Source organism: Python bivittatus, unplaced genomic scaffold (assembly GCF_059951505.1).
Source record: "Python bivittatus isolate LINGU-HERP-01145 unplaced genomic scaffold, Pbiv_v1 ctg000330_np1212, whole genome shotgun sequence".
NCBI classification, from domain to species: Eukaryota; Metazoa; Chordata; class Lepidosauria; order Squamata; family Pythonidae; genus Python; species Python bivittatus.
Window position 1 is genome coordinate 38579341 of NW_028277058.1, and position 130475 is coordinate 38709815.

The following is a 130475-nucleotide window of genomic DNA, read 5'->3' on the forward strand; positions in this document are numbered from 1 at the left end:
ACATTTCTGTGCCATTGCATTTCAAATGCAAGCAGCACACAACACAAATAAGGATTAAAAACAACAGAAGAAACTGAAAATAATATAAACTATAATGGCACAATCCATTATAGTGACAGATCCCAACAGCAACGGATCCCACACATACATGCTCCAAATGCTCCTCCCAGAGCCAGCTCTTCACTTCTCTTCAAAAGCTCATTGGGGACCTGGTAGTTCATATATATGGAAATATATAGGGAGTGTAACCTGTTTTATACTACTGAGTTTTATTATGTACTGGTCTTTGACTGCAATGAATATGCAATAAAGATATTTGATAGGGGAGTCATTTAGAAGGGGTGCCACAATTAAGAAGACCATGCTATGGTATCTGAAAAGTAACCTATTTCCTTAAGTCTCAACATATACTCAGTTCCCTCTTAGGAGTTAGTTTTCAGTCTCCTATCATCTGGTGTGTCTGAATCCATTTTAAAACATGCCTGGATCTGGACATAGTTCTCAAGGTGGGGGGGGGGGTTGACTAATTGTGCTTTTACTTGAGATGTGGTCTAGGCTACCTACTTATGGTCTTGTTGTAGTTGAGTTCTTCATCTAAGAATTTAAGAACCTTAGTGAAGATTTGAGAATGAAAAAGGACATACTCAAGAGGTAGAAAGAGGGAAAGATTGCCAAGGAAGGTTATGTAAGGTAGCTTGAAATTACAGAATTGATACCAGAAAAGCTAAAGACTCAGAATGAGGTGAAGTTCTCAAACAAAGCTAGGAATAACAAAAAGGGCTTTATTGGATTTATTCAAAATAAAAGGAACCAAAAAAAATGATATGTAAGGTTGCTCAAGGAAGGCAAAATGCTAATAGGAGAGAATGCACTTCCATTCAATTTCTATTTTCTTCAATAAGATAGAATTAGTTCCACCAGACAGTTGTGAGAAGATGCTTTGAATGAGTTGCACTCTGCAGGGCCATATGGAATGTATGCTAGGGTACTGAAGGAAGTAATTGATGGTTGGGCTCTGAACCTTTATGTAAACTCTGAGATATCATAGATAAGTGCCAGATGACTAGAATAGGGGAAATGCCACCCCTCTCTTCAAACAGAGGAAAACAGAAGATCCATGGAAGTAGAGATCATGTAGGAATGATTTTCAAGATGTTTACAGATTAGTTAAGTGTAGGCCAGATGGCATGAGAATCAAGTGGGATCATAGCTGGCTTGAAAATCATATTCAAATTATACTCCTTAAGGGTTCCTCATCAAATTGAGTAGGTTATTGAATTGGGTGCAACAAGGTTCAGTCTTAGAATCTGTACTCTTCCACATTTGTATTAATGACTTGGATGAAGAGGTGGAGGAATGCCAATTTCCAAAGACATGAAATTGTATGGAATAACTAATACCTTTTTTTTTTTTTGTACCTTCCAGTCAGTTTTTGACTCCTGATGACTGCTGGGACAAGCCCCTGCAGTTTTCTTGGCAAGGTTTTTTTTGGAAGTGGTTTGCCATTGCCTCCTTCCTAGGGCTGAGAGAGAGAGTGACTGGCCCAAAGTCACCCAGCTGGCTTTGTGCCTAAGGTGGGAGTAGAACTCCCAGTCTCCCAGTTTCTAGCCTGATGCCTTAACCACTACACCAAATTGGCTCTAACTAATACCCTAGAAGACAGGAAAAAGATTCAAAAAGATCTTGATAGGTTAGTGAAATAGGCTGAAAACAACCCAATGCCATTTAATAGAGAAATCCAAAGTTCTTTACTTAGGAAACAGAAATCAAATACACAGTATGGGCTCAGACATGCCAGTGGTTAACCAGGTACAGTAGATGCCTGTAGAAAGCTGACAAGCAAAACCTGAGGACAATAACCTCACCTGCTAGTTCTCAGAAACTAATATGTATTGGCAGGCTATCTCTAATTCTAAAAGCAATGTATAGCCAGCCTGGCAAAACTGCCTTCTTTAAGAAGTCAGTAGTAGAAGAAACATTACTTCAGCCATCTTCTCATGAGACTGAGCTTTTAAACTAACTGAGGGATGGGATCCAAAATAAATGTGACTTTCTGCTCTGATAAAATGTCCTGAAGTCCTGCATTCCCTCCTGGTGCCAAAGCCACCACTGACAACCGATTAAGTGGCTTTCAGAGGGGCATTGGCTCAGGAGCACACACAATTCTCCATCTAGTTCCAGAAGCAGAAGTGACTGACAGTTCCTCTGATTGAAAATGCATCAAAGGCTGCTCAGCAGCGGAGAGCCACAGTTCAGGGTCCAGGGGAGCCATCTGCTGCCCAGAGCTCAGATTGAGATATCACAAGAGATTCGGTGTAGTTAGCAGATGGTGAATAGTATCGTTCCTGAAGAGTTTTCTCACGAAGTAAGGAAGTGATGCACAGATCATTTGTACTTCCCATTTGGGTTGAGTAGTGAATGAGTACCTTGCACTCTCTGTCTCTCTGATCATCTTATTAAGCAGTGATTGATAGCAAAGTGAATCTAGTATATCAGTTTGACAGTAGTAGCATGAGAAGTGATGTAATTAGGGACTTCACCCAAGGGCTCAGTCAGATCCCAGTAAGACCAAGAGAGCTCAGCTTGTTAGCTAAATAGCAAATTCACCGAAAGGAGCTCCAAATGAAGGTCTTGGCAATCGCAGAGCCGCAGAACCAAATTTTACTAGGGGTCAAGGCGACCTCATCTTGTACTTGGCATCTTTCCAAAGGTTATACCATTTCACCCATCTTTGCTTCTTACCACAAAAACTAATTGTTAAAAAGAAAAATAAATACATACCAGCACAGCATGTCTGACTAATAGTAATAGAATCCATCTTCCTGGTGTCTTTGGATCATGCAATTATGTATATACCACACATATTCTAATATGCAACCATACATGTAAACATACATATTACCCATTACAATGCACACTTCTTTTGCAGTAGGATTATTGCCAAAGATAAGGTGCAAATCAGCTGAAATATATAGCCTTATACAGGGCTCACTACTGTGATAATATGAACTCTATTGTGCAAATATATTCACTGTATTAAAGAAAAGGAAAACACTATGCACAAGTGATTCAAATTCTGCACCAAGAGAAAGCTGAACTGTGCAATCTATACATTTTGGAAATCAGCCAACTTTGCTTCTCTTTGTCTGTGGTATTGTTTATCTTTTATGTTGCATCATTTATTTTTCTGATATTGATAACAGGAACATTGAATTGCTTAGAATATGTCTGTTACTATTACTTTGTTTTAAAGAGATGGCTAATTAGTGACTGGGACCTAATTTAAAAATGTTAATTTCCTCAGTAGTCACTCTATAACTCTCAGTAAAGCTGTAAACTCCATCCAAGATTGTAACCCATAGTCATGTCTTTTTTCATTCTCTCCCTTTTTAACAGATTTTTATTTTTCTTACCTGATTAAGAGTCCTTGGGAACTTGAAAGCCTACAACTCTTGTATAAGCCTTCAGTTAGCCTTATAAACTATTACCTTAGGAAATACTTTAGGATTTTTCAGCAACTGTGAGCGTTTTATTCTTGCCAACCCAACCGAATGTTGGAAACAAATTATGTAAAGGGGATCTCTATCCATTTGTCTGTCTGTGAGCAGGATAACCCTCTAAAAACTGAACACAACAAGGCCAAATTTGGCATGGCAGGAGAAGCCACAAAATTTTCTGAAATGTTCTTCTCCATAGCTGGATCTGGCCCATTATCAAACTCTATCTTTCTTTTGTGGCTGGGGGAGAGGGAGTTGGGCAGTGGCTCAGAATGTTCTCAATCCTCCATTTTAAGCCCCTTCCTCTCTTCCCTCCCAGTCATGTGGCTCAGAGCAAAGCATAGGGATTCCCAGAGCACACCCACATACAAGCACAGAGAAGCAACATATGGGAAGAGCAGAAATGCTACAGATGCAAGACATCTCTCTTTGCGTGCGCTCCCCTCCCTTGTTATTCTTTCCATCCCCACGGAATGTTGGAAATAAATGATGCAAAGGACCTCAGCTCTTCGTCTGTCTGTCCATGACCATGGTAACTCTCCAAAAACTAAAGAAACCAGGACCAAATTTGGTGTGTGGCTAAAGCCAGCAAAAGAAAGAGTGAGAGAGAAAATAGGCTGGATCAGGCTGGGGGAATCCCTATGGGCAAGGGTCAGTATCTTGGCATTTTAAACCTCCTTTTTCTCTCCTGGGCATATGATCCAGAGCAGAACACATGGAGCTCGACCTGTGCTTTCCAGTATACCCACACGCAGAAGTGCAACACAAGGGAAGAACAGAAATATGCATATACATTATTTCATTACACAGAAGAAAATGCAGGCACTTCCTACAGTTATGGTAAAGGGTTTGGAAAGAATTCCAGAAGGCATCGCTCTGCTTGCTTTCCCTCTTGCTAATCTTTGTTTATGTAAAGGTGGGAAAGAGTATTTTAATCCACTTTAGTAATTGTAAGTGTAACTCATTGGAGCCAGGGTAGGGTGTGTTTCAGGGAATAAAAATCCATGATCTGTATACATAAGATTCTATTCTCACATTATGAACACAAGAGTGTAGCATAAACTGTCAAAAATAAAATAGAAATCGAACAGCACCGATATGATTTATGGTGAAAATATGAAAAACTTATAAAAACCTCATATAAGTGTTTCTCATTAAAAAAAACCCCAATGCCTTCAAGTTTAGACTTTTATTGGAGGAAGAGAAATCAAATACAGTCTTTTCTTTGGAAAGTCCAGACATATTCATCCCTTCACTGATGTTTATTTTTGCCTTTTGCAGTAGCTCAGTGTTGTCCAAACTTGGCCACTTTAAGATGAGTGGACTTCAACTCCCAGAATTCCCCAGCCAGCCATGGCTGGCTGGGGAATTCTGGGAGTTGAAGTCCACTCATCTTAAAGTGGCCAAGTTTGGACAACACTGCAATAGCTTGATCTGCATCCACCAACATTGCAAGACAGTGTGACTTCAACTGAAACTACACAGAACTGGATTCCTGGAGTGACCATAACTGGAAATGCTAAGCGGCAACCTAAAAAATCTATGAAAGGAATATTAAAGGATTATTAGTTTAAATAAGGGTGGCTGCAGGTAAGTCTGCCATAATGAACAATAGTAAGTCTGAAAACGGATACTTGGAACCAACAGATTTTTAAAACCCTTTGGGATAGAGAAGGACACTCATATAGAAAATGAATATAGAGAAATAATCTAATTATCTCGTGCACAGGCCTATCTAGCCTAACATTCTGATTGGCTATCTCTCTCCAGGTTCTTTTCTTTTCCTTTTCCCCTTTTTCTTTTACATCACCATGTTACAGTTAAGTAGTTCTAGATAGCCTCCTCTTTAGATGCCAGTATCATCATTTCAGAATGTGGCAAGCCAGCTTTGCTGCATTTGAGATTTAGAGCTTAGGACCTCTCTCCAAAGTCCTGCCCCCATTTATCAACTGCCTGAGTTTTGGGGGCTGGAGATGCCAGGAATTGGGCTTCAACATGCAAAGCATGTGCCTAATGTTCAGTTATGGTCCCATCCCACATATATCTATTGAGCTAGAAATAAAAATGCATGGATATAATGATTCTAAAGACTGATCTACTCAACCACTCTGTACATAATTAGTAGGGTTTTTTTAAAAAAATATATTATTCAAAACAGAGATGGCCAGCTGGCAGTTTGAACAGTAAATGTAGTCTAAAAAGAATTTTATTTATCCTTTGGTGAATATATCAAAATTTAATCAACGCATGGTTAAAAAACAACAATAATAATTTAGCTTCATGTGTAGGGAAAGCTGGAAGGAAGGAGTTCTGATAGAGATTTGCCACATCTTTTACTCCATCTCTTGGGATTAGGAAAGGAGTTGTATGTGAAGTCCCAATCATATCTAAGTATGTGTGCTCCAAAATTATGAAGCTCTTTTGCTGGTAGATCATTACTTTCTTACAGCCCAAGTTATGAAGATGTCAAATAGTAGTAAAAAGACAGTTGGACCATTATATGAGAAACTGAAATAATATCTGAATATAAATACATGTCTCAGTATATTATGCCCCCAGCTCTGCTGGACTACAGCATCTAATACTCCCATCCAGCAATGGGGTAAGAGGAGATGTAGCGCACTATACATGGAGAAAACTACACTGCGAAGGCAACTATATAATAATAGCAAACCACTCTCTGTGAATCTTTTCTGTAGCTAACACGCTACAGTCCGTAGACAAGGAAAAGTCAGTTGCTAAATAGATCAATGATGTTTGACCTTGCTTGGGAGGCATGAAGTATTGATAGCCTATTAAAGTTGGGATGGATGAGAGAAAGGAACTTGAATTCGCACCGCATCCAACTTTTATGTTTTTCCTGACATGCCCAACTTTCACTTCCACATAACAAAGCAGGCAGAAGCACACTCTTAAATACAGCCATTTTCACCTATTGGACAAACATTCATTTGTTGCAATAAACCACATGGTACCTGCTACTTTTCTACCAGCATTTGCACATCTTTTTTTTTTTTTTATCTACTTTCCTATATTTCATAGACATTCCACCAAGGTTTACCAATTCCTCCACTTGCTCTAGCTTTTTTTGCCATTTCTGTATAATTTGCTATTGATCTCCATTTTCCCTGTCAAACGCAACTACCTTGGTCTTGGATAAATTAATTTTCAGACCCATGCTCTTCTTTGCATCATGCAATCTATTGAACATTTGTTGGAAATCATCTGGGTTCTTATCCAGGAACCCAGCACTGAAGGAGAATTGGGGGGGGGGGCAGGTGTCAAGTTAAAAGCTCCTAACTCAAATATGTCCTCCCAGAGAAAACAAGGTGCTGGCTCAGCTACATGATGTTAAATTGGACAACTACCCCAGTAGACCCCAGAAACATCTTCCCAGGGAAACCAAAAATCTCAGTTCAGCCATAAAATATTTAGAAGCCCAAGGAATGCTGATAAGCTGGGAAAAGATACTGACAGGTGAGTAGAGCTGTGGGAAAGCAAAGGAAAGTTACTCCCTAGAAGAAACAATGTTAACAGAATACTGCCTCTTTGTTCTTTCAAAACCCTATTGTCTTTGTAGTTATGCTCCACTGCCTCATAGTTACAGCCTAATGGTCTCACCAGGCATTTGATGTGTTATATTCAGTGAAATACATGAATATTCTAATTTGCATGCATCTAAGAAGAGGGACTGTAATCCCACCTCTCCTTAGGCCTGTCTTTGCCTCCATTGCATGTATAGGGCTTGTTTTTATAGTCTGGCTTTTTAATTAATTAATTAATTTCAATTAATTAATGGGGGTATTCATTTTTTAACTGTTTGTGGGTTTTAGTTTCATTGTGAGCCACCCAGAGTTACCCACTGGGGGAGATGGGCGGCATACAAATTTAATAAATAAATACATTGCTGTCAATAAACCATTTTTCCTCTCCAATATAATGTGTCCTGGTCTCTGGTTTAAATGAATCTCTTTTAGGATTTTTTTTTCTTATTACAGCATCGTTTTGCAATGAAATACTAAACAGCAAAAATCTGGTCTGCATGCTGTCCATGTCTGGTATAAAGGCACACTACAATTCCCAAATTCTGCTAATTTTCACCTCTCGTATCTTTCAATTAGAATTCTGGCAAAACCTTCCCAGGTGCATTTAACAAACTACTTTTTTGCATTTACCAGTCCTTCCCTTTCTTTAATGCAACAATAGCAGGTTAGTCTTCATTAAGATTCATTAAGCTACTCCACAATAAGCTATATCCAGATTTTAATATTTCTCTGGTTGTACCATCTACACCTGCAGCCTTACTATTTCATAACAACCCCACAGCATTTGTGACTTCTTTTTCCTCAGTATTTTTGGACATGAATATTCACTTCATTTCCGCTCTTTGACATATTACTGTCATTCTCATATAAATCTTTAAAATACTCACTTCAACATTCTTTCACTTTTTCTAAATAATTTTATAACTTATATTTTTAATTCCATTGACACTGTTGGAGGCTTCTTGTTTATCCCTCTTCATCTACTTCCAATTTTTTTTTCAATTTCCAACAAAATCACTCTGCATTTTCTTTGCCTCTTTTAATTTTAACTCTTGCTTTCTTTGACTATATTCTTTGTAACACTCTTCTCTATATACACATTGCAGATGTCTTTCCCTCATCACTTTTGCAGCAATTATTTTCTTACATGCATTTTTCTCACTCACAGACCCTTTCACTTCATCATTCCACTAAGCATCCTTTTTTATACATCCTATTAGCTTAACTTTTGTGGCACATGATTCTTTTCCTTCTGTTCCAAACAGCTCTTTCGTATGACTACCCTCCACTGATTCTGTTGGACAAGTAATCTATTTTCTCATACTTTCGTGTACGACTTGTACTTTCTCTTCTGCAGTCATTCTACTTTCATTCTTATTTCTTTCATTTCTTTCTATTTTTCCCCATATCCATTTTTTCCTAAGATCCACTCCTGGAACTACCAAAATAATCTACCTCACGTTCAGCACCTATCATTATCCTTGTTTCCTTTACTAATCCAAACAATCTTTTTCATCATAAACAATCAAATTTAAATGAGCTTTTGTATGTATATTCTTTGTCATGCTTAGGTATGAATAGATTTATGTTTAATTCATATATACTTTTTTCGAGTATGTATTCACCATTCCTTCCCCATTCTCATTCATGTTTGCTTCTCTTCAATAACATATTTTTGTATTTCTCATCTCATTCCCAATCATCTAGCAGAATATTTTTTCATCTCATTCATGTCATCTAGCAAATTAATTTTTCCCCTAGATTGCATTCATTCAGAACGTTGTACATTTTTTCCCCAAACTCATCCAGCGTATTCACTGGAACATTATAAACAGCTATCACTAACTTAAGGAGTCCTACTTTCAGATACACCCACTCAGTTCATTCTTTCTGATATATATTTGAGCTCTTTTCATTCATACAGTAATTAAACCTAAATTTTCCTGTATGTATTCATCAGCTCACAAGTTTGAGCCAACTTTGTTGTTTTCTTCACCTTTGACTGAGTTTCAAAACATGTGACATGTCTTTTTTAATTCATTTGTTAATTTGTGCTCTTTACACAAAGCATTAACAATGTATTCCTCTTAGATTCCAAGTTGCAATCTTTTTTGTGCTGTGGTGATCACCAGATGAGGCAATATATATTACCCTCTCCTACCCATTATGGCTTTGATCAAACAAGACTTTTAAGTAAGAGTTTGTAGTAATATAGAGAAGATATAAACTGGGTTATCAGCCTTCACTGCACTCATTCTGCATGTACCACTGCTAATATGAAGACAGTACCAGCCAATTTTGGCACATTTTGGCCACAATGCTGCAAGCACAACCAAAGCTTCATTTTATTCTAAGCATGCTCATGCTATTCTATGCAAACTAGATCTCTAATCCAGAAACAATCTTGCAAGCCAACATATTGTTGCCTGCATCTTACCAACTAGGATGGACTGTTATATACTTGAGATATGTGGCTACAATGTATGTGTTTGAATATCCCGTCTTTAATTGTATAGCTGTATCATTAGCAGGCCGATAGCTTCCTGTTCTTCTTTTCAGATATTCTTCCTTTGGAATTGTTCAGTTGTGGTATTTCTGTCATCATCTAAGGGGAATTCTGCCCTAGAGAAACAGTTGAGAAACTCTGGAGAAATTCACAAACATTGTTCATCCTATTTCTCAACTCTTAAACTTGATAGGTAATTTAGAAATGACAATTGTACCAAGCCATAGGGTTAACAACATTTTTGGCAGGCCTCCTCTGTCTTTTTTTAGATGCATGAGAATCTAAAATTCAGCAAAAGAGCAATCCAAAGTCTGTCCTATGAGGTCCTGATATACAAGTTTTTGTGAGATTAGGTAGGTAGGTAGGTAGGTAGGTAGGTACTGTAGATAGATATGCCAAGGTGTGTGCAGAATTGGGATCCAATCTGGGAATATTGCTAAAACTTTTCATTTTAATGCCAAAACAGGAAGCTGTTCATGTGATAAAAACATTGGTGTCTAGTTCATGGTGGAAAGCTTTCAGAACAGGAAGTCATCAAGTGGGAAAACTTTGGCATCTAATTTTTTGCATTGCAAGCAATTCTTTCTTGGCTCTGTCATAGAAAAAGTTGGCAGTCCTATTCCATTTTGTCCCAAATAACTAAAGGAACCTGCTTCTTTAATGAATGGTATATGTAAAATAGATTTTTGTTTAAAAAAGCAATTAATCAAAGTGATGTAATCTAAATGAGAATTAATCCAATTTTGCTTTAATTAAACTCTAATTACTTCTAAATTAACTTGAATTTGAATGGATTGGCTTTGGACTAATTGAAATAAACAGAACTTAAATCAATCTACATTTATACTTCAATTTCTCTGTTGCTTTAAATTCTATACTGTATATCAACTTGCTTTTCCTCCAAAGGGAAACTGTTCACTGAGAGAACAAATACAGAGAGTAAACAGAGTGGACAGCTCAAAGAAAGGAGGTGGTACAACAGAAATTGATAGGGAAAACAACTCTCTATAAGAAAGATACCCAAACCATAACAAGCCCAGTGGATGTGAATAATGTCTGGATGCAAGAGACACAGAAGATATTCTGCACTGCTGGAATTCGGAGATGGTTTTTAGGCCTTTGCAGATGAAACAGGATCAAGGGAAATAAAAGAGACATTGCAGAACCAGAGACAAGTTGGTGGATTACTAAGGGTCAGAGAGGATGCAATTATGTCCTACAAGAAGACAAACAGAAGAGTCATAGTACCCTATAGTCAATACTATGAAGAATTGAAACAAACGTGGACAGATTAGTTGTATAGCTCATGAAGACATGAACCTCATAGAATTGTGCATTGTGGGAATATTGCTCAAATGGGGCCTCTTAAACCAGTCAGTGAAAATCACACTGGTTGACAAAGTTCATTGTCTTCAGCATGTATATGCTAGTGCTCAGGGAATAGAAGTAAACAAGATGATTTTGAGCTCTTAATCCAGAAAGACAAATATGATTAAATAGGTATTACAGACATCTGGAGGGATGGCTCCCATGACTAGAATACAGCAATTGAAAAAGCTGCTTCTTTTTTTTTTTCATTTGCCCCCAAATCCAAATGAATGAACTACTTGGTAAAGCTGTAAAGATTGATTGATTATGTGCCATCAAGTCGGTGTTGACTCTTAGCAACCACATAGATTTTGTCCATGACAATCTGTCCCTGATCTTGTCCTTCAGATCTTCCAAACTTTTACTATAAGTGCATCCATCTACCTTGCTTACAGCTTTCTCCAGAAAGCTAGGTCTTCACATAATGTGTCTGAAAATGCTGTAAAGACCATCTAACTTAAAATTAAACAAATTAATGCTGCTGATGTCAATTATTGTCTGTCCAAACATGGAGAAGATGTGGATGATGCCTTCCAAAAAGAAAATACTTATCTTTAAAAGAGACACAAAGTCATAGGGATGGCTGATAACTTCAGCATTGGGACACAAACCCTACCAAGCATGATATTTCAGAAAATTTCTCCTCTGCCTTGCTGACAACTTTCTTCTCCAAAGGATGGAAGAAGGCTCAAGAGGACTGGTTATCAGAAATGTTCCATCCATATAAGTAGTTATCTAGGGTATCAAATTAAGTGGAGCACCAGATTTTGAGAAGAAAAAAACAATATAAAATATTTGCATCTTTGGCCGATGTGGGTCTTCCGGGCTGTGTGGCCGTGCTCTGGAAGTTGAGGAACCAAAACTTCCAGAACACGGCCACACAGCCCGGAAGACCCACATCAGCCATCATATTCTGGCTGTGAAAGCCTTCAACAATACATTTGCATCTTTATTTTATCTAATCTCTGAAACATTGGTTGGACAGATGGACAGACCCAATAATTAGATCTGTTTACAAAATATATTTTAAAATATTAATGGAAAATAGTGCCAAAATGTTTCCTAGTTTACCTAGATCTACTCTAAGGGTTTGGAGATGAGGGTGTCAGTTGTATGGTTCACCTCAGGCACCAATTGCTGACAGCTCAGCTAGAGCCACCAGTACAGCTATTCTTGGTTTGATACTAATCAGTATAGAAGGCTTGAGGAACTGAGGAAATGGACATTGCAGGAACATTGAGAGAAAGCAATATGTAACACTGAAGTTCTTGATTTAAATAGCAGCTGGAATAAAGCATAGTCAAATGTCTAACTCTGGCTGTAAAAATCAGATTGTGATAGAATAGGATCACAGGGAAGGAGAAGCTAATCAGAAACTGAGCTCAAGATGAGTGGGAGTTTCTGAATAAAGAAATACTAAGTGCCCAATTGCAAATTATACATTGGGGAAAAACAGAAGAACAGAAGAAGAAGCCAGAATGGCTACATAGCTTAGAGAAGTTCTTGAGTGGGGAAGGGGAATATATAGAGGGAATGAAAAGGTCAGATCGCAAAGGATGAATACAGACAGTCTGAAACTGTAAAGCTGGTGTCAGGAAAACAAAAGCTCAGAATGAGCTGGGGTTAGCAAAAGAGGCAAAATTTGACAAAAAGGCTTATTTAGATATGTTCAAAATAAAAGGAAAAGAAAAGAATCAGGATAGCTGCTGGTGAATGAAAACAACTAAGTGCTAACAGATAACAAGGAAAGAGCAGAGGTACTCAACTCCTATTTTAGTTCAGTCTTCTCCAACAAAAGGCATGTATTATGCAGAAAATGTTGATGGGCTGAAGCCAGGACTGAAGACTGAAACTGAAAAATAGTAAGGGGAATTTCTCTTCACTCTAAGTGAGCTACAGCATCAGATGAATTAAATCCTAGAGTAGTGAAGCCACTAGCTGATGTTCTGGCTGAAACATGATGTATTATTGTTGAGAAAAACCTGGAAAACTGATGAAGTACCAGATGACTGGAGGCAAGTACCTGATGACTGGAGGCAAGTACCTATTTTTCCGACTATAAGACGATACTTTTTTTCTAAAATCCTTACCCTAAAAATTGAAGGGCGTCTTATTCAAGGAAGTCAGCCGAGGAGAGAACCGCACGGTGGCAAAACTGCCCATACTTTGTTTCTGCAGAGAGGCTTCCTCCTGTTGCTAGCCTCCAATCACGAGTGAAATAGCTTGTCTCCCAAACGGACTTCCTCCAATCACGAGCCTTATGTAACTGACGTCAGCTGATGCTGAACAAACCAATTAGAGGAAGGCTGTTTGCAGAGACAAGCTATCGGCAGTTTCACTCGTGCTTGAATGTAATCAGTTATGCAAAAGAACCTGGAAATAGAGCTGCAGAGAGACGGTTTGGACCTCCTCCCACCGAGTGTATCAGGTAAATGTTAACTAATTACTAAATAAAAATGTGTTCTGCACTGTCTTTAAAATATTGATTTTTTAATTTTGGGCTGGAAAAGTGGGGGTCGTCTTGTACATGGGGGCGTCTTATTGTCAGAAAAATACGGTAAATGCTGATCCTATCCTCAAAAAGGAGGGAAAAAAGATCTACTGTAGTTAGTCTGACATTGATGTTTGGGAAGATTCTAGAGTAGATCATGAACAGATTGATATGTAAGCACCTTGAAAACAATGTGGTAATTGTCAGCAGTCACCATGGATTTCTCAAGAACAAATTTTTGCCAGATTAACCTGTTTTTTGATCAAGTAGCTTCCTGAATTGTGAACTGTGAATTGTGAAAATTGTGAAATTGTGAAAATGCTGTACAAAGAATATATCATGACTTCAGCATAGTATATGAAAAAGTACCCCATAGCACACTGATTAACAAGAATAGGCTAAATAAGAGGCTACATAGCTGGCTAAATAAGAAGCTACATAGCTAGCTAAAGAATTGCATTTAGAACGTGTTGATCATGATTCCTCATCAAAATGGAACGTATTGCTGCACAGGACTCAGTCTTGGGTCTTACACTCTTCAATATTTGTTGTTAATGACTTGGATGAAGAGATGGAGGGAAAGCTTATCAAATTTGCAGATGATGCAAACTGAGTGATATAGTTAATACTCTAGACAGCAGAAATAAAATTGAAAATGATCTTGATTAGGTATAAAGTAATAGAATAAAATTTGTCAGTGACAAATACCTTGCCCTTCGCTTAGGAAACAGGAAGCAAATGCACAAATAGAGACTGGGGCGTACCTCACTTGGTAAATAATACTGGTGAAAAAGATATTTGAATAATAGTTGAGTGAAGCTGAATTTGAGCTGAGCGGGGTGATGTAATTTCCAAATCACAGAAAGTCATCATTTCACTTTATTCTGCTTTGGGCAGACCTCATGTCAAATTTTGAGTTCCATACTTCAAGAAATATGGAGAAACCTGAACGGGTTCAGAGAAGGGCAGTGAAGGTAATCAGGAAATTAGAAGCTAAGTCCTGTAAAGAAAAGGAAAAGCCTTAAAAAAGAAAGAGAAGGGGTGGGGACTCAATATGAACACATTCTTCAAATATCTGCAAGGATATTACAGAGAAGAAGGTCAAGACCTGTCGTCTATCATTCTAGAGTTCAGGACACACAGAATAATGGATTCAAATTAAGGAAGGCTGTTTCCAACTAAATGCTAGATTATACTTCCTAATAGAAAGATCAGTCTGCCAACAGGACCAGTTACCCAGAGAAAAAAGGGCTAGACTGCAATCTGTCAGAAATGTTTTTATTTGGATCCCTGCCCTGAGCAGGGATTGAACTCATTAGCCTAAATAGCACCTTCCAGATCTGTGATTCTGGGATCCATTCTTGGCTATAAGCTGTTGTGTCCCCTCATTTCCTTTCATTGTTTCTGCTTTCCATTTGCTGAAATAAATTGAATGAAGGATGGCCCCAGGAGAAAGTGTGGAAAAGCAGGCATTGATATTGGTAAAGCTCTGGGTAAATTCTCTTGCTTGCAACCTAACAGTCTAGCTATGATATATTCCAGAAGTGTAACACTGATTTGTATTGGGAGAGATCATAGAAAAGTATTCCTAACAGAGTACAATTCTCCTTCTTGACACTGCCCTTATCAAACATGGTTTCTTGTTCTTGTATCATATTTGTTTGCTGATGTGATGTATAGCTCATCAGGTTACCCACAAAGCATGTGATGAGCAGAAGCTTCAGCAGTTGTCTCCTATTCTTAACAAGAAGTAGCTTCTGTGACAGTACTAAGACTTAATCTCAAACTTCACATAATCAACTTTCTCATCCAAGTCATTTACAAAAATATTGAACAGCAGAGGATCAAGGACAGACCCCTGTGGCATTGGACTTGGTAGTTCCCTCCAAGCTGAAGTGGGGCCTTTAACAAGCACTCTTTGCTGGCTGAGGAATTCTGGGAGTTGAAGTCCACATATCTTAAAGTTGCTAAGGTTGAGAAACACTGATCTAGTGAATACTTAACCGCTGTTTTAATGAGAATATCATGAAGCACTTCATTGATGGCTTTGCTGTGGTCCAGTTACTCTACATTTGTGATATTTCCCTGATTGCTAAGCTATTAAAGAAGGAAATAAGGTTAGCCTGGCACAATTTATTTACAAGAAATGTGTGCTGACTCCTATTAATTACAGCATGTCTCACAAACATGGTGATTAATAATCTGTTCAAGCATTTTGCATAGGATAGATAGTACTGTAGTTTCCCAGCTCCTTTTTCTTTCCATTATCGAAGATGGGGACAATTTTTGCTCTCTCCTGTGTTCTGGGACCTTGTCAGGCCTCTGGGAATTCTTAAAGATTATTGAGAGCAGTTCTGCAATTGCCTAGTCCTTTCAGTACCCTAATATGTAATCCATCTGGCCCTAGAGATATGAATTCATTTAAATTAGCTAAGTTCTTTCTTACTCTCTCCTTGTCAATCCTTAATTGCTATTTCCTCCTTCTCCTGATGACATAACAATGACCAACTAAGGCTTCATTTCCCTTCTGGGAGAAGACAAATGCAAAATAGGACTTAAGAATTTCTGCTTTCTCACCACCTATTACCAGTTCGCTACTGATATTTGATTGCACCTTTAGTATCTCATTTTGTAGGATTTCCTATTCTTCCTGAGCACTTTTCTCTTTCAGAATTTCAAGGGATTGGAACCAACCTACATTCCCTCACAGTTCATCAAAATCTGGTCTTCTGAAACCCAAGATACTAGCTTGACTCTTCTCAGTTTCTCCTTTCCTGGATATCAGGAATTCAAAGATAACATGATCACTTTCCCCCAAGATACATGTCATCTACACTTCTTTATCCAATTGCTCCCTATTGGTGAGGATTAGGTCCCAGATAGTAGACCTACCTTGTTCTTTATTCCACCTTATGATAAATGAAGTTGCCTGCAAGAGTGCATACAAATTTGTTGGATCTCTGACTCTTCATAGAGTTAGATTCCCAGCTGGATAATTGAAATCCCCTATTGTCACCACTGATGCCCTCTTTGAAAGTCTTATCTGATGCAAAAAGGCCTCACCCATATCTTCTGTCTGCCTAGGCAGTTTATAATAATCTCCCACAATGTACCATGTTTGTTGCTCTCTTTTCTTACAGAAACACTTTCAATAAGATTTCCATGCTCCAATTCCAGAATTACTGTGCAAGTATACAGTGGAACCTCGGGTTACGAACTTAATCCGTTCTGTGACTCTGATCACACCCCGAATTGGTCACAACCTGAAGGAAATTTCCCCATAAGGTTCAATGTAATTATCGTTAATCTGTTCTGGCGTGGAGGACAGGGAGGCGGCTATTGCTTGGAGGGAGAGTCCCCCTCCCTACGACCACGTGTCAGGGGCGGAAAATGGCCACGCCCCATGTGTCAGGGGTGGAAAAATGGCCGTGGACCATGTGTCGGGGCGGAAAATGGCCGCGGACGTGTCAGGGGCAGAAAAATGGCCGCGGACCGTGTCACAGGAGGGAAAATGGCTGCGTATCCTGTTCGTACCCTGAGGCAGAGTTCGCAAACCGAGGTAAATTTTTGCGGCCGGAGCTGGTCGTAACCCGAAAAGTTTGTTAACAGAGGCGTTCGTAACCCGAGGTACTACTGTATTTTATTATTTACATACACTGCAACACCCCCACACGGTCTTCCAGGACTATGTTGGCTGTATTTCTTTTGAATCAGTTGTGGCCTTCCAGGGCTATGTGGCATTCAGGAGTAATATTCCACCAAGTTTCAGTGTTGCCCAGTGTTGTTCAGTGTTATTATACCTGTCTTCCAGAGTTGAGGTTTCTAGTTGTCCCTATGCTTTGGTGCAGAAATGTCTAAAATTTTGATCACCTAATGGCCTTTCCTGTGAAATTCTGAGTCCCCAGGCCTTCTCCCTTTATGTTCTGCTTTGTGGCCTCAGGCATTGGCTGCTTATTTGAGTCTAGGCTTTTCTCACCCTCCCCCTTTTGCTGTCCTGATGAGACTGGTGAGGTGCCTGCCAAACGCTTCCTTCCCTGACAAGATGCAGCCTGTCTCTTCCCAGGAGACCTTTGTGAAGATAGCATAGGGTGTTGTCAACAGAATCCAAACCCTTCTTGGTGACATCATCTACAAAGCCAGCTATTGACTTCTAGGATCCTGTTTTTTCTCTTCTTGTTCCATTACTACTGAAAAGATAGATGAAAAACTACTTGTGCCCCCCAGTTCCTTTGCCTTCCTGTCTAAGGTCTTGTAGTCTCCAGATATTCTTTCTCTGTCTGTATAATTCAACTGCACATGAATAAAGAGGAAAGGATAGTTATAAGTGAGTTTGAACAGACTCGGAAACTCTTCTGTCACATTGTATATATGGGCCCCTGAAAGACAACACATCTCCTGCAACCTGATATCAAGTCTGAACATAGCTGCCTAATTTCCTTTTAGTAGGGAAGGTTAGGTTGTGGGAACATATAGATATGACCACTCAGAGAATCACAGTTACAAGTAAGCAGTCTGTCTCCCTTCTCTATGGGTGAAGAGCAAGCTTATCTGAAGGTGATAAGCAAATGCTATAATCACTGCAGGTTAGTACTTAATATTGCTTTATTGAGCCCTCACATCTAGGCAGTAGTTGTGAATGAATGTTGAAAGCTGGGACCATGTTGACATGGCACAAGCTTTGAAGAAGAACATCCTGGCAGAAGGCTGTGAAAGAAGATTCTGCTCATATGGAGTACTTTCTAAATCCTTAGAAGGTGGCTGGTTTGCTCTTTGATAAGCATGAAGTACTGGGTCAAGAATAGTAGCTTATGCCAGTGCAAAAAGAGTTTTGGCAACTGATGGAAAGGTGCAGTTCTGTGGTTACAATGTGCAAGAACTCTACCAAAATCCAAAGAGCGCAGAATCTGTTCCAGAGGATTGGGTGGTCACAATATTTATTTATTTTTTATTTATTTACCTATTCCATTTATATGCCGCCCATCTCCCCCAGAGGGTGACAATAACAGGATGGATAAAGAAATAGTCTGATTCAAATGAAAATTCATAACCTTTGGTAAGAAAGAAATATTAGGGCACATAGTGACATTACCTTTCAGGAATATTTGGTGTACAGTAGTGCCTCAACAAGGAAAGTGTGCAGCAAAGTAATCAGTAGAAAAATTCAAGAGAATAATGTCCAAAATGGATGCATTGCCAGTGCTGTGAGGGCCAGCAATGAACTTAGAGTTGGGATTTACTGCTGGTAAAGAGGATACAAATTAGCTAACCTTTTCAGAATCATTTAGAAATGAGTGACAGAGTGTCATAATATATTTTTCACGGAAATAGCAGAGAGGTAAACCCAAAGGGAGGAAAGTGTTAATCCCCTCTTTAAATCTAGAAGAAGCTGAAAAAATAATTTCCAAGGGGCAAGTTTTCAGGTCCAATGCTTTATCTGACATGAACTTGATGAAGGGCAACTACAGTATTTCAATGCATGGAAGGAGCACGTGGAAGTTTAGCAAGCACAGGTTGAGGTGAAGACTCCTGTTGTCTTTGTAGAAATGAAGGCTTTGGGCAGTTAAGGAGGAGAGAAGAATTATGTTCTAAGGGAGGGTGGAGGTTGGAGAAGTTTCCAACAACAAGTTATGTGTTTTCATAGCACACATGACCATTGAACAATCCAGTGTTCTAAGTGAGCAACCTGTCCTTGCCTATCAAAAAAACTAACTAGAAAGATTAAGAACACATTTGTCCAATATCATATATTTTTTTTCTTTTCAATTATTACTAGAACTATAAATATACCATCCTCTTTTGTCCCCTTTTAATAATATGCTTCCCCAAGTGTCCAGCTACCCTACATAGTAGTACTGGGTAGAGAAAATTCTGCTTGTTGTTTGCTAATTCTCATTCAATTCAGTTTGCTTTTGAAATTCTTTCAAAAGGCAGGTGCATTTCAGAGAAATTCTCATGGTTGGAGTATGTGGCATCTTGCATAAATTTGTGGCCAGGAGAATGCATCCTTCCCTCCCTCCTTCTTCCTCCTCCCTCCCTCCCTCCCTCCCTCCCTTCCTTGGTTTGCAGCCTCTCTGGCACCCCATGCTTCAATTATCCCAAGTAAAACCATCATGAGGAAATTCATCCCAATGGGCTTTCTCAGTGGTGGCATTACTGTCACCACTAAGGGGTAGTCTTGCCCTTCAAGGTTGTTGGGGAATTTCTGCTTCCCTTTGTGTCCCATCTAAGAGCTTCCACCTCTACAATTTCCAGTCCCCATCAGACAGCCCCACAAGTATCTACATACTGTGATGGAAAAATAATAAAATAAAGCTGGACACTCTCCCCCCTCCCCCTTGCCTTTTTCTGCCTCCCCCTCCCCCTTGCCTCTCCTGCAATCTCTTTTCTCCACTTCCACCTGCCATTCTTTGCTCATGCAAAACTAGATTAGCTCCAAGCTATTGCATGACCCAAGAGTGACCATGTTCCACTACCAAAGATAGCCCTCTTAACACTATTGTACTGAAACAATGGGAGGGCCATCACCTGCCTGCTTAAGGGTTTGCCGTGGTTCATCTCTCACAACAGAAAAACCATTTATCCCTCATTTAACACCTATCCAAACCTATTCTTCAATCAGATCCCTCAGATTTCCCGCCTCTCAACCTCAAAAGTGTATAAATTCTATGCTTTTCTTTTGTTCAGGGTCCCTCTTCATCGTTGAATAAAGTTTGGTTCCTTTCTCCTCAGCGTTGTGCTCCTTCCTTTGGCAAATTCCACAAGAAATACAGTACATGTTCTCCCTTATAACCTATTCCTTAGTTTTTGATGATTAGAGTTTTTTCTCTTTCAGAGACTTTGCATTCTTTAGTAGTGGTCATGATGAATGGGGCCTTGCTAGTAAAACAAAAATGATGTGACATATCATTTAAATGCCAGAAGAACAGGAGCTGAGGGGTGTTTTTTCAAGGCTGTCTGCCACGCACAATGCCTACTGTCAAGAGCACCAGCTGCTTCTTGCATATAACAGAGAGAGCTCTCATACCTGGTTACGTGGAAGTAACCAGTTTCACAATAGGGTTCTTCAGAAACATTCATCCATTCATCCATTCCAGAGACAAAAGAAGGAGTTCTAGGAAACTTTTCCCCAACCAGTACAATGATGGCATTACAGGTCAAACATTGGCAAGCAGCTTTATTGCTTGCCTCATATTAATCTGTTGCTGAATCACTAGAACAGGGTTTTTTCGACCTTGGCAACTTTAAGACGTGTGGACTTCAACTCCCAGAATTCCCCAGCCAGCCATGGCTGGCTGGGGAATTCTGGGAGTTGAAGTCCACAGGTCTTAAAGTTGCCAAGGTCGAAAAACCCTGCACTAGAAAGGAACATGCAAGGGTTCTCTACTTAGAAAGGATGCTTTCTGTTGTAGTCCCATCTTTAATCTGTGGTGCATTATATGTTTGTGGTGATTTACTGATGGGGGAAATGCTGCAGATTCCTTTCTGGGAGACTCTCCTCAGGAGGGCTTCCTATATTCTGAGTCTGAGATCTGGCAATGAAAGAAGATTCTGTGGTTGAATAAGGATGTGGAAATCTGTCAGGTTTTGTCTTGACACCGACACTATTATTCCCATGACAGTTTGAGGGCTTGTTTGTTTTTCTATCAAGCACAGACTAAAATGTATATGTATTTTTTGTGAACATTTCTTCAAGCATATACATATTTCTTTTCAGTTTTGCCTGATGAACACAGTTTTTGCCAACACTTTCCCATAATAAAATGCAAAAAAGAGTATATGCCTTTTGTATAGACTTCTCTCTCTGATATGCTGCACATTATTTTCTAACTGGCAACTATATTACAAGATTTGGAAAGATGAATTTGAAAGGATAGCTGTTATATTTTAGATTGGCTCAACAGAAGTGAAGTTGCATTGAAATCTGAATACAAAATTCCTTTGGCTGAATCCTGGCTGAAATTAAGTCTTGCATCTCAGAAACTTGGAAATGGCTTCATGAAGCATAACTGCGATTCAGGGAGTGAGGGGCGTGTGTTTTGGAGCTGTCCAATTTTCAAGCCATGATTCTTGATTCTGATGGTAGGAAATGGTGTGACAACCCATATTTCCCACTGTTTTACCACTGACTTTTTGAAATGCAATTAATTTATACGATGCAAGAAGCAGCTTTTTGCTGGACCATTGGCCAGCTCCATATTTCCTGTGCTGACTGGCAGTCATTCGAGAGATGCCTTTCCAAGCTGTGGTTGAAGACACTTGGAACTGAATCTGTGGTCTTCTAATAGAAAACATAGCTCCACCTCTGAGCTATGGCTCTATCAACAGCAGCCATGAAGCTGATGGTGAAACGGCATAGCTAACAACATTAATAGTTCAATGAGTTGTTCAATGAGATGGGTGGTGACAAATTTGATAAATAAATAAAAAAAGTACCCCCTTCTCCAAAGAGCCACGCTGCGCTTTTTCCCCCCTTCCTTGATCTACAGTGAGATGTGTTTAGACTGGGCATATTCTATCAATAGGCAGGGACACTAACTGGAAATAATTTGCTGTGGCTACTGTAGCTGTTTCTCCTTCTCGCTGAGGGGACTGCTTCTCTGGTATCAAAGAGTGCATCAATATGTTTAAAGTAGCATCAAAAAAGCTCTCATTAAAGAAAGATTGTGTCAAGAGTGGCTTCCTGCATATGAGATCAGATCAACTGATCCTCAGTGTGTTTTAGCAGAACATAGGTGCCATCATGTGGCTTGTTTCGGTACTGATTGGAGGGAGGAGACATGTAAGAGCTGAACCCTTCAGAGTTCATTCTGGGGTGTATTTTAAGAGAGGGAAGTATTGCCATTTTAGGTTTGTTAGAACAAAAATTATTAGGAACCTTGTTCAGCACAGAAGCTAACAGATTAATTGTGGCATATATTTCTAATGGACTAAAACCCATTTCATCTGATGCAGTGAGCCCTAGTCTGGGAATTGCTTATACCTCTATAAATCTATTAATCTTTATTAGGCCACTAAACTTTTGTTGTCCTAATTATAATTGACAACAGAGATATCTGAGAAGCAGAAGGAATTTGAAAGATGTTCTTCATTAAATTGTCTCAAAGTGCGCAAACTGCAAATTATGTCCTTATGTAACAGCCAGGATATGCTGCTGGGCATTTCCTTCTACACAAAATGATTAGAAACATGGAAAGTTATCTGTAAAATAGGAGGCAGGCTAGATAAAGGAGTTTTCAATTAAAAAATGGCATCCAAGAAGAAGGGCATGCAGCTAGTGGATTGAAAAATTATTAACTCACATCCCAAAAAAACAAATTCAAGGAAAATAAAAGCATCTGCATTTGGATGGAGGCTCTACAGGCATCTAAACTGATCCTATTGCAGCTTATGGTAAATTAAGAATGGGTCACTAATAAGTTTAGAAATAAATATAGTAGGTTTTTCACTTGGATAGAGTTGGAGAAACCAGTTGTGTATGTGCTTTCAAAATATTCATGTGTGGTTTCAGTGATTACTGGAAAAGGAGACAGCTGGATTTGAGATGCATATCAAGTGAGTTGTCTCAAATTTCACTTGACTTAGCCTTTCCCAACTGGGTCCCCCTCTAATGTGTCATCCTACATCTCTGAGCTGGGGTTGATATGAAATAATTCAACATATCTGCACAGCACCTGGTTAAATGAACTGCCTTAGCCAATAGGCAGATGGAAATCCGATACTAGATGTGCTTAATGAGACTGAAAAGTGTCCATAAAAGTGATTTCCACACTATGATCTATTTGTACTAAACAAAGTTAACTTGACACTAGTTATTTTAAAGCAGGATAGAGTCCTACTGATTAATATGTGCTATTTCAAGTCTCAAGTGAATCTGTGAAAGGAAACAAATAGATAGTAAAGGGACGAGAGGACTCTAAACAAACATCACAGTCCCATCAATTTTGATATATTTTGTGTTGTTGCTAAAGCATAAATTATGCTAATGTGGAGATTGAAGGTATGTTTTTAATGCCACATCTCATCCCCAGACCATATGAAGCAGTGAAAAAAGTGAACATCTGTCTAAACATACATAGAGTACTTTTTGTCCATTTGCTGAATGGTAATAATATTTAGAATTTATAAGAACATCACAGCATCAAAGACAATTCTGTGGATTATTTCAGCAATGTTCCTTACAATCCTCTAAGATAAATCAGTCTTATTATCCCCAGTTTGTAGTTTTGGAGCATTATGTTCAGAACCAGTTGGATATGAAATAGCATATAGGTTTAATGTTGGTGCTATAAGAATGTCCTCTACCAAAGTGGACAGTAGCAGCTGTGTGTTGCAATACTTTTAGAGCGCCTTGGCAATTGCTATGGGAATCAGAAGCAATTGTCTGATTCAGCCCAATGGTAGGACCAGTCCTCAATGAATGAAGCTCACTTAAGACACATGATGTTTGAAGAAAGAACTAACTAGTTCACAGATCAGTATCTTGACCATTGCACCAAACATGCTCTCTAATAACTAGCAGTTGCTGTGTTACACCAGTCTTCATGAGTCATGCAGTGGTAGCAAAAATCAGTTCTCCCAGACTGGATTTTCATGCTTTAAGGAAGGTTGTTTCAACCTCAGCAGATTTCATTTTCAGAAATGAAGCATCAGTGCTTCATTTCTCTTAGCTCATGATTCAGCTTCTCCCCGGCACAATTCTCTTTTGTTTTATTGATCTGACAAGCATGCTACAAACAATGGTTTCTTGAGGTACCTGCTGCAAAATGCCATTCTTCTCTCATGACACGCAGGCACAGTGCTTCAACAAACTTTTTGAGAGTATATTTGAAAAAAACCCTGATATAATGTGATCATGATGGTGCAGTTGTCCTTGAGATAGATTTTATAGGAACAATGACAAAAAGAGAGTTAGCAGACCTTCCGCTTTGGTGACATTCTCCAATCCCGTGCTGGCCAAATGAGCTAGATCATATCATATATCACCCAGATTTGAATGCCACTTTGGTTCCGATAGATGGCATTGTTTAATCAAAGGAACCTGGAGCATGTCAACCCTGCCTGTTCTATTTGGCTGGGCAGATACTATGGGAGACAGGTGGTCCTCAAGTAGCCAGGCCCTATGCCTTTATAGGTTATGACCAGTGCTTTGAATCATGCCTGGAAGCAAACTGGCAACCAGTGTAGCATGCAAAGCAGAGGTGTTATGTGGGCATACCAAGGCATGTCCATCACTGCTCACACCACTGCCTTCTGGACCAGCTGAAGCTTCTGGTGGTCTTCAAGGGCAGCATCGTGTAGAGCACACTGCAGTAGTCAAGCTATGAGGTGACTAGGGTGTGAGTGACTGTGTGAAGGGCACTCCAATCTAGATTAATGATTGTACAGTCCAATTCTATGTATATATGTTTACACAGTATATCTCATGGTGTTCAGTGCTACCTGTCCATCAGCCTAGAACCCTGTTTATTTTTTAAGTGGACCTCTATTTCTAATGGCAATAGTAGATGAAAGAAGTTCCTCTATCAGTTGTCAGTGTAACTGCTGCCATTGTAAAAGCCAGTGGACAGAAAGACTGAGTTCATACATCACACTTAACCAAAAATGTGGTTTGTACCTTAGCTTTCTGCTTCTTCCCAGCTACTGTTCTTGGAAATCATGGCTTATTGCTTGGTATGATGTGCAAATCCAAACAATAAACCTTAAATAAACAATGACTTAATGTGGCCTTCTCCAATCTCAGCCTCTAACAGTATGTTGACTTCAATTCTCAGAATTCCCCAGACTGCATGGCCATTTGGGAAGTTGGAGTTCAGACATCTGGAATACATCAAGATTGGGAAGGTCTGTCTTAATACAGTGTGTGAACCCAGCAACTAAGATTATCTTAGTGAAAATATCCTTAAACCATGAAAACTTATATGTAAGTTAAGTAAGCCTTCCCCAGCCTAGTGCTCTCCACAGAATACGGCATCTTTACTATGGGCCTTGACCAAGCAAGAATATACATTCAGTGGACTTCCAACTTGCAGAATTAACATACTGGCTGGGAATTTGGTAAATTAAAACCAGCACAAATGGAGGGCACTCTACTGGAGAATGCTACACTAATGCTAGTTGTATCAGAATTGGAGGACAGGAGTTTCAGGCACTAAAGAATGTATCACACATTTTCATTCTTTCTGGGACCATGGTGTCACATAAAACATAGGGCAATTGTTTTCTTCTGACCTATTTTGCTTATCCATTTTTCATATTTCCATTCTTGCTTTCCCGCTCCCAACCCTGGCCTCTTTGTCCCACTGTGACGCAGATTTACGATTGTTCTCCTTCATATTTAATGTCGAAGACTGAAGCTTTCAGAAGTGAGAAAAAAAATAAAGCTACTTCTCACCTTCTCATGCTCTAATTGAAAAGAGACATACAGACGGAAGGAGTTCTTTCTATGCAAAATGTTCTTGTATTTTTCAGGCAGGAAGCTGAAGGGGAAGTTTCAGAGGTGGGAAGTTATGTTACCCAACTCTAGTGGCTGTGGAGACCTCTAATGCTCTGGGGGCAGGAAGGATGCAGAAACCTCTTAGGCATTTTGACGTTTTAAATTTAAATTTCATATCTCTATCCCAATCAAGAGGTGATAACCATGGGACTTCATGTTTCTTCAACTCCTTCCCACCTTTCCACTCTCTTTTCTAGCATCATGCAAGATAGCCATACCTTCCTACAATTTCAGTGCACTTCTTACCCTCTGCTTAATTTGCTCTGGCTGTGGTTCTGAAAGCAACAGCTACTAATCATCCACTCAGAGAAATGTTATAACCAGACTTACATGTCCCTTCGAACCCTGTCCTTCCAGGGGAAGGTAATATCACTGACCCAGCACAAGCTTTGCACGCAAATGTCTCTGGTTCAAAGGCTGGCATCTTCAGGCAAGGCTGGCATCTTCAGGTAAGTCAGTGTGGGGCAGGCAATATAAAATTCATATGCTTGTCTTCCTGTAGCATCACCACCCTGATCTAATGTGTGTGTGTGCACGCAATTTTTATTAACTTTTTTTACAAAGTTAAAGGATAAACACACAAATATATAAAAGAAAAGTAAAAAAGAAAGAAAGATAAAGAAAAAAGTCTTGAAAACACTAGAAAGTGGGGGGGGGGGAGGAAAAGGAAAGAAAATACCTAAAGAAGCAACTTCCAATCTTCTTTACAACAGTTATGGACATACTTAATACCTTTTTCCCTCTTCAAAATTATATAACATAGTTCCCTTCTCCCCATATTCAGCCCTTTTTAATCAGTAAATCCAGGAATCACCAAATTATTTTTATCCATTTTTAGCAAAAAAGTCCATAAAGGGTTTCCAATCTTATTTAAAAGTAGTTGTCATTCCCTCCCTGATCAAACAAGTCAATTTAGCTATTATCACCCTGATCTAATATGTCTAACAATTCATAAGAGAAATAGTCGTGTTTTTGTTTTCTTTTTATCTGCTTTTTGGAAAGATCACATGCCTAAGCCCCAACACCCCCACCTGCCCCCCCCCAAACCATATACTTCAGATTTGGAAATACTTCCCCCTGCCAGCTGTGCTCTACAGTGCTTGATCCTGTGCAGATTAATCATAAGGGAAGACATCCTCCGTCACTGGAAAAAATTACCTTTAGAAAAACATAACTGATCTATCATAGCTTATCTCCCCAGCTGCAATTTACAAAAGAGCAGGTGGAAGCTATGAATTCCTCTATGGTACCGTCAGTCGTAGCCAAGCTTAATTGAACATCTCACTGAAGTCAGTAGGATGCTGGCTAGAATTAGGCTGAAGTAAATAAGGTAAGGATTAGTGCCCCTTCCCTCAAAAAAGCATTATGTTATAAATCAGAGGTAAGCAACCTACAAATCTAGGACAGCTTACTGTCATTGGATGAATTTAAAAAGCCCTTTACAAAGAATCAGCTTTGACCTCTGGAAAAAGTTATCTGTCTTTTCTCAGGCACTACATTAGGTGAGAGGGAAGGAGAAGAGGAGAGGTGTCAGAAAGACACCCGGCCACATTTTTTAGCTCTGGCTCTGTCGTAGTCTAGCTGCAGAAAATTATTATGTAAGGAAATAGCGTTGAGAACCTATTCCATTAGCTGCCCATTTCCACCACCCCTCATGTCCTGTCATGTGACTAATTGTTTTGGGAGTCTGATAGATCGTCTTCCTCATCCATTGCCTTTACACCTTATCTCAGTTATCTACACTACTCGTGGCTCGTGCTGAAGGTCATGTTTTCCATTTTTAGACTGTAAACAACTTATGCAGTGGGAAGTTATAAAAGACAGACCCTAGGGATACCTTTTTGAACCTTATTGTACATTAAACATGGAAAGCTGCTTTATTCACCTGCCATGGACTCAATCTACTGCTCAGCTGGGTTCTCAGTGGCGTGAAAAAGGGATACAAGCTTACTTTTCCATCACTGTGAATAGTCAATGGAAGGTAATATGTTCACCTTACTTGTCTCATGGTGACATTATTCAGGATCCATTAAGAATCTGTCTGCACAGCTGTGCATTATACCTGTCCACCACTCTTGATTATCTTTGACCAAAAAAAGGTTCTCCTCCCTTCTGCAAATGGTAGGATCAATTGGTGGTGGATTTATATGCACATATGTGCATCTGTTCTCCTACTTATAAATCTAATTCCTAAAAATCCAAATCAAAAGTACTTCATCAGCTCATGCTAACAGCAAGGATAATAATTGTAGGCATCGGGAAAGTCTCTCTAAAAAGAATAGGCTCAGTGATTAGCACTGAGCACAAGTACAAGAATTGCACCAAAGAGCAAGTAACTCAGTGTAAATTCAACAATCTGAGTATGCAGATATATATACTGTACTTCACCCTGTCTTTCTCCCCACCTGATCCCAATTTAAACCCTACATTGTTCTAGCCACTCTGCATCTGATGAAATGAGCTACAGCTCACAAAAACTTATGCCTTTTAATAACATTTATTAGTCAGAAAAGGTGCTCCCATAGTCCTGACTTTTTGCCACCAGAAACCAACATAGCTGTCCTCTTCAATGTCTACAAGAAGATCCAGTGAAAAGCAACCAGTTCAGATGGTATCCTTTTGTATTCTTTTTCATCACCATGGCCTTTTCCTGATGAACCTATATCAGCCATCTGCATCCATAATCCTACAGATATCTCTAGGTGAGAACTTTTGAGATTGCCTTATACAATCATTTTTCATTTTCTCAAGTTGCTTCTATCCTGGACCCAGAATAGCTGTAGCACTGCAAGCCTGGTCAGACAGGATGCTGAGCTACTTTGGGTATTCCAGTGGCAATAGCATGCAAACTCATTATGGTTTTACTATCATGAGTTTAAATATACTGAATTCTTTGTTGCACCAGCAACCTCCACCAACCACTTCTCTAATTCATCCCAACAGGTTTTCAATCTGAGTTCTGTCTACAAAAACATAACGGGGAGAGGTGAGGAAGGTGGCTAAGTAGTGGCTGGCCTAGGAGGGAAGAGGGAAGGAAGAGAAAAGTACTCTTGCCTGCAGGAAGGGTGTACCAGGCATCTTTAATATGGGTAGCTCTTAATGGTTGCAAGTAGAGTGCTTGTTGGATGCCCAGCTTGGTGAGACATTTGCTCTAGCCATGAGGAGTGGTTTCAGAAGCTTTGGCTCTGTTTTTGTTAAACTGTAGTTTACTACCATGCCTGATCTTGAACCAACTGTTGTTAGCCTGAACAATGATTTATAGAAATAAGTCATCTTCAAGACTTGGTTTATGACATGGCTTGTGCCAGTATATGGCAAGGGTTAAACTCCCTGTCTCTATGTCATGTTCCAAATCCTGGCTAGAGAGCTCTCTGTTATCAAACAAAAAAATATAATTGGTGTATTCACACATGAAGCACATGTCTAGCTTGCTCTTCTGTTTCTGTAGTTTTCTGACATAACCTTGAATAAGTCAGCTGCTTACTGGATCCATAACACAGATTCTATACTACTGAAATCAAGAGTCCCTTTGCATGTACATACCTTAAGTATTTGCCTCAGCAATTTATTTCACAATACGGAATGAGTTCAGTATTGTCTTCTTGGTGTGGTGCATTGAGAAAAATAAAGAATAATGGAGCTGAGAGATCTGGACCTAACTCACATACGAGGCCTGAGGCCACTTAAGGGATAGAATCTAATTCTATCAGGTTCTGAATTGTATCAGGTTTTCAGTTTCATTGTTAACTATTAGCTTCCTCTAGCTGCATTTTACTGCCTGCCTATGCTCCTGACAGTGGGACTTATTGTAAAGTATTCTTCCCATAAGTTATTTTACTTTTAAAAATCGGAATATGCCAGAGTGAAAACAGGAAGCACTGCCTTCACTCTTTGGCCTCAAAAGCTAACCTGTAGCCAAGTCTACTTGGCTTTGTTGTACCACGATGAAGCCAAGTCAGAATGAAGGTAGCAATATTTATACTCTAGCATATTCTGAAACAAGAACAGAGGAACAAATCTGATACTATTCCATAGCTGATACTATAGAAAATTAGTCTCTGCAGCATTGAAATGGAGGAACTGCATTCTTTACTTCAGGGGGGAAAAATAATACATTTGGGATTGTATTTTGGCTTAGCATGAGGCACACCAAAAAACCCACTGCTCAAAGAGGCTAATTGAATTATTTGCACAGTGGGATTGCTTAATATACAGATATACCAGAAGGCTTACAAATATCATTGATACTACTCCAAATACAGTACATCATTTAGGTGGCAAGAGGAGCTTCCTGTTAGTATACCTTTTGAACAGTAAATAAGCTTCTGGTTCCAAAAAGGGTAATCTAGACAGAGCCAATAGGGACTAGAGCAGAAGCAATGAAACCTCTAAAATATGAAGAACATGCTCATTTTATTTTCTTTATATCAGGATGAATGTCAGAGCACCTTCAATCTCATTGTATTCAGTCCTCTGACTGTTGCAGGACTGAGCACTCGAATATATCTAGAGGGTGATTTGCCCCCCTCTGCATACCAAACTTCCAGCAGCTGAAGGAAAGGAACCCTGCTGATTCCAGACAAATCACTATAATCTCTGCTTCCCATTCCTTCCACTTGAAGAAAGCTATGTTTCTTTCCCATTTAAGTAATAACCATCTGTTGGGAAAGCTTCCAGCATTGATAAAAACGATAGGTAACCTGCAGGTGCTATGGTCTTTTGACTCACATTTAGTGGTGTGCTTTTGAGTGATAATGGAAAGTTGTTGGGGGTTTTTTTTCTTAAAGGCCTCCTTGAGCTCCTCTGTTGTGACAAGACAGACTCTTAGCACCTTAAGTGCCAGATCTGCAGTAAACTGGCAGTGCTGTCAGCTGAAAGAGATGCAGCTGCTGGTGTTGCCAGGATGATGGGTGCTCTTCTACCAACAGACCCTGCCAAGAACAAAAGGTAATAAGAAATATGTACCTCATTGGTAGAACACCTATTTTGTTCTGCAGAAATCCTGGCACCTCGTTTAAAATAATCAGAGAGTAGGTGATGGGTTAAATTAAGGATCCACTTGTGCCACTTTGAGCTCCTGAAGGAAAGACAGGATATGATCTAATAAATAAATCACTACAAAGTTCTGTGGCTTCTAGGCTAAACTGAGAATCAGAACTACAAAGGGTTAGCCTACCGTACTTGTATTGATAGATCTTTGCATTAATGACCTTTTGCAATTTTCCACCCCATTTCCAGCCAGGAAAATTGGATAGGTGATTTCTCCAAATTTCTCAAGAGAAGCACCATTTCTCCAAACATTTCACAAGGGCAGGACAGGGCAGGGTAGCAGTGAATAACATTGCTACTGAAAATGCTTTATGGGGATGATCTCCGATTATGCCTTCCTCTGGGATTTAGCAGGGAGCATGGGAAGCCAAGGAGGCTGCAGACCACTGGAGACATGATGGATTGGTCAATGAAAGACAGAGTAGTCACATACACCCTGGGTAACTAAATGGGCACAGCAACTTCATGCTTCATTTAATACATTGTTTCCTTGGAGAGTATTCCTAAAGCAAATTCTCTTTCATTAATTTGGATTAGGGTTAGAGGGGAGGGGAGGAATGGGAGAACATTTCTCATTTATGTCCCAGAGTCCTTTACCTCTGAATGCCTAGCTGCTTAGAACCAAATCCTTAGAACCAGATCCTAATCCTAACTAAGATATTAATATTGTTCAGTGAAAGCTAGAGAGCTTCAGAGACCACACTGAGGAGGGATGGAATTCAGTGGCATCCACTGGAAGCAGGTCATATTATCTGATCCATCTGGGAAAGCTTCTTTTCCACAACAAATAAAAGGTGCAGAGAAGTGATCTGGATCACAGCTGCAACAAAGGCAAAGCCACCACTCCGCCAGATGTTCACCAAGGCTGACTCCCTCATGTTTCTGATTTACTTCTTTTAAAAATTAGAAATTATGAATGGTCTCTCGTCTTTTCACAATGTCAAACATGAGACAAAAGTGAAGGAATTAGGCAGAGAACAGCCTGACCTCAACTTGAAAGTTTCCTATTTCTTCTAGAGAGTGATTTCCTATTTTTGTTGCTTTCGTAACTTCAGCCTATACTCACAGAATTGAGAGACAGTTCTGTAATGAAGATGCAAGAATGTATGCATGCATGTCTTTCCCATATATAATCTCTTTCCTTTCTACCTTTCCTTTCTACCTAGGCCCCATTCATCAACATCAAAGAGCGGAAGGCAGATTGGAAATGGCACAGCGAGATTAAACTGCAGCACATCGCTGTCACAGTTGCTTACAGTGACGCTTCCATTGGCACTCATTCTTAAGCCAATGGAAATGCGAAGATGGGGCCACAGTGATAACCATGCCCATAAGAGACATTTTTTTCAGTATGGTCAGCAGGATTTGTTAGATTGAGATGGAAAGCAGAAGTTGTTGAACTCCATCAACCATCAGTCCCAGTCAATATGGCCAACAGTAATGGCAGGAGCTGTAGTTAAAGAACAAGGGAAAGATCACTGATGTCTCATTCTGTGCTAGAACATGAGAGGAAGGAAAGAACAATGGACTGTTGAAGATACATAACTAATTAGCACTGCATGGGCTTTTCCTCTCCACCAGCCTAATATAGGGTCACTTGTCTGAGATGGGCAGCTATATAGAATGGATGGATGGATGGATGGATGGATGGATGGATGGATGGATGGATGGATGGATGGATGGATGGATGAATGAATGAATGAATGAATGAATGAATGAATGAATGAATGAATGATCAATCTAGTGCCACACAGGTGTGCTGGACTACATGTCTATAATGATGGGTAGCAGCTTGAGGAAGACATCTCCAGAGAAATAGCAAGATAGACTATGTGATTATTTGGGCTAGCATGTAAGTAGGACAGAATTTCAACTTTATAATGCTGAAGATCCCATTTTGAGGATCCTAATGAAGAAGCCAGTTAGATAATTTAGAACAGGTCACAGAGTACCTCTATATGAGGGCTTTGCAGCAATTCAGAAGCAGCTCTAGACCTGTCTGATCTCACAATGTTGGTTGGTTGATTTAGGGACTAAGTCAACAGTTGTTAGCTCCCTTATGTATTATTTGAAACCAGAAAAAAGCTGTCCTTCCTTTAGGAACTTTGCATTGGAGGGAATTCTTGTCTCATCTCTGTTCCTAGAGTCAAGACAACCATCACTCCCCCACTCTCCCCACAAGCTTCAGAAACTGTTCCTGGTGTTGTCTGAAGTATTGTTTATTTTCCTCCACCATTCCAGCCTTTGATACAAGACACAATCACAGTTACACTACTAGGAAAAGTGCCCTGCTGAAAAATTCCAGTCTGCTCTGACTTTACAAGTGGCTTTTAAATGCAACAGAAGAATGCTGTTTTTCCACCTAGCTTCCCATCATAGCAACTATCAGACTTTTTTCCCCCAAAGAACAGTGAAATGTACCCAATATGTACTTAAATACAGAGCGATAGGGAGGGGGTGGGGACTAGCAGTTTTGTTTCTCTTTTATGTAGAATAGAGGTGAGGAAATCTTCATTGCTTCAGTAACTGAGGTACATAGTCCATGTTTTATTTCCATTGATTGGTTCATACAATTCCCTTGAATCTTCAGAATTTTAAGATTGGTAGAAGTAAAAATCACAAGTTGGCTTCACACTGCTTTATAAAGAATTAGGGACTTGAAATGGAGTAGTGTGAAAGCACCCACATTCCTTTGATGCATCTGAAACTGTTCACAAATTTCAACATTTTCTGAGGCTTGCTTATCTGGCCTTGGAGCTCCTGTCCAATTTCATTCCTTCCAAAGTTCATGTTAGGTAGAAATTTGGACTGTTGCAATCCTAGGTTTGGAAAGTCTGATTTGGTTTACTATAAAACCTGGCTTGGAATTAGAACAAGCTGTGAATCCAGATGCAGAACCTCAAAGCTACTGACTTGCTCTTGTTGCTGTTCCTCACACCCCCTAACCTTTGCATTTCCTTCTAGCATGCTGTCCACATCCGATCCTACAGGTCTCTCTGAACTCCGCTGAAAACAATTCTTGGCTGCTGTTCCAGCTTCAATCTTCCTTGCTGGCAAATGATTTCTTGAAGCCCTTTAAATTGTATCATCTTTCAAAAGAGGAACTGATAAATTGAGGTGGGATGGGAGGGGCAAAGCTAGAACTTGCCATAGTCCTCTGTTTTATGCCCATTGCTTCCTGGCCTTTTATGAAGATATATAGGCATTTATTATGAAAATAAATTACCAGCTGCACTCCAAAGTCCTTGATAGGAAAAAGGCCCGAAGTGTCAGGCTTCGTTTTCTGTTTTCAGGCATGCTTGTTCTCCCAAGCACAGAAAGAAGCATGTTAGCCAGCCAGCAATCTATCAAATTTACTGTCCAACAGTGTATTGCACATCCGTGTATGTGCAGATGGGAAAGTGTCTGTGGGCAGTGAGGCAAATTTTCAGTTGAATTAATGATAAAGAATCAACACAGATGACATCTTGAGTCAAAGTGTGAATGTGGTGAGATATGAATATGGGCTGGTCAATATCCAATAGCCCATTTATAATGCCTACCTCCTGTCAATGAAGAAAAATGTTCCAATCAAATGCATCAAAGATGTCTGGTCATCGTATTAATTTTCCAGAATGCCCACAACCCACTATTAGTTCAAGGCATTGTGGGAAATTGGTACTCCGAATGCTGCCACAGCCAACCACAAGAAACTTTGCCCAGCATCCTTTCCCTCCCCCACCCCACCCCACATTCCAAGCAAGCCCTGGTTTGAATCTCAGTTTCAACATAAAGATTCAGTGCTTGTTTGGGACTTCATGTTCAACCCACCCTCATCAGGGCTTTGCTCCAGAATCTGTACTCAGTATTTGGAGGGGAGCCTGGATAGAGCCCTGGAGCATAAGAAATAAGCATATGAATTTAGGAGCTGCCTAATGCAAAGAGAGGAGGCTTTTCTAAATAGGATTCAGAAAAGGGACTTTCCTACCATGTAACTATGGGGGTCGGAGGGGGGGAAGCAAACCTTCAGATATTGTGATTTGAGTATATTCTATATGCAAAGCACTAAGAGATGCCCCTAATCAAAAGTGGCAGTCTACAGCTTCAGAATCCTGGAGCCTTCCGCCTAATTTCAAAAGCCCTTTATAAGTAATCAACTCAGATCAGATCTTTTCCAAAAGCAATTTGTCCTTTTCTTTGCGGCTAAAGGAAAGCAGGCGTGTGTGTGTATGTTTGATGTCTCTATTTGTCTCTTGCTCTGCCCACCAGTGCCACCTCCAGCAGATTACTTCTGTGAGAAAATAGCCCTCAACAGAAAAGAAAGGTTGTATATCTTTGCCCTAAATAAATGGAATTATCCTTCATCCTCCATTCTCCCAGAGACAGTCCATAATCTTCAATTTCCAGTAGCTCCAGCCAACATGACCAACTTTCAGGAATGCCCCGACCATCAACATCTGGAAGACCACCCATAGTTCTGTAAGGTTATGGGAAAAGAGATCCTGTGCTAAAGAAGGAGATTTTTAAAGCCTCAAACCTTTCCAATTTTTTTCCAAATTAATCTCTTGAGATCTGTTCCCAGCTCAATTTCTTGTCTCTTAAATGGCTAAAAGAAATAATACTCTGACTTACTTCCTCCTCCTCTTTTAATTTAAACTCTCTCTCTGCTTTTGTACATATCAAACAGCGTAGCAATACAATCCTTCACTTTCTTCCCATTACCAGTCAGAAGGTGGAGAGCAGTAAATCACAAACCCAGATACAATCTATATTGCTCACTTAATGAAGCTAAGTTAGTGAGATAGTTTAAAATGTTTGATACAGTATTATATATAGCACTGCAGCTGGATGAATCACTAGTTAGGTATAGGGATTTTCTGGAGGTATAAATGACACTTACGGAGCCTTCAAGGCAGTAGGGAAATATGACATATCAATCTAATATTCAATACAGGAGAAAATATAAGCCATACGTATATATGGTGAGGAGGATGTTCTCCACCTTTTAAATCCACTTTTCCTGCTTCAGCAGCAGCTCCTCTTATCTACTAATAAAAATAGATTTTAAAAAAGGAGCTACCTGGTTTGTATTATGTTCCAAGATCTCTAAGGAAATTAAAGACAAAGATGGTCATTTCTCAGAGGACAGCAGGCACTGCTATTTCCCACAAGGTGATGAGCACTAACCTGTTCTAAATTTTGTTGTTGTTGTTGTTGTTGTTTAGTCGTTAAGTCGTGTCCGACTCTTCGTGACCCCATGAACCATATTGCGCCAGGCCTTCCTGTCCTTCACTGCCTCCCTGAGTTTGCTCAGTTTCATGCTCATTGCTTCAGTGATGCTATCTAACCATCTCATCCTCTGCCGTCCTCTTCTCCTTTTGCCTTCAATCTTTCCCAGCATCAGGGTCTTCTCCAAAGAGATCTCTCTTCGCATTAGGTGACCAAAATATCTGAGCTTGAGCTTCATTATCGATCCTTCCAATGAGCAATGAATTTTAAATTTTAAAAATGGGCAAAAATTCCATAAACCTTCATGTGATAACATGAGATTTTGCCCATTGTGGTAGCAGTCCTTCAGATTTGGGTCATTTGGTCCCTATTTAAAATATTGATTTTTAATTTTGGAGACCCATGATTCCCAATTAGAGTTGTAGGCATCGTTACAAAATTTGCCATATTCAGTGAGAAAATATAGCTCAAGATATTTGGAAAATTTACACTAAGAGGCCCAGGCCAACCATACAATTCAGTAGGGCCAAGTGGGCGGTACTTTGATATCACAAAAGAATCAGAAGATTTAATTTATTATTGTGTGGATAAAGCACTGGTAGGATTTTCTATTGGGTGCCAAATCATATGCAACCCTGCACCTTGATTTGAAAAGAAGAGGGCTTATTTGCTTCTTAGTCCCTGGAAACAAAATGTCAAGGGCTGGCTCAACTGCAGGTGAAATATTTTGTGGGCAGAGAAATTGAATATTGGGAGAAATTAAACTGACTGAACTTCTAATACTGTAGAAGAGAATATATGTGGCTCAGGGTTGAACTGTGAAGTTCCCGGTGCTCTCTGAGCTTGGTTGTTTGCTTGCAGACGTTTCATTGCCCAACTAGGTAACATCATTAGTGTGAGTAAGTGTGGGGTTTGCTCCCTGTTTATATATAGTAGCTTGCTGCCTGTTATATATATTGTAGCTTGAAGCAAACCCCACACTCACTCACATTGATGTTATTTAGTTGGGTAATGAAATGTCTGCAAGTAAACAACCAAGCTCAGAGAGCACCAAGAACTTCACATGACCAAATTTCTGCCTGATATAATATTCTTAAAGGCTTAAGAAGAGTTTCTTGTAATATTGAAGGGTTTTATTCATTTTATTGAGGAAGCACTGTGGAGGGAGTAACTGGAACTAGATTTCATATCACCTGGAAGGAGTTCTAAAGTAGCCTACTTGGGAGAGCTGGGAAGAAGCCCAACTGGAATTATTTTGCATCTGAGAATTCCTTCTCTTTGCACATCCTCAGGTATTTGAGCAGGTGCTACAGACAAAGCCATTTTTGGAGTTCCTGTTTTGAGCCAAGTTGGTCAGAAAGCTGCTGGCATGTATACTCTTTTCAGAATATTTAGCAATGTCCAGTAGAGTAAAATGTTCTCATTTTCTACTCATACTTGCCTCTTTGCCACAGAGATTCCTTCATCCTCTTCCCATGGGGAGACGTATGATACATGCTAACCAATGAACGAACTAACTAACTAACTAACTAACTAACTAACTAAATAAATAAATAAATAAATAAATAAGCAAATTCCTTGGGGGACCATTAGCAAAAAGGAAGAGCAGCACAGGGGTATTGTTCAAGGAAAACCTCCACCTTCATCTCCTATGCTTGCACATGATTTGACTCTAATATCTATCTACTGCGCCTGCTGGAATTAATTCACCTGTCCTGTTGCACTGGCAAAGGAAAAAAAACCCCCAGAATTTGGCATCTGAATTTCCTTGTGGACGGAGCCCTCTTCAGGAGAAGAGAGAAAGAAGAACCACAAATGAAGATAAAAGAGGCTAGATTGTCTGCAAAAAAGGAGAAGCCAAGACATAGAATGGTCACTGCTCATCCACCCTCAGGAAAAAAGGGAGTTACTGATTTCCTGACTGTAATTCATTATCATAATCACCATGCACATAAGTAATCCACCTTCTAAATTTAGCTACCACATATACATTATGCAAATAGCACCCTCAATTCTTCTTATGGATTGGTCTGACTTGCCCAGCTTAAAGAACAGGAAAGAAATGCAGTGGTCACCGCAGTCTGAATTTTTGCACCAAATGTTTGCTTAAATACGGATTTATAGCCTACTTTTCATGGCTAAAAAGGACAAGGTAGACAGCATTGCAATTAAAAATACAAAATAATCTAATTAACCCATAAGAATAATAATGCATAAATAATTCAAGTAACAAGTAAATACAACATTAGCAGAAACAGATAATATATTAGTTAAAACAGAGGGTGCTAAAACAGAATGTGATCATACATAGATTGGCATCAATAAATCTTTAACTATTTCTTCTAGTATTAAGTATGTTGCCGCCTTGAGTTATTTATAAAAATAATAAAGACGAGATTAAAAAAATCTAAAATCTAATCTAAATCTCTGGCATTCACACGTTTTCGGGCTGTTTTTCACAATTATAAGGACTCGGTGCTAATAAAAATACTTTTCCAAAAAACTGTCGACTTTATGCAGTTTTTCTTGCATAGCTGTGCAATTGCTACCAGCATCCAACCTTGATTATATTCAGTGTTATCTATAATTTGTTTGGGCTTCTTGTTAGTGTTACAGTCTTTCTATTATACATATTCCCAATAATCTTGGGAAATCAATTCATGAATCTCCAATTTTAAGATACAGAATTTAAAAAATTCCTTATGTTAATCAAAAGATCAGACTAGACATGCTAACATTCTGCATATTTGTGAGCTTTAAAAAAAAGTTGCAAACCAGGGTGGTATGGAATATTCAAATTCAGATCATTATTTCATTCATAAGCCAGCAGATGGCATTAATATTTTGTCATCTCATTGTTATCCCATCCTTTCAGCTGAGCAGTTGTGTTCATGTTTGGCAAGCTGTGTAAGCTAAATCTACAAACTGATGAAATTCATGCAAACCATGGTGAGTTAATGCCGTATACTTTTGCCTCAATCCCCAATAATCACCTCTACTACATTCAGGAAGGGCATCACCATTCTTCAGAGCACCCTTCCTTTTGCAAAATACCTCTCAACCTAATCTAAAAACTGAGGGTGTCTCCCACCAGAGAGGCTATTATTCTATCCCCAAATGACAGAGCTGTAGGCACTTTTCTAAAAAGAAAAAAAGAAAAAAAGACAGATTTTAAAGGAGCCTAGTTCAATCTCCCTATATGAATTATTTTGGTAGTGATCATATTTCATCCATCCATTACCTGTGTGGCTTTCCAGCAAATGTCATTTTATTCTGTAAACATTAAAACAACCCACACATGTTTCTTCCACATGCTAGATTTCTTAATTAATTAATTGATTGATTGATTGATTAATCTAGATTGAATAGAGCTCCCTTTTCTCAGAATTCACTTAGGATCGTGGATTTAAGTCAGATTGGATCTTTACAGTGAGTTAGATCACATTGATCTGCTTTAGGAGCTCTGGATAAGACCTAAAATTGACTTAGATCTTTTTTGTGCCCCCTATATTCCTTATTTTGAATAAGAGTACATCTTCTGTACCCTTGAGTGACATCAGCTTCCAAACCTGTCAGTGGTAATCTTATATCAGGTTATTTGTTGGGCCATCCGAGTTGGACTTTCTTTCTTTGACTAGCAGCAACTAGGGTTGCTGTTTGGTGAATTTAAGACTTTTTGCATCTAACAAGTCTTTGGTATTTTTCCAAATTGTGTAGTGGGATTCATAAGAAAAAAGAAAAGCAATAGAGACATACAACATACCTCCCGCTTCTGTTTTATGTTGATAAAATAAAAACAAAACCACAAGTGTAAAAGACTGCAAGATGTTTTTCATTTTTTTCATTTAAAAAGAAAAATTGTTATTTCTCCATCTGTTTGAATTTGTATGGAAAACAATGCACCCTAATTCTGTATATGTGTGCATATGGGAGTGTATTTTAATAATATGCAACTCTTTACATCTACTTACCTAAAAAAAAATAATTGTACTCCTCATTTGCATTTTTACAAGTAGCCATCACTCTTACAACAGCCCAGTTCTTCATAACCACATTAAACAAGTTTTATTATTTTACAGAACTCATTTTACAGATGAAAAATTATGAGAAGAAGGAAAAAAGCTATGGTCAAAATGGAATTTGAATGTAAGTCTTCCATAGCAAAATCTAGCTTTTGATCTTCTGGGCTAGTGAATGTTTCAGAAGAGGAGGGAATTAAACAAATATCCATCTGTAATCACACTTTTCAGCTGTTCCAACATTGAAGGACCAGCCAACTCAAAGAACATTGTTTATTTAGAGCCTGATTTTGGCTGGAAGGTTCTGTCCTGCAAAACTAACATACAGTATTACAATAAACTTGGCAATGATTCACATGTCCAAAAGAGCCATTTGCCAAGCTCAGCAACACAGTAATATATGTTTATTCTGGTCAAGCTCCACAGCATCCCTTGGGTCTATTAGTTCCCCTTAATGTCCTTCATCCAGTATTCCAGGTACATTTATCTCAGACAGCGTCATTATTCAAGAGACCTCAAAACAGTGAATCAGATGGGGCAGGAGTCAATGTAAAAAATCTAGTTTTACATGTATAAAAACACTGCAACTGCAAAAGAAATGTGCCATTTCCTGGATTTCCTGACCCATACATGTACACAACTATATCCTGCTCCATATACTCAGAAATTTGTGCTTGTTTTCTGTACACGAAGGCAAGATAGAATTCCTGTAGCAGTCTCTGATTCTGCATACTTTGATTCTGGGAAAGAAGGTGACTGATCATCCTTTCAATCGCTTGCCTGTCTCATAGACATTGTTGAGGAATTTTGCCGTTAGGACTTCATGGAAGTCATTTCTTGGTGTTAATCGTTGACTGAACAAGGTGGTCCTAACCAGAAGTTTCATTTTTTGCTGGCAACTTTTTTCTTACGAGCAGCAACCAGGTCATAGAAAGGGTCTCTAGTGATACTGGTTCTTAAATAAAGAAAAATAGAAGGAATGTTAAGACTTGGCTGTTAGCAAACATTGATTGCCTCCTTCACAGGGCATAGAAGAATCTCTAAACTTGAAGCTGGGGGAAGAAACAGGCCATATGATAGCTACATACATCTTCCGTGTTCACAGATAATGTGTCATTGAACTTATACCAGACAAGAGGGAGTGACAGTGGCCTTCATCTTTCCTCTTAGTCTTTCTAGGGACCCTTGGTACTCTAGGAAGTAGGATGATGGACCAGAAGGGTTTAGAGAACTCTTCTCATGCTTGGGATGATCATGACAAATGTCTGGGGGAGAAGGAAGTAGGAAATAAGGAAGGCAGTATTGCTGAAAAGAATACAAAGCAGTATTCCCTCCCAGGTTTTGGTAATGAAGTCGATATTTTTATCTGTGCATTTGAAATGTTTTCCTGGGACTCCCTTTTCCTTGATTTATGGGGTGAAATGTTTTTTCAGTGTTGCTTCTATCTCTGCCCATCCCTTGGCAACTTTCATCACCAAAAGTATCTCACCTGTGTCATCATTTGGGGGGTGGGGGGACCTCAAAAGTAAATGCAGTCAGATGGTTCACACATGCATGTTCCTTACCTGATGATTGCATAGCAAGTGATTAATTGCATATGCCTATGAAGGCCAACAATTAAAACACCAGGGACAGAATAATTCACATAACTTCAAATGTAATATTTTACAGAAGAACAATTTCGTGAAATGGTCTCAGATAGATGCTTCTGTTAAGCTCCCACTAGAATATTGTGATATTCCTTATTACTGAACATTCCTCTCCTTGTGGGGCTCTCTTTTCCATTCATTGGTATTCCTCTATAGAACCATGATAGCCTTTCTTCCTTACCGTATGGCTTCAATCCATAGATCACGGTCCTCCTGGGAGGCTGCAGAGATCTTATAGGACTGGTGCTTGCCTTCAACTACCTTTCCGTCCCCATCAGTTTTGCAAGCTTTGATCTTCTGCCCTTTGCAGTTTGCATTGAAGAGCTCAAAGCAATTCTGAGAGGAAAATGTGGAAAACAATGAGAATCAGCAATACTGCTCCTTCCAATATCTGAAATGTGTGTGCACATCTCTTTCATGCTGTAGGTGAGAAACAGCAAAATGCCTTTAATACTTTAAGCTTTAAACATCCTGGACCCCTCTATGACACAGCACAAGAATCTTAAAGGACCTTCAATTTATTTACGCTGGCCAGGATAGCTGGGGATGATGGAATTGCTAGTCCAACACATCTGGAGGAGGATGCCATTTTATACACTTGTTTCATTTATATGCAGAATAGAATGCAGCTACTTAACAGATTTTGCATTTTTCCAGATGATGCGGCATAGTTCTAGCCCCCCCCTTCAATAAAGTACCAACATTTATTTTAAAATGTGCGTTAAGAGAGGGTATTGGGATCTAATTAGATTCAGTTCCAGTAAACTGCTAAATCATGGCAAGATGTTACATGAAGCAGTCCTCTGCTTAAGCACTTCCCCCTCTCTGTTTCCCTGTCTTGCTTCCCTTCTCTTCCATTAGTCATTTGATGGATTTCAGCATACCAGAGTTTTAATTGCATTTTACCATTCTTGTATTAGCCACCTGAGACCATACAAGGAAAAGCAGAAAATAAGCATCTTAAATAGATCAATTGATTACTGCTGGACTGGCAAAGTATGATACATGTGTATTCTGCAGACCAGGATTAGACATTAGGTTTTGTTCCTGTTTTCTAATCTTGATTTTTGATTTGCTGAAAATAAGGAAGTAACTAAATCAGAGAGTGAATACATGGAAGAGTAAAGCATCAACATATAAACAAGCCCATGTTCATTAGATACTTATCTGAATACTCGAAACAGCCCAGATCCTATATTGGGTCCATTTTTAACTGAATTCTGAAGATTTGGGAGTCAGAAAGGCTGATTTTCTGGAAAAGCCCATAATTGGGGTTTCATGTAAACCCCAACTCTTTAGAATGCTTGTGATCTGGGGATATCTCCATGCTGTACAACCCAATCCTGTGCCAATTTTCTCTGAAGCAATCCCCACTGAGTCAGTGTATGCAGGCTTGGCATAGTGTCATTGATTAATGAATGGAATGTGCTGGCCAAGAATCCCTTTGTATTTATACCTAGCTGGTCCTTAGCGAGAATCAGCCATTTAGATACCCTTGTTAGGATTACACATCCAAATGGTATGCAAGAAAATAAATGATTTGATATCAGCTTTGTAGGGCAATTTAGCTGCTTCCGCTTTGTCTACCCCTTTAATAATTTTCCAGGATGGCATGTGGCATCATGTATAATTGGTGATTGGTAATCCTCCTCCTTCCATTCTGTTAACTATACTAGGAGACAAGGAAGGAAAGTTGCTTCTGGTCTGGTACCAGTTTTTGTCCAGTGGAGCTTTCTGACGAGATCATCCTGACTGACACTGTTAAGGCTGTATCTTGGGTCCTTGATTAGGCCAGACTGGAAACAAAGGGCTGCTTCTTATCTTTTGAAAGACAAGTGTAATGTAGATTTCAAAAATCATTATGTTAGAAGTGCCATGTTGAGAATACGGAATAGATATAAACCCAGACTGTGCCGGAAAATGTCTTTATGGCTCTCAGCACAAGAAGCATTTTATAGGAAAGAAATAGCAGGTAACTTCAAATACAGGTAAAGAGAAATGGTTAACCTATCGAGAGTTGTTAGAACAAGAGCATAGAAAATATAAGATGAAATCGAGAGAACAACTGGCTACAGAGAGATTTAGTTTTCAATGGTTTTCATACACACCATTAAAAGAAAGATTTAAGGTAGATAACAGGGCATTTGGAACTGAGCAACAGAAGACAGAATTCGACTTATGTACAGATGATGAATGTGTAATTGCCAAAGCGTATAAACTCTTGCTGAAATTTAAAATGGAGGACAAACAAGTGAAAGAGTGTATGGTAAAATGGGCTAAGAGTTTTGGACATAACGTATTGTTGGAACAGTGGGAAAACATGTGGTTGAAAGGACTGAAATTCATATTATGTTATAATCTAAAAGAGAACTTTTATAAAATGATGTATCTTTGGTATATGACTCCAGAAAAGTTATCTAGAATGTATAATGGTGCTTCAAATTAATGTTGAAAATGTGGACAACATAAAGGATCATTTGATCATGCTTGGTGGACTTGTAAAAAACCAAGAAAATTGAAAAGAAATGGCAGACTGAAGAGGGCTCCATGAAAAGCAGAGCCGACAACTGCAGCAAAGAACAAACAGCTGGTGAGTAGACCTGCTCTTCAGAAGATCTCCGGACAAGGAGAGGATGGGTGATTGCTTACATGTGCTCTGAACAATTCTCCTTGCAAGACAGCGGTCTCTGGCAGGTTTTGAGCACTGGGAGACAACAGGAATAGCCATCTTGCTCACAACTGTAGTTGGTGCCTTGTAAAGGATACTAAGTTCGCAAACTTCCTTTTCTAATCACATTTGGAAATTGCTTGTTAACTACTTTTAAGCTATTAGAGACATTTGGATTGACAAGTCTGAAAATGCTGGGTGAATTTTCCTTCAATCCTTAATGAAAGAAAATTTTAATGATAAATTTAAGAATTTAAAAAATTGAAATAAACAGAAAAAAGCTAAATAAGACTTTGATCCTAGAAAGTTATAAACAGATTAAGGGTCCAGATAAATTTGGAATAAAAATTTGGAGTTAATTATAAAGAATCCTACCTGTGGGAAATAGATTTGTTTGGACTTTTGCAAGACAAAATAAAGATAAGCAATGTTACATATTGGACACTAGAGGGAGCTGAAGATTTTAGTTAGAGAAAAATACACAAGCCTCCTTAAAAGCTAATTAACTGGGATGTATAAAATGATGCAAAACATTATCACATTGAACATACTGAAGGACACTTTTGAAAAATGGAATCAGAAGTTAGTATCAATGTCATAGCAATGTTTGCTTCTCTGGATACAGTAGCAATGACTTACTGGTTTCTTCAGATCATCTACTGGTCGAATTGATAGGTTTTCCAGTGGAATAATCCCCAGAGGCTCTTTGTCCTAGTGAACAGCAGAAATCATAAGTAGGTTGTCCCAGTGTGCACACAATATCAGTGAAATTACTGGTAAATCTTAAGTCTCCATTTAAACATGTCTGTAAGAAGAGTTAATTCCCTGTTTCCTGCATGGGATTCCAGTTCAGCAGAAAAAAGTGACATCTGTACAAAATGCCCTATGACTGGAATGGGAAACAGGATAACTGGTTTCTTAGTTTCTGCTGTAGAAAGGAATCAGGGGAATAATTCATTCCAGAAAGACAGGACAACAAGGATGTGATCTGCAAGAGATACATACTGTCCCATATAACTCTGAAAAGCTAGAGAGCCTTCTGCTAATGCAATCAGATAAAGTACTTCATTCACCTCACCATGAACTGAAACCATGACCTCAGTGTCATGAAGGATTCTGCATTCTTTCATGCAAGTTTTTCATGTTGACTGTTCACTTCTACAACCAGAATAAGTAGTGAACCAAGCATAGCCAAGCATCAGGTAGGGTAATGTGGAAGACCATAAAGGTAGAAGACCTCTGCCTGGATATATCAGCAGGATAAAGTCAGGTACTGGGCACTCTTATTCAGGCGATCCTGAATTCAGCTATGGTCAGCTCAGCTCAACAGATCAGTCAAAGTGGGCTTGGACAACCTTCTGATTCACCTAGGCTCTAAGACTAGCCAAGTAATCTTATACACTGAGACTCACCCCTGAGGACACTCTTACCGTGGTGTATTCAAAATAGTACAGGCAATTATCTGTCAGAATGAACCAGCGCCGTTTCCAGGTCTTCACTCTGCCTCCTACAGCAAAAAGGGAATGAAATGAGCCAGTTATCTTTTGGAGAGAGATAAAGGTAGAGATTTATCTCACACACACATACAAGCGTAAGGAACATCTTTATATGGATTATTGATTAAACAATATTTGCTACAGCTAGTAAAGCCATTGGTCAGATACTTTGTCAAAACATCAGAAGTTAACTACCATTTGCCTGCTTCTGGTTGAAGGGGATGTGATTAGAACTCTGTCTTAGAATACCTCACATTACGTGGCACAACCTACAATAACTGTGTTTCTAGGTTTAGAAAATCCATTATCTAATCCTCAAGCTCTTGCTGCTATATAATTTTTTTCAGCTTATTTTTTTAAAAAAAATCCAAAATGTTGGTTTAGGGCAGGAGCAGAGGAAAAATATCCAGCTCAAGAGCCAGATGTCATCCCAGACTACCTCCAGGGGGATGGCTCACATCATGGAATGGCGCTAAAGGCTCCACCTTCCTCTCTTCCAAATCCCTTTCTTCTCCCCTAGATATCATCCAGTTCCCACGGAGGTACTGAAGGTGACAGGCCTTCCCAGCTTGAACATTCCCAGCTAGAACATTCAAGGATTGTTTTCCTAAGATCCATTTTTTTTCCTTTAAAAAAGTCATGGAATGGCAAAGGTTTCAAGATATCACTTGGCTTCTCAGTGAAGAGAAGAAGGGGGAGGAGATGTTCAGGTAAAGTAAGGGGGTTTGCGCCAGGAATCTTGTGGATTAGATTCAGTCAGAGCCAAAATGCCTTATCCTTTCTTTACAGCTTTTGTTTTAGACCTTTAAAGAGAGGAGAGGAGCACATCAAAGACCAGCCAGGCAGAAGACTGCACCGTTAACCAGAAATAAGTCCCACCATTAATCCTAACAAGCAGGTTGATGAATTAGTGAAACAAAGTACAGTACATGGATGGGAAGGGAAGGAAAACAGCATTTCATTAAATCATTTCTCTTTGAATTGCTGAGTTGTTGTACAAATTATTGGTTAAATCACTGGTTCTTGACAATTCTGGTTCAAATCTCCTGCTCATAAATTCTGTTTATTGTGCAGCTTTGGAAAACCTGTCGACATAGGCACATATGTATATGTTATATATAAATGAAGTGCTCTGTGCTGGAGTTTAAGAACCTTCACGACTGTATTCTAGCTCTGGTTCCTGGGTCCCTTGACCCAAGCACCACAGCTTCCAATTTATCTTTTGAAAATGCGTCCCTAACATTTTCCCCAGCAACTGGCCCTCCAGGTGGCTTTCCCTCAGCCCATTAAATGATGCCAGCCAAGAACCAGGCCAAGTGAGGAGCAAAGAATCAGCCACTCTGTTATTGCCTTGTGCATTCTGCAGGAGTCTCTAGAGCAGTGTTTCTCAACCTTGGCAATTTGAAGATGTGTGGACCTGAGCTCCCAGAATTCCTCAGCCAGCATGCTGGGGAATTCTGGGAGTTGAAGTGCACACATTTTCAAGCTGCCAAGGTTAAAAAACACTGCTCTAGAGAAGTATATACCAGTCAAACACCAGGGGTCGCTCTCACCCCACAGCTGAAGACTGGCTGGCTTCTGCTGTTGCCTCCTCAACTCCAGTATTAACACAACAAGCTCCCTTTTTCCTTAAGAAAGACTTGAATTTGAGTAGAAATCAGGAACAAGATTTTTTATTTTCTTATTGGCAAATTACAAGTGGGTTACCTAGCTTGAGGAGCCAGCCTTCCCGACTAGGGTTGAAGAAAGTGTGGGTGAGGTCATTTCCGTCGTCCTCTGGAATGGAAAATGGTTCGTTCTTGATACTATCAAATAAATTCTGCCGTGGGGAAAAGGAGAGGAGAAAGAAAGGGAAAATCCTGAGGAGTTTTAATGTGCAATTTACCTGGTCAAGCTTTTTATCTCTCTAGTGCAGGTCCCCTGATTTGGGATCTCAGGTAGAAGATCCCTTCTCCTGCTGCCTGTTCCTTTTGATCAGATGGACTCTTGACTGGATCTGGGACTTCTTGCATGGAAACCATCTGCCTCATCACTGAGCAAGGAGGAGTCCTTTCTCTTTATTAACTGGCAAATTTGCACTTCCTTAAGATTAACCATATAGACCAAACCAACCTGAGTCTCGGCACATCCGTGGTATAGCTGCTTAAATACCCATAGAGTTTTGACTGAATCACTGGAAATCTAGTCACACCATTCCTACTGCTAGAGTGTAGTCCAAATAAACCTTTTCATTCAGCAAAATGAGATAGAATTAAGTGGTTTGACTAATTTCCTGTCTTTAAAAAAAATCAGGAAGCACCCGTTTATCAGTCCTCTCTTTCCCTCCCTCTATATGTGCATTCTTATTCTTGATACATCATTTTGTGCCATGAAACTATGCTTTCCTGCCATTCCTCTCAATCTAATTTGGAACCCAAATCATCATAATAAAAGCATATGCTGTTAATCAGAAATAAGCACCACCAACTTGGTCCTAATAAGCAGGTTGATGAATTAGTGAAACAAAGTACAGTATATGGATGGGAAGGGAAGGAAAACAGCATTTCATTAAGTCATTTCTCTTTGAATTGCTGAGCTGTTGTATATATAACTTTTATTTTTCATAATGTATTCTATGCTTGAGTGCCAGTTTGGTGAGGTGGTTAAGGCATCAGGCTAGAAACCAGCGGATCATGAGTTCTAGTCCCGCCTTAGGCACAAAGCCAGCTGGGTGACCTTGGGCCAGTCACTTTCTCTCAGCCCTAGGAAGGAGGCAATGGCAAACCACTTCTGAAAAATCTTGCCAAGAAAACTGCAGGAACTTGTCCAGGCAGTCGCCATGAGTCAAAAAAAATGACTAGAAGACACACACACACACACAAATCTACACTTAGGAAGTGGATTTCCATTATACAGCATTTTTTTAAATCTGGGAGAAATGAAGTTCTGGTTATGCGCATATGACTCACTGATTAGGTTTGTGGGGGGTTGTTTTGTTTTAGTGATTTCTCATCCAATGAAGTAACAACATTGGGCTACTGGAATATGATATCATATATTAAGTAATGTTCCTGCAACTTCCCCAGACTGCTCACCCAGAAAGCTTCACTTTTACTGTCAAAGCAATTTCAGATTCCTATGCAAAATTAAAACTGCATAGGAATAGTTCAGGATAATTTTTGAAAGCTGATACTGAATTTGGACAGATTTGTAAACTTCTGCAGAAAACACTTAGTACAAATCAAGCATGCTATGAAACCCTCTTAAGAGTCTGAGCCCTGCAAGGATAAAAATGAAAAGGTTGTATAATTCCCACACTGGCCCACATTCAGTGGAAAAGTGAAAGGTCCTATACACATGCAAATATAAGTGTGATAATCAAGAGTTCCCATTCATATAAGGAGGCTTGTGTGTGAACGTACTTTTGCTAAACACATAGATGTGGAAAACATGGCTGATGGGTATGTTAGTTTATGGCTATCAAGTATGATTCCATTTGTCTTTCATATACTTGATAAATGCATCACAAAAGTATTTGAATATGCCTATCTAGCCTATAGAACAGTATTTCTCAACCTTGGCCACTTGAAGATGTGTGGACTTCAACTCCCAAATGCATGGCTGGCTGGGGAATTCTGGGAGTCATGTTATCTTGGCAACAATACAGAAGTGGTTTGACATTGATTTCTTCAAGGGTTTGTTTTTTTAAAAATTCCTTATCTGGACTACAGCCTTGTGCTTTCTTAGTGTTCTGTCCAAATCTAACCAAGTTTGAAAAAGCTAAGATCATCCAGGTACTGATGGAATTCTTTATTTGAATATGTGATGATTTTCTTGTGTATACTCATGTACTCCATAGCTTGCTAGTGTTTAATGCACTTAAAAGAATTCTACTTGGTCTGCAAACTGAATATAAAGTCAATCAATCAATCAATCAATCAATCAATCAAATTCTTTTTGGTACTTTGCAATAAATTAGTGCATCTTCTTTATACTATATGTATAATACTATACATATTAGATCATATACTATCTAATATGATCACAGTAATTAGTTTTTCTTAACAGACAATGCTATTCAGAGATACAATAGAGTAAATTCTTGGACCGTTCCATGAGTATACAGGGGATAACTGAATTTCTGAAGTGCACACAACCATTAAAATCACAGGAAATCTCCTAGAAAAGGTGTGTTCATATTGGTAAAATAGATGACAATTTTAGTCTATTTTGTTGCTTTTAGATGTAGTCTGATGCCATAATGATTGCTCTGCCTTCCTTATGCCATTTTGCTACAGTTAATAGTTTCTGTCCCCACTTTCCCATAAAATGTATCTTTACATTTCCCATAAAATCTCATAGATCTCAGCTGTTTCCACAATGAATGAGGGCAAAGCTGAATGATACTACCCAATAGTAACTCCTCACAGTCCATCTTCACCTCCTCATCAGTAAATGTTCCAAAGGTTTGGCTAAGGAAGGGATGTCTCTTGGCTTCAACAAGAAGGATGAAAGAAAAATGTTACATCTTCTTACCTTCAGTAATGCTTCTTGAAGATCTGCTCCATTATTGATGCCCCTGTTCATGGACACAAACCGCTCAAATGGAGGTTTATCTTTGACATTTGGATTGTGGAGGCTGGTATTCAACATGATGACAGAGAATGAAAGGATGTAGCAGGCATCTGGCAAATTAAAAAATGTGAGGTTAATAGCTGACAATAGTGGGCTTCTGAAAGAGAGAAAAAAGAGAGAAATCAGGTTAACTAGCAGGATGATACCTAATGAGGCCTTCTAGAGCCAGGAGCTTACCTTGATAGCTCAGCTAGTAACCATTTTCTCCAAAACATTTGCCATCCCAAAGGCAATTCTGGGCTGTATGTTTTTATGACAGCCTCACTTTGTATACACATTGTGGCTCTATTTCTGGGTCAGTGCAATAAAAATATTGTGGCCACTAAACTACAAAAACAGCAACAGAGCTCAAGTAAAACACCCCAGAGTCTTGTAGAATGGGCAGTCGTAATAAATGTAAATAAATAAAACATTAGCATACAGTAGGCTCTAGTCCTTTTCAAAGGTGATACCCTATCTCAGGTATTATCCTGGCACCTAGTTATATATTTTTGTGTATAATATAAAGATCTATAATGGCTTTTATAGTTTTTCAAGAAGTCTTAATTTAGAGGTAGGGTGCATACTCTTTCATGTTAACACCTATCATGATGTGATCAGTGTTATCCTTATCTTGCTTGTTTCTTTTAATCACTTCCCTAACAATGAGTTGAAAGGCAGGACAGAAAATACACATTAACTAAAAGAGCTAGATCTCTGGCATGAAAGTTAGTAGAGGGTGCACAGTAATGTAGAAATAGAGCAGAAATTAATTTCAAGCGCAGATTGAAATCAGACTGGTATCTCTGTCCAGGACTATTAGGACTAGTACTGTAGAATTCAAATAAATATCTCCCACCATCCATTCCCATGAGTACCTGTTGACTGGAAAATGCCTGAGTTGCACTGACAATACCAGTTGGCAAAGGCTTCCATCATGCGGTCAATCTTCTGGGCTTCTCCAGGCAAGCGGAAGCTCCACAGAAACTGACTGTAAATGGAACCATGTGGTCAGATTCTTCTAACTATCAGAAAATGGGGGAAAGTTCTCCTTTCATAGAAAATAGAGATTTGTACAGCTCCCATCCTTAAGACATTCTGGAAATTATGAAGAACTTGGCTGTTTTCCCAGGCCTTGGGATAGAGTGGTTGTAGAGCCCTTTTTAGTTTAGCCTACTTTTGTTCTTCTGGTCAGCCATGTTCTTTTTCATATTTATTTTTTTTTCTGTTATTTATAAGCTGCCCAGAGTCACTGAGGAGTCAGATGGTCTCAAAATTGGAATAAATAAATAATTAAATTAGACAATTATGCCATTTCTGGAAATGTTTTTCATCTGATGATTCATGAACTGCATAGTTCTTTTGATTTAGTTGAGAGGAAAAGGACAGTCCTTCCTTCTTACAACAAATTGAAGCTCAGGTTATAATTGTGGCTTCTTACATATGACCTGGGACTTTCTTCATACAAAGCAGCTGGGTTCATGTAAGATGCATAATCAGATCAGTTATGAATCTAGAAGCTACATTTCCACAGTATGCTAAAAACTGGGTTAGTTTTTGTGGCTTAGTCACTTATTTTGTGAACTCAAGCCATTGGTATAGCATATGGTCAAGGTATCATACAAGCTCAGTAACCAAATTAAGCATCTTGTGTGAACACAGCCACCAAGTGCTCTACTATTGGATGGATGTCTCTTCCCAAGCCACAAACGTAGCCAGTGGCAGAGTCTTGTATCCTTATTGGATTTGCACAGCAAGGCTGGAATTTATCCAGATATATATGCACAGAAGTGGAACAGAAGCCACATTGAGTGCATGAGAGAATGTACCCATTTACTTCATATTAGCAGCATCTCAACTGGTTCCCTCTGGAGAAGAAAAATGGGCATGAAGATCAAAAGAGAGCCACAGAACCTAGCCTTCAATCTTTGAGTTATTTTGCATGTTTCAGAACTCACCGTAGTGCTTGCACAAGATTGAGATTGGCAAACTGGTGACATTCTACAAAAGCCTGCAGAATCTGGAGGTTCAATGGATCCCTGGCAAGAGAACATAAGCACAATCAGAGGGATGGATTTTTTCCTCCCCCAAACTATATTTTCTCCTGTGGCCTGAAGGCCAGAAATGAGACATAAGTGTGTTTATTTACTGAGGATGCACTTACCTTTGCCCCAGGTAATCTCCTATGGCTGTCTTATTGAGCCCTTCTCCCTGGTAAAGAAATCTGGCAATTTCTTGTGCATCCAAGGAGAGTACCTTGTGCTCAACCAGATATTGAATACCCTGTTGGGGAAAGTAGAGGATCCCTATGAGTTAAGTGGAGACAACTGTTGCTTCCAAGGAGCAAGCAGGAACATGAAAATTAAGGGGCCATAAAAATGAGTGATGGGCTGTCCATGATGGTTATTGTTATATATGAGCAACGTAGCCTGACTAGGTGGTAATTCTGAAGGCTTCCCCCACCTACAAGGGAAATAACCACTGATGGCTGATTATGACCTGAATCTCTTTTAAGCAGTGAATTGTCCATTGTCTCTCAGGTCTTAGGGAAACTCAGCTGCCTAAAGAAATAGATAATAGGTCATATAACTGGCCAATAATTCCTCTACGTTCTATGTATTTTAAAATTCCCAACTGTTTTCTCTTTCAAAATTCAGCTACAACAGTTGGGCCTAGTAAGCAAGATATAGCTTAACTCTGAAGCTCTGCTGTAGGCCCCATGATTGTGGGAAATCAGAGCTGAGATTGCTCAAGAAGAGATTTCTTTGTGGTGATATCATAACCATAGAATTCTCTGTCTCGTTTTCCCCAGCACACACTTATGTAACTTCCTTAATTAACTGTATCAATTAAGTCAAGACATTTTAGTTCCACCAGTCCTTTATTTTATTTTTCAATGTGTTTAACTATTTTCAGCTTGCAGCTGTGTTTACAATAGCACTCCTCAATGTGAAGGTTAGTGGGAAATGGTTCCCAGTGTTGATATTTTAGTGTTTACACACATGTTCTTATTTGAAGAAGAGGAATTTTAAATAGGGCTAGATAAAGTTTCTAGTCAAACTAGTTTTGCATGTGTAGGTGCTTTAATAACCTGCAAATTGATCAGAAATAATAAAGCAACCAATAAAGTGAACTTGAAACATAATGGGTATCAATCGTCCTATCAAATTGTCCTCACTGGTTTTTCTTAAATTCCTTGTTGATGTTCAACACAACTTTACCCCATAGTAGTAATGTGTTTACCACTTTAAATTAGTGACAAATAAGTCCATCCCAAGAGGTAACTGCTTTTCTACTAAGATTCCAACTACCACTTAAAGATTGAGTGGTTACTTCTGACTGTAGTGTTGTTAGTAATGGGAAGTAATTAAGTTGGGAGTATCAGAAAGAAACAGTTCAGTATGAAGTACAATTCACACTGGGTTACAGTTAGTGGAAGGAACAGAGGTAATTATATCTAGAAAAGAAAGATAAGGATAAAGACAACTTCAGTTCTCTCTTTGTGCAGGCAAGTGTCTGGTTGTGACAAATAGAAAGAAATACGGTGAGGCCAAAACCTGGGGATGTGTAAGAGCTCCAGGATGAAATTAGCAGTGGTTAACACAAGTACTAATATTTAGTATCATAGGTTGTGATTTTCCTTTTAAAGTATAGGCTATCAATTGCAAAGAAGAGAAAGATGGTTGGAGAAATACCAATGCATTCTTTATTTATTGGTTTGTTTTAATGAAACAGCTGTAGGAAAGGATGGATCTGGGCCACAAAAGAACAGAATATTTTGGATGTTTGTAGCACCTTTCATCAGAAAAAGGAGTTGGGGTGCTTTCTGGTCATTCTATCATCAGAAAGAGGACCTGGATTTCTCAGGGTTGGACCTGGGGACTGTCTTTCATCATATGATTTCTATTTTTATTTCTTACAATTTCATATTGCTCTCACTACTTGGCTTTCATGTATTAAGATTTCATGGTTTCTAATTTCTTCCATTCTCTTTTTCATTTAGTGTATTGTACATAGTTATAACAAGTAGGCTTATCTGATTTGTGTGTCTGTGTGTGTTTTTTAAAAAAGCAAAACTAAGAGCTTTTCTCCATGGCTGAGTCAAAGTACCATCCACCAATCGTTGAGCCAGTCAAAAACTATATTGGCATTAAAATTGCTGTATCCATCAGTTCCCTATTCTTCCATTGGCACAATGCTACCAAACGGTGTTATCCTTATTTATTGCTCATGGGCATGTTAAGAAAGGGCTTTGGGGGATTTCCCCATCTTGGTTTCCCTCCTCTCATCATCAGCTGTCAGAAAACATCTACCAACTATCCTCCTTATTGGGGGATTGGGAGGAAGTGAGTTTTCACCGATACCTGGTCTGGTAAAATTTGGTCATCTGTCAAAATTCACTCTGACCTTGAGCAAAAGTTTTGTGTGGCTGAGCTTGACAGGAGCCCAACTATTAGTTGATCATGGGGTTCCTTTTGATGTGGGCTCAGTGCACTTCTGGAGCACTTAACCCCTCATTCAAAAGGAGCAGAACATAGTTTTAGTGCTTTTCTAGAAGACCATTAAATCCATATTCAAAAGCAGGCCAAACAATAGATAACTGTCTGAGGGAGGGGCAGTTATGCCATGAAATGCCAGAGAGAAAGAAGGAAAGAGAACTCCTCCCTCTCTCCCTCTTTACCACACAGCCCAAGGACCATTATCTCTGTGTCAGCTGCTATTTGAGCTGGTTGCAGAAATGGGGATGGCTTTGAGATGTGGCAGATACAGGGGGAGCCGGGTTCTTTCTTTCTGTTCAGTCTTATGTTCTAGAAATTGGCTTTTTCAAAAATAAAAGCTGAGATTCTCAAGGTCCTAAATCTTACCTTAAAACTAATCTCAATACAGACTTGTTCCTACCTTAACAGGATCCATATTAAATTTCTTCCGTCCGATGCCCAAATTTTTATCCCTCTGAATCATTTTGCTGCAAATATAAAGATGGGATCTGAGCACAGAAAAAAACTCAAGAAGAGTTACCTTCCATCTTTTCTAGCTGCTTGCTAGTTCCCAGAAAGATACACCAAATTTCCCCCATCTGATGCATTCAAGTTCAGTTGATACAACTGATTTACTTAATTTTAGGTACATTAAATCTCAGTTGCTTACCTGTTTTATGTCAGACAAAATATAGGTACACATTAAACATTACTTTACTAATTTATGAAATAAAGGGAACAGGATGAAGGAGAGCAGAGTAGATTTCCATCTGATGGAACTTTTCATGCAAAAAGAGGAGCATTAGGTTACACTTACATGCAGAGAGCAATAATCAATACACATTAGAATATGGATGCTCACCCTAAAATTCTCTGTATGAAATAGATGAACTACCCAAAAACAGATTCATCTGCTAGCATCTCCCTCTCCCTCTCCCTCTCTCTCTGGAATGAACAGAAATAAGCCACACTGAATACATCAGAAAAGTGTATCCTGATTATAGTATCCTCATAACAATCTCCTATAATAAGGTCACATCTCTTACATCATGTGACATAATCCAAGAGTCAGCTTCAAGTAACTATTCTAGGAGTACTGTTGGGAAGCTTTATTCCCATAACATGCAAACTTTGTCAAGGTTAGCTATCACTCTTTTAAAAGATACACGCTCTTAGTTTCACTACAGCATTGCAAACAAAGGAGTGAAGGAAATGTTCTTCAGGAATATACAGGTAGTCCTCAGTTGATGACGGTAACTGGAACTGGAATTTCCATTGCTAAGTGAAGCATGATGTCACATGACTGTCCTGCTTAGTGACAGCAGTTCCAGCCCTGTTCAAGTGCCTAAGACTATTTTCTGTCTATCAGATTGCCTTGCAGAAGGCAAGCAAAGATGCAGTATAGTATCACAATGCATGAGTCAAACGCCCTAGATTCTTCTTAATACCCTTGGATCTTCATTTGGGATTTGTATTAAGTAGGCCTTCCTTTTGCAGCATCTTAGTAACAAAGCACCTAGGCAACTTGGCCCCACCTATTTGGTCAGGAACAGTACATCAACCTTAATTATAAGCAATATTTATATCTCTGTGTATTGTCGAAGGCTTTCACGGCCGGCATACGATGGCTGGTGTGGGTCTTCCGGGCTGTGTGGCCGTGGTCTTGAAGTCTTGTTTCCTAACGTTTCGCCAGCACCTGTGACCGGCATCTTCAGAGTGCAGGAGCACAGACAGGAGCAGTTCTCTCTGTGCCCAGGGTGAAGTGACCCTTCTGTGGGTATTTATAGAGATCCGGGGGGGGGGGGGGTTGGGTTACTGAGTGGCTGCTGTTTTGGAGTCAGCATCTGTGTGTATTTTCCTGGGGATTAGGCAGGGTTTTTTCTTCTACTGAATTGTTAACGAGGGGCTGCTGGGGGTGATTAGCAAGTTCATTGTGTGAACTGTTCACATGTCCTGGTGGTTGAGCTGAGTTCGTTGACCTTTTGCAGGCTGTATTTTTCAGGATTGGTAGCCAGGTTTTGTTGATTTTTAGACTCTCCTCTTTTTTATTGAAACTGCTGGTGTTTGTGAATCTCAATGGCTTCCCGGTATAGCCTGGTATAGTGGCTGTTGGTGTTGTCCAGTATCTCTGTGTTTTCAAATAGGATTTTGTGTCCAGTGTGCTTGAGAGCATGTTCAGCTACTGCAGATTTTTCTGGTTGCTGTAGTCTGCAGTGTCTTTCGTGTTCTTTTATCCTGGTATGGATGCTGCGTTTTGTGGTCCCGATGTATACTTGTCCGCAACTGCATGGTATGCGGTATACTCCTATACTATATCTCTGTTAGGGTTTCATGTACTACTCTTGTTCTCTGCAATGTTATGTTTTGAACCAAAGTTTCTATTACATGTCTTGTTTGGAAGACCTTTTTAAGCACTTATTTGTTTGGCTCAGTAATTGACTGTTTTCAAGAAAACTGGGAACTCTATATGATTGACGTGGCAAGTTGATGATATTTCATTGTTCATAAAGATATGCATGTCCTAACCAAATAGGCAAATCAACATGACATTTTAAACTTAGAGTTTCCTGAAAAGCATTATTTTGCAGTTTTGTCTAGTCTGGCCTTAAAAAAAAAAAATCACTCCAATTGCCTATATTACTTGTGCTTATAAAATCCAGCTGTTTTTACTGGATCAGTTTCTAATCTCCCATGGAGCTCTCCCAGGTCCTGAATACCTGATGCTCACAGGCTGCCAGTAACTAGCTTTTTTATCCAAGAATTGCTGTTACAAGTTGCAGGCAGAGTTAAATGACAGTTCTTCTCATTTCAGGTACAGATACAGACTGGCTAGCAGATTAATCAAACAGAAGTTATGATGCAAGGCAGGCTGTATAACCCTGAGCGCTAAGTCTCACGGCTGCTGCTTTTCTCTTAGCATTGTGTTGCATAAAGTGGCTAATTCAGTGTTTTTCAAACTTGCCAACTTTAAGATGTATGGACTTCAACTCCCAAAATTCCCCAGCCAGCATTCTGGATCACTGGTTCAGCTCAATACTCCACTAGTTTAACTAGTGTAGTGAAGGCTGTCAACTGCAACAGGACACAGGGAAACTCCCTTTTTGTATGAATTGTTCTCAAAACCCCTGATATTCATGGGAAGTGTGGGGGGGGGGGAAAGCCCTTTATCCCCTTTTATATAAGAACCTTTGTGTGGAATATCCAGCATTTCCTAGTTTTTGTTTTGTTTTTTTCATATGTGTCTGGCATCTCACCATGATTGTGCTTGCTGGAAAAGATCAATCTCCAGAAATATTTCAGCAATCTCTTCATTTATTTTCTGGAAGCAAGAGAAATAATGAGAATGAAGTCAGAGAGAAAAATAGTGACCATGTAGAATGTTTTCCCAATATTCAGTACAGAAGACTAGGTGGTGAAAAGAAAACAATAATTACATACCAGGTAAACAGACTGGCATTTTTCAGCCATTTCACTCATATGCAATACAAACGTTTGCATTATTTATCCTTAGGATAGCTGTTCAAGATATCTTGCTATTATGTCTATGTTGCAGATGAAAAACATATGTGGAAAGATAGAGATTCTCTAAGTAATTCAGAAAATGAGTAAAGATGGTCAAGCACCAAACTTCTAGTAATAATGCCAGAAGTCTTTTCGCAGAAGCATAGCCATTATCCAAATATATTGTTCTATCTCATAGGAAAATAGTGCTTATTCAGTGTAATACACATGGCTTTATTAAATCCTCTTCTACTACCTGTAACTCCACTAAGTTCAGGGTCAAAAATTACCTAGCTGCATTATTGATTCAGATCATCCTTTGCTTTCTCTCAGCCTTCCCCAACATGGCATAGTCCAAATGTACTGGACTACAACTCCTACAATTTCCACTCCACACAGTCAATAGGCATATTGAATGGGATGATGCAAGTTGTGCTCTAACTCATTTGGATGGTGAACTGAGTGATTCGTACCTGAATGTCTTCCAGAAATTGTTTCTGATGCTTCTTGATTATTTGTAGCTCAGCCTGCTCAACCTCACTCAAGTCAGTTGAATCTGAAAGACAGCAACCTTTTTACTCCCACCATAAAATTCACTGTAGTAGTAACATCCAAAAACACATATATGGTACAAAATATCCCACATACATGTAAATTCTTTCATTCATCTTCATGCAATAACAGTTAGAGTCTAGACTGTCATAGAGTTTTCATATTCAGGGGACAAAATTGTTTGATTAATCCAGAACAAAACCCATGAGTTGTCATTAACAGAACAGGAAATATAAAGTGTTCACAGGAAAAGAAATCTGCCAGGCCACCTGGGGTCAATGAATCAGAAGTCCAGATATCAGGGCAAATAACAATGCATTGTTGAAGTTCAAGTGGTTAGTCAAGAAGAGTCGACTGGAGGAGAACAGTAACAGAACAAGGACTGAAGTAGATTGATGACGTTGATCCCAGCAACTGAATTTGCATTAACTAGAAACTTTTATAATGAGAGTTTTTCTGGTTACTCCTCTATTTCCCAGATAAATGACACCATATGGATGTTTTTGAAAAGTCTTTATGTGTTTTTCATTGTTGAAAGCAGAGGCTGTGATGCAAATCCATGCAGATGCTGCTATTCCTGGAGATTTGAAAGGAGTTCCAGATTTCTTTTCTGGCTTAGATGCAGGGCAGGCTAAATTGCTGATTCCTTAATATTAGTACCATTTTTAGAACATGCATGATGCGTGCTGAGCCATCTCCTCTGAATAGGTGTCTGATTCTGGAGAGTAAAGTTCATGACTGAGTAGGGATTTGAATCCAGGGTTTTTGAAGTGCTAGTCTGTCACTCCAATTATTATACTCAATTCTATGTGCCTATCTACATGATTTTTAAAAATTAACATTATGGGAATGACAAATCAACATTATGGAAATGACAGATAAAGCTGTTTCAATTCATTTGAATTAAAAACTTAGTTTGGGAATTTGATGTAAATACAAAAGTCAAAGAAAGTGAGGGAGATACACACAAAGACACACACAAGTGGGAATGGCTGTCATAATATAGTAATAAAATGAGAGGTTAAATATCAGAATAGTGCAAGCAAGAGTATTCCCTGTGAACCTCTATGGAAATGAACATTGGACTTCGAAGAAGCAGGATAGGAAGTGCTTTTGAACTTTGGTGTTGGAAAAGACTCCTGGACAGCCAAGAAAACAAACAAATGGATCATTGAACAAATCAACCCAGAGCTCTCAATCAAGGCACATATGACCAGGCTCAAATTATCTTACTTTGGACACAGTATGCAAAGACCTAGCTTCCTAGAGAAGGCTCTAATGCTGGGAAAGGTGGAAGGAAAGAGAAGAAGAGGACGATCAGCAGCAAGGTGGATGGACTTAGTTACAGTGGCAATGGGTATGCCTTGGAAGACCTGAAAGATCAAACTGGGGACAGATTGTCATGGAGAACATTTATCTATGTGGTTGCTAAGAGTCAACAACTTGATGGCATGTAATCAATCAATCAAGATGACAGGTTGAACAGAATAATCTTATGGACACTTCTAACTCAGTACAGCCTTTTTGCACAGGGGAAGATCAAGAGAACAAGTAGTTGACCAAGTGGAAATTATAACAACGCACCTGGTAAGTGACCAAGTACTGTACCATTTTGTGTCATGGGAATTACTGCCTCTAGCTACACTTTTGCAAAAGAAGAAAAATTGGGGTAGGGGAACTGTTTCTCTTCCTGCCAGGTGTGCTTATGCAGAGGTCTGCATAAAAGGAAGCAGGCTTTAGCTATAGTGGAGACAACCTGCAAAATGATGAAGTTGGAAGATACTGCAAGTGTGGGTTGGTATCTGCCCATGCTTGCTCTGCTAAAATGGCTTTTGTCTCCCATTATTTCTTTCAAAGGGAACCAATCCTCTGTGTAAGCACTTGGGTCCTGGACACTTTACAACATGGAGGACTGAAAGGGTAATTCCTTAGAGTCATTTTCATGTATATCCTGAGAGTGGTCCATAATCAGTAACTATTTTGTTGAGACAACATGACATAGACATGTCAGCCTTACTAGATAGACCAGACAGGAAACATGACCAGATAAGCTAATTCTACTTTATTGTAAGGCTACATTAACAGAATCTTGCAAGTCTGAAAGTACAATTCTCTCGCTGTCTCCTTTACAGCCCAAGAAATTAGGGAGGCTCTCTTCTGAGCCTCTTGCCCTGCCCACATCCAGCTGCAGACTATACTGTCTCTTATCTGACCATTCCCTTGGCAGCATCTCTTGGCCCAGTCTCCCAAGGTCTTTCCCACATATCATTACAAGACAATTACAAATCACAATGATGGCTCGAATTCTAAAATTTATACCTGAACACCTGTGGTAATACTATTTGCCTATACCTTCCTCCCCATTTGAAGGGAGACTTAGGCAGTAGAAGATTTTGAAAGAAATGGAGGCCTTATTATCTATCAGACGCTGTCCATAAATCTTACTCTAGGCTGTGCTCAGTTCCTGTTTAGTTCATAGGAAATGGGGTGGGTGGTGTCAGAGATAAAAGCCACAAGATGGTTTACTAAAGAAGCAGAAGTAGCAAGCGGCAGGGATGGGGGGTGGATAACGCTACAGTTAAATCATGAATGCTTAACAAATATTTGTCTATTAATGAGAAACAGCTACTGTAACTGCAAATAAAAGTATTTATTTAATGTATTGTTGTTGTTTAGTCGTTAAGTCATGTCCGACTCTTCGTGACCCCATGAACCATATTGCGCCAGGCCTTCCGGTCCTTCACTGCCTCCCTGAGTTTGCTCAGTTTCATGCTCATTGCTTCAATGATGCTATCTAACCATCTCATCCTCTGCCGTCCTCTTCTCCTTTTGCCTTCAATCTTTCCCAGCATCAGGGTCTTCTCCAAAGAGATCTCTCTTCGCATATTTAATGTATAAATTGTACCATTTATGAGGCATTCACTCTAATGTAGAATAAAGGTATCGCAGCAAACTTATCACACAAATGTAAATGTCAGCTCTCTCTGTGAAGGCTGTGCTTTGCTTTAACTAAATACTGACATTCAGAATGGACTTTAATTAGGGAAATTAATGTTTTCTTCAGTGGGGGTCAGGATTAGTTATACCATTAGAGAAAATGAGATGGTTCATTTCTAATAGGAGACTGTTCCACAGAAGCAAATTTAACTCACATTGGTTATTCTGATTATTAGGACATTTTAAATCATGCCCACATTGGTTTATTCAATTGGCCTATGCTACAATAGCACAAGTATTCTTTGCAAGCAACCCAATAGTTGAGTAGCACATCATCATTTTATTTTTAACTATTTTCTTGTGTCAGAATAGAAACGGGAAGTTCAGTCCATTGGTCCTGGAAACTCTTTCTCTACTTTTTACTTCACATACCAGATAATTGCTAAATATGCTCAGAAAAAGGGAAGCCATTACCTGGATCTCAGGTGAAGTTTGGGTAGGAAAAAGTAGGGAGAAGAACAAGAATCCCATTCAACATGTCTCTTTTTTTTTCTTGGCTATATTTTTAAAAGAAAAAAGGAGGAAGGGTGGTTGAGGACTGCTGTGTGATTAATTGCTGAGCCCTGGTGTGAAGCCTGACAGACATGGTGATATCAACAAAGGAAGGAGGACTCATTTTGACTGGGGCTTTGTCACTGGGAGAGGGTATTGGTCATGCAACCTTAAAAAACAACAACAAAAACAAGTTTAGTGTTTTTCCATTGAAATTTGGCAGCACAATTTCTGAACAAGAAAAGCAGAGCACCTGTAAATTGTCCATCTCTGTTCTAGAGGAGGAAACATTCACATTCTCATACTTTTCATCAGCATTCAGAGATAATTCACTCCCTAATGATTGCGTCAACCTATTACGCTGCTTTCTCATAGTACACCACTAACCGTACATAGTGTGTTCATCTGGTAAGGCAGGCATGTAATATTTCAACCACAGCTGGGATGAGTAATGGAGTCAACAAAAGATACAGTGACCTTTGCAAAGCTGTCCTAACACTCAGATACATGATGGGGCACTTTCACTACATTGGATTCTTTTGCTTAGATGCAGGGCGTAAATAATGGCAGCCAGTGGGACAAAGTTGTTGCAGGGTCAGACAAGGAACTAGGAGACCTGTATGCAAATCCCTCCACCCAAATAATTCACTGGATTGCTGGGGCCAGTGACTATCTCTCATCCTAACTCCTCTTAGAAGGTGGTTGTGAGGATAATATTTGGAGGGGCACCACTGACATCTTCCTGAATTCCTTGAAGATCAGGATTAAATAATGCAACAAACCTTGTGAATGTCTGCCAAGATGTTTCTGAGCAAGGTGAGAAAGTCAGGACATGCGTCTCACCTGTAATAGTATCTAAGAACTAATCCAGACTGTCACCTTAATGTGCTTATTTCCAGTCTGTGAGATGGCACAAAACATGCCAGAAAAAAATCAAAGTCTTATTTAGTTTTTTGCTGTTTATTTCAATTTTTTAAAAAATTATTCAGCTTATGATTAAAATTTTCTTTCATTAAGAGTTGAAGGCAAACTAACCCAACGTTTTGGAGAGTTGTCAATCTCAAGGTCCCTAATAGCTTAAAAGTACCTAACAAGCAATTTCTGAAAGTGATTAGAAAAGGAAGTATGCAAACCCATTGTCCTTTAAAAGGTGCCAACCACAGTTATGAGCAAAATACTTATTCCTGTTTTCCCCCAGTGCTCAAAACCCTCCGGGAACCACTGTCTTGCAGTCTTCTCATGAGGAACAACTGTTTGGAGCACATATGGGCAATCTCCTGTCCTCTCCTTGTCCAGAGAGGTTCCAAAGAGCCACTCTACTCACTGGCTGTTCATTCTTTATCACAGTGGAGTGTCAGCTCCACTTTTTTGCAGAGCCATCTTCAATCTGCTATTTCTTCCTCCGGAAGTCCAGGAATCTTTCCCCTTAACCAATGTAGAGGAAACTGGCTAGGACAGGGTACTTTTGCAAGCTTGAGATGTCCTGTGTATTTTGTTAAAAGTGCCTCAGACCCAGATTGTACATACACATGCATTTTCAACTTCCTCTTTGGGAAATTGTTGTTTTCATACATTTCCCTTTGAGCTATGTTCTACACAATAGATATTTTGATCACAGAAAAATATACATTGAAGATACAGTTGCAAGGTTTTCCTAGGTGAGCATTTAATCTAGGAAGAAGAAACCAGAGTGTTTGCAAAAAGCCACCCAAAGTAGGAAGGCTGAAAATAGAGTTATCGTATTAGTATCCCCAAGCCAGCAAAACTGGCCAAACACCACATCCAATATATCCATTCTAACCATAGGCTGCTTGGTCCAACTGATAAAGAATTTAACCATTCTTTTGACTAGCAAATTTCCCAAAAATGTTTATTCCAAAAGCAAAACCAAGGCTAGAATCCTATACATGGAAAGTAAGCCTTTTGGAAGTCAGTGGGCCTGCTTCTCAGAAGAAATACAAGTAGTATGAATGCAAATTTTGGTGAAACCAAAATGCAGAACCACATGCAAAAAAGGAAGAGAGTTCTTCTAACAACTGAGCAGAATATCTCATGCAAACTACATCTGCTACATTTTCCTCTTCTATACAGTATAGCTACTGAAGACTCAGAAACCCTTGTCCTCTTTTGCATCTGGCCATGTTAGGAACTAAGTACTGTATTTGAGAAACATAACCAGCCACATGCCTGGGCTACAATTCTCCAATCTCAGGGAGAATAAATGTTAGAGAGAAAGATTCAGAAACTTGATCACCCCATTTAAAGCCTCCCTATTTTATAAGAACACAGTCCAAGTACAGTTGTTGCAGTCTGCGTGATGACATCTTTAAACTGTGTCCACTTTTCAGAACAGGTTCCTACAAGTGGTAAGTTGCCAGAGTGTTTTTCATTGAGTACATCTTGGAAACATTGGACTTGGCCTGGGTCTTGCAGTCTACCGATGCTGAATGACTTTCTGACAGTCCTTGGTTGCTCACGATGTACAGGGACTATGTGCAGGTTGAGGACCAACCAGACCTGCCTGTGATCTGTCCAGCACCTCACACGACTCAGGTGATGGTGACGTCTTTAAGGTCATGCTGACATAACATGACATAGTCAAGTAGGAACCAGTGTTTGGACCGGGAATGCATCCAGGTAGTTTTGTACTTGTTTGCAAGTCTGAACATTGTATTAGTGATACACAGATCGTGCTCGGCACATTTACTCAGAAGCCATTGCTATTTAGACCCATTTGAAGCACAGAAGTCACCCAGAATGATGAGGTGGGAGCTGTTTGAATAATCTGGTCCAGATCTTCATAGAAACCTTCCTTGTCTTCATCTAGACTCATGAGAGTTGCTGCATAGGTGCTGACAATAGTGCTATACTGGGACTTGCTGACAGGAAAGCGGAACTTCATAACACATTCATTTATTCCTGTGGGTAGAGTAGAGATGTTCCTCAGCAGAGCAGTTTTGATTGCAAAACTACTCCGTAAGTCCAGTTGTCAGTCTGTGGTTTCCCTTTCCAAAAGAACATATATCCACTTGCTGCTTCCTGTAATGAACCCTCGTCTGCCAGTCTGGTCTTACTGAGCACAGCAACGTCAATCCTATAATGGCACAGTTTGGCTGCTATGAGTGCTGTTTGTCTTTCCGGCCTTGACACCTTGTCTCTATCCAGCAAGGCGCAGACATTCCTGGCTCCAAAAATGAGTTTTCTTCCATTCATTTTTCTTGATGCTTGACTGATAAGGAGATGGTACTGATAAAGAATGTAATTTATAAACCATCTAGATTCACTTGGTAATTGCATGGGCCAGATTTCCAGCAAGCTGCACATTGTATATGGCATGGAAATGGAACCAGTTGTAATACAGTTACTTTTGAAGGGGGGAGAGAATCAAGGAACAGATCTGTGGAGATCACAGTCAGTCTACCTCAATGTGGTATATTGCCTCACTAAGATGCATCACTGCTTTGACATGATGAACCCCTCCCCAAAGCACTGATGGAAGTATCTAACATGTAAGCCACCTAGAGTTAGTTTGATGGTTGAGGTAGCATACAAACTGATAAATAGATAGGTGATAGAAATAGATAGACAGAATCTTAACATTGTTTTGAGAAATCCTGGAGTATGGGTCAAATAACTAGAGAGGATAAAAGCCACTGTCTTCAAATAGGAAAAAATGAGTATCCAGATAATTAAGCATCTTGAAAACCGTGCAAGTTTACCAAATTTTAGTGTGGATTTGTCAGTAACAACTAACCTCATTTTTTTAATTGGCTGTCTTTCTTAGTAAATTGTGTGAATGCTGTAGGTGTAATGTAGCCTGATTTCAGCAAAGCATTCAGCATTCCATGACATTTTGATTAGCAAACTAATTAGCTAAACATTTCCTTTTTAAGGAAAATCGTTGACAAAATGATGTGGCTCCAGTTGCAGAATGCCTTGGAGGAAATAGATAATCTCAACCCTCTTCAGCCAGGATTCAAACCATGGTGTAGGACTGAGACAGAATTGGTTTCGCTGATTGATGAATTTTTCTGGATCCTTGATGGGAGAATACACCTGCCTTGGTTCTCCTTGATCTATCAGCATCCTTTGACCACAGCACCCTTCTGGACCACCTGCAAGGGTTGAGGGTTGGTGGCATTATAAAGCAGGTTCTTCTTCCTAAGCAAGTGGTTCCAATCAGTGGTACTAAGGGAGGAGGGGTCAGTTTCATGTACCTTCTTGTGAGGTTCCAGAGGGATTCATTTTCTCATTCCTGCTGTTTAACATCTATATGATGCCACTTGAAGAGATCACTTTTTTGGTTTGGAGTGAGGTATTACCAATATGCTGATAATACAATATGCAGCTATATATCACCACTATCAGGCTTCAACTGTCTGGCAGGACTTAGACTAATGAGCAAGCATACCAAAATCTAATAACTTCTAATAAGTAGCTTTTATTAAAAAAAAAAAGTTTAGAAATCATAACAAAAGAATATGAGTGATTGCTATGCTTCAGGAGCAAGCTTTATTTATTGCATCAATATTCAAAAACTTTTCTGCCTCTCTTTCCTGCCTTATGTAACAGCCTGCTGAGACCCCTCTTTTGGTTGATAAAAAGAGTCAAGCAACCTTATACATTTTTAATAAAATGAATAAGGTTGCTTGGCTCTATGGTGGCTTACAACAATAAAGCAATACTATATATATATGTGTGTGTGTGTGTGTATGTATGTGTGTATGTGTGTGTATGTATATATACACATACACACACATACACACACACACACACACATACACATACACACACATACACACACATACATACACACACACACACATATACACACACACACACACATACAAAACAAAGAACAATGCCTGTCCAGAAGAGGAAAGACATCCAGCTTAACATCAGTAATCCTATGAGAGGTTCCTCACTCACTCTAACCCAAGGCCTGGCAAAAAAGCCATGTTTTTAACCAACTTAAAGGAGATTAGGGAAGGAGCCATACAGATCTCAGGAGAGATGCTGTTCCAGAGGGCAGGCATGGTGACGGAGAAAACCCATTTCCTGGGACACATCAGGTGACACTGTTTAATTGATGGGACAAGGAGCATATCAGCTTAGAACAGGCATAAAGTACTAGACATACAGTAGATGGTCCCTCAGATTGCCAGGCCGTATGCCACGAAAGGCATTATAGGTGGTAACCGGCACCCTGGATTGTACTCAGAAGCTAAGTAGCAACCAATGCAGCTCATGAAGCAGAGACATTAGACAGGCATACCGTGGCATGCACATTACTTCCCATGCCACTACAATCTGGACCAGCTGCAGGCTTCCAGTTATGGTTTTGACTCAGTGCCCAGAGGCTGTGCAGGTTTGCATGAGATGGGAAGAATCGAAGTTGAAGCCAAATAAGATGGAGTTGCTGTTTGTTCAAACACCATATCATCCTCTCTCTACTTAAATAGTTATTCTGAACATTATTTTAGCACTCCCCCTTAAGGAACAGATCTGCGGACTCAATGACCTCCTCGACTCATGGTAACTGCTTGATGGGCATGTGGATGTTGTGGCTAGGAGTACCTTCTCCCAGCTTTACCTGGTGCACTGCTTACAGTCCAACCTGGACTGACCAGACCTGGTGACAGTAACTCATGACCTTATCACCATCCATATAAAGTATTGCAATGTGCTTTACATGGAGCTACTTTTGATGACTAATTGGAAGCAGCAGCCAGTAAGAATCATTACAGCTCAGCTGTGCCAATATTGTGGGCACTCCACTGGTTCCCAGGAGGCTTCCCGGTGCAATGTAATGTTCCAGTTTTGACGTCTAAAGACCTAAATGACTGGTTTTTTTAAATACTTGCAGGACTACCTTCTCCATGTAGAACCAACTCATCCTGTATATCTGTTCTGAGTGAAATGTTATGGGTTTCGACTTCATATGAGGTGAGGACAGTGGTGGCCTCGGGATGGTGTGTGCTGATGGTGCTCCCTGCCCTACAGAACAGCATCTCCCCGGAGATCAGATCAGCAGCAACCCTGGCTTCACCCAGAAAGGCAGTCAAGGTGGAGTTATTTCAAAGGACTTTTGAAGGTTGAGGTTGCTTACATGGATTGGTTCTTCACTTAGGAAACAGAAATTGAACCCACAGGGTTAGGGGAGGGGTTCTTAGCTTAGTAAATATACTTGTGAGAAAGATCTTGAAATAGTAATTGACTGCAAACTGAATATAAGTCAGCAGTGTGGCGTGGCTGCAAAGAAGGGAAATGCCATTTTAGATTGTATTGAACAGAAGTATATTTTCTAAATAACAGGAAGTAATAGTTCCACTTTATTCCGCACTAATCAGACCCCACCTTGAGTATCGTGTTCAGTTCTGGACATTAGATTTTAACAAGTATTCAGACAAATTCAGAGAAAGGTAATGAGGATGATCAGAGGTTTAAAAGTTATGAAGAGAGGTGGGTGGAATTGGGAACGTTTCACTTTCAGGACACAGAGGTTCGGTGTGGAGGGACATCATTTAGGTCAGTTCTTATTGGCCATCACTCCACGGTGCACAATATGAAATAAAGAATTATTTTGGAAAGTTAAAGGAAGGCAACTGCATGTTGGGGGGAAAAATCACTTTCTGACAGGAAGAGGAATTTAACAATGGAACCAATTACTGAAAGAGCTGGGGGAAGGGAGTTAGTAATGATGGTTACAAAGGAGGAGGAGGAGATGCTTCTCACTGAAGTGCAGTCACCATAGTTCATATGGTAGCACGATGAGCAGGGTAACAATATGTTCCAGATGCACAAATTAAAAAAGGCAGACACTTTTCACCATATAAAAGCAATACACCACTAGCCACACATCATGCATTCCTTGCTAAGTATTTATGAGCAATGTATTTATAGCATACATTAAAAGATGTACTTTCAGAATGAGTTGACTCTATATCTTCCATCCGCCAGACCAACAGACCAACTTGCCTCCATGACCACCTGACCAGCTATTGAATAAGCCACAACATTCAACAGGAGGAAAATCATGGCTCAGTAGCGAATGAAAGGTTACATGTTCAATCTCATCTATCAGAATGAGCATACAATTCACCTTCCCTTGAGCTCTCAGAGCAGAGAGATACAGATGTTACATTAGGTCACAGAGTAACATCTGGTTACCTATGTCTTATGATTGGGTGAAACCAATCATGTAGTGCCTGCCTCCTGGTGGTCTATGTAAATGTTCAATCAAAAGCATTTTCCCTTAAAAGCATAAGATAATAGATGATAAGGGAGACATTTGCCAGAACTGTGGAGAGCTACTGCTGGACAGTTAGAATACTTAGTTCTGGTTGAGATGAACAAACAGGATAATGGGATGCATGGCAGCTGAATTGGCTTTGATCTGGTAAGGCAACAATTGACCAGTCAAAGCAAAAATAGCCCTGCTGAAGTATCCTGTTTCCAGCTATGTGGCAAAACACATCTGAGAGCAATGGAGAAATGCTATTAATGTAAACCAGGATGGAACTTTCTTTCCAGTAGAACTCACTAGAGCTAGGGATGTTAGAAAAAAAAAAAGTTCTCTTTCACAGAGAAATATCAGGATGCATCAGTATAAAAGCACTGCGTCAGCCTTGCAAGGTAGTCCAAACAAGAAGCACACTCAGAAGAACTGGTTCTACTTTACTGTAAGGTTACATTAACAGAATCTTGCAAATCTGAATGTACACCGCCCCCCCCCCCTCACCTTTACAGCCCAAGAAACTAGGAAGGATCCCTTCTGAGATGTTTGCCATACTCACACTTCTGCTGCAGGCTAAGCTGCCTCTTATCTGACTGTTCCCCTGGCTGCGGGTCTTCCCCCTGTCTCTCAAGGTCATTCCCACAGACCATTATGCACTGAGATAAAAGGCTGTAATAAATGCAGTTTTCTGCTTTGTACCACCCTCAGCTATAAAAGTGTACAAATCCAGAACATATTCCAAAATGGTGTATCAAATCAACAAAAGTTTTGGAAAGCTGTATTTAAAAATACATGTTGGGTCTCAAAATGTATAAAGTGGGCTGCTAAAGTGGACAGAGTAGTCACACAGATAGAAATACTTTTAAACTGCAAGAAAAGACATGCAACATCGCTATGAAAACAGCTGCAAATAATTCACTGAGTAATTTGTCAGAATGAAATGAATATTTGTGGCATGGCATGGGCCAAGTTTCCACCGACCAGCATGTTGTATGTGGCACTGAAATGGAACCAGACATATTACAGTGACTTTGGGAGCAGGCAGGAAATTAAGGAACAGATCTGTGGAGATCATAGTCAATCCACCTTAATGTGGTATTTTGCCTCACCAAGACGTATCACTGCTTTGATGTGATGGCAAAAGTGAGACACTCGGCTTCCTCCAAGCAGCAAGGCAAGGTCAGTCTCACTTGATCTGCAGCTTCATTTTGATGGAAGCAGCTTCTGAGCAAGGATTGTTTTATACATTCAGAAAAGTTCAACAAGTATGTGCTTTGAAATAAATGTCTTCTTATTTGAATTTATGTCTAAATCTGAGCTGCTTATTTTTCTATCCCTGCAAGAAGGAAAATGTGATACTGTAAATTACTGCATATTGCATTTCTTCTTGACGCGCCTGGATTTTCAGTCTGAGCTGTGCTAGACTCTGCGCTTCCAGACTGGGACTGCAGATCCATCTCCACAGATGAACTGCGCAACAGTGTGTCTTCTTCAAATCCGAAGGACTACCTATATTGTATTTTGTATACTTTTTGCTTTGTAATGTCAACCAAGTAGGGTTGCTGGGTAGGGATACTGGGAACATCTGGTTAGGGAGCAGGCCAGACTGGCGATTAGCCTATTTTTGTCTATAATCAAAGATAGTATGAATTACAACTTGGCATGGAAATATGGCCTTCTGTTTTCTTTGCCTAAAGCTTTCCCCATCTTTAATAAATCTCTTTTTTTTTCTGAATTGCTGGAGAACTCTTGACAGAACGCATTTCCTGGTCACATCTGAGTAGGGAAGAAGGATGTGCTTCCCAGGCAAGATGGTTTTTCTGAAAGGAGAAGCTGCTCGTAAATGAAATGGTTGATTCTGTTAGAGACACTTTTGCTGAGCAGAGCAGAGCAGAGCCCTCATGCCCATTAGATGTGGGACATTGAGGCACTTCATGAAGACAATTTGGAAAGACACTTCACTTAGACCTCTGCTGAAGTGAAGCATCACTTCATTGAGATTTGCTTTCATAAGAGACAAAGTTCCTCCAGGCATGTCTTCAACTCACTGAAGTTGTTTTTAGTACTGGAACTACAGCTCATACATAAATATCTTTACATACAAACCCTCTTTTCCCCAATCTTTATTTTAATAGTCTAATTTAGGAAGGAGAAATGCATTTTGTTTTCATGATTGTTAAACCAATGCAATCCTTATTGGAATCTGTTGACCTTCTGCCTACCAATGGTCTAACCTTTACTAGGAACTAATTTTTCTATGAAAAAAAAGTAACACAAAACAAGTGAGGTTAAAACTATTCAGCTTTAATAATTATGCCTATAATTTAGTGCGCTGCTGAAAAATTATCCTTTTTTCATACTATTCTCATTCATTTTAATGAGGAAAAAAAGTGCTTTCACTATAGAAAGGAGAAGAAAATTTCAGAATAATCCTGATGGTTGGAGAGCAAGATGGTTGTGTTTACTGTAATAATAGAATTACTGGGGGGGGGTCCTTTGTTCTTTTGACCATCTGGAGAGATGGAGTGAAACTACCCTGACTTCCAACACTTCAATTATATTCCATAGAAGCCAATATGAAGGAACACCTCTTCTAGGGCTTTTTCAGAGCAACAATGAAGGACAACCAGAGAGTAATGAATAGGCAGATAGTGGAAAAGCTATAACCATAATACCAATAGTGTCCTATTCATCAAGCAATACTAGAATAAGCTCAACCACCACCACCAAAAAAAAAAACCACACCAAAATGTCAGGTCCTTAGAGAATGGAGTAGAAAAGCAAAATACCCTTTTGCAGGGGGGTAATCTGTTACGAAACTGGAAAGCAGTCTAACCTGCTGTTAACGTCATCTAAATTAATTACCATCCATTGTAGCAATGGATTCCCTTTACCTCCCTCAACAGGAAGAAATGTAACACCTTCCTTGAAAAACAAGACTCATACTCAACAGTGTTATTGGGCATAACAAGGATGGCCAGTTCTTTTTGCTTTCCTTTCTGAGATGAAGGAACCAAAGGTTTTATAGCTTAGTGGAGAAACAGATACTAACCTTCCACTCCTCCTGTTTCAGCGCTAGAGCAACTGCCCTACATGCAGCCAAAGAAGTTAGGAGACTTTGGGGAGGAGAATCAAGATTGTGGATGACCCAGCAATCAAACAGCTTCCCATTTCTCAAGCACTTTCCCTAATTTTTTATTTTGGGTATGGAGCACTGGGAATTTCTGGTCTTTGCATGTAGATTTGCTTGCTTTTATAAACTGCCCCAAAAGGACCAAGCTGGCCATTTCAAACACCTGGTTACAGTTTCTGGCATAGCTTATCAGATACAATGGACCACAGGGCTTTTAGCAGTGACAGTTGTTCTTCATAACAAACTGCAACTACCCAAAATCCTACTTTACACACCTTATCATTGTATCTCTGACATTCTTTATGTGCAACTGGCCAAGATATTCTATTACTGGTGCCACTCAATTTCAAAGTTTGCTGGGTGATCCTGAGTCCATCATTGCCCTTCATCTACACCTGTCTAAGGAGGCTGTTGCTCTGATGAGATGGAAAAGGAAATTATGTACGCAACCAAGAGCTCTTAGAAAGAAGGAAATGATTAAAAATAAAACACGGCTGATTACATCTAGTAACAGGGAGCAGCACATATCTAAGAGGCTGTGTGTTTCTCTCAGCGTTTAGATACTTCAAAAGTTACTGTGATTATCAAATTTCATATCTTCTGAATGGATGGCATAAAACTCCATCTCTGAATAGCACCTTTATGCAAGTGTGGTTGAAATAAATGACTTGACAATTCTGCCTACCTGATTATTCCCTTTCCAACAGTTTGCCTTCTCCTAAGTCACTGGCCTGCCTCTTTACAACATCATACCCAAGATATTGTATCTGCCTGTCACTACCTGCAAGTCACGAGGAAACTCCATTAAGGGCCAAATCAAAGTATATTTAAGCCGCACCTGCTGAAAGCCTCTTTTCTATATCACCAGAATGGAGATGAATGAAAATGCATAGAAAAGTAGCATTGAAGGACTCTTCCTGATGTTTCAGTTCCCTTTCATTCTTGCTAAGATTTATATATCCTTCCATTAATCATTAAGTTCAAACAGTGATCATGTTTTATAAAATGATACAAATATCCATGATAAAACATACAAAATAATGAAATAGAGGAGCTGGAACTGTTTCCCTTTAAGATATCCTTGGTTGGAATTAAGGAAGTAAAACATCAGCAAAAGTTCTCCTAGCAAGTTGGACAAATTTATATTCTACCCAGTTGTCTCATTTCACATTGGTACTTTGTTTAAGCTGATGGAGTTCTTATGAGATAGATCTCTCAGGAATCCTACACATAGAAAGACAACACAAACATGCATGGTCTCCATTTCTTTTAAGAGAGGACTTACCAATGAGAGAAGCATCCATCCTGAAGATGTCCCAAGGGTAATACAGAGCTGCTCCAATTTTTCTTCCCCTTTCTTTCTTCAAAATTAAGGTGACTTGAACACTTTAATAACTAAACTGAGGTGACTCCACCCTTTCTTCCTGGTTCCTCCTTGAGGGTTCAGATAGACAGAGGAAGCCATTTACCCACAATTCAAAATGTGCACAAGTAGTTTGGTTATTTCCTGCAAAAAATGCAGACCCACAGCACTGTTGCTCACATTGCAATGAGTGCTTTTGTAAAGAGGAATCTTGAATCACAGAAATGTGTTCCTCTCTTAGAAGTGACTCACGTTCATTTGCAGTGTAAGCCATTCTGTAGTTTAAGCTATCATGCTCAGGAAGAAAATGGTAGTGATACATGAAAAACCTCAAGCAGTGTGACAATTAAGGAGACTTTTTAGTTTTGCTAATTTGACCGCTATGTTTTAGGTTTTGGGTGCCTTGCAGCAAGCCAGAGGAGGAGATAAAAGGATGCATTTCTGAGTGCTGGTTATCTTTGTCAGTTAAAAAAATCTAGGGCTTGTACATATAACTTATTTCCATTTCTTCAGCATAGACATAGTTTTTAGTCCTATGTAGCTCTTTAAAATGCAGTTGTGGCAATATTGTATTGAATTCTTGTCTGCTTCCTCCACTTTGGCCTATATCTGGATCCATAACTCTGTGCTGCTGTTGTGTTGTAATCCCTTTATTCCTCATTCAATGCAAGAGCAATGCGTACTTTGTACACTTGGCCAGTGGAAAGAAATTTAGCTCCACAAATCCATAAGCAAGGAGCCACAGGCAATCCTGACATGCTGACAAATATATCTGTGTGTGTGAAATCACATGCTACATCTGGCTTCCTTAGCAGACAAAGTGAAAAAGAGGACTATATCTTTAATTACATATCTGATATTTCCTCTTCTCTGCACAACTGTGGAGGGGACAAAAGCTCATCTTTTGCATCCAGCTCCCTAGCTTTCTCTCTAGCTGGTTCAACACACCCCTTCCACATCTTTTCATTCCATCCTGCAAGAGTGTTGTTTCCAAGGCACAGTTAAGTGGAGCCAGCAGATCAAGAATTCTTCTTCTACTTCTCTTTCACATCTTCCTCAAATAGCAAGGGTGCAAATAGGAAATGCTCAAAAGGCACCACCACCCTTCATATCATTTCTTCTGCTTAGAAAAATCCAGAGAAGCTGCACCACCAGCTGGAAAGAAAAGAGAAATACAACAATTACAGTTCAAGGAAACCAAGCTTCCAAATTTTCCATCTCAGGGTCCAGTCTTATGCCAGTGATTAGGACAGGATATAATAATATGCATCGGACATAGTAATAATACGTCATTATTTTGATCTGCCCATGCAGCGAATACATCTCGAGAAGGACTGTTAAGAGTCCCACCTCTGTCTGAATTGATGGGGATATGGATAAGGTGACAGACCTTCTCTGTGGCAACTCCCACCCTTTCAAATCCTCAACTCCAGAGGTCCATAAACTCCCCTCCATCATGGTTTTCAGACAATTTCCAAAAATAGATATATTTCACCAGGCCTTCAGTGCTACCTAGGTTTCATTGCCTTCCAATGGGGAGGGAGTGGATTTTTTATTATTATTGTGGGGTTTTAGCAATAATTTTGATTTATTTCTATAATTTCTATAATTAATTTATTATAAATTTATTATAATTTATAATTAAAATTACAGAAACAAATATAATCTTTATTTCTGTAATTTTAATGTTTTATAAACTGTACACTCTTTTGAGAGAAAGAAAGAAAAGAAAGAAAGAAAGAAAGAAAGAAAGAAAAAGAAAGAAAGAAAGAAAGAGAAAGAAAGAAAGAAAGAAAGAAAGAAAGAAAGAAAGAAAGAAAGAAAGAAAGAAAGAAAGAAAGAAAGAAAGAAAGAAAGGCAAATGTAGCCCAAAGTATATGTAATTATGGAAAGAAAATAGGAAACCTTTTGATGCATAACATTAAATTAAATTAAGAAGTGATGAGGAGCATGTGTGTTTTTTGGGTGTTTAGTAGTTCCAGACAGCATAAGTAATGAGGGAACTTTGCTGCTTTTATAAGTAGGTAGAGGCGGTATAGTTCAGGCAATGGGAATGTTCTTGTCTGTAATTGCAGTTGGTTTTGTTTTCATGCTGGACAGTGAACAAAAAGTATATTATACAAAGGTAATAAATCTTTTATTGGGTTACCTGATGAAAAACAGAAGTGTTGTGGTAAATTCTGAAACTGTTACACCCATGCCATCAAGAAGACACTATAGTCAAGCTCCTTGGATATATTTATTTATAATTCCTGTTGTTTGTACTCAAAGAAGAAATGACCATTCTGGTTAAAAAGAAAGAAAAAGAAAAAAGAAAGAAAATCAGGAAACTTCTAGCACCTTTTCAGACTAGCAAATTTTATTAAAAGGCATAAGCTGTCATTAGCGATGCGAAAGCTTCTGATTTTTGGCTACTGTAGACTAACAACAGCTCTCCTCCTACAATTTCCTGAACGGTTAAAAAAACAAAGACATTCAGACGAATTGAACAAGCAAACTACTCATAAAATAGCACCATTAAATTTATGGAGCATGACTACAATTCTACACACAGTTACCTGGAAATAAGCTCTATTTAACTCCATGGGGCTTACATTTGACTGCAGAAATGTTTAACTTGTAAAACGTTGTGAGTTTTAACAAAAGGTCTTTGGCAAGTTCAAATGCAACCTTTAGCTTTTAATTAAAAATGCAAGCTATCTTTTAATTAACTGTTATAAACTAAAGCAAAAACAGTTCAGCTGGTAGAGAAAAAAGGCAATACCTTTATTAAGCCAACACTACAGTATGACATCATCTGGCAAATTGCTTAACATGCACAGAGAGAGAAAAGTGTGTGGCACGGCAGAGGGGAATAAATGACTTATATCAGTCTCAACTGATGGATGAAGAAGAGAATTTATCAAAGCTGAGGAAAAAATAGACAACCTGTATTATTTTCTTTGTTCACTGATTATTGTAAGGGTAATATCACAAATTGCAGTAAAACTTGAAAGTCTCATTATCACCCCTTCTCCTGGCAAAATACGGAGAGCCCCTGTATTCTACTGGTGTTCCACCAGACGATAGCATCACTCATCTCATTGTCCTGCAGTTGTGTTGCTCTGCATTCCCACTGTTTTTTTTAAGCTAAGAAATTCTAATCCTTTAAAATGTCCAAGAATATAGAAAAGTATTCACATCCAACCAAAAAACAAACAGCAAAAATAGCTCAGTAGTCAGCCACTGCTTCACAAGTGCAATGCCCCCACAACTGCTTTTAGCAGCTTGAATTTTCTGTTCCAGAAGATTGGAGTCTAGATGAAGACTCCAGAGCTTGGAAGATTTACACACTAAGCAGAGACACAGCAAAATATATAATCTACCACTGTCTCCTGAGGATGGTAAAAGGAAAAACAATTTTTTGCCTTTTTCCTGGCAATAACACTTGATTTCAGCCTTGATCCATGGCAGTGGGTAGGTCCAGAAAAAGGGCTGAAGTGGTGTCTGTACGATAAAAGAGATAAATGATAGCTAAAAATTGTGTTGCTTGTTGAGAGCAGACTGAAAGAAAGATTCCAAGGCAGAAATGTTTAGAGGGCAAGAGAACTGCAGACTGAAGCATAAGTTAGTGGAACAGGAAGACAGATTGAAGGTAATTTAGCAATATCCTTTTGTGCTGTATAATAATTGTTGTGTTGTTACAATATCTTCTTCGGAAAGGTCAAGAGCACAGCAAAAAGCAGTGTCACTCTCAGAACATCTGAGGACATAGCTCATCTGCCCTTCTGCAGGGGCAAAATTACCTCCCTGTAGCCCAATACATGATCAAATGATAACCTGCAGTTTTCTTCCATAATTACTTGGTATGATAAGAAGAAACTGCGATAATTAATCATGGGATAATTTGATGTTAGCAGGGCAGATTCATGGCTAATGAAAGCAGTTATTTAAATGATCAAACAATATAGCTTCAATTATCATATTAATAATTCATTCCCCTAGTTAATATACCCATTTGCATTTGATGGAGTATTGTTCAGGCAGGGGTCTATAATCTCTTCTCGGGTGTTCTAGTCCTGCAAACATGTGCACGTATAGTTACTAAGGAAAGAGGAACTGTCAAATTCTCTCTGGGGAGATGGGTGGGAAGATAACACAAAAAGGAAGAGGCTTGGTGCAACTGCAGCAGGTAGTGGCTTTCCTTGGTATAAGTCTTCACTCAATATTCACAATCTCATTTCTCAAACAGAGAAATTGCAAGGGGTTCCTGTTAAGTCAGCAGACAACTTGGTGCTGTAAAGTTCTGAATTTGGGTGTGTGTGTGCACGCGCACGTGCGCCTTCAAGTCATTGTTGACTCCTGGTGACTGCCTGGACAAGTCCCTGTAGTTTTCAGAAATGGTTTGCCATTGCCTCCTTCCTAGGGCTGGGCCAAGGTCACCCAGCTGGCTTTGTGCTGAAGGTGGCACTAGAACTCACGGTCTCCCAGTTTCTAGTATGATACCTTAACCCAGTGTTGTCCAAACTTGGCCACTTTAAGATGAGTGGACTTCAACTCCCAGAATTCTGGGTGGGGAATTGCTGGCTGGGGAATTCTGGGAGTTGAAGTCCACTCATCTTAAAGTGGCCAAGTTTGGACAACACTGCCTTAACCATTGCATCAAATTGGCTGTCTAAAGTTTTAAGTTGCAACCTCTACAGTTCATTGCAATCAGCCACGTTGGATGGGTCTGATAGGAGGTGAAATCCCAAAATCTGAAGAGTACCAAGTTATTCACTCCTATATTAGAAAGTGACAAAAAGGAGAGGAATCTGAGGTGGTTGTAGGGAAGGTGTTAAACACAGAACATGTTTGCTGGAAATCCCATCTAAGCCAAGTATGTTCATTGTGGGTTTCTTTGTCCTTTTTTGCATGTTGATGTCCTTGATTATGATACTTCAGTAAGTATATTTCATTTATTGTGATGGCGTTTTAAGATATTGCAGGAGAGAGTTACAGCTATCTAATGCAAAGAGGCGTACTTGGCACCCACTGTAGAGGGAAGGAGTATGGTCTTTATTACCATTGGCAAACATTTTTTTGCATTCAGGACCACATTTAGTCGTCAGTGGTCTAATAAAGACCATACTCCTTCCCTCTACAGCTGGTGAAGAAAGGAGGTGTGAAAGGGAAATGTGGACTCTGTTTTCTATGGCATTTATAAGATCAGAAATTATAAAGAATAAGGGTTTTTTTTCCTCTATCTCTCCCACTAAATTTGATCGGAAGCAGCTTCTGTGGATAAATATGATAGTATGGTTGGTTAATTGCCAATAATTAGAAAGATAGGTAAAGGTTACAGATATTATTCTAAATCCAAAATTAGGGAATGAAAAACTTATTGTACATCTGCTTTACAAGAAAAGACTAGAATGTCTGACTCATGAGCTGAGAAAAAAAGGCAGCCTAGAGGGGTTACGATTGAAGTCTGTAAATTCATGTGTGGTATGGAGACAGTGATCAGGGAGAATATGTTTTGTCCTTCTGTCCAAATGCCAAGGGATATCCAATAAAAACATTAGCAGTGTCCTGCTGGATCAGATCCCTGGCCCATCTAGTCCAGCAGCTTGTTCTCACAGGGGCCAACCAACTGCCCAAGGAAGCCCACTAGTCTCCCAGCAGAAGGCCTTCAGAGGCAGCCATCCTGCCCCCAAAGCTAATAGCTGTTGATCCCCATGACTTCCATGAATTGGTCCAACCCTTTTTTTGAAGCCAGCCAAACCTTTAGCCAGCACCACATCTTGTGGTAATGAAGCTGGCTGATGCAAAAGATTAAGTTTGTTGCACAGGAAGTGGCTGTCTTAGCCGTCATAATCACCCATACTGAACCTTTCAAGGTGTGAGTATCATTCAAGAGGAGTATCAGTTGGACAGGCAGAATTTGGATTTGGAGAAGGAATTTGATGGAACATTCCATGGGAAATTTGGGAGGGGAACCCGACCTGTTCTTTAAATAAGTCTGACTTAAATAGTCCACTTCTCTATAATTTTGTAACAGTACCTAAATAAGCATGTGCAAATATCATCATCTGCTCTTATTCTGAATTTGTGATTCAGTAGTATACCCAGCATATCTGACACCATTTTTAACACCCACCTCCTCCATCACAAAAAGCCAGTTTGGCGTAGTGGTTAAAAGTACCAGGCTAGAAACCAGGAGACCTTGAGTTCTAGTTCTGCCTTAGGCACAAAGCCAGATGGGTGATCCTGGGCCAGTCGTTCTTCTTCAGCCCTAGGAAGAAGGAATCATCAAGCCATTTCAGAAAAAATGCTGCCAAGAAAACTGTAGAGGGCAGTCACCATGAGTCAAAACTGATTTGAAGATACAATTATTTTTTTCTGTTACTGCCATGCTGCTCACCTCCAAAAAAGATGATCAACACCCAGTGCTGCTCCCGCCACTAGCCTCCTTATTGTCTTCAGCAGCATTCCCTTTGTTCCCTGTACCTGGACCGCCTGCAACACCCCACATCCCCTGGCACACCACTGCTGTGCTCTATTCTGCTTCAACTAGTTACTGTATATTTTGTGCAATAATTTATTTTATTTCACTAATGGCACCATTCCCACTCTACTAGCATGTCATCCAGTCCAGGTTGAAGTTTGGATAGATATCCATAGCTCAGAAGAAGCTACCCCATGTATCGTTAAACTCCAATCTTCTCTTACTGGAATGAAATTTCATAGCACTGTCATACCTCTCTTGAAGAGTTCCCCACCTGAAAAAAGGAAGAAAACTGAAGATCAACCCCAGGAAGAACATGCAGACTCACAGCTTTCAGTAGGTGAGCCAAATGATGCTGTGAAAAGCAGGAAGAGAGGATGAATTTAATAGAGCCTGCAGGTTATTGCAGGTCATCAGGCAGAGTGCCTGCTTGAAACAGAGGGTTTGCACAACTAGAGACACATCTAAGGCTTACTAGCAGCTATGGGGCCATGCTGCAAAATTCATCATATAAACATCATTTTCAAGTACTTCACAATGCAACAAATATATTTGGCTCCAATGCTCAGCCCATGCTCTAATTCAGTATCCTCAGATCTTGGACCTTCCCATTTCTCGGTATTTCAGGCCATCTGTCCGGCTTTATCTATAATTAATTTGATAAATTGGACTGCATTTCTTCCTTTCTTTCTGTGACGCAAGACTTCATATGCTTGCTTCTGTAAGAGTATTATTGCTGCTATAGCCATATAGCCTTTATATGGCTATAAATGTGGTGTGTAAAGAGTTAAATGTTTAGCTTCCACTGGCAAAGATTATAAATATGAATATTATATGAAGAAGATAAGTCATGACTTGTGGAACTCTTCAGCATGCATGTCATTATAATATGTTTCACTTTGCTTTACATTTTGTGAGGTTGGGAACCAAGAATTCTGCATGTATCGGGTTGGTTTAAATGTGCAAGGACATCCTAAACATTTCATGATATTCTCTGTGGATATCTAAGTCTGTGAGCAAAATGTTCTTAAAATTATTCCTAAAATGAAGACGACAGGGACCTCTTGTTTTCAAAATACACATGCTTTGTTTTGGACTAGACTAATATGGCTTCACTCTCTCTCCCTCTCTGCAGTCACCTGAAGCCTAACAATTCCTCAGCAAGGCATCTTCTCTTCAGCTGAAGCACTTGGAAAGAGAAAAGGCCCTCCTCTGAGCATCTCTTTACTTCACCTTCTCCATCTGCTGCTCTGGGTAGCCTTTGCTGGGGAGAAGATTCAGAGAAAAATTCACATTTTTCCCTACTGTCCAAAATGTGGAGTCACAAATGAGAGAAAATGCTGAACCATCTGGGATAGGCAAAGAGAGTTCTGCTTTCAAATGGCATACATGCCCCTCCCCAGCAAACACTCAAAGCTGCCTGGTAGAGGAAGGGACTAGTGGGCGGGCTGAGAAATATTCTCTCTCTTCCCCTTCCTCCCTAACCCACAACCTGCTGTTAATTCAGCTTCAGTTTTGACATAACTCTACAAGACTTTCCACCATCAACATTTGTTGAGCTGCTTCGTTGCTCAAGAGGCTTCCTGAGCTCCACGGTGCTGCTAGGCCAGAGACATGCAAGCGATCAAATGTGTGGTGGTAGGAGACGGGTATGTACCATTCGTTTGAGGGGCAAGGGTGAGTAGGGGGTGGATCTTTCTTTTTTTCCTCAGCTGCCCCTCTGACAAAATGTATGCATTCTTGCTCTTTCTTGATCTCCATCTTTCTTTTAGAGACAGACCAAACAAACAAGAGAAGAAATATTATTATTTGTTTTCTGGGCAGTATGGATGGGAAAGTAATGCTTTTGTTTTTCACAAATGTTGCATTAAAAAAAGCCAGCCTGGATAGAACATATGTATTGTTAGATAATTGTTAGATAGAGTTTGCTCATAAGAGAAATTATTGATTGTGGAGTTGCCTACCAGAGAACTTGTTATTTATCAAATAGAACATGGCCCTTTCTTTTAGGCAGAACTTACCGAGCCTGCTGCTCTCCAGATGGGAAATTGGGATTGCAACTCCCAGAATTTCTAGTCAGTTTGATCAAAGGCCTAATGCATTTGAAAGCCAACAACTTGAGGGAATCTGATTTAATTAGTTTCATTTTGGGGGTTGAATGCTGCAAGCCTGGAATAATGTAACTATCTTTCAAATTATTTAAAATGGAGCCTTATATTCATGGCTTCCTGCCTATGTTGTGTTTTTACTGTACCAATGATCTTGGTAAAAAAGAATAACTTTTCATGGCCATTTTGTTTTGGCTTATGAAACTGGTAAAGTATTTGTTTCTATGAAGCTTTGTAAAACTAAGGTTAAGGCCCAGAAGGTCTACTTGGAGTGATCATCATTTCTATATGTCATTTGTGGACTGGGGGCCAGGCACAAAAGCAAACTGTAATCTCTGAAGAATGTCTCCTAATACAACAGCTGTGGACTCAGAAGCAGAAAAGGGGAGACCATAAAAGACAGATTGGTTTTTAGGATTGCCATGAGGTTACTTTTAGGATAGAGCTGGAGTCAGTTCCTTTGCCAGCTACAACCCTTTCTCAAAATATCTGCTTGTTGGAGAAGAGTGGCCATAATCAGATGCCAATATGAGATACAAGAAATCAGCATGAGAGAAAGAGAGGGAGGGAGAGAGAGAGAGAGATTCTTGGTGTGATTCTTGGAGAGATTCTTGATGATGTGTAATAATGTATTAAAAGCATTTGCAGTACAAAGAAACTTAGCAGCAGACATAAACTTCACCTCCTTCCTGATAATATGCTCCTGATGACTCAAGAAATTATTTTTTCCATGATTTGAAGTCAGCTCAAAAAAAAAAAAAGAGTTTGGGTGGCCTGCATGTAAAGACTGCTCCTATGTCTGTTAACTCAGATGGCAAGTTCTACTAAATTTAGTTTGGGACTTCCTATTAATTGTGCACTGAACTGCAGCCTCAGCTTCTTGTATTTTGGAGGGTCTTGAGCACAAATCTGCTAAGAACAACACTATCTACACTTTGGAGGAGAAGGGATGCTTGCCATGAAAGAAAATCAGCCTGTTCCCTTTATCCTAGGATTTCTTGAAATTATGTCACCTGGGTATGTAGAGACAAAGAGACATTTCTAGCTTCTGCATACACCAGTATCTTTTCTTTTGTCATGACCTCAATGAGGAAGTTTCCTTGAAGTGCTTAACCTCTGTGACTTTAAAAAACAAGTAGGTAGAAGTGGTGGGTGGGGTCATATCACTATTGTTCACGTTTGATTTTCTCCAGTTAAAAAGACCAAGTACTTAATGCTCCTGCAAATGACAATTATACCAGCCTTTCCAAATCAGATGCATAGATGATCATTCTATGCTGGCTGGAGATTTGAGAAATGATAGAGTAAATTCAACTGGAAGGCTTCCTGTTGAAATCAGCAACACTGGGCTTGATGGCTCAGTCGCCTGGCATGATGGCTGTATTCACAAGATACACTAAGCCACAGTCTAGCCAATCATATGTTAATCTAGTATGTTGTGTGAACCTGTCTATGTAATTAGATAATGGTTCATTCAATGTGTACCCAGAAAATTGGGTTAAATAAATGTACCTTGTGAACAAGTTCTGAATGATATTCTGATGGTGAAATTTCAGTGCCTGACATTGGTGTTGTCCTTTTTGACCTGACAGTAACAGTTGATAATGCTCAATCACCAGATAGCCTTGTCTAGGATATGATCCTTGGGCATCACTGGTTGAACACTTGATTGGGTCAAGTCTTTTTTGCCTTCTCGCTTTTTTTCCCCCAATGCTACATGCTGGATCATTGTTTTTGGAATTTTCCATTATAGTGGATTCCCTCAGGGATCAGTCCTGGGTCCTATTTTGTTCACCTATTATTCCCTTCTCTCGGGTGCCCTGATTCATGATCAGGGTTTTCAATACCATGCTAATGTTATGCCTATGGTACTCAGGTCTATCAGCCTATCTTACTAGGTTTTCATCCTGGATGTCGTCCCATTAACTAAAGTTGAATAGGGATAAAACAGAGATCATTGTGGTTTGGCCTGGTTGTCCTTCCCATCCTTTACTGTCTTCCTCCTTGTTTGTCTCCAGGGCTCCAGCTTTCCTCAGTTTTCTCTATATGAAGCCTTGGAGTCTTGATTGATAATAGTGACCCATTTATTAATCTTACAGCAAATTTTCAGTTGATAAGCATGTATAGGCTCTTGATAGCTTTATTGATGCTTGCCTTGGTTGTTTCATGCTTGGACTAATGCAATAGACTCCTAGCAAGTGCTCCCACTTCCTCTCTCTGTCCTGTGGTCTTAGTCCAGAACAGTACTTTTTGGATTGTTCTGGATCTTTGATGCTATTCTCATGTTTTGGTACACCATACGGCACTTTACTTGCTCCCTATTTGACCCAGAGCTGAGTTTAAAATACTGGTGCTGGTTTCTTGAGCTTTGTGGTCTCAGGCCCTCCAGTATCTGCTCTTATCCTATAATCCCATCCATTCTTTCTGTTCCTTTGTGCAGAGCTTTCTTTCTCTTTCACATTACAGGATCACTCTGCCCAGGATTGCTGTTGGGGCATTCTGGGATGGGCCCCGTAATTCTGAAATCAGCTCCCTCTTTTCCTTCATATCTGTGAAAGTTGGGTGGCTTTTAAAAAGGATCTAAGGACCTCTTTATTTGATTTGTGGATTAGTGTAGGGTTTGGTTATTCCACCTTACTCTTTTGCAGTTCCTAGAGATAAATTAGTATACATTAATATTGCCATTCTTGCTGCCTAAAGCAAGATATGATTATTGAGAAGGCATAGATAGATAGATAGATAGATAGATAGATAGATAGATAGATAGATAGATGGATGGATGGATGGATGGATGGATGGATGGATGGATGGATGGATGGACGGACAGACAGACAGACAGACAGACGCATGTTTTTGGCTGTATTGTAGGATATTGTTAATATGTCTTGTTGTACTGAGTGGCTGTTTAAATTCTAAATATTTGTTCAGTTGCTTATTACACTCTGAGCATTTTTGTTTTGGATGAAATGTTTGTAATTACTGTAGTTCCTTGATTCATACCATACCTTGGTACAGATGCATAATTTTATCATCATCACCACCACCACCACCACCATTCTCATGCAGCTTCTAACGTTCACGTAGGGACAAAATGAGTACAGCCTTTCAAAGCCAATTCCAATTATTGTTTAGAAGATCTACAAATATTTCAGCTGAATCCCAAGGAGGATTATTTAGATATAAACTCCACAGATCCATCCCATTATGTATTCGATTAAGAGAACTCAGGATGGATACCCAAGAACAGTTTTTCCAACCTGGTACCCTTCCAGGATGATGCAAAAATTACTTTTGTCATCGCTCACCATGGGGCGAGATGGATGTCTTACAAGATTTTTTTTAAAAAAAAACCTTTACAGCTAGGCTGCTTACAAGAAACACATACAGCCTTCTCTTCTAGTTCCCATTTAAAAGCCATCAAGATACTGTCTAGACCATGAGGCTGGTGGGAAAGACATTCTAAACTACAATTTCCATTGGATATCCTATTTGCCCAAAATAGGAACCATCCAAACAGACACATTCATGCTCAACTTCACATGCCTTTTTGTGGCCTCCGGTCTGACCTCATCTTTCACCAGTTTTTCAGAAAGGCCTCTGAACATGGACAAAATTTACTCATTGTACAGGGTGAGAGAAAAGAGTGCTTCTGCGTACTTTGTGTTATCATGCCTCCCACTACAATGTAGAAAAGTGATATAACAATATGGAATTGCACAAGCCAGCTTTCATCCGTCTAATATCTTCTGGGTATGTTGGTCCACAACTGTGATTATCTGAAGCAAGCATGGCCGGAAATGATGTGAGCTATAGGCAACCACATCTCAAGTGTGCGAGAGAAAGCTGGCTTAAGCAATTGGGTGACATTTTTTTAAACTAAGGGAAGTGGCAGTTTGCTTCTGGTTCTTCTTGATTCTAATGAATTTTTCTCACTAGCACCCAACCATGGAACAGACATTCCCTGGCAATCTCTTTTTTTCTTTATCTCCTCATGAAGTTGCCTTCACCTCATCCCCATCCATACTTAAGAGAGCTTAAAGCTGTCCTTACCTACATCTTGCAGATCTGAAGGGATGCTTCCACCCCTCTGTTTTTCTTCTGATGTGATACCCTGGGGTATGCACTAAAAAGGAGAAGAAGAGAGCAAGGCATTTTCAGTAATGGTTAACACACTATGCAGTAGCATGTTAGCCATTATCAAAAATACCTTGCTAGGTCCATAGGTCCTCTTCATTATTTGTGATTTATAGCAGATTTAAAATGTTCAATTTGTGGATACCATTATAATAGTGCTGTGCCTTGGAACTTCATTCATAAACAAAGCATCCCTCTAACTCTACTCTTGAAGCATATTCTTAAAAAGAACTGCAGTTAATATGCCTTTTTTCCCCCTTTTTCTTCAGAGCTGTAGGTAAAACTTGTCTCCTGATCAGCTATACCACCAATGCCTTCCCAGGAGAATATATTCCTACTGTGTGAGTACGGTAAGGGGTCTAGCTTGAGGTTGTTGGATTTGAGAGACTGGGATTCCTGTTTTTCCAAGGAAATGTAACTTTGCTGTGTGAATAATATCAGCAACAACATAAAGTCAAGTTCCCATGAAATAAGGGCATTCAGCATTATAATATTCCTAGATGGGAATGCTAAGGAAAACAAATGCATTTGATTGAGAAATGATTTGTGCCTGTTCTATGCATTTTTGGGAAAGGATGATAGATCAGCCTTAACTAACTTGGTGCTCCTCAGATGTATTAGGATCACAACTTCCAGAACAGGAACTGTCACTCCCAATACATCTAGGGAAGGTGATGGTAAAGGGACACAGCATCATTTTGGGCTTGCACCCTGGATATTTTCTAATGTACCGATTTAATGTAGAATTTGGCTTCCCATCTTATGTAAAGGATTAGTTTAGTGCCAGTTTAATTGTATATTGCAGGGAACAATTGCTTGAGAAGGGAAGGAACTAAAACAGGATACATAAACACTCATCTGATTTGAAATGGAACATTGTAAGCATCAGCAGCCTCAGAACTTCCATTTTCCCAAAGACAGCTTAGAGATGCTATGTCCTTTTTCTAGCCTTCCAGAAGGGGTGGGGGTGTAAAAAAAGTCAAGATGGCAACTACAACAATGCAATCTAAGCCCTGCTCCTTATGTGCAGCACACATAACAAAGGAGCAGGGCTTTGATTGCACAGGTGTGGTGCCATCTTGACTTTCTTGACTCCCTCCCTGCAGACAACCACGCCTTTCAGACTGCTTGCTAACGCTCCAGAATATCTTTGTCTTGTACTTGTACCAAGGGCCCATGCCCAAGAAAGCACGGAGATGTAGCCACCCTCTATTTTCTAAGAATGCCTCTGGGCTTCATGCTGCTCCTGAAGGTGCCAGTGGGATTTATAGAATCCCATCTTCCCATTTAATGTTTAATAAAATAAAGTCAAGTGAGCCAAAGAGTTGGTGCCAAGAGAAATACCTGTTAGCACCCTGGAGAGAGCCATACCTCCTCTCCTGAGTTAGGATTTCAGTCTAGTAAGAAGAGAGAGCTCTCTCCCTCATGTCACTATAAACTTTGATATCTGTTACAGCTTTGATAACTACTCTGCCAATGTGATGGTTGATAGCAAACCTGTAAACCTGGGACTATGGGATACAGCTGGCCAGGAGGATTATGACCGCTTGAGGCCTCTCTCCTATCCACAGACCGTGAGTCCTGCATTTTCTGTGAAGCATTGTCTCATTGCTTAGGGTCATCAGATATGGACTACAAAAATCCAGATCATCACTAGTTGGCTGCAAAGAGCCACAGTTCTCCTTATCTAGTGGACTTCCAGATATTTTTATTTGGTAGCCTTACTTACTTCTGAAGAGCTTTGTACCATATTCCTTGTTAGCAAGCACATGGCAGCTTCTACCTAACCTTGGCTGATCTCCAAAAAAACCTATCCAGGATTAGACCTAGTTAGCATCTGATGAGAGACCATCAAGAAATCCTTAGACTATAGATTAGAGTGGAGATTTTAAGAAGCATCCTGAAAGAAGTCAATGACAATAAGATAGATCCACATCATCACCAGAAGTCAATATTACACTGAAGAAGGGTCTTCATACCTGGGCCACAAAAATTCTAATTACATTGGATGGTGCCAGTGCAACTAATGGTAATGTCATGTAACCTTCATTACAGCCAAAAGACCAAAATGTTTAATAGTTTTATCCATCTGACCCAGGACTCTAGACAGCCTTTTCCCTAATTTTTTAAGATGGAGATAAGACTATCTTTACATTCTTTAAGGAGGTCCTTCAATATTCCTGGACAAAATCCTCAAGCATCTCTAGCTGATAGTAAGTACTGTATAGCATGAAATATAACCCTCCAATGAGGAAGGTATGATGACACGAAGAAAGCATCTAATCAAGGTTATTCTGAGATTATCTTGATTAGATGTGGTAGATAGTCTTTGTCAGCCTGTGGACATAGCTGTGAATTTGTTAGGGATGCTTGTAGAAAATGGCTACCACTAGGGCGTGCCTCATCATAAGATGGCTGCTGTGACAAAGCACGAGGCTATAGCTCATCTGCATTGTTATTTTCTAGGAATGCCTTACAAGGATACAGGTGGTGATGTGAACTGGCACTTTGCTTTTAGCGTCCCACCTTCTGATTTTTTTAATTAAATAAAAATAAAATAGGTACAAAGACAAATCTGTTCTTTGTGCTGCTATAAGCCTTTTTAGTGGAATGACGCAGCCATCGTTCTGTCTTAGGTGAAAGTTCCTTTGCAGAAACTGAGTTATTAATGTAAGAAATCATAATGCTGTCAAGTCTGTATAATACTTCTATATTTGGTGTACTGTTGACATGGTTTCTTTATTTCAAAAGTCCATTGATTTCAGTAAAGCTTTTCCACAAAATTCAAAATTCCTTAGCTGCATCATGTCATAGTTTTGCAGACTAACAAAAATCATTGAACTTTAGAAATATTCATGATAGATAGATAGATAGATAGATAGATAGATAGATAGATAGATAGATAGATAGATAGATAGTCAACTCAAGGCAGTGATCATACTTATCACTTTTGCCTCCTATTTTCCCCACAGCAATTGAATATAGTGTTTCATGGGTTATAATGTCCTTTGGCATTTCTGCCCTGTAAAATGCTTTAAGCACTTGAGCAACATGTACTGTATATCATTTGATACATTCTGCTTCACAATGTGACATTTTTTCTGGCTGGACCAAACTGTCACATGATTTTTCACATGTCTTTGAATTTTCTGCCTACAGGATGTCTTTCTCATCTGCTTCTCTCTCGTCAGCCCTGCATCTTATGAAAATGTTCGTGCTAAGGTGAGATCATCTGGGTTTTTGTGTAGTACATGTGCAGAGCAAGTGAGGCTGGGGCAGACTCAATCTTGGTATTGGCTGCAGCATGAAAAATATATAGTGATGTTAAAATATTTGGATCCCAATATGATGTATAAATTGGACTGATATCAAACACTTCATTGAAAGTTTTGAATGAAGACTCCTAACTTTTCCCATGCCTGGGTTGGATTCCCCATATTGGCTGGGAACTCTGGCAGTTGAAGTCCAGTAAATCTGGACGATGTATTGGATGAAGGCTGTTTTACATCAACATAACTCTTCCAATCCATCAGTGGTTGCATCATACTCTACAACCAAGGTTCAGCAACCCTCGGGATCCTGGCTAGGCAGAGCTGCCATTCTTTGCAACAGTTCCGGTTTGTCTGGATCCTTCTTAAAAGGGTCTGGGGATTAGGTGAGCCCTTCATTGTGAATTTGTCTATTTTATGATCTGAGTTGGGTTTGTTTTCAGATGCCATTACATACTTTCGTTCTCCATAAACGAAGGTTGTCTGGTTTTAACCCCGTGTGTGCCTCCCAGAGTTGCAATTGTGAGAGGGGCAGCTACATAAATTGATTGTGTGTGTGTGTATGCATGTGTGTGTATGTATGTATATATATATATATGTATGTGTGTGTATGTATGTGTATATATATGTATGTGTGTGTGTATATATATAATATAATATAATATAATATAATATAATATAATATAATATAATATAATATAATATAATATAATATAAATAAAATAACTATGATACCCAGAATTGAATGAAGTACTTCAGTGGAACTATTATTTCCCTTGATATGGATATTGTACTTCTCTTAATGTAACCCAAAGTTGCATTTGCTATTTGTTTGTTTTGTTTGTTACATTTATAGCCCACCACAATCAGAATCAACTCTCCATGGTTTAGCAGCTACATTATACGCTGTGACTCATATTCAGCTTGTTATCAATTGCTATTCCAAGATCCATTTCCTATGTATTATTACAAACATTTATACCCCATCCAACACCTGGGCATTTGATTTCTAGTCCTTATCTAAGAAGGCTGCATTGGTGCAAATGGCCCACCTGGTTTCTCTTTTACCATCTCCCTGTCCGGCATCACTGACTTTGTGTCACTCCAGTCAAATCTTAAACTTTCTTTCAGTGGTTCCCTGAAGTACGACATCACTGCCCTAGCACACCCATTATCCTGGTGGGCACAAAGCTGGATCTCCGGGATGACAAGGATACTATCGAGAAGCTGAAGGAAAAGAAGTTGGCCCCTATTACATACCCACAAGGTCTTGCCCTGGCCAAAGAGATTGGTATGTGACGCTGCAGGGAGGGGAAAGTTTGCTAGTTTCATTTATGCCAGCTGAATTTTAGATACCCATCTTTCTTGAACCAATCTAATGCAGATAGACATCCATATCTATCCTTTAGACTAGGTTGGTACAAGTTAGTCTGGGAAAATTATGCCATATCTTCTAGCTTTTCTTCTTTTCTTTGGCTTGTTTATTTTGCCAAAGTATGAACACAACAGGAGGATCAACCTGCACTTCAGCCTTTAGTGACGCTGTAGGGACTAACTCTGGTGCAATGTGCAGAAACCTGTGGAGATATAAGGGCTAGAAAGCAGCTGGGAAATGCAGAAAGGCAAATGCATGTCAATATGATCTACTTAGCACACGAACCCTCTTTTTTGATGGAACAGTACACTTTCACCACTATTGAGTGGAAGTCCTGTTCATCTATCCTTGAATTGGCAGAAAATATACAGCTGTAAAAAATTGGCATTCCCATTCCAATACCTATCCTGCCTTTATTGCCTCTGTTCCCAATCATTTTGTTTGTTTGTTTTATTTAAAGCATTCATTCGGCCACCCAAGTCAGACTATGTGACTCTGGGCAGCATAGAAAAAGGGATCATTATCAGTCACCTGACTGTCTTCTGGGATTTTAAACACCCTGAGGCTGCCCTTTCACACTGGAGATCAATGGGCAAAATACTACTTTAGCAACCAAGGACAACTTAAGGTTGTCTCAATCACAGTCTGGGAATGAGTTGAAAGCGATGTCTTGGGAAAATGGCAGAACAAAGTTGTTTAAGATTAAGATCCATCTGGAAAAATGTTTTTGTGTGGAGGGGGGGAAATCACCCAAACCAAATTGGGATTTCTGCCATTTTTCTTTCTTGCAAATTATTTATAATCTATCAGGTATTGCACACATATACAGACCATGAACCACAGTATTATGATCAGGTGAGAAGTTCAAGCACAGGAGACACAGTACATCTGGGATATCTGAAAAAGGTGCATTTTATGTTATGTTCTATGCTGAAAGTACCCAAACAAGGCATAGAAGCATTTGCAGACTCCCAAAACCTTTGATAGCGCTCAGATCCTCTCCAGATTGCTGAATCATAATTTTTAGTGAAACAGGAGAAAGCTGTTATGAGCATAATCACATAAAATGCATTTAATATAATTTTGAATGTGTTTACATTTTGAATTAACATAAGTCAGTGTTGATTCCTGTCCTGACCTCACCTTCTTTATCCTGGATCTATCTACTTTTTGGTGTGTGGCCCCCAGCACACCTCTAAAACGCATAGTGTGTGCTCTTTGGCTTATCCCACATCTATGCATCTTATTTATTAGATTATTTGTTACATTTCAGTTAAGGCTATCACTACCAGATATGCACTACAAAAGAGTTGGAGTGTGTCTGGACAGGCCCAGTTGAAGTCTCCATGGCAGGTTTTGTAGGGTTATCTGGAGCAAGTTTGATTCTGTGACTCCTGAGGAATTGGACAAGGTTCTCCAGTCTGTCAGCTCAACCACCTGTTTGTTAGATCCAGGAGGTGACCTCTGGTGGAGCCTATGCAGTGGTGTCTGCTTCTCTGAAAGAGGGTGTGGTCCTCTCTGTCTTGAAGGAGGCTATGGTGTACCATCTCCTTAAGAGGCCCAGAAGTATGGGACCATTTTCATCCAGCACTGGATTAAAGCATTACAGTTCAATCAAAAGCACAATTCAGATAAGAAGGACAGTAGTATTTGCTTTATGTTGGGCTAAAATAGCCGCAATGCATTAGATAGACAGGGGAAGAAAGTCTTTCCAAGATTTTCATTAGTTGCTCCAAGGAAATGCTACCTTGAATATTTTGGCCCCCAACAGAGGGATGCTCAAGTATTTTGTTCAGTTCACATTTTAATGGGCCAACCAGTTCTGAGCTGCAAATCAGAAAGCAGTTATCTCTTAAATTTCACACTTTTCCTACTTATGTGTACCACATGAGTACCACTTATGAAAAATACAAAAATGCATGTATAAATGTGTATTTTGAGAATCTAAAAAGTAGAAAAAAATTGTTGAAGAAAATGCACTAAGAAATGTGTATTGAAATGCACATTTTCTGCATTTAAAAATAAGATGTATGTGGCCATTTGATAGAAAAAAACATGGCCATAAAAAAATCATTTGTCCATTCCTACGAATACACTAGAAAGCATATGTTCGTGCCTGCTCACACCTTGGTAGTAGAAGTTTGTTTGTTTGTGAGCAGAGGCAACAATGATCCATATGTAAGGGTTAAGGTGGCATCAGGCTTCTTGCAGAGTTAAGATTAAGATTAGGGCTTTAACTCTGAATATCAGAACTGCTGCTATTTTCCCCTCCTCTTCTCAACTTTCTGTATCCGGAACTTGCCTTCTATCAGTCGAAATAATGTTGAACCACAACTTCCTTTTCCTGTCCTGTGTACTGGGACATACCAGCAACAGCTGAAAGTCTGCTCTCTTTCTGAAGGTTCTTTAACAGGGCAGGCACTCATGCTTTGGAAAAATGAACTATTTTTCCCTTTTTACTAACACTCCAAGACCTAAGTAGAAATCAATTGTGAGACACAGGCAGAGTGAGAAAATAGAATGATACAGTGTCTTAGATGAAAAATGTTCTTTGGGACAGCAGTTCTATCTTGTTCTCTTCTGGATTTAGGGTTGCTACCTTTTAACAAAAAAACAAACCTTGGCTTTTCCCATGATCTGCCTGATAATTTAGAATCCGCACATACAATACCAGAAATGCAGTTTCTACTAATTGATGCTGGACATCCATTATTTATTTTCTTCTAATATCACATCAAAGACATCTAGTTTTATCATATCAAAATACAAGCTGTAGAGCAACAGCAAGTGAAATTTTTGTGTTCATGTATTCCTTATGGATGGCCATAGCCATCTGGTTGGCTGAGTGGTAAAGCATCTACTTAACACGCAGAAGGTTCTTGATTTAGTCTCTGGCCTCTCAGATAGGGATGATCAATGCTTCAGCCTGAAACTCTGGAGAACCATTTATTGTCAGTGCAAACAATATCAAGATAGATTCTTGAATGGTTAGACTCTATATAAGGCATCTTTCTATGACAGGGCTTTAGTGTGATCCAGTTAGTTTCTTCTTATATTCTCACATTCCTAAGTAGTGGTGCAGTCCATAGTGATGCCAGACCTGATATCAGGATAAGGGAGGGAAATTCCTCCATTTCCGCCTCTTCCTCAGAAAGACAACTTTCTCTGTTTGCAGATGCAGTGAAGTACCTTGAATGTTCAGCACTCACCCAGCGTGGCCTGAAAACAGTGTTCGATGAGGCCATTCGAGCAGTTCTCTGTCCACAACCTACAAAGACAAAGAAAAGGGGATGCAATATCCTGTAGGGGTAAGTATCAAAAGATTCCTGCTTGTGCTTTCATCCAGAGGTCATCAATACTTCTGGACAGTACAATGTTTCCTTAGCATAGAACTTCAGAACATTGGAAAGTTTATAATGGGCTATTTTTGTGATTCTAGCATGAAAAAAGTACAGTATATGGTTCCATCAATTTGCTGTGGAAAAGCTGCTATGATTTAATGACCCAGACATCCGCTAACTCATCCCTCCAAACTTTACAAAGGACCAATGTATATGACAAGGTTGGATGATATAAACTTGAACCTAGAACAAAGGACTCAGTATAGTTTGACATGAAATTTAAAAAGCCCATGTGCTTCATTGCACACATAATCTACACATCAGCTTTACAACATGGTGCTCTGCAGATGGGTTGCATTCCAACACACTGTGCTAGACTCACCACCTTTGATCAAGGATTGCCAGTGAAGCAGTGGATGGTAGGTGGCACACAGAGATGTATCACTGGGCACAAAAACCCTTTCAAAGTTCTCCACTCAATTTATGGACAGTGAAGTTGTTACGGGTGATTTTTCCAAATCTCTCCAGGGAAGAGGAACAACTTCTCTTTAGACTTCCCCTGAGTGATGACAGTCACATTGCTATTGCAAAAGTCCCAATGGAGAAATTGTCTTGTGATATATTTCCCCAGGATTTAACTGAAGCATGGAACGTCAGAGAAGCTGCAGATCATTGGAGAGATGATTGTATAATGAACAAGACATTTATACATAGACATACGTACACCTTGGCCACCTTTTCAGTAAATAAATATTATGGGAGATTTTAGGTATATTTCATGTACACTGGTTGGTCTAAGACTGCAATAAAGCTTATGTTATGCTATGTTATATTGTACCCATGAAAATGTCTTTAAATTATCTTCTTCTTTCAGAGAAGAAAGTACTTTTTTATTAAATCAAATGAGGCCAATTGGTAAAAAAGTGCAGGGAAATTCCTCTGTTTAACACTATGCAGGTGTGTTCAACAGAATGTTTTTGGCAGGAACAGAAAGTATATTTGTGCTTAAGTATAAGACCAACAGGGAGTAACATTTATGTAGGTAGTCTGGAACACATCTCAGCACCCTGGAATTGGGAGAGGGGAGAGATTGGAGCCCTTTCTCTCATTTCATCTTGAATATTCAGTGTACATGTGATGGAGAAAAGAACATTGTGCTGCTGTACCCCAGCATTGATACACTTTATGGCAGTGTTGTCCAAACTTGGCCACTTTAAGATGAATGGACTTCAATTCCCAGAATTCCCCAGCCAGCATGAAGTCCACTCATCTTAAAGTGGCCAAGTTTGGACAACACTGCTTTATGGCAACGTGAAGGAGCTCTGCAGCACGCTAACATTCTGCACAAGCCTACTTTTCATAACAATTTTACTGAATGCTAATGCACCAATAAAGGTCATGAGCATCAGCTCTATACAAGGAAATCCTGCAGTACAATGTTTTCACGCATAGGACACTGTGTTTGGGCTCCATCTTTTTCATTTGCTTTTCCCACTCACTCTCCCACCCTCAGATCTCATCCACCTTTGGTTAGCATTTCATTGTTTTTGAGTATACTCCATCCTTATTATATTGTTCTTGGACTTTTCCATTAGCTATATAAACCCTTTCAAAATATTTAGTACTTCTGCAAACCCTAAGATTTTTCCAAGCCTGATGACAACATTTGTACTCCAGCCCTCTTCAGACAGATCTTTATTGAGCAGCAGGATATTCACTGCTCCATTCACCCTCAACAGCTAATGAAGTTGCCCATGTAGTTTTATGGGGCTGAAGCTACAGGAGAAGGCTTCCCAGGGCAAAAGTACCACAACTTTGTGATTCAATTGTATAAAAGGGTAATGCTTTCCTAGAAGCCAACCTTTGCTGGGTTTCTGGGCTGGTATTTGTGGTAGCACAGTAGATTTTTGCCAAATGAAGAGGGTTGATCTGTACCTTTTCTTTTTTGTATAACAACAAACCAGTTCAGGGATCCATTTACGTTGTGAAAGTGGCCCTAAGTCTGCCATTTTCTCCCCTGTTCTAAAGGAAACATGGATCTTAAAGGCTGCCTGCAACTATCTACTGCTTCATAAAGAGTGGAGAATATAACTCCTCAGAGCAGTTTTCCCAAAATTGGTCAACCCTCCAATGCCCATCACAGCCATAGCTAAGAACTCTGGGTGTTGAAGTCCATGTATCTGAAGGAGCCCTGGGTTGCAGAAGACTGTCATATAGCTAACAGACTATACAATTTCTCTCTCTCTCTGTCTCTCTGATACAGAGTCTGGATTCTGGCGCTTCACCCCACAGACCTTTCTCTGGACTCTGAAGAGGGGATGAAGCGAGACGACTTTAGCACCTGCTGAATTTTTAATCCCGTTCCACCCTGAATAGCCCAGTGCTTCCACAACTAGCTATTTGTTCACTTAAAAAAAAAAAAATCTGAATGTATACATTACTTCACTCTTAATAAGGTGCCTTCCAGTATGAATTGCTTTTTCTTTCCCCTCTAGACCTAATCTGTGGCTATTGCTTAAAAAATAAAATGCAGTTGTGGCAATATGTCCATTAGTGAATGGGCAAAGCACTATTAAAGCTTTTCAAAGGCTTCTTCGCCTCGCATATACACTTTGCAGGTCCAAACAGTTAATGACTCCTGTTGATCTGGGCTGATGGTTTTTTAATGAATATTTTCATTTGCCTCCTGAATACGTTCCCTAAATTTCCCCCGTGCCAGTTTCCCTCTTGGCATGGAAGTGTGTATGGGGTTATTTCTTAATTATTTATTTCCTCTCATTTTTCTTCTCTCTCTCTCTCTCTCTCTTTCTTTTTTGGATGGTAAACCAGTACCATAAATGAAACTCTTCCACTATTATAAAAAGCAAAGAAAAATATATATTGTCAGGAAATAATTATTGTTTTTAGTTGAGTGAGAAGTCAAAATGGTACTGAGGTAATTGAAGGATTATGTTCAGCATTATCCCTATGCTCTATTAACACGTACAGACCACAAAATACATTGCTTTTGAATAAATGTTATAGAATATGGGAAAAGACTTTGCTAAGTAAAGTGCTGGGTAATACAGTAATAGATAATGTGCTATATGAACTTTCATTTTTTTAAAGTCATTTCTGTTCTAAAAAAATAACGCTTCATCAGTACTAAAGAGCTCTAGCATATGAGTTTTGTTTTCTGTAAATTTTTCTCCTACATAATCTATCTGCTCTTACTACTGATCACTGCACTGCAAATAAGACTCAATTACAACATAATAATAAACTATCTGCTCCTATTACCCATATCTTGTATGGGTGCTAATACAGATACACATTTTCAGAGATGGGTGGCTCAGATGCTGGCTGTTCTGTTACTTATTGAGCAACCTATCTCCTTTGGCAATATTATGAGGCCACAACTGATGAAATTCATTCCTCATAGATCCTGAATGGGAATTTAGACTGGGTGCCATTACTGAGGAGTAATGTGCCCTTGGTAGACACTATGATCATTAGAGGACATGATCCCAATTCTTAGCACATAAGATGCCACTGTCACTTTTCTATAATTTCACTGTTGGGTTTCCCTTTCTGTATTGTTCCTGTAGCCATTTTGGGATGTAACCTGGGCATTTAATGATTTTGGAGGATGCTAACTTCTTGCTACATTTTGTTTTACCAGTGGGTCTTCTGGGAAGGCTGGTTGGTTGCCTTCTACATCCTTGCCGAATGTCTGTTACTCTCCACCCATCCACCAAGTTGCACTCCTAATTTCTTCTCAGTCTTCTGTCTTTCAGGAAGCTTTTTAATGAGGTTCTGAGCTAAGCCCGGATGCCTACATGTTGGTAGTGTTGCAACAATTCTAGTCTAGAAGTGCAAATATTTGTTCATGTTAGATAAGTTGCGTGGCAGAAACAATGCGACTCTTGACAATACAGTATATAATTGCATGGCAACTTACTAGATGTGCAAGAACCAAGTGAACAGGCCAAAATGAGTGATGTGATTAAGTCTACATCAGACATATCTTTGCGGTTTAACAAATGGACACTGCTCCATACTGTGTTGCTATAGATTTGCCTATGTTTCCATCTGTGCCAAAGTTTTGCCATTTTTACAATTCCTTTTATGGAAGAGTCCAGTACACCGAAAACATTTACTAAAGATGCTATACCATGTGCAGTACTATTCTCAGTGCCTTATAACTCTTATGTTATAACATTTAGACCATCAAGCCAATCTAATCTGATTGGGATGACTTTAGATCAATAGGTTCTGCACTGCTTTTTTCTAGAACCTCAAGATCCTCCAGCTGGAACCAGATGTGAAACTGTGGCTTGAAGATGATGGATTAGAGCATGCTGGCTGGGTAATTCTGGGAATTGAGGTCCACACATTTTAAGTTGCCATGGTTGAGAAACACTGGCTTAGAGGACAGGCAATTACCTGCTATAAACCATGAGCCATGCACTTGCATTATTGATATATTCAGGCATAAATCAACAACTGTGTAATTACAGCCTAAACTAGGAGGTAGAGAAAGATTCCTGGCATTGTTAAACAATTCTTAAACAATTAGGAGTCAGAAACTTTTTCAAACCATCCAGTGAGGTACAAACAAATCTTAATTTAATTTTGCCTTATCCCTGATATTAAGAAATGCATTTCGGCCATTCTAAAGGATATTTGAGATCTATAAATCTTTTTGACATAAAACATACCAGAAACTAAATTAGTTTCACTAAGAAATCTCTGGTCTCAACTTCCTCATTCACAGTAAGAATTCCTGACCTGCTACAGTATGTGTGACAAATGGATGGTGTATTGTATGAGTGGGATGGTTGGTAAGAAGGAAGACAGTCTTATTCTTTATTTCTTATACACCATGTTGTTTTGTCTCAACGTGCCCACAGCTCTCTCCTATCCAAGAAATGGTGCCAAAGAGCATAAATGGTTATATGTTACACAAGCCAATGGTTTTGGCAATTAGTAAATCTGCATTATTAGGGACATTCTTAATTTAGGGTGTGGCCCTTGTCTTTGCAGCAGTTTCCTCCTGTTGAAGTGCTTCTGGGCACCCCCAAGGATTGGTGCAGATCTCTGCTGCTATTCCAATCTCCCTGCTTGCACTAATCAGTAAGCAAGAAGCAGAGACAGAAATGGAATGCTGAAAGGAGCAAGGAGGAGACAGAGTGAGTCACCTATCAAAACTAATAGCCTACAGGTTGCTAAAATAAAACTGATGAGAGCTCTCCTTACATGTAATAGAATTGGCAGCTGTTGGCACATCTATTACTGGATGGTGCTAAGGACCAGGAAAGGGGCATGGCATTAAATGATGGTCAATAAGATATATTCTTGAACACCTTCCCAAAGAAACCATTTTCCCATAGCTTTATTGCCACAGACCTTATCACCCGAGACAAAGTTCAGAGCAACAGATACAATCAAGAAGTCACTGAGATAAACACAGATAAACTCAGAGGTATGGAAGAAGCCCACCCAGCTAAACACAGAGGTATGGAAGAAGCCCCTTCTAACTCTCAAAAAATCATAGTAGAAAATTATACCTATAGGGCATTTTACAGATTAACTGCAGTACCAGTTTGGATGCCATGCCTAACCTGCTGTGCCAAATAGAATATATTCGATATGGCTATGTTCTTTTTCATGTGAATGAAATGATAGAAGGACTGTAATTCAGTGGTCAATTACATGTTTTGCATGCAAAAGTCACTGGCTGAATCCCCAGAATCTCCAGCGAAAGATGGGAAAGCCCCCTGCCTGAAAATTTGGAGACCCACTCCCCAGATGATTTTGAACCAGAGGGATCTATACTATACCCTCTTGTTGTAAAATTGGACATAAACCAAATTTCCTAATATGCAATAATGTTGGATTCAGACATCATGTTCAGCTATGGATTACTTGCCTATGATTTTATGAACAAGCCACAATTGTCCTAAGTTCCAGGGAGCATTTTCATCCTATGACATTGTCAAGACTTTATCCCTTGAGATCATTTGGTGAAGAAAAGGAAAAGAGACGACACTAAGTGTGCTGCCCCTTCTCTCAAAGTCCTCCTGCTAGACTACCCCAAAGGATCCCAGCTGTGTTTGATGGGGAGTTATGAGTTGTTCTATTCACCTTCCTTTGATCACTTCTGTGGGATCTGGATTATAAATTTTCAGATGATGAGATGCTTTTATGTGCATTCAAACAGATGTGAGTAGAACCCCCTATGGACCTCTCCACTCAGTAGAAGGAGGTCAAGAATGTTGGAGAGAGAACTGGACAAAATCATTGTATGCTTTTGAATTTCCAAGGTCTTTTCATCTGGTAAAGCAGTTAAAAAGAAAAAAAATGGGAAGGAAAAATAGTGTTAAGACCACATCTGATTACAGTTTTAGATGGAATGGGGAAATCGAGTATGGTTATAGAGATTCCACATAGGCCTCTCTCAAGATTTATGGGGGGAAATGACCAAATAATTGTTTTTCCAAACATACACCATTTGGGGGGATCTGGATGTTGGACTTAAAATTATTTGCATCCTTTTTTTTTAGATGCATATATCCCTCACTAAATGGAAAGCATAATGCAGTTCAGAAGAAACTTGAAAGACAGCTCTAATTAACAGCTTCTGAACCTTTTCCTTTTTCTTTATATTCCATCTCTAAATGGAGCAGAAAACAACATAATCTCACACTTGTTAAAATAGCAGATGGAGTAGTTTGACCATTCTGGCAAGGTGTAGCTATCAAAACATTAAAATGCTATGTTAATGGACATCTGAAAACAAACACAAAGCTAAACTCTGTTCCTCATTCCTGTGGAATAGTTTCTAGTTGCCATCTGAACCTGGTGGCTTAGTGGGGAATGTACACTGCAGTATAATCGCAGAAAACAGACTCCCTTGAGCAAAGCAAAAGGAGGTGGGCTGGAAGCAGGAGATGAAGGACAAACTAGAAGCTGGAAAGAAAAGGAAACAGATAGGCAGAAGCAAAAGAGGTGGGTGTTGTTGATCTCTGCGTAAATGCCAAGGGAATCAAAAGGCAGATTCTCTGAAAATATACACACACGTACAAATCATGTAGAGAGGCAGAAAAAAATAGCTGACTTATTCTGTCCTGCAATGGCACACTTAGGTGGCTCTGAACACAATGGTCTTACAGGACATCCTTCACTTAGATAATATATTTACTTACTTCAAAGGTGAAACAGACAATAAATATGCTACCCTTTACGTTCTCCCATCCTGTGGTTTACAAGTACCATTTTCTTGATATTTTTGGGCAAGGGGGATAATATTAAGTTCCTTGGTAAAGATAATAGTTAAAAAACTGAACTAGAATTTCATATTTAAGAATTATGTAATTATCATAACAGCAGATTATCTATCTAATCAAACACTGAAGCAAAAATCTCCCTCTTCATATTCATGAGAACTACATCCTATAGTAAAGTGGATTGGGGGCAGGGGAGCATTATCTATTATCAAATGTTCAAGGTAGGGCTATATTTTAGTTTCCTAAAAATAAGTTGCAATCTTCAACCTCTTTGTCTTCACTGCTTCTGAAAATAGAGTAATCAGAACAAACTAGAGGACTCTTATATTGTTATAAAGATAATGTATCCAAATCAAGCGTAATTCCATGTTGTTTTTTGGTCAGCAATAAAAAGTAATTTGCCATTGCCATTTTTCCAACCTAGCCCATGGCTTGGTATTCTCTGGTAATCTCCCAACCAAGTACTAACCAGGTCTGACAAGTTTAGCTTCTGTACCCAAGTCAGCCAGATATTGCTACCTAATGAAACAGTTCTCCCAGTAGTTATGGTATAGCTAATCTGTGATAAATGATCAGGAACTATGAGAAAAGATGAAAACAAGGTCCAGTTAATTCCACATTATTTTTTAAAAAATTGTAGCCATCAGCAGCTAGTCCATCTGGAATTGGCCAGAGGTCTACCAGTGAACTATAGTGTCCTCATCCAAAATTGTCACCCAAGATAAACCAGAGGGCAACAGGTTCTAGAAACCCAGATATGGCAAGTTAATTATGAATTAATCCACAGGGTAGAATGGTGGTGTGTGTCGGGGGGGGGGGGGGAACAAGCATTGTGCTGAAACAGTGCAAGCTTTGCCCCTGTTATACTTGCATTATATACAAAAAGGGTGGTGCCTGCATTGCAACAGTGTGATGTTTGTTTCACCAATTTGACAAATTATCTGATCCTGTAGATACCTCTGAATATAATTATAATTCACCTGTCCTAAACAACTTGGAGCTACGCATATTTTTGATATCTCATGAACAGTGCTTGGATGCTGTAGGATCTGGATGGGGTGAAATAAATTCAGATTAAATCTTCTAAGGTGGAATTGTTTGTCATCAATAGACATTGGGGCAATCTGATAACATTTTTCTTGGCAATAACTCTGGATGGGACTATGTTGGTTTAGGACTCAAGATTTCTCCTGGCCTGAAAGCTCCTGCTTAAACAGCAGGTGGAAGCCATGACTGGGGGAGATTTTCTCCAGCCTTAGCTATCTGGACCAACATGCCCTGCAACAACAATGTATACCTGGATCACAATTTACCTGAAGTATTGCAATGTACTCTGCAAGAGGTTGCCTTTGGAGACAATGAAAAAGCTACAGCTGGTACAAAATGCAGTGCCTAGATTCCTGGCAAGACAACTCCATCAAGTTAAAATAATAATGATTCTGAAATTGCTACATTGGTTCAAAGTACTTTTATCATCTCCTTAATAAAAAGGAGCAATTGCCTTGATTGCTCCATCAGGATTATCATTCTGGAGCAATGAGGTATAACATGCCTGTCTGTCATCTCAGAGTTTCTCTCTACCACCACCAAACTGACCACATGCAAAAATATATCTGGAGGAGGCTTGCTAGGAAAATAGAAAAGGAGGTCCCCCAGTCTTAGCAATTTTGTCTTGGAAAGCAAAGACTCAGACTAAGTGTGCAAATAAACTTGCAGATGATAATGCCAGGTGGCTGTTCATATGCACCCTTTTCTCCCCTCCCTTATTTGGGAACAGAAATTGAGCCTGTAAATCTCCAGTTTGCCACAGTCACTTGTTTGCTCCAAATCAGGGATCTCCAATTGCCAGCTTTAGAACAATCCAGGATCTTAAATCCATTGCATAATATGGTTTTAAGATGAAAACTTGTTCCAAAGTTGGTAACCATAGTATCTTTTTCAGATGAAACAGGAAATTATGATAAAATGAAAGGGGACAGAAGAGACTGTACATAGCTTATTAATCCAAAGTTTGGTCAAACAAATATGTCTGCTAAATGCAAAATGCAACCCAATTTTTTTTTTAATAGTCCATCCATGGAAGCATACTCTGCATATGAGGAGCAAACCTTTGAACATTTTAACTAATAACCCTAAAAAGGATTAAAAGCAGCTAAGAAATCAACATTTATTTACATATGATTTTGCCCAGAACATGTCAGGCAATCACACAACTGTTTTTCCACATAGCATGTCTGCTAATCACTGCTGGGGGGGGGGGGGGGGGGACAGTCATAGCACATCTGCACATTAAAATATTGACAATTGTCAACTTAAATATTACAGGATGCCTAATGAACCATTAATACATGTCTTCTTCATTTGCAACTTATAAATGATCATTAGTCTGGGATGAATCTCCTCTGGATATTGTTGCTGCAGAATAATAAAAGAGAATGCAGAATAATATTGGTTAGATTAAGCAAGACAATCAATATATATCTTATTAAATATAAGTGGAAGAAGGAATTTAGGAAAAAAAACAAATTAATATACATTGTAGTCCTGGATTTACCTTTTGAACTGATTATGACTTTTATTACTGCAGTTAGAGAGACTAGAAATACAAAGCATTTGCATTAAATATCACTTACAAAAATGCTCCCCCCCCCCCCGAGCTTGGAAGACACATATAAACAAGTTGCATAACACCAAATTAAGAAAGGCCAAAGCATATTTATGAATTAACAAGTGGGATGGTGGCTTGTAGAGGTAGGAATGGCATCATTGACAGACACAGCAAGCATTTCTGAACGTACAAGTCTGTAAAACTTCACAGAAATCTTGAGTGAAAAAACACAAATAGAAATCGATAGGCTCTGGGCAAGAAATCCAGCCTTCACGATGAATGCTTAGCATTAGCCCAGCTTCCCTTCTTCTCAGCTACAGAAGCATCCCTGAGCTTCTTTCCATATTTCTCCCTTTCCCTTTTTTTTCTCCAGTTACCTCTCTCCTCTATTTCCTGTTCTGTCACCATCTGTTATAACTGCACTCTTTTGCACACCCCCTCATGTCTCCTTTTTCCTTCTTACACCCCCTCATTTCCCCTCTTCCTCCTCCCCCCACGCTATTTCCTTCTATCATAATCCCTCTGTCACTCCGCCGATCTCTCTCTCTCTCTCTCTCTCTCTCTCTCTCTCTCTCTCTCTCTCCCTCTCTCTCTGTCTCTCTCTCTCCTTTTCCTCCTAGCCCTGTACCTCCTCCTGCCTGCTCCCTCTAAATCGATGCCGATTGGCTGGTGGCACCCTTCCCAGGCGCAACTGACATACATCTTGATCTGCCTAACCCTGTGAGACAAGCAGCCCCCCTCCACCCACCCTCTCACTTCATTCAGCAGAAGGAAAGCCAGGCTGGGCTCCACTCATTAGATGCTAGAAGACAGCCTTCTTACCTGCAGTGGCCACGGAAGACCAGGTGGGAGAGTATTAAAGGCAGGCAGGCAGGCCGATGGGGGAGCAAAGGGGCCAGGAGAAGGCATGTCACCCCAGGAGGAGCAGCCAAAGATAACCAGGTGCCTGAAAGGGAGAAGGAAAGTCAAGGAGATGTAAAAGACTGTGGATTCAGGCATTCATTTTCTATTTTTCTTATTTAAAAGAAAGAGGAAGAAATAAGAAGATGAAATATCATCCTGGGAAGTGAAGGCACATATCCATTTGTTGAATCTGTGAGTATCGGGCACAGCCTCCTGTCCCTGGCTGTTCCTTCACATTCAATTGCATGCAAAAGTTTACTTTGACAGCCTGGGCAATTGATGCCCTCTCCTCCATGCCCCTCCCTCTTCCATCCCCTGCAGATAAGTAGGGTTTTTACTTTTGGGTTTTCTTCCTAACATGCATTAGCTTTGAGCTAGGGAGGAAAGAGGGCATGGTGAGATGAGCTGCTGGGGCACTGCTGTCTGATCAAGTTGACTCTTTTGTCATTGGCTTATGTTCTCCCAGATCTGTCAGCTACAGCTACCTGTTGTCATTCATTTAACACTGTAATGCAATTGGCAACTATCTGCTCCAGAAAAGTTCCTTGTCTTTTTAAAGGGGTTTTCCCTGAATAACTGGAATGTAGATTGCAATCTTGGAATTGTAAAAACCTTTAGGACAGAAGCTTGATCTACAGAGTAGCCTGGTGGGGGTGGGGGGATTGGTTTAGGTGGGATATGACAATTTTATTTGTTTGTTTGTCAGTTTTATATCCTACCTATTTCTTCAGACTCATGACAGTTTACCAATTGGTACCCCCGATATAAATTATGGGCAGTGTGGAGGTAGTCCACACTATTTGCATGATGACATGCAAATTTCAGAAATGGGTTTCAAATCTTTTTAGATAAGGTTCCTCTGAGGAAGGTAACAAGAGAGCCAGTTTGGTGTAGTGGTTAAAGGCACCAGACTAGAAACCAGGAGACTGTGAGTTCTAGTTCTGCGTTAGGCATGGAGCCAGATGGGTGACCTTGGGCCAGTCACTCTCTCTGAGCCCTAAGAAAGAAGCCGATGGTAAGCCACTTCTGAAACTGATGCCAAGAAAACTGTAGGGACTTGTCCAGGCAGTTACTAGGAGTCAAGACTGACTCAAAGGCACCAAAAAAAAAAAAGGGGGGGGAGGGGAAGTTAATAAATATCCATTGCCATATCAAACACACTTATACAGCATGTATCTACTGAAATTTTTCAAAATTGTTGACTCTGTTCAGAGACTGATATGGATGGAAATTCTTAGGTTTTCTTTTTTCAGCTGCAGTGCTAGGTAATTAGAGAGAAATTTCTTTATTCCAAAAGTCAATGACAGTATTTTCTCCACTGGAGAGGATAGCGTTCTCACACGCAGAAGTTCAGCCTTCTGCTCTTGTTTATTTTTCTATTATGTAAAAATATAGCAAAAGTGTGTTGAGGTTCCAAAAGAGTGCCTGATATTTTTTTAAGAAACTGATACACAAAATGGAGCCCAATAATTGTACACATAATCATTTACAAAGAACATGGACAGCTGAAGCATCTGTAGCAAGTAGCCAGAGTGGTGTTGCAACTCATACACTCATAATTTACTCTCCCCAAAAGCTCCCCAAAATCATGTTTATCTATGTGGTTACTAGGAGTCAAAAATGACTTGATGGCACATAATCGATCAGTCAAAAGCTTATAGGTCTGTCTGCACAGACAGACAAATACCTTATCATGGGTTAGTTCTGGTTGAAGAGCTCTATAAACATACCTGATTTTCACCATTTTGGAATTTTTCATATGTCGACTTGCGGGAGAGGGCAAGATAAAGGTCTGGTTATTACTGATTTGTACCTTGGGATCCAAATGTCTTTCTTTAAGGCCATGCTTTATTTCTGAGACATTGCATGTTCCTAGCAATTAAGCAGTCATTGTTTTTCTCTGGAAAAAAAGATTTTTTTTCCTACTTTTGGTACAGCTTGAGGCAGTTAGAGATGTTCCCTAAGATATGGCTGAAAATGTGCTTAGTGTTTCTCTAATGATCAGCCACACTGCTGGATTTTCAGGGTTTACTTTCAAAAAGACACTGCTATTTGTGCACTCCTCAGCCTATACTAGTTTAGACCGTGCTTTTCTGCATAACATTCCCATTTCCAAGCTAGGTTTCCAGCTCCATATCTAGCACTTTGGAAAATATCTTTAAGATACCTCTCCCAGAAAGCTCCGTACTTAAATCTGTGTGTTATATCTCAACTCTAGCACTTATACCCGTGTTTTGAACTGCTGTCACCACTTACAAGTTCTTCTTCCTAATGTTTCCCAACAGATACTTCCCATTAAAATCAACAGAGATAAAATACAATTAAAATCAATACAGATTCAGAAAATAAAATGCTTTCTTCAATAAGTATGACAACAAGCCATCTTCTATTACTGAGAGTAACTACATTAAAGCTGCATAATCTGAGACCTAAGGGTACATGCAGCCATTTAAAGTTTGGGAACAGGTGGCTCCCAGATCCTTTTTAAAAGCTGTACCCCCCAAAAAAGCTGAGGATTGAATGTAGCATCATCTGTATGCATAACAGTGCTCTGACAATGTGTCATTGGGCTTCCCCTCAAGGTAAGCTTATGAGAAAACCCCTATAATTGCTACTTCTTAATGCTTTGGTTCAAAAACCATGATTTCCATTTCCTAATGGAAGTTTGTAAGAGTTTCCAGGTTAAAAAATTGGCTAACCATGGTTAGGAATACCAAATCTTCAGTTATATATATTCATCTTCCTATAAGTTCCAAAATGAGAAATAACAACAGAAACAGATACAACTACTGTCTGAATGTATAAGAGTTTTAAGTTACAGATGAGTGGGAAGAGGGAATGTCCTACAGGCTATCTAGATAGTTAAGGGAAACCTGCAACTATCATTCCATACCTTCAGAGTTAGCTGCATTGCCCTAGAATAATCCATCCTTGCAGACACCAGATTCACTTTTGCATGAAGGAGGTAGCAAAGAATAAATTAACTCAATATAAGTCCAGTACTTAAGTCAACAAAATTCAGTGAATGATGACCATTCAAAAAGAAAAAGCAAGTTTTTAATTGTGAGCCACCTAGAGTCACCCCCTGGGGGAGATGGGCAGCTTATAAATTTAATTAATTAATTAATTAATTTCATACAGAGGTAAACTAAATACTTATTAGTGAATACTTGGCAACTGTGATGTTATGTATTGGTTTGTCATTGCATGAAGACAACTGCAAACCTAGTTAAGAAATAAAAAGGGAGATGCAGGAGTGGGCTTCTGTCAACCTTTTTTCAGTCTAAGGGAAAGTCAAAGGAGAGGATAGAGCTTGTTACATATGTGGCAAGTTGGGACACATAGCTCAAGATTGTCGAAATCACCTATGTCAAGAAAAGAATGTTAAAGGGGGAATTTTGACCTTCTAAAAAGGAGAGAGGAATGTGAGGGAGTGAAGTTGGAGTTGCTGCCTGTGCTTTGGAAAGGTAAACTGCAGCCGGGCAGAAACACTTCTCACCCCATTTCCCTGACTACTTACCCTGGTGTTTTCAAGGACATGTCGACATCCACAAGCAGCCCCAACCCCCCCAGGATCTTAGCTTAGAAAAGCAAACATTAAGACAGGATGAAGGAGGAGATGTGTGTGTAAGAGGAAACATAACAAGCAAACAGCCTACAGACGGGGAAGCAGAGGCGATGTCTAAAGACTGGCATGCTGAGAGGTGTGTGAGAAGGAGGCTAAGCAGGAACACAGAAGCCACTGGACAAGAGTCTTCAGGTTTGGCTAGCTCTACTCCTAGTATGGGGGTGGGGGGTAGGTTAGGGATACAGAAATCCATAAAGTAAGCAAGGATGAGGACATAGAGGTATTTTTCACTCTGTTTGAATGGGTAGCAGTGTCTAGGATTGATTGATTGATTGATTGATTGATTGATTGATTGATTGATTGTTAAACTTGTATGCCACCCATCTCCCCCAACAGGTGACTCTGGGCGGCTCACAATAACAAAAAAGGAAAAAACACCAATCCCTCCAACAATGGCTAAAATCCATGAATAATTAAAATAGAAATATACATTTAAAATGTCCTAAACCCCCCCTGTAAATTTTAGCCCTAAAACTTTCAAGATGCTGGGGGGGGAACCAAACCCATCACCCCACCAGCCATCTCCACAGATGCGAGCCCCCATCCAGCCCCCAGGCCTTCTGGCAGAGCCAGAATTTAACCCCTTTTCTGAAGGCTATGAGGGAGGGGGCACACCGGACCTCGGGAGGCAAGATGTTCCATAGGGCGGGAGCCACAGCAGAAAAGGCCCTCTGCCTAGACCCCACCAATAGAAATTCCTTGACCGGTGGGGTCTGCAACCTGCCCCTTCTGCTGGACCGAGTGGGGCGGGCTGAAATAACCGGGGTGAGATGGTTCCTCAGATAACCTGGTCCTGTGCCATAAAGGGCTTTAAAGGTGATGACCAACACCTTGAATTGGACCCGGAAACCAACTGGCAACCAATGCAGTTCACGCAACAGCAGTGTTATATGTGCCCTCCTAGGGGCATTAAGAATTGTCCGTGCTGCCGCATTCTGCACCAGCTGTAGCTTCTGGATACTCTTCAAGGGTAGCCCCATGTAGAGCGCATTACAGTAGTAGTAGCAACCCAGAGGTGACCAGGGCATGAGTGACCGTGCGGAGGGCCTCCTGATCCAGGAAGGGGCGTAACTGCCACACAACACAAAGTCGTGCAAAGGCCCTCCTAGCCACGACTGCCACCTGCTCTTCAAGCAGGAGTTGTGAGTCCAGGAGGACCCCCAGATTATGTACCGGGTCTGTCTGGGGTAGTGCGACCCCGTCAAGAACCAAAGATGACAAACTCCTAGATCTTGAGGCTCCCCGTACCCACAGCCACTCCATATAGCCATAAACCCTTATTAAGTGCTCTTAACCCACTCTTGGTGCTCCCTTGACTAAATAAGGGCAGACTAAAGTCTGTCTGCTTCCTGTATCAGCTAAACCCAAAACAGGAATTCCACTGACCTTAGCTTGTATTGTTAGTTCTGACCCCCTGGGGGTTTTCAACATGCTTCTCAGAAAGGAATGTGGAACTCTCACAAAGCTTCGGCAGCATATCTTGGTGGAAGTCCTGCCTGGAGCTTGAAGCTTTGCTGGGAGAGACGGGGAAGGGGAGGTGGAGGTGACCTCTAAAGACTGGCAGGTATTGCAAACAGTCAAGAGGACGAGTACGCAACTGCCAAGTCCACAGGTTGTGGTGAGCAGCTTATCTTGGTGGGAGTCCTGCCTGGAGCTTGGAGTTTTGCTGGGAGCTCAGTAGCCACTAAAAGAAGAACAGGCACACTAAAGCACCCCCTTATCTTAACTAGTGCAAGAATATATGGAGATGACTTAAAGGTTGTATGCCACTCTACAGACTTTACAAAATTTATATATTTATACAGACTTTACTATAGACTGTATATAGTCTCTTGCCTGCTTGTGATAGCTGCCAGTCTTTAGACATTACTTCCACTTCCCTGTCTCTCCCAGCAAAGCTTCAAGCTCCAGGCAGAACTCCCACCAAGATATGCTGCTCACCACAACCTGTGGTCTTGGTAGTTGAATACTAGTCCTCTTGCCTGCTTGTAATAGCTATAGTAAGCTTTATATCCAACTCACTTGTGAGGGTTTTTTGTATCCAGGGACTGGACACACACAGCTGAGCAAAATGCCAGGCACATCCTTGAAAACGCCAGCAACTCCAGCTTCACTCCGTCACATTCCTAGAAAACAAAGAATTCTCACAAGTGGTGGCAGAAGTGGGATCCAGGACTGCACTGCGATCCAACCACACTCTCTCACATTGCTTTCTCTTTTTTTGCAAATCTTTCTCTTTCCTTTTCTTCCCATGACCCTCTCTTGGAGTTTGCTTTTCTAAGCTAAGATCCTAGGTGAGGCTGGGGCTGCTTCTGGACGTCGGCACATCCTTGAAAACGCCAGGGTGTGGCTCATTATCACAGGCAACTGGAAAGCTGGCCTGGATCCTTGTGAATAGTCAGGGAAACAAGGGAATTGGAGTGAGAAGTGCGTCTGCCTGGCTGCAGCTTACTTTTCCAAAGCACAGGCAGCAACTCCAACTTCACTCCCTCACATTCCTCCCCCCTTTTAGCAGGTCAAAGTTCCCCACTTTTTATAAGGTCAAAGTTCCCCAGAAACACTTCTCCCCCCATTTACCTTGTTTCCCTGACTACTCACAAGCATCCTAGCCCTCTTGCCTGCCGTCTTGGATCCTTCCGGTATAAAAATGACTGGTTCCCATCATGCCACTGGTTGTGCAGGTTCTTCCATTTGCTCCTCAGCAGCCATCTTTGCCTTTTCTTCCTCTGTTTGCTGGAGCCTTGAATAAGCTCGAGTTTGAGGATGTGCTTGTAGCACCAGGGTATTAATAAGTAGGCAACAAACATTGATTCCCGCTTAGCCTCCTTCTCACACAACTCTCAGCGTGCCTTGGTCACCTTCTGCAGTCCTGGATCCCGCCACAGTCCTGGATCCCGCCATAGTCCTGGATCCCACTGTTACCACCACTTGTAAGGGTTCTTTGTTTTCCAGGGACTGGACACACCACAGCATAGCAAAGCTTTCCATTTCCTCCAATCTCCTATAGTCATTATTTTCTTTAACTTTTTTTTAAAATAAAATAGGCTTAGCAGGAGATATGACTGCTATATAATTGGAGAACCGGCATTGCATGCAGCCCTCAAAAAACGTGGGTGTTATTCCAAGAGTTCCTTCAAAATTGTCACTGACAATAAAGTAAGAGGACTTTATTAAGTACATGGGAAGTAATCAATTAAATAAATGCAATTTAAATGCATTTAAATGCTCTTTGGAAAATGTTGTTTTATTTTTGCTCTGACCCACCCATATTTCGTTTTTGCCCTGACCATCCACTTCTTAGTCATTACCTTATAGACATTTTGGGATGTGTCTCTTGGTAGATTACCTAAGGCCAAATATGGCCCTCAAGTTGAAAAAAGTTGTGTTCAGAAGTGGTTTGCCATCCCCTCCGTCGTAGAACTGAGAGAGAGTAACTGGCTCAGAGTCACCCATCTGGTTTTGTGCCTAAGAAAAAACTAGAACTCACAGCCTCCTGGTCTGTAGCCCAGAGCCTTTAACCACTACATCAGACTGGCTCTCTATGACTATACTAGCATCAATTAAATATCTAGCTGAATGGACTTATTCTTCTTAGAGACACCATTTTGAGCTTTTCCCTGAAAAGTATGTGTCAGGAATGAGCTCCTGGGCCTAATTTGCCTTTAGAGTGAATAATTTTGACAATTCAGGGTGACTGGGTTGGTTGAAGAATATGTCTCAATGTGCATTAGATTCCCATCTGTGAGTTGTGGCTGTTCAGCCCCATTTTTATCAAGTATGGCACCAGAGTCTGGGCCTTATTCTGGCCATTTGATAGGATTTCATGTTGTTCCCATGTTCTGTTCAATGCCCACTCTCATAATACACAACAATCTTCTCTCTTGTGATGTCCTGAAGATAAAGATTGCCCTGTTTTTTCAAGAAATCTTTTGAACATGGCAAATTTCTTTTTTCCTTTATTCCATCCATCTTCTCTGAAAATTTACTGTTGCTTCCAGTTCTTAGTTGTGCCTTAACTCAGGGATAGGAGTTGCTGTAAGATAAATCTACTCCACTATGGCCAACATTAGAAGCAACAGAGATATATAGACAATCTTAGCCTGTAGTCATGAGATTTCACTGGCAACCACTTGCTATTCCATATCTTAAGTGGAAGACCTGCAGAGCTACATATTGGCTATCTAGAATGGATTATAATGTGAATGATAAACTATCTATTTCTGTTCTTCCTAAATACAGAGTCCTCCAAAGGGATCCTGTGGATAATTCTGTCCTGCCCCTCCCTCTTCTGCCATGGACAATTTCAACTTCACCACCACAGTGGCTGCTTGGGAAGAGAATTCAACCACCTCTGGAACAGCCTTTCTTTCTGGAAATTTATCCCTAGCTTCTAGTCTGGGCCTGGATATTAGTGGTGTCCTTATTCCCCTGGTATATCTCATTGTCTGTGTCATAGGACTAGCTGGAAATTCTCTAGTCATTTATGTGGTTTTGTGCCATTCAGTGAGTGAATCAGTGACTAATATCTACATCTTCAACTTGGCACTGGCAGATGAACTCTTTATGCTTGGCCTACCCTTCTTGGCAGCACAAAATGCTTTATCATATTGGCCTTTTGGCTCATTCATGTGCCGCCTAGTAATGGCTGTGGATGCCATAAACCAGTTTACTAGTATTTTCTGCCTCACTGTAATGAGCGTTGACCGCTATCTGGCTGTGGTGCACCCTGGGAAATCCTCAAAATGGCGGACAGTCCGTGTGGCTAAGACTGTCAGTGCCACTGTATGGGTACTCTCATCTGTGGTGGTGCTGCCTGTGGTAGTGTTTTCAGAAGTCCCTCATGGCATGAGTACGTGCCACATTAAATGGCCTGAGCCTGCTTCAGTATGGAAAGCTGGTTTCATCATCTACACAGCTACACTTGGCTTCTTTGGGCCACTGCTGGTTATCTGCTTGTGTTACCTGCTTATTGTTGTCAAGGTTCGTTCATCAGGCAGAAAGGTGCGAGCACTGACAGCTAAACGCAAACGCTCTGAACGGAGGGTCACACGCATGGTAGTAATTGTGGTAGCAGTCTTTGTACTCTGTTGGCTGCCTTTCTATATGCTCAACATCATCAATGTCATCTGGACTTTGCCTGAGGAGCCATCACTCTTTGGTATTTACTTTCTGGTTGTTGTCCTGCCCTATGCCAACAGTTGCACCAATCCTATCATCTATGGCTTCCTCTCCTACCGGTTCAAGCAAGGCTTTCGCAGAGCCATCTTGAGACCCTCCCGTCGAGTGCAGAACCAAGAAGTAGCCATGGCAACAACCGCAGATAATATGGAAGAGGAAGAGGAGGAGGAGGAGGAGGAAGAAGAAGAAGAGGAAATGTTGGCTAAAGTAAAGGAGATCAGCAAGATTACCCAAAATGGCAAGGGAGGGCAGCAGGAATGTGAACCTGCCAGTGAACCAGGAAGAGGCAGCGAACACAAGCCAGTTCCTGAAGAGCCCATAAGTTGTGAGAAGCCCAACATAGTCAACATCAGCTGTTTATAGTGACTGGGAACAGGATCCCTCTATCTTCTGAAATCCCCTGGCAGAGACTCATGTTTAATAATAATTTTTTAAAAAAGGATAATTCATAAATTAAGGTGTTTTATAGTAATAACCAGTCCTGTGATGTCTTTCTGAAGCAAGGTACTCTACTAACATAACTTTTCCCACTAAACAGAATAACTAAACAGAACTGTTAATGGTATTTCTGAGAGCAGGGGTGACCCATCATTAGCATTATGGTTAGAAGTAGGGATAAAATCTTCTTTGTTCTTTATAAAAACTCAAGAGATTGATCATTGGAATTAAGTGCTAAGCAATAGTTCAGCTAAACTGTCAGCCCTATGAGGGAGACCAGACCTGGGAATCAACTCCATAGGAAGGCTAAAGCTACTTTTGTGACTGGCTACAATAACAGAAGCTTGCAAGCCTGATCATTCTGTACCTCCTCCTCCTCCTCCTTATTGTTTAGTTAATTAGGAAGGCATCTGCCTGAGCCACTTCCAAATGTTATCTTGTTGTGGACTTAAAAAATGTTTCATCCCCTTTTCCCTAGGTTCCCTCCTATCTCAATCAAGGTCATCTTCCTTACTCCCTACTGCTAGACAGAGGTATATTTACAATTAGGGCTGGCACATTTAGATCTCAAAAAGCTGGATGACTACCACATGGCAACAAGGAAAGATAGAAATGTCTCTTTCTTGCCTTCTAGTGGTTGTATGGATTTTTGCAGCCCAATATGCAATATTCAGATCTCCAAAGAGAAATGTTTTTGGATTTGCTGTAAGTGTGATTGCCCATCAGTGATACCTCAAAGAAGCCATCCCTTCAAAATCAAGAAAAGGGTGGAGCTTCTTTAAGGTACTGCTGAGAGGTACAATGAGTGCACCTATGCCAAATTTGAAGTAACTTTCCTGCTTTAGATGCTAGCACATCCTAGTCCTAAAAATTGTGGTTGGCACTGAAGTTGGAGCACTTATTGAAATCCTTTTCCTCAGCTTTTTCATATTATCAATCAGATCAGGAGGAAAAAGGCCCTTTTGTTTTCACTATTAGAAGTCCGAAAAGTTTGTTGGTTTCCTGCATCCCACCCAGGGATCTAATGATAAATCCTAATTTATCTCTGGTATTATTATCCCCATACAATTGCTTGAATGCTGAAGTTGAGAAACTGTAGCGTTGCCTAAAGCCCCCATTTTATCACCCCCAGCATTTCAGTCTATTCCATGGGTATAATACATGCTAACCTTCCTGGCAAAACTGCTGCAAGGTTTGATGACTGAAGGAGCAGCTGTGATGTGTTTTCAAAAGCAAAATAAGGAGATTTTATCTTCATTGTAGCATTATTCTCCAACATATGGACTATAGTGCTGACCAGTTATCGCAGTAAAATATTTCTTTTAAAATATAAAGGCTCATGGCTGTAATGTAACCTTTTAATAACATGCAAACAAGCAAACAAAAAGTGAGATAAATTTGTTTTTATGGAGCACTGCCACATATATCCAGTGTTCTGGAAAAACAATCCATTTCAGGAAGTAAATACATTTTTTTTTTTTCCTACCAGCATGTTAATCTACTCTTATCATTGCTCAGCAAACCTGGGTGAGCCATTTGGGGGGAAGCCATGCCAAAGAAAGAATTATAAAGATAGTTTTCTAATATAAGCATATTAATATCTGTGGAGTCCTTGGTGCTCTCTGAGCTTGGTCGTTTGCTTACCGACATTTCATTAGCTGACTAGGTAACATCATCAGCACTGATGATGTAACCTAGTCAGGTAATGAAACGTCTGCAAGGAAACAACCAAGCTCAGAGAACACCAAGGACTCCATAGTTCAACCCTGAGCTACAGATATTCTCTTCTATTGGAATATTAATATCTCTTTTTTCCCTCTCCAGTAGCTATTCTATGTCTTTAAAAGCTATAGGATAAAAGCTTACAGGGTAAGCAATAATTCAATAGCTTGATGGAAATGGATGCATGGCGTATAGGTACAACCCCCCAATGGTATTTGATAATGTCATCTGTGTTCTTTTAAACTTTGTTGACATTTTTCAAGCTAAATTGCCTGAACCAGAATCTTCCAAGTAAGCTGAAATTGGACAGTAACACTCTTCCTACATTTCAAGGAAATTGTCATTTCTTGCATTTCTACCTGTTGTACAGATATGAAAAGCAACACTTCCGAAGTCATGTAACACACATGGGACATTATATGCAAGGCTTAAAAGAATATTGGAGGGTGACCAAGTGGGCACCCAGTTACATCTCCTTCAGCTGTTTATGGCTTTGCATCAGCTTTATACCTTGAACTTTTCCATATCTCTGGTTGCTAAGATACCCAACTCTGATCCAGATTTCTATATCTGATTCTGGACACCATTCTCCAGAGAAGGCTTTAGAAGACATGAGAAAAGGAGGGCATAAAAGGTTCACTTCATATAGTGGGTCTGAAGTGACAAGAAAAGATTTGAGGAAAAAATGCAAAGTGGAATCTTGTACTTCAAAATCAGCTCAAATTATGCCTCTTCCTCAGAGTACAGAGAGCCTTTGTATAATTCTAACGTCTGGTCAGTTTCTGCCTTTGAGACTCCAATTAGGTGGAATTTGGGCATTTCCTGCCATCTTGTCAATCTTGTTATAATGATTAAAAACAACTGTGTGAGGGACCCCGAATACATCAAGGACAGGGGCTTTCTCCAATGCAAAAGCAATCCTTATCCTGCATGGGACTGGTTTTACTTGTGGAGGAAGAATATGTAGACACACCCAAACAGAGAGCCCATAAACATATAATTTAAAATGGATAACTCCATCATATCCCAGCCTCTTACGTCAGATAGTTAAAGGGTGACAAAATAACAAAACAATATCACACACCCTTTCAGATGTGCCTATGGGTGATGTGAGGTTACTAAAACAGTGGCATTTTTCACACAGTTACTTAAAATAAAAAGAGCAAATTCAATTTTGTTGGTCCAAAGGAAAAAAATCTTATGGAATATGTGACCTGACATGCACTGCCAATATAATTACTGTAATGGACAATGTTGTAAGTGGCTATTAGCTGTGTATGACATTTATCACTTATTGTAGTTCTGGAAAGAGTCCTGGGAACCATAGGTGCATAATAGATTTATTAAAAGCAACAAAACTGTCATAAATGAGAGAGAAAACTCAATGGCTCTTATTTCTGAATACATACCATATAATCATGCCTGTGGTATTATTATGAGCTTTCAAATTCCACACTGATAGTGCAAAACCTTGCAGTGTCACAATAGGAGGGTAGTGCTTCATCAGTAATATATTGCTGTGCTCATCAGAAAGCCACTCATTAAAAAAACAGAAGTTGTGAGAAAAAAAGCTTCTAATTAAAGTTGCAGGGGATCTCCACTGTATGTTGGTGTCTGGAGGTCAAACACAGATTACTGTGGTATTTCATCTTGTGGTTCTATTCCCTAATCTAACTGTAATAAGACACATACATGAAAACACCAACCACAGTTTGTTTCCTGCAAAAGCCTTCTCACCATCTCCACTTTGCCTTGAAGTTTTGTTGGGAGTCCAGCTGGGGATGGTGTATCAACTTAAACACTCCCACCAATTCTCCTCTGCAAGTCCTCCCAACTTACATCTTACCATCACCAGAGAGATACAAAACTCCTAAATTTCGCTTATAATTTGAAATTCACCTGTAAAAAAAGAGGGTATTGAGTGCTTTGCCATCTATAGACAACATTAGGGCTAACTTGAGAGTCCTGACACAAAAACAGCAAATCTATCTTGCTTGGGTTCAAATCCAGATCATTCTGCCTTTGGATGGAATGGGATAGGGTAGAGTAGTGTAGGTTAGGAATATTATTAAGTATCTTCTGTTAGCTAACAATATCTACAGAAGATGAAACATTTTTCTTCCTGGATGGGTTATTAAATGAAAGGGTAAAAAAGATAGAAGAAATAAGTTATTGCAACCATAGCAAGCCCAGGATGATTTGAAACACCTGGAAAGGCACTTAATTTCAGAGATTCCCATTTTGGATTTCTTATAACAAAACAAGAAGCATGCCAGAAGAAATGTCATGCACAGTGATTTTATTTTAAAAGGTTCAAAGGTCCAAATTTCACCTGTTCCTTCCCACCCCAGTACAAGACTGGTGGTCTCAAGGACACAAGAATCTCTTATACAAAGTGTCTGGCATTTAATTTTATTTATTTTTAAAAACAGTTTAAAAATATTTTTAAAACAATTTTAAAAACACTGAAGTGACTCTAGGTGGCAAACAAGATAAAAACCAAGAACAATAGCACAATTCAATGAGCAAGATACCAAAAATGATAATATATATCACAGGCATGCAGTAAAAAAACAATACGCCACTACATCACTGAAACAATAATTACACAACCAGCTGACAGGGCTCACTCCACCTCCCGGCTGCAATGCCTGAGAGAACATCCAAGTCTAATGCCTTGAGAAAGGCCAACAGGTTTGGGGCCATCTGGATCCTGAGGGGAATGCTGGGAGCAGGTACAGCAACAGAGAAGACCCAGCACTGCTGTGCCCAGTTCAAGCCTTTCAAAATCCTCTGTCTGTGCACAGAGAAACTGAGATGGGATCACTTCACCAGGCTTCACTAGATGCTGTGAGCAATGCAAGAGCCTAGTTTTCTTTCCTTTCCTTTTTTCTTAAAAGCCTCTTTCCTTTTCCCTTGTTCATTCATCTGTTTTCCCATACTATAAGTAGGCTAATAGCAATAACCATTTGATATCCTAGCCACCATTCTGAATCTCTCATGAGGATACGTGTCTAGCATCGTTGTGGGATTCTGTAGGGAGAGAAGTAATTTAAAAGGGGGGAAGAAAAAAAATCTTTTAAAAATCCTGAAAAATGTACTTGTTTTTCAGGGAGGGAGGGAGGGAGGAAGGAAGGAAGGAAGGATCAACAATTTTCTTAGGAAATAAAGGCTTAAATCTTCCTCTGTATGAATGGAAATTAAATGTACTTAACATTAAAAGGATTGTACCTTAGATATTTCAGCCAATTTTGTTCACTTTTTTAATTTATGGAAAACTGCATGGAAGGTTTTAAAAAAGCAAAATAACAAATGACATGAATTCCAGCATGTAACTGCAGGAGAAAAATGTAGCAATATATGCCTTATATTTGTACTATGTCTTTCCTCTGAAAGTGCATGGTATTTGGGGCTATTTTTCCTCCTTTCAACATAGATTATGTGGAAAGATAATGACTGGGCAAAAGTCATCAAACATGTTATTGTTAATTAGCACAGATCTGAACCAGGTTCCAAAGCCAACGTATCTATCAGTCTTCAACTATATGGGCCAAGAATTGCCATTGTTTTTGTCTTGTCTGAATGTAAGCACTAGATCACAGAAAAATGACATTTATGATGTATACATATTTATTATCATTATCATTATCATTATCACTATTATTTATTAAACTTGTATGCCACCCACCTCTATATGATCCTGTGGGTATGCCTGAAGTCCTATATGCATATTGGGAAGTAAACCGGTTCATTTACATTTTTATGAAAATATCACCCGATGAGTCTGCACAGTTCTGCCTCGTGCAGCAGCAGTGGGTTGAAGCAGATCTCAGATATAAAAAAGCTGAGGTCTGGCACTCTACATCTTCCTGACTCCTCCATACGGAGAGGGGTGGGAGGACATGGAGAGACTAGGTTGAGTGGACTGTCAGGCTTTCTTGCTACTACCGACATTAACAGCTCCAGACATTCACATTTTGCTCCTCCAGCCTGAATAGCCTTGAGGGTTCAATCTTGCTTGCACGTTGCACGATACAAAAATGCTGTGGATGACGGCGGAGGAGAATCGTGCAGATGCACACACACAGAGAAGGGGGAACAGCCTCTGAGTGGCATTCTGGACATGTCCCAGTAAATCTGCCTTCCAGGCCACTATGGAAAAACATTTTTTAAAAAACGTCAGGTACAGAGGCTGAGAGAGATAAGTATATCAGACCCTTCAGGACACAAAGGGTTTTTAAAATTAATTATTATCACAGAATGACCACAGCTGCTACTATAGCAGCCGGCTACAGTGCCTCTTCCCAGCTCTATTTGATCATGGCCAGGCTGCATAGAAACAAGCAAACCAACCCTTCTATGCATGCACACACACACACACGTACACACACATTCTTTATTCTACAGGCAAAAGCAAGGGAGCAGAAGGCATCTCTTTTGTCCCCACGTCACTAGACTTTAAGCTGGCCCACCACTGCTACCCACGCAAACTGCACAAATGCACTTACTTGCATGCAAACAAGATTCACCCACACAGCACATGCACCACGTAGCACACATTTGACTGCCTGTGCCCACAAAACTAATTAGTCACATCTTTTTCAGCACAAGCTGGCTTTGCAACCCCTCAAGCTAAGACTAGAATGCCTTTGAAAAAAACCTTTGCTGGGATTAAAAAGTCCTCAAGAAGAGGAAGGGCATGTCTGGAGAGTGGATTGGATTGGATTGGATTGGATTGGATTGGATTGGCACCCATATAATCTATTTCCAGCAATATCTCTTCATTGTTTGTCTTCCTTGCAAACTTTTTTGGGGAGAGCGAAGGGCCAGCCAGCAATGCAGTGCAGCCTGGGAAACAAGGGTGGGGATCCAGAGTTGAGTTTGGTTGAAAGAGAGGGAAGGGATTTTAGGGCTTCCTGTTTCAGAGAGAAAGCATGTCCTCTCTTCTCTCCCCAAGGCACAATGACATATCACTGTTCTGTAAATGCAGTGTGGAACTAAAACTGTTCATCTGCTTGATTGAGTAGAAAATATGCAAATATTTGCTCTCTGCTTTCTCAAGCAAAGGCTATGCAGGAACCTCATAGTGAGCATCTGGCTCCCACTTCACTTCACAAGCACATTATGCAAAACCAGTGCACGCCCAGACATTCATTGTGTGTGCCAGATGTCAGAAGCGGGGAACCTGTAGCCCTTCCTATGTCGCCGAAGTACATCCTTCACCGCTGAGGCTTCTGGGAGTTCTAAGTCTGCAATAACTGGAGAGCCACATCCTTCCTGCCTGTGCATGTTCACTCCAATCTAGCACTGGAACATCCAGGGGCCCCACTTTTTTCTTCTGGCAGATTCTTTCCATGGCCACCTGTGAGAAGCAGAAATTTGAAAGACGATGCTTTCCTCACCATCACCACATGACAACAGATGTACCGTTGGAATATATCAGAAGGGTACAGCTTTTGGAAGAGTTACAAATTCTGTCAGGAAAAGAAAAGTGACACCACTTATAACAAAGATTAGCTTCCTTCTCATGGAGAAAGCCTCTGTGAATTTTAAACCATTGTGTGGCAGGCAGAAATGGTTGAGAGTGGAAGGGCCTTTGCATGGAGCGCTTGCATTGATCAAGCAGTACAATGCTTGGTCCTCTGACCTCATACTTTTTGGGTAACTGGTGTGAGAGGAAAATTATTAGTAACCATTAATATGTATTAATGTTAATTTTGATTACATTTAATAAAAGCCAAGCTAGCTTAAAAATGGCCTGTAGGGCAATAACAGGAAATAAGTAAACTTGCAAGACTAAGCAAACTGCTGATGGGAAAGACGTGACAAAGGACAAATGGAACAGGGAAGTGTGGTAATATTAGCACTGGGAATGTTATGATTCAGTTGCAAATCCTGCGAGTCATGATTGTGGTTTGCAGTTTTTGAGGATAAAAGGGATTGCAACTAAGGGGATGGGGCCACTTGGCCAAGCTATCTTGTCTGATAGCTTGCTCATGCTGGTCCTCATTGCAATGTGATTTTATGTAAGTACCTTATGTGTTATTGAGTTATGGTTATTGCTTGATAAACTAACAATTTTAAATAAAGCTTTTAGAACTTTGAAGTAGCTCTTGTTCTGGTGTGTCTGTCTCCTGTGTTTAATAAAGTTTTTTCCCTGACACTGGAGAAGCTCAGCTCAGCTGCTTCTTAAGCAGGTGGATGCCATAGGAAGGCAGGAGTGCAACACCAGTGCCATATTAGTACAAATACAACATGTGGAAGGATGCTCTGCATAGGGATAACCTTCCTAGAGTGAGCTCATGCCTTCTACCAATCAAGTAAAGGTACAGAAGAAACATTCTGCGTAACTATAAAACACAAGAAGGCCACATTCGTAACTGGGGAAAAATGGCCTTTATGGAATATTTACTCCAGCCACCTCCAGCTGAGCACAGTCCAGATGTGTTGGGATTCTGTCTGCAATCTGTGAGTGTACGCTGGCTAGGACTCTTGGGAGCTGAAGCTCAAACTTATTTGGAGGAAACCATGGTCAAAAAAGAAGGGTGAAACCATTAAATACATCATCCTATTTATTGATTTACTCATTTTAATTTAAATGCTTTAACAACTTCTTATGCTGGTCCTACTCATTCCTGTTGTAGGGCTCATGGCATGTCATTCAAATGACAAACATGGCTTGAAAAATGTATATGCTTTTGACGTAAAATACTGCACCTGTTCTTCATATGGCAATTTTTTCAAGAGCAGTTTATACAAACTCCTTCACACATCAACTATACACACAAGTAGATTGTGGGACTGAAATAACTAGACCTGTCTTCTATGGATTAGCATATACATCAGCCACATACCTCACAAGGTGCATATCAATAATTTCATCATACAGAACTGCCTCAAATGCCATAAAATATGCAGGTATTGGGCTAGCTTGCTCGATCTTTTTTTTTTAAACCAATCATTATTTGGCTCACCATTTAAGAATTGGCAAAAAAAGTTTGCAAGTGTATTCATACTCATTTTTGTGTATGCTTCTCTTTTGTATGTCATTTGTGTCTACGGCTAACATGAACATTTCACATTTCAAAATGTTAGGATATGGAGGAAATGCACACGGAAATTCATATATTGAAAATTGCTTTTTTCAAATGGAGAGAATGCTTTGTATATGCATCTTCAACATATCCTAAATTTTTGAAATGTGACATCTGACATGCATGTGTCTTGCAATGTCTCATACATGTTTTGTATATCCTAAATGAGTATGCTCATCGAACAATGTTGTGTACCACATTGCTGTTCCATTCCTAGATGTCAAGGATATTGGGAAATAATTAATATATTTATCTATTTAATTTTTAACACTCCTCTGACTGAACAAATAGTTTTTAATTGGCAGTTGTTTGGAATATATCTATACCAAACAAATAGAAGTAGATTTACTTAAACCATATTATGCTTTGCATCTTATAGAGCAAACATCTACAGTCAAATAAATATGCATCTACAATGAATACCTTTCCCCTTATGATTGCTTCATGCCAAGGTTCCTCACTAGGCCAGGGGCAGGTGTTTCAAAGGCAATGCAACTCTAGTCTCATTCAGCACATTATGTGCCTTGTATTTCTCAACAACAGGTGCAGCTGCTCTCAAAGATAACCATTTTTAATTGCTAGTGGAGTGTGGAAATACAAGCTTTCCATACCATTATTTACATCCTCTACCCCAAATCAAATCAAAGAATGTTGTTCTCTCTCCATCAAACTCAGTGGTCTATATTAATTCCGCTAAAAGATGTAGACTGTGGTTACATATTCAAGGATAGAAAAGTTGTTTTAAAATTGTTCTTTCATGTCTCTATCTCAGCCACAACCTGTTTGTAGCACTTACTGTGGCAGCGGGGTTGCAGCAGGACAGATTTATGCACACATCTTTGCCAACTTTAGACATACTTCATTTTCATTTGAATTATTACCTCCAGTATCATAGGTAGTGTGCCAGTTGCTGGGGAGCATGTGTGGGAATGTTGTGGGATGCTCATGTCCCGGTTTTGGGCTTTCTGTAAGCAGCTGGTTAGCTACTATGAGAACACCCAACTAACGACTGATCCAGCAGTGCACTTCTTATTTTTCTGTTCATTTACACATCCTTGTGATTCAGTGGTTACTTTCACCAAAGCCTTCACAAAAGTATTCACCATCTATCAGCAATGGACCTCTTTGTAATATCTATAGCTTTATTAGGACCAACCAAATTAATACAAAACCACGTGCAATCTTCCAAGTTTTCCAGAATTCTTAATCAGGCAAGATGTTACCATTAAAAAAAAAAAAATTTTTTAAGAAAAAGGAGGTGGGTGGGTAAGGAAGAAGCACCAGAGTCCAAAAGTTGGGCTGGATGTTTTAAGACTTAGAGATCTATGGTTTGAAGTCATCCTAATATGGTGTTTCTGTTTTTAATGCAAGGTGTTGTTAGTATGAGATTATACCTAACCTTCATGGAGACAGGAAATTGTCTAAAGAAAATTTATCCAAGCATGAAGTAGAGAAGAATAATGAGAATCAAGAACACTTTCTCTTGCTAGTCCTGTTGACTTGCTTCCAGATAATCACTCTTTTTAATTCATACCTCCAACACAGCACAACAGAAACATAGGTGAGTCCATCCTTTAATATGCTTCATTCTAACACATAAAATATCCATAATAACTGAATCCTACCAAGTCATATTTCATGAACATTAGGCTGCTCCCCATAAATGTCTTATTTATTGTTCCCAGTAAATGCAGCAGTGCATGGGATTCAACTCCAGATAAAATACTACTGTAGAACAAATTTGTAGGCTGTTCTAGTAAAACAAGAACTTGTATATTGAGCTAAATGTCTGTGTAGCATGTCAGATTCAAAGGGAAAAAATGCTCCAGAATGTGCGCAGTTTACAGCAGCTGTGTCTTTGCTCAGGATCACATGGCTACCTTCTGAAGCTGCGGTGCAATCCTAAGAAAAAGATAGGTTTGGCTTAAGAAGATTCCATCACTCATGCATGCTCTGAAGTACAGTATACTGGTGTAGCCTTTCATGGCTGGCAGCAATCGAGCAGTTATGAGCTTTGGGGCTGAATGGCCATGGTCTAGTTTTCTGGTGTTCAGTTGCCTGTGAACTACCAAGAAGTATTCTACAAAGCAGGTCACTCTGTCTCTGAAGATGCCAGCCACAGCTGCTGGCGAAATGCCAGGACACAGAAAACTAGACCACAGCCATTCAGCCCCAAAGCTCATCATTGCTTAACTCTGAAGTACTGTTTCCTCTTCAAATCTAAAGTAGCCTGTTGGGCTATAAACTAAAGTGTGTGGAGACCAATGATGTATCATTGTGTGTGACTCCCCAGTTATCCTGTAGGAGGAGCAATTCTTTCATAGAGATCCCTAATCCAAACACCAATGTGCTTCCTCCTCAGCAACTGACTTGAAAGTCACCTTTCCAAAAAACATAATCAATGAAATGTAAAGGGAAAGGGTCAAGGAACACAGGCAGGATAATTAATAGTATATTAATATAGATAGCCAAGAGAAAATCCTGGGTCATAGGAAGTGTCTACATTGCAGGCTGAAGACTGATTTAATGACCATTCCGTCTCTCCAGCAGTAGTGAGGGTGGGAAAGGCAGTGGAGTGGCAACCATCATTCTATCCAGCACCATCAGGGAAGCAGCAGAGAAAATTGGCAGGCAGTGTGCCACAGAATATATCACCAAGGACTACATTGTCTACTAAAGATAATGAGGTCACTGATGATGCAAAGCAGATACATCACCTTTTCCATCAATGCCAATGGCCAGTTCTGCTCTCAGTGGACACTAGGAATAATAATTCTGTAAGTACTAGAAGCATCTAATAAAAATTCTAAGCATTCTTATCAAAGTACAGTTCCCAGTTTTGGAGAAAGCTGCCATTAAATAAAATAACACACCAACACAGACTACTGATCATTCTCAAAACGGTGCCTGGATCTTTGTGGAAGAGTGTGATCCAAGATTAGATAGACATTGGCTGCAGGCTGACACACAATGACCTATGCAGTCTGTTTCATTCTAGTGATCTGGAATCAAGGAAGTAGATTATAAACAACAATGCAGAGGAATTGAAGGAATAATTCACTTCCTTTAATCCCTAGAATTCAAAGTCATCATGATTTCTTTTTTTAATTTAGGAAATAAAAGGATTATTCCCTGTGCATAGAGTGTATGATGTATGGCTAAATAGCTACCAGTACAGTTAGGTATTATCCTTAGCTAAAAACAATTTACCATGCTCTGAGGGAGTTCACCTCTAACGATCAAAATCAAAACAAGGAGAGACCATTTTCACCATCATGCTCTGCATAACCTAACTCAGTGTTGTCCAAACTTGGCCACTTTAAGATGAGTGGACTTCAACTCCCAGAATTCCCCAGCCAGCATGGATTCTGGGAGTTGAAGTCCACTCATCTTAAAGTGGCCAAGTTTGGACAACACTGACCTAACTGGATCCTTCTGAATACTGGATTTAGGAAAGAAAGTAGTTTGATCTCTTAAAACAATTCTTATGTCTTCTTCCATTTATGAAAAGACAACAAATAATAGATGCAAGATTCCTGATGGTTTGGAACCACTGTTAGCCTGATCAGTCTATGGCAATCTGCATAGTGCTTGCCATGTTGCTCCCACTTTTCAAAAGTGCTTGGAGATCCTTCTTCCTTAATACTTCCCCAAAAAACAGGAAGGACAGAGATGGCAGTAAGAAAGATCCTACTGCTCTTTTTGTACTTGTAGAAATAGATGGTTTGAAATGGAAATTATCATTTTCTAAATAACTAAAATAGTTCTGATTCTGTGATTTTGGATAAATACATGAAAATATCTTCCTAAATCTACTTTATCTGAAAGCAGGCACAAAGGTTTAAAAGGCATCTACTGCTGAAAGAAAGAGGCTGTGTGGGCAAGAGGGGATCGTATATCAACACTGCAAACCAATGCGTGTCTAGTCAAAGGTAAATCCCATTAATCTGAATGGAACATAAAGTTGAAGGGCAGCAATTTCTTGAAATCGTTCGACTAGATCCACTACTGACTAGATCCATCTCACCAATTACTAACTGAATCAATCTTTCTCACCACATCTGCTGACAGATACCTGAACCCTCCTAAACACACACTTCTGATGTGACAATTCAGAACTCAGTGCTGAAAAAATGAACGTAACAGCATTTTGAATCAGGTTTTCCCATCACTCTAAAAAAGTAGGGAGGAATGAAGGATGTCAGCCAGAGCCTAGACTGGCAAGAAAGAAAGTTATACAATGAAAACCTTTAAGACAGATTCACAGTGGCATTGTGTCAGGGACACCAATCTGAGCTGCTCTGAATTCAGCTCTACCAAAAAAAGGTCAGCTCTACCAAAAAACGTCTCTTGTCTTCAAGAGAAAATTAAATCAGCTCCTCTCAAGAAATAGTTAAACCAATATTTCTTGACAAGGCGATGCTGGCTATCAAGAAGAATTACAACCTTGATCATTTTGAAAAATGACATACCTAGCTTCATAAGCAAAATCTGAGAGGTGAGAGAGCAGATCCACCCCTTACTCTGCTTGAAACTAAAACTCTGTTCCATTCCTTACTCTGAACTGAATCAAAATTCAGCTATAAATTAAAGGTAGTTAGTGCTGAACGTGAAAGTTTCATGCAAGCCTACACATGTATATATAGACAGTCATATTTATATTTATGGAAAAGTGTTGTACCACCAGGAATCTAAAATGTAGTACAAATTAGCTTGAGGTCACTGAGATATTTAACAACTGGAGTATCAGAATTGTGCATCTTAAAATTTCAAGGATATCTCACTTAAATGCATAAGGAGTGCTCTAATGGATGGATCCAAAGGTATATTAAATCCAAAACCTGATTGACTCTAGTAGCCAGCCAAAAGCCTATATGAAGCCTACCAAACAGCAAGATACTAAAGCAAAGGGTGTTGGAAATCAACTTTGCACGGGCCTATAAATGTCTTGACCACTAGGGGCAATAGAAGTTGAGAAAATTACACATGTATTAACCCTTTCCTTATCTATACTTTGCATACCTCTCCCTAACATGCCTCCAACTGGTTATGCTTAATCACTTCATCCCTCCTTCAGTTTTTTTTTTCTTTTCTTTCTTCTGTCTCTGACTTGGGCAGTTCAAGTACTTATTTCCTCTCTCTCCATATAGGAGGAGGGCACAATACAGGCTCTTGGCTGTAGACAGACTTAAATAATGTAACACTGTGTACTTTCCTAAATAACATCTATATTTTTCTCTCACACACACCAGCCTGATGAATATATATATATATATTTATAAAAGTTATACTTCTAACTTTAGTGTTTCTCTCTCTGTGCATTCTTTCCACTGCATAAATCTATCTGCTATCCAACAAATAGATTTTCCTCTGAATCTGCTTACAGATATGCCCTACTTTATGAAGTGTCTTGAAATCTCCCACAATTGTTTCTTTTATTGTCCCTTCTTCCTCTCTTCTTCCCATCTCTCGTTCTCTTATTTTACTTTATCTGTTTCAAACCATATTCACAGGAATTTGCCTTCTGCTTATTCTTCCAAAACTTAATAATGGACTCAGCAGTCTTATTATTTGTGGATTACTGTGTTATCCATTATGGGCTTTTTTGTGGTTTCCTAATATTTTTGTATATTCAGGGAAGAAGCATCTGATCCTAGAGTGCATTTACTGCTTTAATTCAGAGTACATCCAGATGCTACAAGGAGGCAGTGGTTTGATTATTATTATTATTATAATTATTAAAATTTGAATAGTTATCTGGATTTAATTTATACCCCATATATATTGTTTCCATGTAGCTGTTTCATGGGTAATTTATCACATTTCCCCATCCTCCACCTTCTGCAGCATAAGGCAAAGAGTTTGCCTATGACATTCTATTTATTTTTTAAACATTCAAAAAAAATTAAAATTCCTTTAACAAGCTAGATCATGGATGAAGTACTTATCCCTCCTCCCCAATACCACCACAGATATAATTGAACTATAACTCTGAGCAGCCAAAGTCAACATGGCTATGAAGAATGCCTGAAGATGCAGTTTGGCAGTATATGGAGAATCCCAGGTGACCCACCTCTAGTGTGAAAAAGGATCTCAGATAAACATGTGCCATTCATCTGAATGATAACATTGTCCATCATTCAGTTCAGGAAGGTGCAGGCAATATGTGGCCCTACAAATACTGAATTGCAACTTCCATTTTCCATCATTGGCTAGACACAAAGGGACTCCATTTGGAGGGCCAGATATTGCCCATCTTAGTGTTAGAACCTCAAGATCTTATGTTTACACAAAAGCAATGTTAAATGAGCCTCCCCTTGTCTTTCCCTCACAGGTAATATGCAGATTCAGAACCACACCAAGATTATGAAGATTGAAGCAGAGAGGGAGAAGTTAAACCATTCTTCCCTTGTTGCTCTCTAGACAAGACCCTTTGAAGAGACGTTCCTTTTGCCTTTGCAATCCCAGTGATTAGCACATATGCATATATCAGAAGCCAATTGCATTTTTAAAAGGATGCATGCTAAGATGCCATTTAATATTGTTTCTAGAAGCTCTTTGGATCCCAAGATCCCTGTATATCATTAAAGGTTGCAACAAAAACTGCA

General features: G+C 39.7%; 3 protein-coding genes and 1 long non-coding RNA gene across 7 annotated transcripts; 2 read left to right on the plus strand and 2 right to left on the minus strand.

Moving 5' to 3' along the window:
• Positions 1-38248: 38248 nt before the first annotated feature.
• On the minus strand, positions 38249-74517 carry CYTH4 (cytohesin 4). The gene is made up of 13 exons (XM_007421010.3): positions 74258-74517; positions 59035-59117; positions 58315-58379; positions 55482-55548; positions 52747-52865; positions 52541-52621; positions 51461-51573; positions 50505-50653; positions 47697-47808; positions 45924-46000; positions 45133-45204; positions 42007-42161; positions 38249-41131 (listed from the first exon to the last, which is right to left on the minus strand). The coding sequence occupies exons 1-13, from the start codon at positions 74274-74276 to the stop codon at positions 41059-41061; spliced, it is 1185 nt and encodes a 394-aa protein (XP_007421072.1). The 5' UTR covers positions 74277-74517; the 3' UTR covers positions 38249-41058.
• Positions 74518-82272: 7755 nt separating this feature from the next.
• RAC2 (Rac family small GTPase 2) lies at positions 82273-97471 on the plus strand. Its single transcript, XM_007421011.4, has 7 exons — positions 82273-82450; positions 87313-87384; positions 88500-88617; positions 90203-90265; positions 91444-91603; positions 94863-94995; positions 97292-97471. The coding sequence occupies exons 1-6, from the start codon at positions 82416-82418 to the stop codon at positions 94991-94993; spliced, it is 579 nt and encodes a 192-aa protein (XP_007421073.1). The 5' UTR covers positions 82273-82415; the 3' UTR covers positions 94994-94995; positions 97292-97471.
• Positions 94830-110983, minus strand: LOC148215952 (uncharacterized). Of its 2 annotated transcripts, none has more exons than XR_015796194.1 (3): positions 110822-110983; positions 105727-105850; positions 94830-94955 (listed from the first exon to the last, which is right to left on the minus strand). It is a non-coding gene; the product is annotated as an uncharacterized LOC148215952 (long non-coding RNA). The 2 variants fall into 2 exon arrangements; XR_015796193.1 differs by lacking the exon at positions 94830-94955 and adding an exon at positions 104548-104711.
• On the plus strand, positions 97751-116691 carry SSTR3 (somatostatin receptor 3). 3 transcript variants are annotated; one of them, XM_088141059.1, is made up of 4 exons: positions 97751-99376; positions 100054-100199; positions 105931-105999; positions 113675-116691. In XM_088141059.1, the coding sequence occupies exon 4, from the start codon at positions 113729-113731 to the stop codon at positions 114974-114976; it is 1248 nt and encodes a 415-aa protein (XP_087997185.1). In that variant the 5' UTR covers positions 97751-99376; positions 100054-100199; positions 105931-105999; positions 113675-113728; the 3' UTR covers positions 114977-116691. The 3 variants fall into 3 exon arrangements, with proteins under 3 accessions (XP_087997185.1, XP_007421074.2, XP_025024750.1); XM_007421012.4 differs by having other exon boundaries at positions 97751-100199; XM_025168982.2 differs by lacking the exons at positions 97751-99376; positions 100054-100199; positions 105931-105999 and adding an exon at positions 109216-109567.
• The last annotated feature ends 13784 nt before the right edge of the window (positions 116692-130475 follow it).

Excerpts from the sequence above, each read along its gene's own strand:
- RAC2 (XM_007421011.4), top strand. The coding sequence starts at position 82,416 with ATGCAAGCGATCAAATGTGTGGTGGTAGGAGACGG. Across the intron at positions 82,451-87,312 it reads TGTGTGGTGGTAGGAGACGG|AGCTGTAGGTAAAACTTGTC; the intron begins GTATGTACCATT and ends CTTTTTCTTCAG. Across the intron at positions 87,385-88,499 it reads GGAGAATATATTCCTACTGT|CTTTGATAACTACTCTGCCA; the intron begins GTGAGTACGGTA and ends TATCTGTTACAG.
- CYTH4 (XM_007421010.3), bottom strand. Across the intron at positions 52,622-52,746 it reads GGAGATTACCTGGGGCAAAG|GGATCCATTGAACCTCCAGA; the intron begins GTAAGTGCATCC and ends TTCTCTTGCCAG. Across the intron at positions 47,809-50,504 it reads TTCAAGAAGCATTACTGAAG|AATTTATTTGATAGTATCAA; the intron begins GTAAGAAGATGT and ends TCCCCACGGCAG.
- SSTR3 (XM_007421012.4), top strand. The coding sequence starts at position 113,729 with ATGGACAATTTCAACTTCACCACCACAGTGGCTGCTTGGGAAGAGAAT.